The 109,088-nt window shown below is 40.3% G+C and overlaps 4 protein-coding genes across 4 annotated transcripts; all 4 read right to left on the bottom strand.

Moving 5' to 3' along the window:
- Positions 1 to 7,341: 7,341 nt before the first annotated feature.
- On the bottom strand, positions 7,342 to 14,228 carry LOC124268724. The gene is made up of 9 exons (XM_046703733.1): positions 14,145 to 14,228; positions 13,446 to 13,638; positions 12,635 to 12,835; positions 12,025 to 12,210; positions 11,408 to 11,551; positions 10,698 to 11,026; positions 10,042 to 10,147; positions 9,631 to 9,716; positions 7,342 to 7,908 (listed from the first exon to the last, which is right to left on the bottom strand). The coding sequence occupies exons 2-9, from the start codon at positions 13,564 to 13,566 to the stop codon at positions 7,870 to 7,872; spliced, it is 1,212 nt and encodes a 403-aa protein (XP_046559689.1). The 5' UTR covers positions 13,567 to 13,638; positions 14,145 to 14,228; the 3' UTR covers positions 7,342 to 7,869.
- Positions 14,229 to 26,401: 12,173 nt separating this feature from the next.
- Positions 26,402 to 37,023, bottom strand: LOC124268725. Its single transcript, XM_046703734.1, has 9 exons — positions 36,839 to 37,023; positions 35,846 to 36,044; positions 35,105 to 35,305; positions 33,618 to 33,803; positions 32,796 to 32,936; positions 30,784 to 31,094; positions 29,945 to 30,050; positions 28,923 to 29,014; positions 26,402 to 26,823 (listed from the first exon to the last, which is right to left on the bottom strand). The coding sequence occupies exons 2-9, from the start codon at positions 35,877 to 35,879 to the stop codon at positions 26,785 to 26,787; spliced, it is 1,110 nt and encodes a 369-aa protein (XP_046559690.1). The 5' UTR covers positions 35,880 to 36,044; positions 36,839 to 37,023; the 3' UTR covers positions 26,402 to 26,784.
- On the bottom strand, positions 35,905 to 50,780 carry LOC124268787 (coadhesin-like). Its single transcript, XM_046703809.1, has 11 exons — positions 50,711 to 50,780; positions 50,300 to 50,581; positions 46,375 to 46,938; positions 45,986 to 46,177; positions 44,490 to 44,681; positions 42,323 to 42,496; positions 40,836 to 41,024; positions 38,216 to 38,779; positions 37,708 to 37,899; positions 36,839 to 37,030; positions 35,905 to 36,044 (listed from the first exon to the last, which is right to left on the bottom strand). Exons 1-11 carry the CDS (start codon positions 50,778 to 50,780, stop codon positions 35,905 to 35,907), a joined length of 2,751 nt encoding a protein of 916 aa, XP_046559765.1.
- Positions 50,781 to 62,345: 11,565 nt separating this feature from the next.
- On the bottom strand, positions 62,346 to 94,992 carry LOC124268785 (titin-like). The gene is made up of 17 exons (XM_046703808.1): positions 94,960 to 94,992; positions 85,181 to 85,439; positions 84,163 to 84,438; positions 82,849 to 83,115; positions 81,762 to 82,028; positions 77,918 to 78,181; positions 77,096 to 77,362; positions 73,351 to 73,617; positions 72,538 to 72,804; positions 70,760 to 71,026; positions 68,082 to 68,285; positions 66,815 to 67,000; positions 66,227 to 66,370; positions 65,057 to 65,406; positions 63,679 to 63,784; positions 63,219 to 63,310; positions 62,346 to 62,766 (listed from the first exon to the last, which is right to left on the bottom strand). The coding sequence occupies exons 1-17, from the start codon at positions 94,990 to 94,992 to the stop codon at positions 62,728 to 62,730; spliced, it is 3,555 nt and encodes a 1,184-aa protein (XP_046559764.1). The 3' UTR covers positions 62,346 to 62,727.
- Between the last annotated feature and the right edge of the window lie 14,096 nt (positions 94,993 to 109,088).

The raw sequence follows: 109,088 nt of genomic DNA, 5'->3' as shown, positions 1-109,088 counted from the left end.
CTCTAAGTGGGTGGTGGGATAACATAGTGGTTAAAGCGTTCGTTCGTCACACCGAAGACCCGGGTCCGATTCCCCACATGGGTAAGATGCGTAAAGCCGATTTCTGTTGCCCCCCGACGTGATATTGCTAGAATATTGTTAAAAGCGATACTCATTCACTCTTACGATAAGAGTAAGGTACAATGTACATGTACAGGCAACCACCTCCACTCCCAAATCTCGACAGGGGACTTGACCTAAGACGATTAAACACAACCTAAAGTTAACATAGCTGTGCAAAACAACACTTCTCACATCAAGCATATCGAGATCCGGGTTCTCCACCAAAAAGGCCATCATAATATTCGAGTTTCAGGTGTCACTCCATGAGTATAGGGGCCAGGGTATGGTTTACGACGCTTTCAAGCTTGTTCATCCGTGTACTTACAGCATACTGCATGTTCGTCGCATCTGCAGTGTCCCCGCGGTAGAAATTATGTTTGTTGAGAAGGTCCTGTTTCACCGTGTCCGTTAACGTCACAGCAACAGCATTGGCGTTGTCGGTAAGACACATGGTGTGACCGGCGTCGATGGCCGTGAAAAGAGCACTGCATGTCTGAAGGACAGATTATCAATGAAACGTCGTTCATCGCAAAGTAGTTCAGAACATGAACAATCATAGCGGTTCCCGGATAAAGGATGCTGACAGAACAACTGTAATTGGTAATAAGAAAATAGACTCTGACTCTGACTATTTTCTGTTTTACTTTACAGACAGACAGTTTATGCAGAGAAAGGTCATGATACAGAAAATGTTTAAGAAAATGTTTGGTTGCATAAATCATGCATGACAGTGAACTAATTAATTAAGTTTCTCCTTACTGTTGAACCTTACATAATTAATGGCATTATATACACCTAAGTTTTCTAATGAAATAATTTCATTAAAAGATGTTTGGTGTCGGACCTTTAAACTGTTAATGATACATATACTCATGCCAATAATGGTTGTCACCCCTCCCCACCCCAACCCCCACACACCTCACACTCCCCACCCCACACCCCTCTCCAAATTAAAAAATTGAAGGGGGTGACAACCATTATTGGCATGAGTATATTTCTTAGGGTTGAATAACGCTCACATACAAGGAAATATATGAAATTTCTCAATAAAAGATCTTCCCCTTTCTACACAATATTTACATAGTCGTTCAGTGTATGGGGCATTTGTTTATCTCCTAAAATCGATTGCAAGTTTAAACATCCTACATCTGAAAGGACCCATGCATGTTTGATGTACAGGGATAGGGACTGTAAGATACTTTTCAAAATTGAAAAGGTATTTTCAAAATGGTTATAATAAAAGGAATGAGATATCCTGCTGACAGAACTACATAAAGATGTAACGTCAGCATTGTATTCATAACTGGCAATATATACAGTATATCTGAAAACAGCAGTGTGTGTGAATGCACGTAGAGGGAGATTAACTATTGTGAAAAATCATTTACCGCTCTCTTCTGTCGCAGATGGGTATCTGAAACCAAGATACGAATTATGAAAAGCCCAGCTTCGTGTAAGAAGAAAATATAAACCTGTTTTGCACATAGGTATGCTCCAGTGAAAACATGTAAACACTAAACAATATTAAATACATGTACGAAACAGGTCTTTTGAGGTAGTATAATTACAGATCCACCATGCTTACATTTTAAAGTATCATGACTTGTTCGTCTTTCGTTAAGGTATTTCGTACATATATTACATGACGCATACTCAAAATGTAAGAGATTGTTCCTGTGTCTTGCACGACTGAGTATGAGCTGTCTCTCTCTTATTACGATTTAGATAGACAATCATATATTTGAGAATATGCGTGAGGGAGGGAGAGGGTGGAGGGAGGGAGAGAGAGGGAGAGAGAGAGAGAGAGAGAGAGAGAGAGAGAGAGAGGGAGGGACAAAGAGGGAGAGAGGGAGAGAGGGGGAGGGACAGAGAGGGAGAGAGAGAGAGAGAGAGAGGGAGGGACAGAGAGGGAGAGAGAGAGAGAGAGGGAGGGACACTAATCTGTACTTAAGTGTCGTCTTTTACGTGAATGTTACGTTTGAAGAAACAATCTATTGATAGAAGGAGATCGGGATGTTTCTATTCCAGGACAAGTGATGAATATACGGGAATTGTGACAACAGTCCGAAGTCTTAGCCTAAACGCAAAACAGCAACGATTACCTCATTACTGACATTTTGAAATTTGTTGACGTGAAGATGGAATTAATTTCGTCCATATTGACACCCATGACGCGAATCCTAAATACAGGATAACAGCGGGCAATGATAACATTCGACAACGATCTTGATCAACAAGAATCACTCACATACACAAGTCATCAGTTTGGTGACTCTTGATGGACATTTTGAGCGTTTGTGAAACGTAGGATGGGTTTAAGTACTTCAGTGCAGAATGCACTTTACTTCTAGGCCACAACGCTTCACGCGTGGCTACAACACGTAAATATCGCACTGGCGACAACCTTCGTCTGTCAGTAATTGTTTACGCTTTGGAAACGAGTAGAACGGGTTTTCCTTTAAAACCGCTGTGGTCAACAGGGTTCAATACGCATGTTTACACACCCAGAATAGATAAATGTAAATAACAGTTCGTCAGGACACAATACGCTACCTTGAACCCCCTGTCTCCACTGTGAGAGAGAGAGAGAGAGAGAGAGAGAGAGAGAGAGAGAGAGAGAGAGAGAGAGAGAGAGAGAGAGAGAGAGAGAGAGAGAGAGAGAGAGAGAGAGAGAGAGAGAGAGAGAGAGAGAGAGAGAGACAGAGACAGAGACAGAGAGAGAGATATGGACAGAGATATGGATCTATTTTCCTTCATCTTTACAACTTCTAAATTGCCTCTCAAAGACTATATAGGTGCCTTTAAGATTTTCATTTATGACAGCAACATAAAATAGTATTCCTCTTCAATGTAATAACATTTGTTTAACAAACACACTACAGTTTAATTCAATTAATCCCCATGCGAATGTACGAAGATATTTTGTTATATGACATTGATGACTCAATGCTATATAAGATTCAAGACGTGATCCCTGCGCTAGTATCACATACCTTGTTTCTCGCCATAGGAGGTAGCAATCAAACACGGGAACACAATCCGAAATATAAATGCTGAGAGATCCATCTGTGTGGGTATCAGTATGTTTACTACGATCCAACTCCACCGCTATCACACATGTCAACTATAGCACACACATTGGTGTGTAACTCTACACATATCTTATTCCCAGTTTAAGTGCAACTGGCAAAAATCCCTGTATTGTGATACACAGCCTATTGACTTCAAGATCAAATTGAATTCGTATCACACCCTTTCATCTTTGTATTCTGTGGCATAGGAGTGACTGAATAGAATCAGGACATGGGGTAAATATATATTGTGTGCGGCTCGTCAGGCACGATCTCACCTTTGTAAGCACGCGTAGACTGTTCACTGAACGCTTGACTGGTAAATGCGTATCGTATACAAGAGGCAAGTGAGGGAGTTGGATTTTTGCGTCGATTTGAGCAAGATACAAACAATATCACGTCGGGGAGTCCTTTCCATGGCACCTCCTTTCATAGTGAAGGAATCTTGTAATTACTTTTGATTAACGATAATTTTTTGGTGTATTTTTAACACCTTGTATATGCAACATTTGATAGTGTTTCGTAAACACATGCTTATGATATTGTCAGAACTGTAAATTGAAATTACCTCTGGATGTAGAGGGAAGAGTTTTGTGGCTACTATTTACATATATTTCACTAAATCGATGTATCTCTTGGATGTGTCCAGAATACAACAGTGGATTTATTTTTTTAAAAACACAAGCGCATTTCCACGAGTCTTTGAGCCATACCCATATAACTAAAATCCCGCTCGTCGCCCATGGTTTAAGCAAGCCACAGAGCATGGTAGCAAGCGAACGAACGAACCAACGAACGAACGAACCAACGAACCAACGGTTTGGTTGAGGATGCTACCAGTAGACCAGGAAATGTTTCCCCGTTCAGCGAACACCTGGTGTCATGACTGGTTTTCAGTGAGTCGTTCATTTTACCAACTCTTCTGGTATGTCTTAAAAAAATAATCGCTTCCTTTGCTTTTACTGTGTATATTAACTTGAAAATACAATGTGAATCGAAAACAAAATATATTCCCATCTCAAACCCTTCGTGTCGAGATGGGCTTTTTTCACTTTGTACCATTTGCTTCCATTCGTAGAACCATCAATTCCAGTTTGCCTTAAGAAGTAATCGTTAACGTTCACTTAGCTTTCACAGCGTAGATTTATTTGAACCATTTCCTTCGACCATAGTGTGTGCGTGAATCATACGAAAATCGTGTTTCATAAATGTCTAAACTCTGACAATAGAATGTGGATATTACGTACAATGCCCCACCCATTGGGAACAGTTAATGGGTAGGGTAAGTCTAACATAACAGCCACGAACTGCTTTACGTGAATGGATTCACTGAGTCGGCTAATGATATAGCTTGGCACCAATGTCCATTTCCTATCTGTAAGTGTCACGCATTCTTTTGTTGGATTGAATTCATCAGTACTGTCGCTATGGTGAGGAATAGTCTTCCCACAATGGAAATCGAGATGGTAAGAGGAATATTTAGACTGGAATACTGTTTGAAATAAATATGGTAAGATGTGACACACTGCCGGGTCACAAGGTCACGAAGAACATAACTGGTTTGTCATCAATCATAACAGCCCAGTTCGACATACTCGAGCGATTTCTTTGGACACGGTTCATTGTGCTGAGATTCTGCACTGGTTCGAAAGGTCAACTACAAATTAATATCCTCCGACGTGGGACAGCGTCCTCTGTGTCCTTGAACGGTAATTGGTTACTTCACAAAAATTCGGGGGATTTCCCGAGAGTTTATTACAAACAGAATAATGAATCGTTGACCCTGGAATTCCATATTTATAATACGTTGGCCAAATCTGACAAGGAAGGACCAGAGTCTTTGAAAGGCATTTAGAAATGACACCCATAAAGGCGAGAATTAATGGATGTCAGCTTCTTTATTTTGAGGGTCACGACGTTTCAGAGTGTATTGTTACTCCTTCATCAGGTGAATGAAAGACTAGGAAACAGACAGCTATATATGAACATGTGAAATGATATATGCATGAATCTGTACAATTACAACAGATAGGGAAATATTATTCTTCCAAAATTTCAGCGATAATGCCATGAGATTCTTTGTATGTACTGTACTGCTTTTGCGAATAGTCGTCCGACCAGTGAATGATCAGGCTACTAATCCGTAAGTCACGTCTTCTCGCGGCACGTTAATAGATGTCAAACATGAGTTTCGGGACAAGCTCTTAAATGCCTCCTATTCAGTGACGCTCGATCTCTACATTGAATATTGTTTAGGTTGTTGATTGTGTGGATTTATAGGTAGTCGTAGATCTGTATATAAGGAGGGTCGTGAATGAATATAAATAGAACTGTGGAAGAAAAGCGGGCCACTGAACGTGACAAACGTTGGTCACAACAGGACACCACACCCTCATGGTGAAATGTCTATATAATATTTATAACTAAAGTGAGACCAAATTGGCGATTGTAAACAAGATATATTTCTCTCCAGTACACAAACATGTTTCATCCTGACTACGAATAAAACTAAATTGACTGATTTTCCAGCCAGAACATGAATGTACCCATCCAGCTGCCACATTGTCATGGCATCAGACCTCTTGAATTATGCATTGCCCCTTCTCATTGTACTGATGTTAGTTGTTAGTACTGGCAAGGGCGGTAGGGGGTAGCCTAGTGGTTAAAGCGTTTGCTCGCCAGGACGAAGACCCGGGTTCTATTCCCCACATGGGTACAGTGTGTGAAGCCCATTTCTGGTGTGCTACATCGTGATATTGATGGAATATTACGGCGTAAAACTAACCTCACTCAGCCATTACTGGCAAAGGCGTTGACAATTTAGTCGACTCATCTGTCGTATTCGGAAAATGACTTCACAAAAAGACGACAGAGATTGAGAGGTTCATGTAATAGTCCCGAAAGTATTCATTAGGGGATGGCACAGAGTGCAAGATAATCATCCAGAGAAGGTTTAGTCACCAACCGATCAAGAGTTAAGTAACCGAGGATATAACCGGCCACGTGAGTGTGTGGGCGTGTTGCTATGGTGAAAGGTTTTCTAAAGTCTGTATTACGCAACAGGGACGGTTGTTTTTCAGTTTGTTAAGCCGGATACCAAGGGTAGAAGAATGAACGTCACAAGATCAAACGGTCACGTCGACCGTACTGTGATTTATAACCATCACACATTCGTGTTAAGTTACAGTCAACTGCATGCAGTCAAGCACACGGACAGAAAACCAGCCTCATTTAATCTATGATGTTATCTTCTTTCTTTAAATATAATGAATAGGTAAGGTGTATGTAGGGTTTTCAAGCTTTATAAAATCTGTTTGTAAACAAAATTTTAACCGGTTTTCAGTGGTTGTATTCTTTTTAAGCCAATGAGATTAACAATTATGTACGTTTAACTGTAGCAGTGTAAGTGTGACAGTTTGCTTTTTGCAGTATTCATATGTCACTGCGTGTCAGCGTGACAAAGCTTGAAACATAATCAGGACGAACAAGGATTCGAACCCACATTCACAGGTTACTGGTGTGCACAGGGGACGTAACTCTGGGCGGCCAATTGCGGTACATTCGTTAACTGGTCCACCTGTGCATCTTACCAATTTATTGACGTATCATAACTTTGCTTGTATAAATGTGACGCTTTATATTTTCCGTTTTGGGTGAGTTGAAAGTTTGTGTAAAATTTTAAACCCATTCAGTTATTATGCTGCAATGCAGTGTTATGCGAGAGGAGAGCTCATAGTGAGTTAATTTGTAGCAGGTGAGGATCTTCTCTCCAAATGGTGGTTCGTGGGCTACTTGAGCTGACACATCCTCACAGTGATAGGTTAGTACACCATCAGGAGACTAGATTTTATTGATACGGATACCAATACAGGGGCGGATCCTGGATCTTGGAGAAGGGTGGGGTGTTCATAAATCATGAAGTCCAAAGGTTAGGAGGAAATGATACTCAGGGAAACAAAAATCGGGTAGGATGGGGCGTGGCACACCCGCACAAGACTATAAATGGCAACGCTTTCATGAGTCTATGGAGGTGGGAACATGATTCAGTATTTGCCCATGCTGAAATTTAAATCAAAAGCATTCATTCAAAATTGTTCTGGTACATATACTTATAAAGATGGACCAAATCTTACTTTATCCAGGTATAAAAGAAATGATAAACGGCATCTTATTTGGAACTTTTTATTGTTTTTCTGTACAAATAAAATAAGCATGTACACTGGATACACTTGCATATGTACACATACTGTCAAACACAACTGGGTGGAAGAGGAAAGGACCTGCATATACTTCGAGTTATCCGAAGTTCGTCACAAGAGCCAAATGGTTATTTAAGAAGGAATACACTCGCACATAACGTTTACTCGAGGCGGTTGTTTGTTCAACACATCAAAGTTTGACTCATGTATACTTTGATACATATTCTTTGTATATAATTAATTTTCCAGTAATTGTTGTTGTGATTGTTGTCTTTCTCAGTATCATACCTGTGTGGTTTTGTTCATGATAATAAAACGCATGAAATAGTGGCTTTCACTTGATGTTGCACTCATTTGTATTACATTTCCATATGTATTTTGAATAAAATCGGAAAAGTCGCATCGAAGAACCATGCGATCCGCTGAATGCTCTACCAAAACCATGTAGATACACAGAAGCTCAATATATCTAAAAGTACGCGACGATTCTAACTGTTTCAGAATAGGTTGCCAGGATCACACTTGTATATAGATACCTGCAACAAAGAATACAATTGTATTACGTGTAAAAAGAAATCTCACGAAAATAGATGGGTAATTATTGTATGAGACGAAAATAACGTGTAGGCTTTCTTTCCATAACTGTTTGATCGGCATTCTAGAAGTTGGTGAGCCAACAAATGAAACATTTAGGTCCTTACTAACCATGCCTTCATTCACTTTGTCCATACCTTTCCTTTATCCAATACAGTATGTATGACTAACCATGCCTTCATTCACTTTGTCCATACCTTTCCTTTATCCAATACAGTATGTATGACTAACCATGCCTTCATTCACTTTGTCCATACCTTTCCTTTATCCAATACAGTATGTATGACTAACCATGCCTTCATTCACTTTGTCCATACCTTTCCTTTATCCAATACAGTATGTATGACTAACCATGCCTTCATTCACTTTGTCCATACCATTTCCTTTATCCAGTATTTCCTTTAGTATGTATGACTAACCATGCCTTCATTCACTTTGTCCATACCTTTCGTTTTCTTTATCCAATACAGTAATATGACTAACCATGCCTTCATTCACTTTGTCCATACCTTTCCTTTATCCAATACAGTATGTATGACTAACCATGCCTTCATTCACTTTGTCCATACCTTTCCTTTATCCAATACAGTATGTATGACTAACCATGCCTTCATTCACTTTGTCCACAGCTATCTTTATCTAATCGAGTATACATGACTAACCATGCCTTCATACGCTGTGTCCATAGCTTTTGTTTATCTAATACAGTATCTATGGCTAAAGGTGTCTTCATTCACTTTGTCCATAGCTTTCCTTTATCTAATAAAGTATGTATGACTAACCATGCCTTCATTCACTTTGTCCATAGCTTTCTTTTATCAGCTACTTTGTCCATACATTTCCTTTATCTAATACGATTTCATGCCTTCATTCACTTTGTCCATATTTCTCACCCGATTTCTTTATTATAACCATGCCTTCATTCACTTTGTCCATACCTTTTCGTTTATCTAATACAGTACCTATTTCTCACCACGATTTCATTCACTTTGTCCACTTATGTCTCACCACGATTTCATTCATACACGATTTTCACTTTTATCTAATACAGTATGTATGACTAACGATGCCTTCATTCACTTTGTCCATACAATTCTTTTATCTAATACAGTACCTATTTCTCACCACGATTTCATTCACTTTGTCCATACCTTTCTTTTATCTAATACAGTACCTATTTCTCACCACGATTTCATTCACTTTGTCCATACATTTCCTTTATCTAATACAGTATGTATGACTAACGATGCCCTCATTCACTTTGTCCATATCTTTCGTTTATCTAATACAGTACCTATTTCTCACCACGATTTCATTCACTTTGTCCATACCTTTCGTTTATCTAATACAGTATTTATTTCTCACCACGATTTCATTCACTTTGTCCATAGCTTTCCGTTATCTAATACAGTATGTATGACTAACGATGCCTTCATTCACTTTGTCCATACCTTTCCTTTATCTAATACAGTATGTATGACTAACCATGCCTTCATTCACTTTGTCCACAGCTATCTTTATCTAATCGAGTATACATGACTAACCATGCCTTCATACGCTGTGTCCATAGCTTTCCTTTATCTAATACAGTATCTATGGCTAACCGTCCCTGCATTCCCTTTGTCCATGGCTATTCTATATCCAGTAAGTATCTGTGAACCTACCATGTCTACATCACCAACAAAGGCTGTATTTGGAGTCCCATCAGATCCTATCACGAGACCACAGCCTAGGATAGTCACGTCAGGAGCTGAAAAATGGCAGATGAATAAACTTCAAACTAAATGATCTTGAAGGATGGGAAATTATATGATCTGACTGGGAAGTATGCCTTCAGCATATGAAAACCTATAAAAATAAATTCAAATTGTCAATGTCACAGAATACCCACTGGAGTTTATGTGCTGAAACAGATTCAATTTCACACCAGAGCCAAAATAGTGATGCATTAAATTTAAGTGGACTGCTCAAAATAAGTAATGATTCTGAATCAGGTTGTCTTGTTCTGGCGGTTGCCTTTACATAATATCTGAATATGTTATCCAACTGAGGTGCACATGTATTCAAAGACTTACCATGCAACTGTGAGATGTATTTGACGTTGTTGCTCTCAATGACCCCGATCAGGAAATTGGATTTATACATCACAGTCACAGTTTTCAGTTGACTTCGTGGAATCCCCTAAGCAGGAGCATACATGTTAGTAAATTGCTATATAGATATATAGACATTTAGATATAAAGATATATAGCCATTTAGATATATAGATATATAGCCATTTAGATATATAAATAAATAGACGTTTAGATATATAGACATCCAGACAGACATCCAACTTTCTGTTGTTGGAAGATGATTATAGCTTAGCCCATTACATACGATTAAATTTTACATACAAAATGTATTAATTATCCCAGTAAGTTTGTTGTAAGAATATTTTGCTAAGATTGGCTATCTTCCCACAAAAGATGCTTGATTCTGCACAAACTGTAAAAATACTTTAAGATATGCTATGCTTTTTGTTTGGGATTTGGCCTTAACATAAATTCTGACATTGCCGGTGGACCCAAGTTTTTATCACTACGCTTCATGTTGTGTGGGAAGAGATTTATAGTTTTGGGAATTCGTAGACCGAGGCTTTTCAACTGGTCGAATTGGGAATTTGAAGCAACCATTTGTAGAAACCAGGATGGCTACAAGATGCTAGCTCAAGAAGTCAGTTGTGCCTTACCTGCGTTGACATGAACATCCTGTAGACGTGCCCGTACCACGACGATGTTTCGAAATATATGCCGTTATCATCAGCTGTAAGGATTAAGGAGTTGCCTTCCTTACAGTCACTGCCGCTTGCAACAGTTCGACGGCCAGCTGCATCTGCTGCTTCCCGGAATACCAGCTTCAGAACCGGACACTCAGTCGAGCTTACCTTGATGTTCAGATTCAACTGGCTGTTCGTGAGCAAGCGCGCCATGCCCCCAGATACAGTCACGTTGCTCATATTCAACCAAGAGGGTGCAGTTGTTGAATCAAAGCTTTCTTCGTAACTTGCAACGCAGGTACCTGAAATATGCGTCGATATAACAACAATAATTTTAATTATGCATTTGTCACACACGTCACTGGGGTTATAACGTATCCATATGACAGGAAACTATGGAGAACTATGTAGAACATGTTGTACTTGACTTGTACCATGGTGACTCTGTATATCCAGGAAATGGGTGTGTTTTCGATCATTCTACTCTTCCTGGAAATTGATATTTGTCTCTCCCTCAATAAACATATTTCAAACTCACTGATCCTATCTATCTCTGATGAGTTTCTGATATTTTCGACTTTGTTTGGGCATAAGTCAGACCCATACGCCAGATGAGAGCGACCAGTTTTCAAACTGTCTATATCAGTTAAGTGAGTTTCTAACAAGAGGGAAGACTTGAGTACCTTCGGATATCTCGCTACAACCGCAGTCAAGAATGTCGAAGTTGGTTCTCGATGCACATGAGACTTGTTGCCATCCACTACTCTCTGTGTAGAAGCTATATCCTGTCGAAGGACTCACCCAGCTGGGTCGGTTGTTACACACATCTGTAAAATATTCACTTACATCAGTACGATCGTGCCCAAAATGGCACACTTTGCGAATTCGACCGCCGATATGGTCCGATACATTGAAAATATGATCATAACAATTGATTGATGATTTTCTGAACCATATGACTTAAGATGTGACTTTAAATATAACAGTTAAAGAAGTATGGCGGCGACTGTCAAGCACGGACCAGTACATTACAACAAAGCTTTAAAAAGGAAAAACAGTTCTTGAAGGAATGGTGATGAAAATCATGTTGGTGACATGTTTCTGTGAGTGACTCTCCGTACGCATAGCATGTGTTGAAGAACATTTGCATCAACACCACAAGCAATATTTTAGAAAGGTAGGACTACATGACGTTTAGCAAAATATTACTTTCATGGAAGGAAGAGTACCTTCTGTTATATTATTTAACAACCATCCTAGTTCATTGTAAATATTATTCAGCAATAGTCTCAGACCTCACCTCTGGAAATATAGGGAGTTGGACACACGTCTTGACAATAGAAGTTCGGACGACAACCTTCTTCTTCTGTGAAGCTCATCTTTTCGGGGCAACATCTGGCCACTGATCCGTTCTGGGCACACTTCCAGTACGACCTACAACTCCCCTCCATCTTGTAATTTGGCTTGCACACCCCTGTGCATTTCTCTGAAATTGATTAGCGAAAGGGTTATGTTTCCTGACAAACTTTCCTGAGAAAATTTCACTTAAATAATATCATAAACGTCTAGAAATGGAACTGCGTCAGTGTTTTGGTCATTGACAGGTACAATTGAGAAACAGTTGAATTCCTCCACATAACTTTCCTAGTAAGGAAAAACGAAATGAACACTTAGCCTTGTGGTTAAAGCGTTCGCTCGTCACGTCGAAGACACGGGTTCCATTCCCAACATGGGTACAATGTGTGAAGCCAGTTTCTGGTCTCGTCCGACGTGATATTGTTGGACTATTGCCAAAAGCAGCTTCAAAATTAAACTCACTCAATCACTGGGACAAACATATGATTACTGACAGGATCAACCAGACAAGCGTCATCTTATGTAGGATATTCTTTACATGGCTTATACTGTACCTAGAGGACATGACACCTTCCAGGACACGGCACATCTGAATGTAACTTGGTTCCAGTAGTAGCCGAAGGGACAGCTTCTGTAGACACCGATCACGTTGCCATTGGGGTTGAAGAAGCACTGGACGTACTTGTCACAGTCAGTTGGGTGGTAGCGGTATCCGACCTCATACCTCATCACAACATCGTTGCAAATCCCAGAACCTGTCATCACACTTGTATTGACTATACGGATATTTACATCATCAACACAGGTTCCAAAGAAGTAAAATTTGAATGCGTATTGATAATATCAGGTTAAGATACAGGTTGACATGTATAAAGTGTACGGTTCCTAACTTATAATCAGAGTGAGTGAGTGAGTGAGTGAGTTTGGCTTTACGCCGCTTTTAGCAATATTCCAGCAATATCACGGCGGGGGACACCAGAAATGAGCTTCACACTTATAATCAGAAGATATAGTGAAAAGAAGCCCGGAGATTGCCTTCATTTTCAGGAAACTGCAGCAATATTGCCATATATTCTAGACTTGCATATGCTTCTTAGAATATATTTGCTTCAAGGTCTGTATGGCAGAATAAACACATTACAAACAAGGATGAACGGTTGGTTAGCCTTATGGTTAAAGGGTTCACTCGTCACGCCAAAGGCTCGAGTTCGATCCCCATATGTGGACAATGTGTGAAGCCCATTTCTGGTGTCCCCTGCTGTGATATTGCTGGAAGATTGATAAAGTCGGCGTAAAACCCAACTCACTCACTCACTCACAAGGACAATGTCAGTAGATCATGTTTTATTTAATTTCGGACAATACCTGGACAGGGGAGTATGCCGCATGGTTTCTGCGCTGCATCTTGGGTGGTCCCGACACAAGGGGAGCCCCCATTCTGGGGAGGCGGGCTGTTACAGGCTCGAAACCTTGTGGCAGGTGTCATGATGTTCGAGCCACATGACTGACTGCACGGGCTCAAGGACCACTGGGTCCAATCACCGAGTCCCCCCGTTAACTGAAACACGAAAACATCACCTTACCATGACAGCCAGAAGCAAACGCGAAATTTAGAAAAATATCTACAAATAATTGAAATAATGATAAATTTCGATTGAAATATGATTTGCCACAAACGCGGTTCCATCAGGCTTTCGTAAGTTGGCACCATGAACGGACAATATTCTGCATTAGTAAAAGCTTCACAAACATGCAAACACCTGAATTCGCGTTGCTATGTAAGTACGATAAGCATGACTTTAAATTTAATTCACCTCACTTTCTAGCATGTACTTGTTTTGCTATATTCCATTTGTAGCAATATTTACAATAATTATTGAAATTTCTTTACTATTACTAGTCGGAAAACATAGCTTCATGGCTAAGACAGTTGAGAAAAACTAGAACGAAACTCATGCACATCTTTCACATTAATATCAGTGGAAATATTGCTACTTGAAATAGTATTGTAACAAACTAATTTCAGTAGAGTTCGTGTTTTCCGGAGAAGAGTTGAGTTCTTACTTGGACATGCTCCCGTGTTGCAGGGTTGTGACACTGTGTCGTTCAGAGGACCTTGGCAGTCCAGGCCGCCGTATTGGGGCGCAGGGTTGTTACAGAGGCGGGTGCGAGTCGATGTCAACGTGCCAGCCCCGCAGGAGACGGGGCAGGTGGGGTTGTCCCAGTTACTCCAAACAGAAAGACCTCCATTAACTGTAAATAAAAACGTTAGTTGGGTAAGGAAGTTCTCGCTCTCCACCACAGCACGAAATGGTGAAGAGAGTGAGTGTATCGCCGCTGTGAACAGATTTCCTATGATATCGCAGCACCACAGCTGAATGTGTGACTGAATCTGGTTTTACGCCATTTTCAGCAATATTCCAGCAATATCATGGTGGGGGACACCAGAAATGGGCCTCTCACATTGTACCCATATGGGGAATCGAACCCGGATCTCCGGTGGGACGAGCGAACGCTTAAACCACTAGTCTACTCCCCGCCCAAACTAAAAGTATAAAGTGAGCCGAAGTTATACAGACCCTAGAAAATTAGCACTTTACTGAACCCAAATAACTGTTGTATCGTTATGAATATTATAATCAATATGTTGAGATCCTTTTGTGCGTCACTTCTAGAAACCACACCCGAGGCGACCGGGATTCGAACCCACAGTCCTAGATCGAAGCACGTCTGTACAGCGAAATGTGACAAATCGGTGACCTGCTCCACCCCCCACCCCACCCTTCCAAATCATTAAAATGTAATACGTTAGGGGTATATACGAGGCGATGAATTGCTTCATTGAAGCTAATCCAAATAATTACCAATCGACACAAAACATTTTAGTAAAATGCTAAATGTTGTAAATATTAAATATTAAATCTTACTGGCGCCATTAGTTTGACAAGATGTAATGAGCTACTAAGCAGGTCGTTTAAAACATATCTTGTGCCCTCTGTGTCAGTACGAATCTGAATATGTTGAACTTTGACAAAATATTATTTGAGTTTTGAGAAAGAGCACTTTAAACTACGAAGTGCCAACCACAAAATGTTGAAAAATTACCATCGTCTTCAGTAAATGAATACAATGTTTTTTCCAGAATAAAACAAATAAACATTCACACGAAGATTCATAAGTCAACTCAGTGGGATTGAATAATTGCTACTAAACAAACTGAAATCATAATTCTAAATGACGCTTTACTCTCCTCATGGGAACCTGTAACGGGTTTGTATGTGATGGTGAGTGCCAATACGCATTAATGACAGAATCCGCGTTATCACCTTAATTTGAAAGGAATATCACTCACTCACTCGACTAAAAACCCTCGAGTAACCTGATCGAAGAACCGATACACTCCAGACTGACATTACCCACAGATCAAAGCAGTTCCACTCAGGATAAAACAATACTCCTTCAGGGATAAAACCGATCCCTATGAAAATAAATAAAATACCTTAACGCTCTTAACAAAAATACAATTCTATAAATGCTGAAGGATACACAGCGTCGGTTCTTGATCCAAAACTATTGCCTTGAATATCTCGGCTCTTGAAAAAAACATCTTATGAAATAGCTTTTATATGTGCAGATGAAACATCCTACCTGGTTCATGGACTGTCAGGAAGCCTGATTTGACCAATGCAGGGCTAACAAACGTGTTGAAATAAATATATGATGCTGAATCTCCAAGAACGACGTTGGTGATGATCAGTTGGTGGTTGTTACCGGAGATAGATACCGAGTACCTCGGCAGGCCTGTAACAGGTACTCCATTCTTGTACCAGAACCCTTGGGCAACTCCCACGACCACCTGGACTTGGAGCGTTACTGTGGCACCGACATACGTCTCTGGATTGCTTTCCAGGTTTTGAATAGGATCTGAAACATGCAACTCTATTACAAACTACACTGTTACAGGCTGAAGGGTGCAATCAACATACTAGTCTGACCGAAGGATATAAACGTTTACAGAGGCAAACACTAAGTACGGGTGAAAATGGTCAGGTTCTGCAATGTAACTAACTTTGGCCACTAACAATGGCCAGGTTATGTAATTTCAGACTAACTATAGGTGCAATAACACTAACTTCGGGTGCAATGGCCAGGTTCTGCAATTCAGACTAACTGTAGGTGCAATAACACTAACTACGGGTGAAATTATCAGGTTTTGCAATTTTATACTAAATATAGATGCCATGGCAAGGTCCTGCAATCTCAGACTAGACGAACATAAGGTCAGCCAAACACAAAATATTTTTGAAACAATTTTTGGTTTTAGCAATTCATGTATGTGATCGAAGCCTTTCTGACTGATGATGACAGTCATATATGATTACATATACACAGGTTCAAGTCGTCTAAACAGACACAGTGTTATCCATTTGCAAAAAAATGTCACAAACAGAACAATTCCCCAATCCCCAACCATTACCACCACCAACCACCTCACCAGCCCAAGGTGCCCAACTAATAACAAAACGTCAGTGTGCACATATATCAGTGTGTTTTTTTATTTGTTGTTTGTTTGTTTGTTTTCTGCTTAACGCCGCAATATTTCAGCTATGTGGTGGGGGTCTGTAAATAATCGAGTCTGGACCAGACAATCCAGTGATCAACAGCATGCGTATTGATCTAAGCAATTATGATACAATGACATCTGTCAACCATGTCAGCGAGCCTGACCACCCGATCCCATTAGTCGCCTCTTACGACAAGCATGGGTTACTGAAGATCAACATTCTAACCCGGTGACATCCATGAGAATATCAACCTTGTGATACAATACAACCAATATCTCAGAAATAATGTTGTATGTGAATGTTAAGAAACTCAACCATACGGATAATAGATGATGACTGTCAATGAAATCGTGATGACATTTTCGTTTTGTCATTTGCCATACAGTTTATGCTTTACTGACTGACTGACTGACTGAGTTTAGTTTTACGCCGATTTTAGCAATATTCCAGCAATATCACGGCGGGGGACACCAGAAATGGGCTTAACACATTGTGCCCATGTTGGGAATCGAACCCGGGTCTTCGGCGTGACGAGCCAACGCTTTAACCACTAGGCTACCCCACCGCGTTTATGCTTTACGTCCATTGCATGACACGAATAGCACGAACAGTTATTGTCTATGAACGAGCGAACCCTTGCACCTAATTCCAGTGTGCTTACCTTGCTGACGAGATACATTGACAAGAATTAGAAGAAGACCGCAAATACATGCAAAGTTGCAGCGTCCTGGAAACATGGTTCCTGAAATACAAATGTCATAGCATCAATCACTGGATTATCTGGTTCAGATTCCATTATCTAAATCAGGTTATTGGGATATGGCTAAAAGAGCTTAAACCAAAATACAAACAAATCTGCTGATCACTTTGACATAAGAGCAGCGTACCCAGAGATAACAGTTTCTGTTAGGTTGCAATAGGCATGTCAAAACAACAAATACTTACACGTTTTACCCACAACAACAAGAGTTATAACAGCAGCAAAATACGACCATGGTACATTAATCGATATTAGTTGATTACTTATGCACAAAGAGAACATTTATCCAAAGTTTAACATTCAGCTGTAACACACCTGAAAACTGACAATTGGAAACAAAACACGACACAAATTAACCGAAAGAAACTTGATCTGCTTACGTGTATGTACAGTCAAGGCAAATATATCCTTCTTCTTCAACACGCCTCTACTTGGACTGAATGTGGGGGCACATAGCCGTTCTCTGGGGAGCTTTTTATGCAACCGTCAATTTCTAACTATACAGTTGTACATTACCTTGCCATTATATAGAGGCCGACAAAAGCTCAAAAGCCTGATGAATAACAAAGAGTGTTTCTCTCTATGGGAATTCATTTTCGCCGCTTTAAAATGATATCGTGGGCCACAGTGTCATGGGATCTGGAAGGTTGTAATATCGTCCTTATGAATACGAGTGTTCTGTCAATTGCTTAAGTACACATGTATTTATATGAAGACACGCCGTTATAAAGACGTGAAAAATTATCCATTCAAATTGTCAGCACTTTTATTTCCTTTTATGCTCAAAGTAACCGCATGTAATCGGCAGGTAATGTTGTTTATGTACCGTGGTCATTATACCGTTTCTTGCTGTTTCGATGAGTTGCGGTGGGGATTTTGGTAGCCTTATGGTTAAAAGGTTGTCTCGTCTCGCTGAAGACCCGGGTTCGATTCCTCACATGGGTACAATGCGTGAAGCGGATTTCTTGTGTTCCCTTGCTGTGATATTGCTGGAATGTTGCTAAAAGCGGCGTAAAACTAAAACTCAGTTTCCATGTTTGTTCAGATCAGGAGAATATATAGAACTGTGTAATCACTCATGTTTTAAGGCGAATTGTGACCTAGATGATCTTTTTAGACTCTGACACTAACAGGCTTCAATACCGATCCTCTGGTCGGACTTGTGACAAACCGGTTTATAAGTTTCGATTTCCCACATGGGTACAATGCGTGAAACCCATTTCTGGTGTCCTCTGCTGGAATATCGCAAAAACTAAAACTAAACTCACTCACTCACCCATACAGTGGTCACGTACGTCCACTGCTTCAGACAGATATTTCGTATGATTGTTGAAACTACTTTGTCGCTTTTCGCAGCAGCGAACGAATTGAATCTGGGTCATCGTGGACTTAATTAGTTAGTAGGTATGCCTTTTACATAAATAGATTATTGGCGGCCCCATCGTCAAAGATGCCCCATCACCGTTCAGAGTTACTTCCCCTTGCTCGCTCTGACAATGTGTACCGATATATACTACTCACACTTTGCTACGGATCACAAAAAAATCCAAACTTTACATAAACATAGATTAATAACTTGAAATTGTATCCATTCAAAACTAGATAAATAATGCTATGGTAACCCCTCTTTAGGCAAACAGTCACTTTAATCTAACCTTATGCACTTGATACATGAGTAATCATAAAAAATGGTTTGTATGGCACCAATCAACCATTTTGCATATCGTGGAACGAGTCACTGACAAGTACACAACACCTGTCCATAGCAGGTAGGGGATCCACAAGATGAAATGACATACTGAAACCTAGGATCCATGCTTACAATAAGCTTAGATATTTAAACCAAATTAGACCCCACATTATAGTTTTCTGTTGAATCAATGGTTTGATCCTTAGCAAAGTGTGAATAGTATATGAAACGTACGGCTTTTTTTGAAATAATATAAGCCCACAGTGTGTCATACTTCTTGATGGGGATATAGACAAGAATGACTTTCACTTCGGTGTTGTGCCTGTATCAATACATTCATGATTCGGGAGAATATAGTTTGCTTTCAACCAACCTAAAGTTAACTTTCTTTATTCCACTGAACGCATACCAACGATATTCATAATTCTTACTCACGAAGTCACTATACAATCGACTCGCCAGAGTGACAATCGTCTTAACTTAAGCTACATACAAATCGTAAGGGATTTCCCGCTGACCTCAATACAGTCTTGTTACACCGAGTAAAGACCAGAAATGAAAGGACTATTTATGTATTGACATTTGAAACACGATTTTCTTTGAATATAACTATCGGCATTCATTAGCTGACTTGTGGCCCGATGTTGACGAATCTGTAACCACTCTAATATATATGTAATAATACCGAACCACACTCATACACACACTCTGAAGTGTCTAACACCTTATGCTGGTTAGCATGATCACTGAGAGGTCACTGTTGCCTTGATTTGAATAAATCTACGCAGTGATTTTAGCCTGTTGTATAATATTCACATATGTTTCATACATTCTTTAAGGTAAATACAAATAGCACAGGTGACTCAAGACCTTGCCGAGTTGCGTCCCTTGGGTACGCCGGATGATCGTGGGTTCGACTCTTGATTCACCTCGATTATTGTTTTAGGTTTGCAACCACGTGCTGGTGTGTTTCAGTAAAGTTGTAAATGTCTGAAACCTGTATCCTTCTTATGGGTCTTCTCCCACATTAAGGTCACACGCTGTTATAATTAGAACAATGTTATTCCGGGGTCTGACCCTTGAAGATCAGGTTAGAATTGATCTTCAGTAACCCATGCTTGTCGTAAGAGGCGACTAACGGGATCGGGTGGTCTTGCTCGCTGACTTAGTTGACACATGTCATCGGTTCCCAATTGCGTAGATCGATGATATTGATCACTGGGTTGTCTGGCCCCCACCAAAGCTGAAATATTGCTGGTGCGGCGTAAAACAATAAACGAACCAACCAATCATCCGGTGTCACATCCACCTCACTCACTCACACGAATACCACATATATTTTATATCAAAGTAACGGGGAGTACACAAACGTATGACTTGAATATAATAAACGTCCAAAAGGAAACTCAGATATAATCCTTGATCGGTTCCACGGGTTTCACCGACTTGTTGAACGTCTTTGACCGACGCAAGTTATATCCTGCTTTCGCAGTTTTGTCTCAGATAATGAACAATCAGCAAATATTGGAGTGAGTGAGTGAGTTATTATTTAACGTCACATCGGCAATATTTCAGCCATATCGTGACGAAGCAAATATTGGAAGCATAGTATTCTTGTGTTGAAGGTTTTCGCTCGCCAAGCCTAAGGATCGGGTTCGATGTTCCACTCAGTTGCAGAATTATGTTTGGATCCTTAAAGTGAGTGATTTTATTTTTACACCGCACTCAGCAATATTCCAGCTATATGGCGCCCGCTGTAAATAATCGAATCTTGACCAGACAATCCAGTGATCAACAGCATGAGCAGCGATCCGCGCAATTGGGAACCGATGACATGTGTCAACCAAGTCAGCGAGCCTGACCACCCGATCCCGTTAGTCGCCTCTGACGACAAGCATGGTTACTGAAGATCAATTCTAACCCGGATCTTCACGGATCCTTGTGAAGTGTGAAGGTGTGGGTGGGTACTAGAAACGTGGTTTTGTTACGTGTCGTCAACCAAGGATTTGACCCACGACCGCGATACACTTATAGGTTGCAACATCCTGAGAACGTTTCTATCCCGAATACCTTTGAGAATCGTAGCGTTTGGTAAACAACTGAAAAACTGGAAACGTGCTAACGCAAACGAATTACTTTTATCCAAAGATCTGCATTTCCAGAAAATCGTGATAATGTGACACGCAGGTGTGGCGTCCAATTTGATAGTGGTCGACATAGCCAGAACTCGAAATGTCCCCAGCAATTGACAGAATTGAACGATCAGTGTCTTGGACAAACCAGATTATCCGTCTGCTTTTACCTTATCATGTCCAAAATCTCCTTTTATCATCAGCAGATGCAAGAAAGTGGGAAAGGTAAAAGAATATAAAAAAATAAAATAAAAAAGGCAGTTGTTTTCACTCAATGTGCAAATTATTTAAGTCATTAGAACACTTGGTAATAGTCTATAGATTGATTCATGATGTAGATGAAATTGCTTTGCTTCGGAAAGATCAATCTGATCTGCACTTGTAACAGGGGACATTGAGAATAGAAAACTTGGTGTATAAGGAATATTCAGGCCTGGCGGAAGATGGAAAAAATCAGAAACTGCGAGCAGCGTTAGCTAGGATAGGATTTAAGTAACGGCTTTGGAGGTCCCGGCCACTTGTTTGTGTCAGCGGAAATATCTATAACGAAGTACGGTTATAAGAACCTAACAGTTGTGGTCCCTTTGAGTTCGTTATAACCGTAGCTTACTATACTTCTGAAGAAAGACGAATCATTGTTGAAGTCAACCCATAGGATGGTCTTAATAAGATCCAGTGCTGCTTACACTAGAGCAAATGGCTCTCTAATCAGAAGATTACCGACTGTTTTGCCCAGGAGTTTAACATAACGAAGTATTATCGTCTCACTGTGTGATAGGTAGTGTACCGAGAAAACAATATGTGAAATGCTCTGTTATTTTGTTTTTCATTAGCGAATTGTATTATGAAATTTCAAGTAACGGTAAGCATGGTTTACAGATGTATCCTGACATCCTAGAAATCCTTATGCTCCTTTTTGCCGATGATGTTATTTTACTATCTGACGACCTGTGGAAGATACCCACTTTACATTAATTCGCAAATAAAGTGTTTAGAATATTGGTTTAATATCACCCATATGCCAGAACATTCCGAAAATAGCTTATAACATGCTCTTTCATCTTGATAGTATCGGTAAGGTTACATGGGTATCGCATATAAGGTCACTATTATTCTCACATGGATATGGGGTTGTATGGTTTAATCAATCTGTTGGCGATCTATATCTATTTCTAAATGATTTTCGTAAAGTAGCAATTAAATTGTTCTATCAAGGATGGCAATCCAATTTAGAAAACAGTTCACGTTATGATCTTTACAAAACGTTTAAAACTTTATTAGAGCCAGAAAAACATTTATTAGTTTTAACAAATAGTAACCTAAGAAATATATATATTAAATACAGACTTGGCTTGTCAAAGTTAATGATTAATTATGGACGGAATATATCACTTGAAAGAACCCAAAGAATTTGTCCACTATGTAACTCTGCTATAGAAGACGAAATACATTTTACCTTTGAATGTCCTTATTATGCAGAAATACAAACTAAATATATACCAGAACGTTTCTCATCTAAGCTGAGTAGAATAGGGTTTGTTTCTATTTTGTCATCGAATGATGCCGATGTAATATACTGAGTCAAAAAAGAAACTTCACAAAATGTAATTTGAAAAATAATGAAATTTTTTTCTCTGATGATACATCTATGTATCCGAAATGGGATCCCTATCTTTTTAGCAAAACCCACTCAAACCCATCCATTCGTCGTGCAAATGACGTTAGTGCCAAATCAGGTTTTGCACGTGCAGTCGATCACGTGATCTTCGCATCGAAGTTTTCTTCATATGCACGTGTTTGCATTGGCCTCAAGAGTTGAAAAAACACTTTTAAACCACAGTTCTAACGGTACTTGAAATGCCACGATTGTCAAATGTGCAACGTGAACGTGCCGTTGGCATGTTGCAAGCGGGAAGATCAGTTATTGACGTCGCAAGAGCAATGGGATGCAGCCGTTGTACTGTGTATGACTTGCGAGGTCGTCTACAACAAACTGTCACCACTTCTGATCGCCCAAGGTCTGGTCGTCCACGTGTGACGTCACGAGCAGAAGACCGTCAAATCGTCCTACGTCACCTACGTGACAGATTTCTGCCGGCTACACGAACCAGGGCTGAGATGTTTAGAGGTCGACTGTCCTCACAGACCATTCGAAATCGGTTGCGGGCTGCCAATCTCCATTCTCGACGTCCATATCGTGGGCCAATATTGACGCCGTTTCATCAACGTCAACGTCTGCTGTGGGCCCAACGTCACCTCCGATGGACCCAGAGAGACTGGAATCGAGTCGTCTTTAGCGATGAATCCAGGTTTACCCTCAGATTCGCGGACGGCAGGCATAGAGTCTGGAGACGACGTCGTGAACGGTATGCCCAATGTTGTGTACAGGAAGTCGACAGATTCGGGGGCGGAAGTTGCATGGTGTAGGGTGCTTTCTGTTGGAACAACCGTTCCCGACTTCTGGTCATCCGTGGAAACCTCACAGCTGCTGCTTACAACGACCAGGTGCTTACCCCTGAACTCGTTCCTTTCATGGCGGCTCATGGCCCAGGTCTACAGTTCCAGCATGATAATGCTCGGCCGCATACCGCGATGTTGACACGAAATTTCCTTCAAAACGCTGGAATCAACGTCATGGACTGGCCATTGAGGTCCCCTGACCTTAATCCAATAGAGCACGTTTGGGATGCACTGGGGAGAAGGCTTCGTGGTCTCAGGAACCAACCTCAAAATTTGCAGGAACTTGGCGCTGCCTTGCAAGAGCAATGTCGCAGAATCCCCAACCACGTGTTCACAAGCATCAGGCAGTCGATGAGGAGACGGTGTTTGGCAGTGGTGAATGCGCGGGGCGGCCATACACGATATTGAACTGAGAAATTTCGCATTTTTATTCTTGTGACTTGACATTCTGTATACCCATGTTGTGGAACGGCGGTGTAGCCTAATGGAACTGATTATGGCACTGTCAGTGTATCGAGTACATCACACAGATCTCAGCAATGAAATACTAACAATTTAACTATCTTACCATCTCTTGTTCTTTTATAGTGCCCTGAAGAAAGAATGTGAAGTTTCGTTTTTGACTCAGTATATTTAAATTATCTATATTTGTAAAACATGGAATGGACTTGTTGAATGGGATTTCAGATTTACCTTACTCTAAAAAGTCCTTCTGATTACCGCCAATTGTTAAATGAATGTTATATTTTTATTTTTTCCACTGTATCTACTAATCAGTATATTCTCAACCAGTGTCTTTACGTGAACTTGTATGTGGGCTGATGGCCTTTGATACAATAAAACACCTTTGACTTGACTTGACTGTCCCATTGATAACATATTTGTGACATTTGGGGGTGGAACACTTCGCCAAGAAGTAGACATCGCCATCCCACTGCGGATCTGCTTATATATATGCATATTTAATCATAATTTCTGCTTGGGTTGGCAAAATAAGAACAAGGTAGTTTGAATGATCAAATGACGGTGAAGTTAAATCAAACAGCCAGTTACCTTCCACTGATTTATCCACCTGAGCTTGAAATTAAGGAGACAAGTGAGACCGCCTCAACTGTTTCATATTTAGATCTATGCATTAGAATTCAGAGTGACAAAGAACTCTCCACGAAAAGGGATGATTTCAACTTTCCAATAGTCAACTTCCCTTTCATGTCGAGCAATATTCAAACAGTTCCAGCCTTTGGTGTTTACATTCCACAACTTCTGAGATACAATTAAGCGTGACCTTGTTATCAGGATTGTAATGAGAGTCCTGCCGCTCTTGCTCAGAAGTTGTTTGATCAACGTTTCAACTTTCAAGACATCAGTAAAGCTTTGAAGACGTTTTATGGTAGTCATGCGGAGGAAATTTCCAAATTTAATGCATCAGTGACAAAAATGATGTTGACTTACACCGCGAATTATTTCAGGGGAACAATTAATTGGACTTAGCATATGTTTATGACGGGTGCCACCGGTGGGGCAGGATACGCCCACCTTTTCGCGAACACCTGGTATCATCTCTATTTCATAGTGATTTATAAACACATGCTCTGTCATCGTAAAACACTGGATTGTCTGGTCCAGACTCTATTTGTATACAAACTACATCGTAAAGCTGTAATAATGCTGAAACAAATTATTGTCGCTTCTATTGTAATACTGGATGGTATACAACCTCTTGTGGCTAAAATGATGATGTAAATCATGCTAGAATGTAGCGTACGAAGCTGAGGCACCTTACGTCCTAAGGGTTGAAAGGACCTTTTGAAATATCAAAATATCTTTCTTTATCATCCAAAACTGTGTTCCACGGGAGATATCGCTTGTGTGAGATCAAACGATATCGTTTTGACAGTAGATTTTGTACAATGCCCTGACAATGCTATGACGTCATGTACTTGATGACGTCATAATGCTATGACGTTGCTGCACTTCAAGTCTAATGGCAGTACTGTGTTCAGAGATGTACATTTTTCCTTGAAAATTAATGAAGAGTGATTTTGGATGATAAATATAATCTCACCCTCGTATCTTCTGATATCAAATATATCAACACTCGTTGATAAAAGTTAAAATATCCTCAAATATTTGTAACTTGATCAACTCGTGTTGATATAATTGATATCAGAAGATACCAGGGTGAGATTCTCTATATATGTCTATGTCTGTATGTCAAGATAGGGAATTGCTTCCTACATCATTTTTGACAGATATGCTTCAAATTTGTAAAATGCAATAAAGATTGCGTTGTTTCATACACGCCTCTATCACGACAGACGATGCTAATAGTAAAGATAACAAATACTGAACTATATCTAATCTATAAAGAGTTTGGTACATGAGCACTATGTCAATTATGGTCCGGAGCATGACAATTTTGCGAAAGAATATTCTTGAAAAGTGTTAAAACTTCAGACCTAGTGTGCTAGTGTAAATAACCGTTTAACTGTCATGCGATAAACTGGTAGTCGCAACGTACAGATATCTGCTTTGACGAGGACAACACTAACTCTCTGAATGCAGCGTAAGGCAGAGAGACAATAAACAACTTGCTTTAACCAACAACAAGTTTCTTTTATGACGTTCTGACGGAAGGGTGATAAAACTAATGCACTCGAAGTATCTTACAATTATATCATTGAAGAAGCAGGTAACAGAAAAAAAGAAATTGATGGATTGAAATATTTATTGCTGAAATAATACAGAAACTATAGTTTTTTTGCTGCATAATCATACCGATTAAATGTAAAATTAATGCAAAGCCTAAAGCAGCTATTTGTTTTAGATGCAACAAAGTTGCTGAACAAACTATCAAGTAGTTGTTTTTGTTCTAATACCTTTGTAACGTGCTGTTCAATAATGTTGGCTTCACATTACTTTAAAATTGTCCAAGTACATAAGCATTATGCTGTGTACCAGGTACAACAAATACATGACTGTATACAACTCAAAATGGAATCCACTCAAGCAAAATATTTCCAGTGCTATTGAACTGCATCTTCTGAACAAAGAAACATACAATGTCTCAGACTGGATGCGTGGCTGATGACGATCATCAGACCATGATGCCTGGGTCGCACCTGTAGACGGACACCTGAAACATGATGAGCTCATCAACAAACTCGTCAAACCATTTTTGTCGAAAGGTAAAAATGAAAGTTAATAAGAGCTTATTGTTATTTTACAGTGGTATACGAGTTCAACGAGGGCTGTGTTGTGAACTTTAGTTAGTATGGTATGGCAGTCCAGGACATGATCTTATGATTCGGGGGTAACACTGGACTGACACACCAGACTCATTAAAGTTCATAACACAGTCCTCGTCGAACTCGTATACCACTGTAACTAAACAATAAGCGCTTACAATGATAAATTCGAAATTCAATGTCCAGGACATCAGCTTATGACACGAAGGTAACACTGGACTGTGACACCAACTCAGCATCAGGACCAGGGCCCCGTTTCACAAAGCTCTCGTAAGCCTAAGGTCTCGTAACTTTTCTCGTAGCATTCGTACTTCCCATACTATAACACAGGAACTTCGAATGCTACGAGGAAAGTTACGAGACCTTAGGCTTATTATGACAAGGGTGGAACTGGACTGCCACGCCAACTGAGCATCAGGAACCAGGACCTGATATTATGACAAAGGTGGAACTGGACTGTGACACCAACTCAGCATCAAGACCTAGGGTCTAATATTATGACAAGGGTGGAACTGGACTGTGACACTAACTCAGCATCAGGAACTAGGACCTGATATTATGACAAGGGTGGAACTGGACTGCCCTCAGCATCAGGAACCAGGACCTAATATATTGACAAGGGTGAACTGGACTGCCACGCCAGCTCTCGGCATCAAGGAACCAGGACCTGATATTATGACAAAAGGTGGAACTGGACTGCCACGCCAACTCAGCATCAGGAACCAGGACCTGCCAAAGATGGATATTATGCCGCGATATTATGACAAAAGGGTGGAACTGGACTGCCACGCCAACTCAGCATCAAGAACCAGGGACCTGATATTATGACAAGGGGTGGAACTGGACTGCTACACCAACTCAGCATCAAGACCTAGGACCTGATATTATGACAAGGGTGGAAACTGGACTGCCACGCCAACTCAGCATCAGGAACCAGGACCTGAAGGGTGGAACTGGACTGTGACACTAACTCAGCATCAGGAACTAGGACCTGATATTATGACAAGGGTGGAACTGGACTGCCACACCAACTCAGCATCAAGACCTAGGGTCTAATATTATGACAAGGGTGGAACTGGACTGCCACGCTAACTCAGCATCAGGAACCAGGACCTGATATTATGACAAGGGTGGAACTGGACTGCTACACCAACTCAGCATCAGGAACCAGGACCTGATATTATGACGAGGGTGGAACTTGACTGCCACACCAACTCAGCATCAAGACCTAGGACCTGATATTATGACGAGGGTGGAACTGGACTGCTACACCAACTCAGCATCAAGACCTAGGGTCTAATATTATGACAAGGGTGGAACTGGACTTCCACGCCAACTCAGCATCAGGAACCAGGACCTGATATTATGACAAGGGTGGAACTGGACTGTGACACCAACTCAGCATCAAGACCTAGGACCTGATATTATGACGAGGGTGGAACTGGACTGCTACACCAACTCAGCATCAAGACCTAGGGTCTAATATTATGACAAGGGTGGAACTGGACTTCCACGCCAACTCAGCATCAGGAACCAGGACCTGATATTATGACAAGGGTGGAACTGGACTGTGACACCAACTCAGCATCAAGACCTAGGACCTGATATTATGACGAGGGTGGAACTGGACTGCTACACCAACTCAGCATCAAGACCTAGGGTCTAATATTATGACAAGGGTGGAACTGGACTTCCACGCCAACTCAGCATCAGGAACCAGGACCTGATATTATGACAAGGGTGGAACTGGACTGTGACACCAACTCAGCATCAAGACCTAGGACCTGATATTATGACGAGGGTGGAACTGGACTGCTACACCAACTCAGCATCAAGACCTAGGGTCTAATATTATGACAAGGGTGGAACTGGACTGCCACGCTAACTCAGCATCAGGAACCAGGACCTGATATTATGATACGGAGGTAACACTGGTTTGTGACACCAACGTATGACACGGATCATCCCTACATCAGAGATTACTTACCCTTCCTATATCTCCAACGAATGGCTTGCCGGGTTTGCTCGAAGCATCCGATCCAATCGTCAGACCGTCTGACAAGAGGTTAGTGTTTTCGACTGCAGAAAATAAATTAGATGTACTTTTTAGATGCGAGTGTATGGTTGTGCATGTTACTGTGAGTGTATGTGTGTACATGTTACTGTGAGTGTATGTGTGTGCATGTTACAGTGAGTGTATGTGTGTGCATGTTACAGTGAGTGTATGTGTGTGCATGTTACTGTGAGTATGTGTGTACATGTTACTGTGAGTGTATGTGTGTGCATGTTACTGTGAGTGTATGTGTGTGCATGTTACTGTGAGTGTATGTGTGTGCATGTTACTGTGAGTGTATGTGTGTGCATGTTACTGTGAGTGTATGTGTGTGCATGTTACTGTGAGTGTATGTGTGTACATGTTACTGTGAGTGTATGCGTGTGCATGTTACTGTGAGTGTATGTGTGTGCATGTTACTGTGAGTGTATGTGTGTGCATGTTACTGTGAGTGTATGTGTGCATGTTACTGTGAGTGTATGTGTATGCATGTTACTGTGAGTGTATGTGTGTGCATGTTCCTGTGAGTGTATGTGTGCATGTTACTGTGAGTGTATGTGTATGCATGTTACTGTGAGTGTATGTGTGTAAATGTTACTGGGAGTGTATGTGTGTGCATGTTATTCTGAGTGCATGTTACTGTGAGTGTATGTGTGTGTATGTGGGACATCCACTGAGGTAAGGAGAAGGCTCATACAACACTCCGTCAATGAACTTGACGTTGTTGGTTTGCATGTATGTGTAAATGTGTGTACTTGTTTGTGTGAGAGTATCTGTGAATATGTATGCATGTGTATTTGTGTCTGTATGTATGCGTGTACGCATGTATATGCTTGTATGTGTGTATGTGTGAATAAGTTTGTGTAAGTGTGTGTGTGTATGCGTGTTTATGTTTGTGTGAGCATATGTGTGTGTGTATGTGTGTGGACATCTATTAAGGTAAAGAGAAGACTCACTCAACACTCTGTCAATGAACTTGACGTTGTTGTTCATGACGGTGCCAACCAGGTATTTGCCCGTATACATCACACTCACTGTCCTCCACTGGCCTTGAGGCATGCCCTGGAAACAGAACCCATCAAATTAGATTACTGTAAAGGGAAAAAAGCGGTGACTATTATTTGAGGATATACTAGATATCAGATATGACACAGGGTTTTCGCGAAAGGGTTAGCATGTCCTGACCTAATGGTAGCAGCCACCATTCACAAAATGTCCCTAAAAATGAAAGTATTTTTGCCTGAAGCTGCACAGCAGAGCCCCTGCCATGCAATGGCGCGGTGTAAACAAACCAGACAATCAAGTGATCGATGAATTCCAGTTGGATGACGTACATAGATTATGGAGATCAGTAATCATGTCATGTCAGTTTATCGTACTAATTCAACTACATATCAGCCGCAAATCGTTCAGTGACTATGTTCAGTTTCTCTTATTGGGTAGTGGGGTCGCCTAATGGTAACATCATCAGTACTGCTCGTCATGTTGAAGACAGGGCTCGGTTCCCCACTTCAGTACAATGTGTGATACCCATTTCTGGTGTATCCCGCCGTGATGTTGCTGGAATGTTCCTAAAAGCGGCTTAAAACCATACTCACTCACTGATTCCACGGCCTTCATCAGTTCTTCAAGTCCGCAGCCCAAAAGGCGTGATAAAATGAGACAGCTGTTTTCAGGGGTTCTAAACAACTCTCACATCTCATATGTATTCTATCCACGGTTGCATAATATTATGTACTAAAATAGAAAACATGAATATGCACAAAAAATTGAAGAAATACATGGAAATACTCACATCTGTGGACAGCATTATCCTGGTAACATCTCCATACCATGAGGTGACAGAGATGGTGACGCCCTTTGGGTCAGTTGACACTACAAGTCGGTTCTTGCTGCTGGCTAACACACGGCTTTCGTTGGCCATGACAATGTCCCTGTACGTGAAGTTGAACACTATTGGGCTGTCAGCGACGGTCATCGTGATGTCAAGATGCACTTTACTCGTGTTGGTGAGTGACAGAGCTCCTGCCTTGTTGTTAACGCGCTCCAGAACCATCCACGACGGTCTGGTACCCGCCACGAAGACGTAGCTGGCTGCACATGTCTCTGAAATAATGTCAAGTACAAGTGATAGCTTTATTATAGTTTGTTGTTTAACGCCGCTCTCAGCAGTATTCCAGCTATATGGTGGCGGTCTGTAAATAATCAAGTCTGGACTAAACAATCAAGTGACCAACAACATGAGCATAGATCTTTTCACTTGGGATTCAATGACATGTGTCAACAAAGTCAGCCAACCTGATCAAACTATCCCGTTCGTCGCCTCTTACAACAAGCATGGGTTGCTGAAGAACTATTGTGACCCGGATCTTCACGGGTCATATCGTTCACTAGTCTAACTGTAGTTGTAGTTTGTTTACAAACAACACCGTACAGATGTAAAACTGCTAAAACAAACAAATACTCATGATATAGTCACAATTGTACAATCGACTCCGCATTTAGCAGAGATTTTTGTTATGAATGTGGGAAAGGTTTTGTCGCTTCTATTGAGAAACGTTTGCACACATGTTACCAGTATTAGGAAAGGAGTCTGTAGAAAACGTAACTCCCTCCCCAACAAGCTGCATGCAAATTAATGGCAATATGTTCTATCGCAGTAATGTTTTCTAGCAGCGAGCGGTTTCTACACTGAGCACACAATAACTGGAGACCTTGGAGTCACACTACGCTCTGAATATATGTAATTGCTACTTTGTGAACGAACGTCCTTTTTGGAAACGTGAAACGAAGAGGGTGACGCTACTGTTGTTGTTGCTTTATATACGAATGTCTTATGAAGAAATAAAACAGTAAAAGAGAAACAATCGTACGGTTTGCATCTGTGTTTCGGGGCTACGTCAGTGAACAACCACGCGGTAAATAGCATCAATTCTTCGTCGTCTAAACGCCCACGAAGACAAAACATATGATCTAGATTGTGTAAATGCTGCACTGGTGTCAACAGTTTCCTAGGAATTTTCTGTAAATTGTTGGCAATGTGTACGTCTTGCCGTTTCCTATAAATGACAATTGCAATTGAACTTCTTTCACATATTCTACACTCAAAATATACGATCATTTTTCCTTCAGTCAGAGACGCTGATGAGAATTTAAAGAGATGTTCGGCCTTGGTGCTATTATTGAGAACTACGGTAAGTTTTATACAATAGATTTTAGCATTGTTGAATTACACAATAGTCTAACGAAGTTTGGCAAATGTCTTTCGCATATGACAATGCACAATCTTCTTTGGGCGTATTCGTTAAAACTGGACAATTTGCAAATATTTATTTGTAAGCAAGCCGTGCTTTAATGTTCTACCATTCAGACAGAAGTTTTCATTCACAGAAATTATATCTTATTGAAACAGACGCATTGTCAGTAATCATTTTGAAACAGCCGTAATGACACTTTTTGTTCAGAAAACCGTTCCTGATCAAGAAGAGTAGTGAGTGAGTATGGTTTTACGCCGCTTTTGGTAATATTCCAGCAATATCATGGCTGGGGACGCCAGAAATAGGCTTCACACATTGTACCCATGTGGGGAATCGAACCCGGGCCTTCAGCGTGACGAGCGAACGCTTTAACCACAAGGGTACCCACCGCCCCTCAAGAAGAGGAGAAAAGAAATCGATTGCGTGAGTTCATAACAAATATTTGGGTACCGAGAAAAGCAAAAGGACTGGTACTATTTTCTCTCGTACGTCTAACATGATTCTGGCACAGTAAGAACCACTGTGCTTTGTACAAGTGACATGATCTTACCTGTACAGTATTCTGTACATTCACATTCCAAGAGGTTGAAATACGTGTTTTCAGGACAGGACGTAGACCGCCAGCCTAGGTTCCCAAACGATATGTTGTATGTAGTTGCGTTGTTCCAGTTTGGATGCTTGTCACATACATCTAGGGCAGAATATATAGAAAGAGAAATTATGCTTGCATTGCGCATAGTAGAAGTCCCATTAATATAACGATTAATGTTACGATGATAATTTTCGCAACCTTTTCATCTTACAGGATATCGGAATAGGGACAAACACGATTTGCACTGAATCAGACATCTTAAGCCGATTTGGCAACGTTCCAGCTATATCCTGTAGTCTAAAACAAAATTACACTTTGAATGTTGTTTGTTTGTTGAGCAACGCCGCGCTTAGCACTATTCCACCTATATGGAGGCGGTTTGTAAATAATCGAGTCTGGAACAGACAACCCAGTGATTAACAGCATGAGCATCGATCCAAAGAATTTGGATATCATGACATGTGTCAACAAAGTCAGCCAACCTGATCAACCTATCCCGTTCGTCGCCCCTTACGACAAACACGGGTAACTGAAAACCAATTCCAACCCGGATCTTCACGGGCCACTTTCTATGTAATACGAATCAGCACCGTACCTTCAGTGCAAATAGCGAGATCTTAATCAAAAGTTAATCATCAAGTTATGATTTTTTCTATGGCTTCTGAAATATATATCATGGTTCGAGATTTGTTGACGTACGTCAAAATTGTCCAATTTTTTAACTTCTTCTGAATCGCTAACAAACATGATTAAAGCTGTGTCGCTAAAGTCTTTATTTACCCCTCGAAACGTAGGCGGAGGGGCAGAGATCGTTACAGGTGTAGTTAGGGAGGCATCCATCCCCTGGGGAGAAGCTTAAACCTCTGGGGCAACACTTGGCTACGGATTTTCCTTCTTCGCACTTCCAGTAGGATCTGCAGCTTCCCGACATCTTGTAGCTCGATCCGCAGGATCCTTTACATCGCTCTGAAATCAAACACAACGGTAATCCATTGAACGTCGATTCGCGTGACCGGAACAGCAAGAGCCAGACAAAGACATTTCAGAACCTGAACACCTGTTTACGTATTGTTTGCATTTTCATTTTGAAACCTTGCGATATTATTTTCTGAAATGTGTTTCCATATTTGCCTTGTAGGTCAATCAATACTGAACACTGGAGGCTGGTTTTGACCTTTGAATCATGCTCATCAAATAATTACTTACGTAAACCTATATACTTCCAAGTAGTAGCAGTCTAGATCGACAATAACCGTACAAACTGATATGCATGAATATGTAATGTTGAATGAACAATGGAGGTGATGTGAGGTGAAATTGGGTTTTAACGTCGTGCTTGAGAATATTTCGCTCATATGACGACGTGCATGCGTGTGTATGTGTATGTGCGGCTGCTTGTACTAGCCCAGACTTAAGCTGGTTTTATAGTGCTGGCTCACTGAGATACCATGCCGCAGTGAAGCATGATGACCCCACTCAGACACATTATACTGACTCCGAGCCGACCAGTCCTTGTTATACACATTAATGACGAGCGCCAGGCAGGGACCAACAAGTACCATATTTTAACGTCTTTTGGTATGACGCTGTCGGGGATCGAACCCGCGACCTTCCGCTCTCCGGGCGGACGCTCTAACCACTACACCACGGAGGTGGTCGAATGAACAATGGAAGTATTTCATATACAGCTGTGTGTTGCATTGGGAGTGAGTGCGTTTAGTTTTACGCCGCACTCGGCAATATTGCAGCTATATGGCGGCGGTCTGTAAATAATGTTAATTCGACCTGTTAAAGACCCGTGAAGATCCATGTGCGTGAGTGGGATGTGACGCCGGATGATTGGTTGGTTGGTTAACTTTGTTTAACGCCGCATTCAGCAATATTCCAGCTATATGGGGATGTCTGTAAATAGTCTGGACCAGATAATCCAGTGATCAAAAGCATGAGCATCGATATACGATGACATGTGTCAACCAAGTCAGTGAGCCTGACCACCCTCTTACGACAAGCATGGGTTATTGAAGATCAATTCTAACCCTGATCTCCACGTGTATCTTCACTGTGGTCAGACATACATAGACATATGTACCGAGTTTAACGCAAGAGAAGATGATCCATACTTTAATGAAGAGTAATGGCCAGGGGATTGTCCCGTTGTAGTGATTGCAATGAAAGGACCATACAGTCATTGTTCAGTATTTTGAGTGTATTGAGTGTGCAATGGCGTTAAACATGAAACATTTACATTGTAACATGACCGTACTTACCTAAAGGACAGGACACCCTCCACGATTCCATGCACCTTAATGAGTCTTGGTTCCAGAAGTAGCCGAAAGAGCAGCTTCTGTAGACGCCGATGGCGTTGCCATTGGGATTGTAGTAACACTGGATGTACTTTTCACAATCAGTGGGGTGGTAACGGTAGCCGACTCCGTAATATTTCCTCACGTCGTCACATACGGCCGTCACTGAACATTCAAATTTATCTGTTAATATTTTATTTAATTCAAACGAAAAACAATCAAGATTCACAAGAAATCTCTACCAAGAACAAAGTCTATTGTACTATTTCGCTTATATCATGAGGATGAGTTTATGATTGGTGAAAGGTGAGAGTATCATGCCCGATAGTACCCAGTACCTGACATAAACACGCACAAAGTCTAGTTAGTTGTTCACGTGAAAAACGTTTTAAAACAATTTTCCTTAACGGATCAAACAAATATTCATATCAATAAGACACATTCCACCATATCCAAGACATTTCTTTTCGGAAAGAAAACAAAAAAATCTACCCTCTACTAAGTATGTACGATGTTAGCCCCAAGAATTCTTATTGGGAATATGTTTTTAATATTTGTGTTTCTATATAACCCATACCATTTCAGGTAAAACACATAAAACATAGGGGTGATAAGGTTTTGTTAATAAGGTTGTTGGCAACAATCCCTGCTTCATTGATCGCACACACAGCCATTACAGAAAGATGTACAATTCACTGTGAATACCTGGACATTCTGGCACTGTGCAGATCTGGTTCATGGTGTCGTTCCTCGGTCCACTGCAGTCACGCCCACCGTTTGCAGGGGCGGGGTTGTTGCAGAAACGTTGCCGGGTCAGCGTACGGGACACGTTCCTTCCACACGTAGCCGGGCAGGGGGGGAACTGCCCAAGTCGTCCATTGACTGAACCCGCCTTGAACCTCACCTGTAACATGATGACAAGGTCCATGTGTGATCACGGTGACATATTCCATGGTCAGGTAAGTTAGGAAAGGTTGGGTAAGATAAATTGGTAGGTATAATGCTAAATATGGAGGTAGGTCAGGAGTGGAAAGATGGATAGGTGGATGCGTTTTTGTAGAGGTGTATCCGGGTTAGAATTCATCCTAGTAATCCATGCTTGTCGTAAGAGGCGACTAACGGGATTGGATGGTCAGGAGTGCTGACTTGGTTGACCATGTCATCGTATCCCGATTGCGTAGATCGATGCTCATGTTCTTGATCACTGGATTGTCTGGTCCAAACTTATTATCAACAGACCGTCGGCATATAGCTGGAATATTTGCGGCGTAAAACTAAGGTCAGCCACTCACCTGTAGGGGTGTACGTGTTTGTTGTGAAGGTTGACAAATGCAAGACTAGTGTTTGAATAGGAAGGTTAGGTGTATACTTATCTAAGGTATAGGTGAATAGGTGGAAAGATCCATAGTGAAGTATCTGGGGCATAGGTTACTAGGTGAACATATTCATGAAAAGGTGTATCAATCAGGGGACTGGGAGAGAAGCCAGGCACATCCATGTCTCGATTGTAGGTGAGAAGCTGGCCATCTTCTACGTAGATGGGCAAATGTCTAGGACGTAGGTGAATACAAATCCATGAAGAAGTAGAACACTCTCGGGAGAAAGTTACAATGTGGGCACATGCATGTGGAACTGTTCCTAGCCTCTGAGTAATGTATGTATCAGGGCCTGAAACGGTGGCCAAGCTTATTAACATACCTGGGCAAAGAGGCAGCCCGCATGTCTTCACTTCAGTCTCAACGGAGAAACCCTGACATGGACGTCCACCATTACCTGGCATCGGATTCGTACATGTTCTCCTTCTGGAAACTCGACCCATAGCACCTGATCCACACGTGGCATTACACTGAGGAGCCGACCACACAGTCCACAATGACCAGCCGCCATCAACTACAAAACCGTCAAACCAGGTTTCAACCCATGACACAGTTTTCTCTTCCTATATTTATAGTCTTAATGTGACAAATATAAAATGTATGATATTTAAAAATATACTTCTATGCATCTAAATCTACTTTAACCATGAAGGTTCACCCAACATAAACTGACAGCACTACTCAGATTAAAATTTCAGAACCAATGTTTCCAAAGTTTACACTACTATCACATCAGCCAAATAGTCGAACTATAGAGAATGCATACCGGTGATCATTCACGGCAATCGAAAACACCGGATAACTTAATGTCAGTCATTAATCAGTAGTGCCTTACATTCGACAGAATTGAACCCCAAAGAAAAAGAAAAGCCTAATCGTCTCTTCAAATAATATTTGACATACGAAAAGACAAAAATATGGATGTCAACTTCTTTATTGTGAATAACACGATGTTTCGGAGTGTAAGCTTGCTCCATCATCAAGCATGCACTCCGAAAAATCGTGTTTTTCACAATAAAAATGTTGACATCCATAAATATTTCTTTTCTTATGCATTCCACTTCTAAATGCCCTTCACAGATTTGATATTACATGTTATTAATGTAACTTAACACAATGAAAAGACTCAATTACGTAAAGACAGGTTATGAACAGTTTCACTGAATCCAGATGCAGTATTCAGGTACTTACTTGGGCAAAGATTAAGACCACAGTTCCTCCTCAAATCGTCCTCACTCTTTCCAGAACATGGGCTTCCGTTAAGCAAGGGTGCTGGGTTGGTGCATGTTCTTCTCCTGGTGATGTTCCCCATAGCGAGAGGGCCACAAGTCTCCGAGCACTCGACGCTAGACCATAGACCCCAGCTTGACCAGATTCCATTTACTACAATCAGATATTACTCATCTTTCTCTTTGCGATGGATATGTTATGTGGGAGACCTACGTATGGCATAACGTATAGTCACTATTCTCGGATTATCAACATACTTGAATTGAGATCATCTAAAAATACCAACATTTATCAATGTCGTAGAATTTATAAATATTAAGGACACCTGAGACAAATATTAAAATGGTATGAGTTATATTAATATAGAATGAATATTACAACTGGAATAGTAACATATGGGTAGGATGTACATCAATATCATCAAAGTGTCTTCACTTAAAGAAGTCAAAAAATAATCTAATGCACTTACCAGCTCCTTGACAAACACGTTCGGTTATGCCGTTTAAAGAGTTGTTCAAACCATTAAAGTTTGTGATTTGAAATGCAGTAGCATTCGAGGAGGCAATAGACAGTATTTCCGCCTGAAAACGTTGTATAAATATTGGGACGGTGATGCCGCTGACGCCAACAGCAAACATTGTTATCCCGGAGTTCTTCGCTTCAGAAGCAGCAGCTCGAGTTTGCTCTGGGAAATTGGACATGCCGTCAGTTATTACAACCATCACCCGAGGAATGCCAGAGGTGTCTTGATTTAGGTGCAGCATACCTCGCCGAATGCCCAGATGAGTGCTTGTTCCACCGCTGGGTTGCGACAGTGAATTAATGGATGATTGGAGACCATTAATACTGCTAGAGGCATTGATAACATCAGTCACATTATTACTGAAAACCACAACTCCAACTTGCATATTGCCGTTTCTGGAAATGGTGCTGGAAACAAAATTTCTTAACGCGTCCTTGACGAGTTGGAATTTTTCAAAACTGACACTCTCTGATCCGTCAACGACAAAATAGACGATGGCTGCAGCGCAACCTACAACAAAAGAAGATTGTTAAAGGAAAACATTTGGAAATCCTTGCCTTTCTTGTTGAACATGTAAGAGTAACGGGCACAAAGGAATTGTTCCTGACTTTGACCTAAATACTTGAATTTGAATAATCAAGCAAAAGGCTAGCATGCCATAATAACCAGTCTTACTATATGCAACGGCCTTAGTCCCCTACACATTTACTTTTCAATCCAAATTTCATTTTGAAAGAGTTAGTGAAAGGCGGATCATGTTTAACACTTTGAAACTGAAACAACTGCAATTCTCACTAGCGGATCAAGATTTCGCTGAAACCGGGAATTGTTTTCTGTTTATTTAGTATGATTTTGCATTACGAGTGCTAGATACGTTTATTAATGTCAATACAGTTTTAACAGTGAACAGAATGGTTATTGCATACTCCAAAGTGGACAATATATATAGAATTGTCATTCTTTCAGGTGATTCATATCAATTCCTGTTCACATATCAAATGATGTGAACTGAGCGGCTACCTAGAAAATCCTTTTTTTCCTGGTGTAATCAACTATTTGTAAGAGTATGGAAATACCCAAATATTCTTGGTCTCCTCCATCGTGGATATTTTCATTTGCTGCCTGAAGCTAATTAGAAGTACTCCAACGTTTGGTAATGGGTTACATACACGCGTACATCTCCATTATCCATTGACCAACTGCATATGCTGGATATAAAGACACCTGCTACAAGAGAGTCGCCCATCCTTTGCCCCTGTCATGACATCTTACCAGAACAGCTGGGTAGGTTACAGCTCCTTGTTGCTGTCTGAACGGCCTGTCCAACGCATGATTCACCGCCATTCTGAGGTATTGGATTTGTACACGTTCTAACCCTTTGCGCGACCGTGGAGAAACTTCCACAGGACCTTGAGCATGGAGGGTTGTCCCACTGAACCCATGCCGTCCAGCCGCCATTAACTGCAAGCCCAAAAAATTGTATCGATGTAAAACTGAAAAAAATGCCTAACAAAATATTGATGGCTGATATCATCGAACACAATATGCATCCTTTTAACCAGACTTACACCAGTGTGCATATAGAAAACACCGATCCAAAGGAAGCCGAAAAATAACAAGAACATATAATCTGAATATATTCTTTCAATCGATTCACGGGGTAGTCCAGTGGTTAAAGCCATCGATCGTCAAGCCGGAGATCTGGGTTCGATTCCCCACATTGGCCCAATTTGTGAAGCCAATTTCTGGTGTCTCCTGCGGTTATGTTGCTGGAATATTGCTAAAAATGAGGCTAAACCCAACTCGCTCACTTACTCACTCAATCGATTCACATCCAGTTATATGATATCTGGAAAGTCGATACCCTCAAAGATGTGAACAAAGCGTTTATCAAAAAGAGGGAACCCTGTGCTTTGTTCCACTATTAGGCCATATCAAAATCAGCAGTGTACAGGTACCCAGTCGCTCGTGAAGGTGTCAAGACCGATAAACATGTGCCCCAATACCAAGTATGTAGAATTATCTCAAATGAGGATCGGATGGCAGCAAGGTGTAACATAATGTGTCCTCAGTGCTGTTTCATTTGCGTTATATACCTTGAAACTTGATGACAGTGGCACAATACAACATATACTCGATCACACTTAAATTATGTGACATATCATTTGGGTTTGGTCAGACAGATTAATCTTTTCTTGAATCCAGTAATCTTAATGACAAGCTGTAACCTTGTGGACACATTTAAAGATAGAACTGTCGTTGAGGGAAAAGGTTATCTGCAAAATAACCATTGATACATATCCTGATGTTGCTGTGTATCGTATAAGAAAGAGTATTTCAGTGTGCCTCAAAACCCTTTTAACATGAAGCCTCGAGGTTTCTGGAGCATTTAGTTTTAATTATGCCCAATTTCAGACCATATCAGAAAGAATGTTTTCTGTTTTAATGCCCGTTGGATGTGAAAAATGTATATGTCTTGCCATTAAAAACATCAACAAATATATCTGTGGTGCACACTCGTCTCATTCATAAACCAAATCGCAGAGTTAAATGGTATTGCTCCTACGTGGACAGTTTCCTAGAGAACAGACTCTTTGGGACGCCTCCTGTTTGGTCTCTGGACAGTCTACTCCACCGAACTGTGGAGCTGGCCGCGTGCATGTCCTGCTTCTGGTCAGGGTCCGAACTCCTTGTCCACATGTCACCGGACAAGAAGGGACACTCCACTGACTCCACTCTGATATTCCTCCATTGACTACAACAGAATCAACACAACCTTGATTGTGACTGACGTACTATATTATCTTAGCTCCAACATTACCCAAAGGAAACAAGATCGCCATTTTGCAGAAACGAAGATGACCAATAAAGTAGGGCCACATTGTACATGTTGGGATTTGAACATAATAGCGTGTGACGTTGAATTGAGATTTGAATTGAGAAAACCTAAAGGTTAATTATGAAACACATATTTCATAAAGAACAATGAAATGCCCAACACCTGAGAAACTCAATAGGCAATGAAGATGGTTTTGATAAAGGTGCACATAAAATCGTAGCATATGATCTTAGACAATGTACATGAGGTTCTGACAGAGACGTTTTATAGTAAAGCTTTGATAAAATAGGTTATTAAGGAGGATTATTTCCTGTTATATATTTAGACAAAAATGGCTTAAAGTGCCAAGCAGATCTTTCAAACAAAGATTACCATACTTGGATAGTGGTACTAGTTAGTTTAACTATGACTTTCAACCAGATCTTCATATACTCATGCCAATAATGGTTGTCACCCCCTTCAATTTTTTTAATTGGAGAGGAGGTGTGGGGTGGGGTGTGAGGTGTGTGGGGGTTAGGTGGGGAGGGGGTGACAACCATTATTGGCATGAGTATATTTCACTTTGTCCACAGACAGGTAATATCATCAGTTTTATATCCTTGAGGGGAGAACCTTTTGTGGTGCTATGATTGTCAGGGAAACAACTTGAGAAAGAAGAAGGAAGTCAAACGGTTTCCATTAAACTCTACATGTTTGCAGTGATCATTTTACACAGGGGTAGGCTAGTTTGACTATGAACGTGTGATGAAGCTATTAGAGTAATGTCGATTCATAATATAATAACCATAAATTATCGACCACTGTAATAGCTATACCCGTTTACAATACGACTGTCCTAATGATATGGGCACTTCATGGATCTAGTTTTGCCAGCCAGTATTCAACCTTTTAGACCATAACCCATTAACGATATCATGCAATTGTAGTCTTTAAATCAAACTAGTTAACATTATGGCACTACCTGGGGTCCTACCTCTGAAGATCGATCCGGGTTAGAATTGACCTTCGTAAGAGGCGACTAACGGGGTCATCGTATCCCAGTTGGGTAGATCGAGGCACATGCTGTAGATCACTGGATTGTCTGGTGTAATGCGGTGTAAAACTAAACTCACTCACCTGGGGTCCTAACGATGAGCAGTCCTTGGCTGGACATCCCCATTACAGTGTAGATATACCTCCCAGCGTCTTCAGCTGTCACACCATTGATGGTCAGCATATGGATGTCCCCTCAATAGAGATGGCCGTCCTCGACGTGTGAGTCAAGGTGCTGAAAGCAGTTCCAGATAGCTTGTTCCAAACACCAAGCTGGGTCTGCCCAGGTAGTGACACTTGCAGAGTGACAGTCGCCCCTATGTAAGTCTCTGGATTGTTTGCCAAAATCCGTACGTCTGAAAACAATCCAGTCTGTGAGCGAACATCTATACATCAAAATGATTTGATAATTGCATTTTATTAGATTTTTTAGACAACTTGTATGTATTTGAGCTTTCTGGATGGCAGTTATCTATCCATTCCAACAGACCAGCTAGTATGGTTATCATATTGTTCTAGCATGGATAGTTTTCGTTCATTCAAATTATCTAAAACGGTTATTGCAAATTTTAAATAAAATCTTTCACGCCTCACAACAATGTAAAATATGCTAAGGCGAGGACATTGTACATCTGAACAAACACAAGGACAAATGGAACAAAAGAGACGATGATGTTGGTCAGTAATATGCCATTTCCTGAATGATCTCAACATGTCTTACATAATGCAGTTACCAATTTTCTAAGGCCTTGTCCGTTTCATTCATTCAACATCCTTACAAAAGAAACAGACTCACAAACAGACTCTGCTTGTTGTGAAGGTGAAAATAACTTTACTCTTAAAAAAAAGAAACTTGACATTGGACAAATTTGAATGTTAGGAAAATATTTGACACAATCCAATCCATGCTGAATCCCAGCATGTTGGGGAATGGTTGCCGACGACAGAATTTGAAGAAAGAAACGTTTAACAAAAACGTAACGTTACATTCACGTCTGTAGTGTATCGCTAAAACGCACCCTACATGTAATGCACGAGCATCATGAAATTGTGTATCACCCTGCGATGAAGCATATGACGGTATGCTTTAAACAGCCACATCAATGATACCCCCCCACACGCATTGCTTTAAGCCACTATAGACGACAAGAGAATTAAAAGACTGACAGAATCTCAACGACACAACGCCATCGGCCGTTTACAAGGACGGACATCGCAGCATGATGTGGCAATGCACTTCAGCGTGTCCGGACAGACCATCTCAAACCTATGGACCCGATACAAAAATACTGGGATTGTTAATGACAGACCCAGGTCAGGTCGACCTGGAGTTACCACCGCCGCCCAGGATCGCCAGATCCGGTTTAGACATTTTCGTTCAAACACCACGGCCGCATCATCCACAACAATCCAAATCCCTGGACTGCTCCGAATCTCCGACCATAGAGTGAGCAACTGGCTATGGAAAACCAGACTTTTTGCCAGAAGACCAGTTCAACGTCACGTCGTTCCCTACATCAACGTTACCTTTGGCGCATGACAATGCTCGACCTCACGTTGCATATGTTTGACATTTCTTCCTCCAGCAATGTTCAGTTGTTACCCTGGCCTTCTCAATCACCGAATTTGTCCACCGTTGAACATCTATGGGATACTCTTGATCGACGCAAGCGCCAGCGTAATCCGCCACCTCAGACACTACAAGAACTGCACATAGCACTTCAGCAAGAGTATCAAAACATTCCTCAAGATAGCATTCGGCATCACCTTTCTTCTATGGGTCACCGCTGCCAAGCTGTTATCGATGCTCATGATGGTCACACCAGATTATGACATTTGACTCTAACCAAGTGGCTTTAATATCCCTCTGTAGTTTTACCAAACACTTTCCGGATAATAATGTTTTGGGAATTTGTAAAGTGATGATTTTACTGTAACTGAGCAATGTTGTCATGCTTGAATCAGTTATATACACTCAGTAAGTAAACTCCAAAACACCATGTCAAGTTTCTTTTTTTTGAAGAGTATATGAATTGGTTGGTCGGTTGGTTGTTCAACGCCGCACACATCAATATTCCAGCTATATGCGCCCGCTGTAAATAATCGACTCCAGACAATCCAGTGATCAACAGAATGAGCATCGATCTACGCAACTGGGATACGATGACAGGTGGCAACCAAGTCAGCTAACATGACCACCCGATCCGTTAGTCACCTCTTACGACAAGCATGGGTTGCTGAAGACCAATTCTAACCTGGATCTTTACTAACCATGAAACAGATATGAGCGGACCTCTGGTGTTTCTATTTAATACAACACAGCTGCCTTGGACATACAGTTCTACCTACCTGGACAAGCAGTGAGGTTGCAGCTGATCTGTTCAGTCACTGTGAATGGCCCTGTACAATTACTTCCACCAAACTGGGGAGCTGGACTGTCACATCGTCTACTTCTGGATCGCTGCGTGGTGGCGGACGTTCCACAGGAGACGGTGCAGGCGGAAATCTGCCAAACATCCCAAGCGCTAAATCCACCATCGACTGGAAATCAAAAACACAAATAGTGCATGAACATTTAGGGGTCAACGTTTGGGTCCAATGTTTGGACAGTTTTAAAGTTAAACTGCAGTCTTACATTTAATTTCATGTAGCAGATTTCCATGGGTATGAAAAGGATTTATCCCATATGCATGTAAGAATGCCCATCTCACGTGACCTTGAAGAAATTACTATGTGTGCTCGGTGCACGGACGTACACCGCGCAAACAGGTATAACTCTTTGCGATGGAGAATAAATCGTTTATATCCCGCCCAATGAAAAAAACACCCAGACATCTACGGCAGTGAGTGAACCGTTAATCAGTGGCTCGGATCGACTATGCATGCGCAGTACCATCGTAGTAAATCATGTGACTGAATTTAAGTTTGTTTTAATGTTATATTTACAAAATGAGAGATTTAAACATTCGGTAAGATAAATCCGTTGTTGCATTATGACTCGGGGTATACGGGGTTTTATGCGACCCCCGTTGGGTGGATAAAACACGGGACGCATAAAACCCCGTATACCTCTCATCATAATGGACCCGTGAAGGTCCGGGTTAGAATATTGATCTTCAGTAACCCATGCTTGTCGTAAGAGGCGACTAACGAGATCGGGTGGTCAGGCTCGCTGACTTGGGGGACATGTCATCGGTTCCCAATTGCGCAGATCGATGCTCATGCTGTTGAGCACTGGATTGTCTGGTCTAGACTAGATTATTTACGGGAATATTGCTGAGTGCGGCGTAAAACTAAACCCACTCAGTCACCCTCATCACAGTGCTACAACTAGTATTGTCGCACACACAATTATGGGTAGTGGAGTGAAAGGTACTGCCGCAATTACCTTCTCAAGTGAGATTAACTCTGGTCACGTAAAAGTGAAAAGTTTAAGAACGTTTCAAAAACTCAAAACCAAAAATAAAACCATCCTTGGAGGCATATGGGCAAGAACGTCAAAGGATATTTATGAGAAATATGGTGAAACAGGAAAAGTTTCTGCTTATTTTGCGTATAACTTCAGTGAACTGAGAAAATGTTGCACTTTTCTTGGGAACATATTTTCATAATTACACCTGAAGATATACCAGAATCAGTGTGCGTCATGCGGAAGCTCTGTTTTTATGCCAGAACTTTCTTATATGCTATTTTATATCTAAGCACTTTTAGTCTTTATGCCTATTCGTTTATGGTATGATCCAATCAACTGCCATAAGCGCTGTAGGTGTCACCAGGCGAGACAGATACTTGGCATCGAGAATGAACAGTTGCACTGATTTCAGATTCAATATTCAACTACTTACCAGGGCAAGGATCAAAACCACAGCTCCTCCCTGTAGAATCTTCGCTGCTTCCTACACAAGGGCTTCCACCAAATAAGGGTGTAGGATTGGTGCATGTTCTTCTCCGGGTGATGCGTCCAATGGTGTTCTGCCCGCAGGACCCCGAACACTGGATGCCTGACCATGGTCCCCAGCTTGACCAGAATCCATTGACTGCAATCAATATTACCCTCTCATCTACTTCTTTTGGAAGGATATATCATGTTGGACAGCTGTGTATGTTATAATTATTTGTATCATCATTTAGGTGTTATAAAACCTCTTAAAACATTTTCCGGATTTAATGAGAGAAAGTCCCTGAATGTGATTTGAAACGAAGAACATCAAAAATATAAACTTTACGCACTTACCAGCTCCTCGACAAATATCTTGGGTTATGCCGTTCAGTGAGGTGTTCAAAGAATCAAAATCTGTGATTTGAAATGCTGTAGCATTCGAGGAGGCAATAGACAGTATTTCCGCCTGAAAACGTTGTACAAATGATGGGACGGTGATGCCATTAACACCAACAGCAAACATTGTTATCCCGGAGTTCTTCGCTTCAGCAGCAGCAGCTGCAGTTTGCTCTGGGAAATTGGAAATGCCATCGGTTATTACAACCATCACCCGAGGAATGCCAGAGGTGTCTTGATTTAGGAGCAGCATTCCTCTCCGAATGCCAAGATGAGTGCTTGTTCCACCGCTGGGTTGCGACAGTGAATTAATGGATGATTGAAGACCGCTTATACTGCTGGAGGCAGTGATAACATCAGTCACGTTGTTGTTGAAAACCACAACTCCAACTTGCATATTGCCGTTTCTGGAAATGGTGCTGGAAACAAAATTTCTTAACGCGTCCTTGACGAGTTGGAACATTTCAGAACTGACACTCTCTGATCCGTCAACGACAAAATAGACGATGGCTGCAGCGCAACCTACAACAACAAGAAGAAGATTGTTAAAGAAACGTTCAGGGAACAATGAAATTGATTGTCATTCGATTTCGAAAGCTTGCGACCTTAATCCAATGACAGGCTAACCTGCTATAATGTCCCACTATGTTGTATGAACTCGCGTTGTACCGAACATATTCACCTTTCGTTTCAAGTTTCAGTCAGACGGAGGTGGCGTAGAAAGAGTTTGAGATATTGCAGCTGAATTGACTGTAATTGGCACTGACGAAACAATGGTTTTATCGAAACTGGAACTGACCTACTTTGCACCAGGACCTCATAGTTTCCCCAACGGTGAGACCATATGGTATATGAACGTTTATATGTGTGCTAATGCTATCATATTTAGCTTATCTATTACTGTTTGCAAGCTCTTTCAGTTAGTAGGTGCAGACTAAAAACATGCACACACATACACATAATCTGTCTCACAGTCCCTGAACCACATTATTTTCCCTACTGCCAAGCCCTCTCTGCAATGCTAAAGCCCTAAATAAAGCAAGTCTAGATTTCCTCAGGTTCAGGATCTCTGGTCTCCCTTTTCAATATAAATTGGCGTGTTTGTTACTATCAAAATTATATATATTCTGAGACTAAGCCCTAGTCTAACATACACAATGCATACGATGATTTACAGACAGCCGCCATATAGCTGGAATATTGCGGGGTAAAACTAAACTCACTTACACGCGCACTCACAATACATACATATATGCGTACATATATTTTTTACACTCGTCTTATTCATACAGTAAATCAAAACCTCAAATAATAAAAAAAATCAAATCAAATAGTGTTGCTCCTACTTGGACAGTTTCCTAGAGAACAGACACTTTGGGACGTCTCCTGTCTGGTCTCTGGACAGTCTAGTCCGCCATTCAGTGGAGCTGGCTGCGTGCATGTCCTGCTTCTGGTCAGATCCCGAACTCCTTGTCCACATGTCACCGGGCAAGCAGGGCCACTCCATTGGCTCCACTGAGATATTCCACCATTGACTACAACTGAATCAAGGCCACCTTGATTGTGACTGACGCAAAGTAAAGAAAGTCGCCATGTTGCAGAAACAAAGATGATCAATAAGGTAGGGGACAGGCTATATGTGCCATGATTTGAATTGAAATTGGATGTCTGAGCTTCAAGGAAAACCTATTTTAGTGCACATCACAGACAAAAAAACAGTTATCAGGAACTTTACTACTTCGGAGTTGGTTTCATGTTGTGGTAAATCATGCCCAACAATTCTACGTACTACGTCGTTTTACAGCACCTAACCTCCTTTAAGGCAATCAGTATGATTCACGTGATCTGACGGAGATGAACAAATGTCTTACCTCTCTCTTTTCGGTATAACGTTTTCAACGTATGTCTATCAAAGTGCTATTATTGAAAGGATAGAACCGACTGAACTTTAGAAGAATGATGTTTGTTAAACTATTTCAGTGATGCAATCGTTTTACTCTTCTACTCACATCTTGTTGAACATATCTGTAATATAAATAAATGGAAGTAGAGTCAACCCTTTGACCCTTTCACTCACTCTGAGGAAAGCCAAAACAGTTTCGCCAAGTGCCAAAACATGATCAACACTTCAAACTCAAAGACACATGTTTGTATTTCTCTTCATACTCGGTAACAACGCAATAACATGTCCAGTCAGTTCTCTGGTTACCCTCAATCCCGTAGTTAATGGCATCATTAAAATCGGTTGTATCAAAACCGTTTTGACATATCATTATCTAATGACGTCCCAATGAGAAAGTTTTCATTACATTCGACCATTCCACTAAACATTTCCCAACAATTCTCCGACGTTAACACGTACGCGTTACTTCCGGTCATCTGAAAAAATGTCTGTCCTCCCAAACCACGGAACAGAAACCATACTTTCTGTTCCGTGGTTGCGGAGTTCAATTGCTAGCGAAGTTGGTTGAGAAACACATCGCAATACTGAATAGTAAACTGCGCAGTACAGTCACCCATGAAACGTTAAAAAATAACATATTAGTATTCACTGATATCTGTTTTTAATCAAATCACAAATGGTAATTCTGAAATCCAAGTTTGAAATCCGATTTGTGGCAGAACCAATAACGACCTACGACCCCAATCCGTTCCAACATTTTCATAACCATGTCCTTGTGTACCCTCCAACAATCGTAAAGATCCGACGTTTCGTGGATCTGTTGTGGTCATGCACTGTCTATTCAACTACACAGTCAAACTGTTGTCATACTGCTAAAACATTAATGAAATCATACAGATTGATATCATCAAACCGAACTGGTTAATCTAATGTTATCACCTTGAAGCCAAGCCTAAAGGTCATCTTGTATGGTATGTACAATTACAGATTGCAACAAGCCAACTGCTTCTTTGACAGATGACCACCTCCGTGGTGTAGTGGTTAGAGCGTCCGCCCGGAGAGCGAAAGGTCGCGGGTTCGATCCCCGACCGCGTCATACCAAAAAACCTTAAAATATGGTACTTGTTGGTCCCTGCCTGGTGCTCGCCATTAATGGGTACAACAAGGATTGGTCGGTTCGGAGTCAGTATAATGTGTCTGAGTGGGGTATTCATGCTTCGCTGCGGCATGGTATCTCAGTGGGCTAGCACTATAAAACCAGCTTAAGTCTGGGCTAGTACAAGCAGCCGCACATACACATACACACGCATGCACGTCGTCATATGAGCGAAATATTCTCAAGCACGACGTAAAACCCAATTTCACCTCACCTCACCTCTTTGACAGATTCTGGTTGTGGCTAGTCAAAGATGAGACGTAAAGGAAGGGACTGTGTATGAAGTGTAACTCAGAAAAAGTCTGGGCAAACTGGATCAATCTTTTGTTATTGTTGGGTGTACATTTGCAGAATATTTTTGGGTAAACCCCCAGCACATAATAGGTGTTCTCAGCCAATCCATTTAATTGAACTCTTAACACATCATTTGTCAGAACTTACAGTGTCTCCAGTGAACGATATACTATGTGGCCATGTGGCCAAATTTTGGATTGTTCCCATATCCAAAATCTTTGGGTTTTTTTACTCACAATATACTATAAGATTAACATATTTTAAATGTATATCTGTTATAATCTAGCTGTTTTACTTTCCCTTGTTGACAGGTTTTATAATTTACCTTTAATTGATACGAATCTGTAACTTGATTTAGTCACGATATGGCTGAAATATTGCTGATGTGACTTAAAACCTGAATTCACTCACTCATGGGGATTATATCGAGTAGTCATTACACGCTACTTTAACGCTGACTTGGCAAAAGTAAACATTCATTCTGTGAACGCGATATATAACATACGTAATTAATACAGGTAAGAATTTACCTGGGGTTGCAACTTGTACATCCCCTTGCAGGAGGATCCCTTGTCCATACAGGTAGTAGTATCGTCCTTGGTCTGACTCCAAGACATTGGTGATGGTCAGTCGGTGGAACACACCGGAGACGGAGTACAGTGTTCTGTCGTTGTCAGGCAGTAGTACCACCGGGTTCGGTGGAGCCGCAAGGTACCATTGTCCCTTTGCTAGATCTGCTTCCGACGCAGTTACTTCCAGGGTGGTATTAGAACCGAAGGCAATGACAGGATTACCTACAAGTTGTTGTATGCCTGGAAAATAATTACAGTAAAAAGCAATATAGCATACGACTTTTTTTGCGACATTTCGATGAAGATTCTAACACCGTTTTCAACCTAATAAAGATGAAGATGAGAAAGTCGAAAACAATTGTGTGATACCTTGAGACAAAGCCTGCTGCATCAGCATCACCAGACCAATGACACGCCATTCCCATCTCGGACACAGCATCTCGGAAAAACTAGAATTCAAAAATACGTAGCAAGAAATATACTCATGCCAATAAGGTTGTCACCCTCCCTCCCCACCCCAACCCCCACACCTCTCCAATAAAAAAAATTGAAGGGGTGGGTGACAACCATTATTGGCATGAGTGTATAACACTTTGATCGTAAGAGTACCGCAGTTCAAGCCAGAACGGAGCGAAGAAACCAGGAAGCTGGGAGTCGAACCCAGTCTTCTGCTTAACAAGACTTAGCTTTAATTACTCGGCTACCCTACAACCCCATAAACCGCTGCTTTCAAACATAAAGATGTAATGGATATACATAGATAATTGTCACACATGTAACAAACGCAATATTTGAGATGACACTTTCTTAGTGTAAACAGTACACAAACTTGGTACGTTGGGGGTATTAAGTCCCATACAGGATTCGAACCTCACTGATAGAGTGAGGCACCACATCGCCAGCACACAGTAAGCGATCTCATCAACAGCCTCCGAAGCGTCCACAGATGGTATAACAGACAACGTAGTTTGTGCGTAGCCCACTGACCAGTGTAAATTGGCACTGATTCCGTGGTCAAAAGCTATGAATGACAAGTGCCTTTTAGGAAGTGGCCAGATGTCAGATAGTACAATATAATTTCTGGTCGATTTTTCTGTTCAGGTCAATTCGGGATTCGAACCTACACATCAAGAACATGGCACCAGTCAACAAAGTCAAATTTACGAAGCAAGTGTTACATGTGAACACTTTTGAAAAGGCATTGTACATTCACATATCATACAAACGATATTGTCACCAACAAAATCCTAACAACAAATTCAATACGTATACTCACACTACGCGTGAATACTCGGTGAATACAGAAAAAGTCACAATGTTATGATTGATTTCAAATGTATTGCTATCATATGCTAGTTTAATAACTGACACAACGTGCAATACTACGTTATAATGTTGTCTTACGTTTATGCAATATGGCAAGTAGTGTGTCCTGCCTGCTCGCTCCTCTTGTAGAGACTAACGGATTTCTAAGTTGGGTACGGCTTTATACGTTTTGGGACATTGTCATTGAACAATCTATTGCCTTTCAAATTTAGATATGAACTAATGGGCTGACGGTTTGTAGATTCAATAGATTGAGGCATGTCTTCGGTGATCTTGCAATACAAAGGAACGTTTCATTTACAAAGGGTTGGCGCGTTTTGATGTATCAATACATAACTATATCCTGCATGGTTACAATTAACATTGGAGACAATACATTTCAGCTTTTTAAACACAAAACGTGTATAAATATATATGTTCATTTTGTTGATTAAACTATTTATAAATGCGTCACTCGTGTGTGTGCTTCATTCATGAGCCATGTACTTTCATTGAGGGGGAGGGACTGGTGTATGTGTGTTGGTGTTGTGGCCTACATACACACAATGTCATCGTGACAACCATCTGCGTGTTAGAGTATCCTGCCTTGACAACCACATCAAGTGCTGGGGAAATCCGTGGCTCCGTTTTGTGTGCACTGCTCACGATTGACATTGATCTAAATTGGGTACATTATACATGTCATATTATACACAGTCCTGTACCGGATTCGTAACTGTGGGCATATTGAGGCATGGAGTCACGATCTGAGCACCTTACTGTGGACATGTTGATGTATAGAATCACGATCCAGGTTACTGACAATAGAAAATTCGGTTATGGGTCAGTGGCGTTCAAATATACAAAGCGTCAGCACGATTTACAGATCCAATAAAAAGTCATACTAAAGTAGGGGAACCTGAACTTTCAATTTGGATAGGAAACATAAGCGTTAACAAACTTTTCAAAGACAGACACCGTATGACCGCAACACCATTTCTCTTTATCTCACAACGTAAAGGGATGCACGAGAACAACGCAGAAGCCCCATACACGTGCATGCGGCGTCATTCTTGATTTTGACGTTTTTCAAGATTTTCATTAATTTTTGACATATCATCTTGCATCACCCAGTCGTTAGTGTTTGTTTCTAGGCGATTCTTTTGTTTGAAAATTAAACCGTGCACATGCGCATCTCACGTCATACACCAATCATCTTTCAAGAGCCATTGTTGTACAAGCAACTATGATCATAAGGAAGTGCAAGTGGTGATACACTCTCAAGACATTCATTATTCATTATCAAACATTGATTGACTCCGTAATACCTCCAAATTTATTCAATCGTAAATTAAAAATGAAATACCCCATTTTTTAAAGAGTGATATATACTGTATATATCAGAAAATTTAAGAGCCCAGGTTCGTGTCCACAAGCAACAAGTTTCCTGAAACCCCATGTATCCCACTAAGTGAACGTCTAGATGTCTGTGCGAAAGAAAACGATATTAAATTTACAATATTTCCTTTTTATCAAGTTCAAAATTCTTACAAAGTAAAACGAATTTTAAAAAGAACAATACTTCATAGATAAGTTCAAACCAATGTTAAACCATTGCAAACTTTGACCTTGTCGCTCTAGAATGTTCTCCCTATTGTGACGTCACAATATATATGTAATGACGTCATGTATGTATGTATGTATGTGCGTGCGTGTGTGCGTGTGTGTGTGCGCAATGTAAATTACGACGAAACAGAACTAACTAAAAGTATATAAAGTGGGAATATGACGTCACACTTGCACTGTGAGGTGCTCAGTCATTGTTTTGTCCCTTTAATTTTTGAGGCGGTGGGGTAGCCTTGTGGTTAAAACGGTCGCTCGTCACGCCGAAGACCCACGTCGATTCTCGGCATGGGTACAATGCGTGAAGCCCATTTCTGGTGTCCTCCGCCGCCATATTGCTGGAATATTGCTAAAGGCGGCGTAAAACTTAACTCACTTATTCTCTGTATTGTTGAATGAAAGGGCTACAACAAGGACCTGATACCATCCTCTGTTATGAGGGACTCCAACCACAGACATTCCAATCTCATGCTTGCCCGTCATTGTCAGGGCTGTGTGACACGGTCGGGGCGCGCTTCTTATTTTTTTACACTTTGTCAGTTTGTAACACAATTGTGAAGGTGAATATTTTTCTTTTTCGAAGCAATTTGATTCATTGAGTCTGTACTAAGTTACTTTTCCTGGCTTCTCGATTAATGGTGGAATTGTGATCCAGAGTTTCAATGATATGTAAAAGCGGTTTTTCAGGTTCCCACTTTATACTGAGAAAGTGTAAACACATATATAGTAGTATTCTACCAAACCCAACGATTGGAGTCATTGACAGATTCCAACTTTATGTGGAATGGAAAAAAGGATAAAGTAAAGAAAAAAATAGATATACAAAACACAATATTTGCAGAGAAATTTAATTGGATAGGAAGAATATTTCAAAATCCATTGAACGTTAAATATGTCTTTACGAGAGATGATCTATAAGATATTATTAGGTTGGCAGACCCAGTATGCATAAAACGAATGTCATACCAACGGTTTCAAATACTTTATGGAGGGATGTACTGCAGGGATGGTCCAATTTTCTAGCTAAACACTATGGAAATGTCGAATGTTCTTCTGAGATACTCTGTCAATCCGTCTGGTGGTATGACAACATAAAACTTGGTGGAAAACCTGTATGTTATTTAGAATTGTTTGAAAGAGGAATCATCTTTTTAAATGACTTCATGTACGATGAAAACATCTGTAAATTTGATGAAATTCCAGACAAATGCGATATGACAATATATTTCTTAAAATATCAGGGATTGCGTTCATCAACTAATAATTTTATTTTTTTTAAAGCATAAAAAAAAACACAACACGAAAATGTTAAAATGTCCTTTTCTTCCTTTCAATTGTCTGAAACTTGAGATTAAACAAGGCACTAAACCTTGCTATCAATCTGTATTAAACTCAAACTCTTCCAAATCTTCTGGACATTGTAAATGGGAAAACGAGTTTGATAAAGTATATACTGAATCTGAAGAAGAAGGAATCTATTTGATGTCGAAACGATGCACACAGAGTGTTAAGTTGAACTGGTTTCAGTTCAAACTTGCACATAACATTCTTTTTACAAACACAAATTCACATAAGATTGGATATGTAGACTCTCCATCGTGTACATTCTGTGAAGCTGAACCTGAAACAGTTATTCATTTGTTATGTGAATGGGAACATGCAAAGATTATGGAGTCACTTGTCGGATTGGTTAAATACTGTAAATTATCCCCGAAATCGTTTTACCTGTTGCAACTGGCACAACTCTACACAACTATCGGTATTCTCTATATATCACTGCAAGCCAAAAGCATAATTATAACATACTAGTATTATGATTTGTATAACACTTTTATGTACCATCTGTTGTACATTACCGTGCATGTTGTATGTACCTAGTGCTATTTGTACATCATAATTTAAAAACTTCACTTAAAATATGCCATGCTACCGTGTTACACAAACGATGTTGTGTATTGTTATACATATCACTGTATATCTATATTTTGTTGTACATGAAAATGGGAAAAGACTTAAATTAGAAAACAAAAAAATATAGCATGTGTTATATCCCCACCTTTTAAAAAAAGTTTTACATGACTTCGAGTAAAAAAAACTGAAAGACCTTAAGGCGCTTTTGAAGATTTTAAATGGTACACGTTTAGTAACTCCATAGCCAAATATGCAGATATCACCAGTAACTCAACTAGTTTTTGCACTCAACCGATTCATTTACGGAGTTCTGTATTTTTCAGTTCCTTGCAATATGACGTCATTGGTGCAAACTGATAAACGAATGACGTCTTCCGACCTTATAAGACCCGTTCACATAATGCCGGTGTGTGGCTGTTGCGTGTGGAACAGCCTGCTGGACTAGTCCTCTGAACGTGAAAGGGACATGCAGACATTTATCCCAGCTAGCAATTTCACGTTGTCACAAGGTTGTCCAAACGCCATGCTGCCATTGTTACAACGTTATTCTGTGGACTCCCATTTACAACGTTGTGACGTGACGTTGTGATACGTCATTTTTTACGTCGTCGTTTTTATTCGTCAATTTGCATGTTGTTGTGGTCGTATGTTTGCTGAAACTGTATCTGAAAAGTAAAGAAAGAATCTCAAACTGAAAAGTTTTACAGAAACCTCTATCGTGACACCAAGTTACTGTGTAATGGTCGATACACAACGTTTTGACAACGTACACATGTAATGTTGCTGTAACATTGTGAAATAACATTATGAATTGGCGTAATACTAACGTTGTGACAACGTTGTGTCATGACGTCACCAATCTAAAACTTTCCAAAACGTTCCGGAAACGTTGTGTGTTAGCTGGGATGCCCCTCCCTCATTCCAAAGTCGAATATGATTCAACATACATCACGAACGCAGTTGTTAATTTCGAGGGAAATTGTCTTTTTGTGATATCTCCCACTGTCATATTATCCAAAATAAGTGCTGAAAATGATATTTAGTACTTTTAATATCGAGTATTTATTCAAATTCTTCCCTTGCATTAACTGTGGATAACATTTGGACAGAACAGGTTACCAGTTCATTAGCACCAAATACGTCTTAATCTAATGGGTTTAACTCTCCATTCTTAGGTCCAAAAAACGAAGGCCTCATGATGTCATACTATTTCCACACGCAATTTCAGCTTCATACTTTCAATGTAAGAAAAAGTAATGCATATATTCAAACAATGATATTAACTAGTTCTAAAATTGCGTTTTGTTTAGTGCAAAGAGCAGTTTTTTGTGAGTGTATAATTCCTCTATAACAATGAGACAATATTATTACACGCAAGGTGAAAATGGCTTTCAAGAAAAATCACAGTTTTAAGTGACAAGTTCAACTGAGTCCGGTAATACTTTGGAAAGATTGTTTACTTCATACCGACAACCTGTGAAGATCCGGGTTATAATTGGTCTTCAGCAACCCAAACATTTGTTGTTAGAAGCGACTGACGGGAACGGGTTGTCAGGCTCGCTGACTTGGCAGACACATGTCATCGTATCCCAATTGCGTAGATCGATGCTTATGTTGCTGATTACTGGATTGCCTGGTCAAGACTCGATTATTTACAGACCACCGCCATATACTGTAATATTGCTGGGTGCGGCGTTAAACAACAAATAAACAATCACAATGAGAAACGTGACAGACAACATATTGCCTTTTCAGACTGCGTGACAGTGACTTGAATCATAACGCAGGTTTGAACCGACGTTACATTTGGACCGCCCGCCTATCATACATTTGTACGATTGTGTCTATATGCATATCGGTATATATTCCATAGTTCAGACGAGTGACCGAAACATTATGTGCAATCAGTCAGAATACATGACCCGTTGTATGGATTACAGCTTCATTTTATTCTTTATCTGTTTAAAAAACTAAGATAAAGAATAAAAAAGATGTCGTTATCAATAAAATGTGTCAGGTATGATCCTCGTCCAACTTCTAAATACCTTTCAGGAACTTTAATCTTGAATAACATCTAAACCATTACAAGTAGCACATATACATGTTATTTTATTCATAGAGATTGTATTTTATTTTATTTATTTATTTATTTATTTATTTTATTTTATTTTATTTTATTTTATTTTATTTTATTTTATTTTATTTTATTTTATTTTATTTTATTTTATTTTATTTTATTTTATTTTATTTTATTTTATTTTATTTTATTTTATTTTATTTTATTGTAAATATTGTTCACAAACAGGTTCACGTTAATACACCGATGTAAATGTATGATATGTAGATAGGAAAGGAATGATCTACTAATGTAACTTATTACACACGTGTTCGGAATATCTTTATGAAATAATTTTGCTTATTTGAAACAGGTGTTGTACAAACAGCTGAAAGTTGTGTGATCAAGCTAGGTTATTCAACGATAGTGATGTCATAATGCCGAACTACTTTACAATAATTATAAGCTGACCAGTTGCTCTCCATTCAAGCAGTTTCTGACCAAAAATATCAACCAACCAAAGCGTTCGGTTTGTGGATAATTGAAATTCATTTTTTGTATTCTGGGGATTAGTATTGTTTTTCAATTGATTATGTTAATTGTTTATTTTCATCTATAAAGTAGTCGTGACAGAGTTATCACCCTTTCGTTTTGTTTACATCCGGCATCGGCTGCCGACGAATGGCTGGTCCAGACTCGATTATTGACAGATCGCCGCCATACAGCTGGAATATTGCGGTGTGAAATTAAACTCACTCAGTCATTTATTGATGTATGTGAAACATATCTTGATATATATACCGAGAATTCACAGGACAGTAACAGTAAGGCATTCAAACGGCATGTATATAGGATGAAATTCAATCCGTACATCGTGGATCCCGTGTATGTAAGACATTGAAACACATATAGTTCGGTTCATAATTATAGAAAATTTTCATGTCAATTCGAACTCCAAGCTTTATTCATGAGCTCCACTGTTGATGAAATTTTGTTATCAGTCCAAGGGAGGCAACTCTTCTTACCTTGCTAGATATGTCAGATAAGAGTTACCTCCCCAGAAAATTAAGCAGACGACATTTTCCAAAACAATGTCCAAAATGGCTGCTGAAGAGAAAAGTAAGTTGATTTTCGAGTTGTACAATGGACGTATCACTGATGTCCATACACTGTCAGAAAGAGCAGACACTCCTCTTTCAACTGTGTACAGGGTTAAGAAGAATTTGGAGAGTGGAGCTGGGATTGTGCACAAGAAAGAAGCAGGGAGGCCTAGAAAATTGGAATGTGGAGATCGGGTCAGACTTGGTATTTTGGCTTCAACCAAGGAAAGAGCAAGAGTAGAGAGGAACGATGACTCCAGACATGAACGACCGTGTTTTGTGGTGTCAGGATTGGAGCATCATAATTTCACTGATGAAAGTTCAGTCTGGGTGTATCCAAGTATTGTTAAGATGTGGACAAAATCTGATTCAGCACCGGCACCGGCGTACCACAAGCCGAAATACAGTACAATGACCCAAAACACACGGCAAAACAATCCAGTGGTTCCAAGAGACAAATGTGACGTTGCTCCCATTTCCCACCAACAGCCCGGATCTGAATCCCACTGAGAACATTTGGGGGGATGATGAAAGAGTGCGGGTTGTGGCACGCATCATGTATGTTCAATGGCAATAGTATTTGTAGCGGCCCGCCTTTTCGATAGTGCTTCGGAGTTGCTTCCCTTGTATTTGTTGCATAAGGTTGCATCCAAGCTTTGCTAGAATGCTCGAGAACTGAGTAAGAGTTATATCAAGATTGGTTGTTGAGTTGTGCCACGGGTCTTTTCACATGACTGGATTTATACACATATGTCTGCCATCGTAGAGTTGCTTAACATTTCAAGACTGACCGTGCTTGCCTTTTCAACTGCTGTCATTGTAAACAACTTTCAATCAGTATATCAGTTCTCACTGTAAATGTCAAGACTCTGGTGAGTTAATATTTTAGATTTGTGACCCAATATTTTAGATTTGTGACTCAATTGCATTGTACTAAAAATCTGTATTGTCATTCATTGTAGCTTGCTCATTGTTTGTTCAATATATTATTGAATATTTTAGACTTGTCTGTGTTCTATTTTGCTGGTTCAAAGGGGGACTTTTAAACCTTTTAACCATAACAATATATCAACAGGGAGTAGGTAAAAACAACATGTATGTATGAATCAAGGGGATTAACAACAACAACAACAGCAATGGATGTGGTGATAACGTAGTGACAATAAGAAGAAGCCAATTGTCCATGAGGCAGAAACAAAATATACATGGTCGATAAGATTAATTAGCAATGACAGCTGGGGTGTTCTAAGCTGTTGTTTCTTTACAGTTCATTGTGTGCAGATGGGATGTGATATCCTGATCTCTGTTTATTGAGGGCTTGTGTCTTCGGATTTGAACTGTTTCTGCAAGTTTTCTTTTTGTGAAATCTTGGAGGTGTTTCGACAATATCTCTACATTGTCCCAAATTATGTTGTGATTAGGACAGTTGATGATGTGGTTTGATATTGCTGATTTTCGGTCTGATTTTGTGGTAGATGATAAGTGTTCTATGATTCTGATAGATATCAGATTGTGAAACAGTACCGCATCTACCTTACTGACTATGAAACTATGATACAAACAATACGTCACAACTACAGAGTACAACTACTACAGAGTGCAACTACAGAGTACAACTACAGAGTGCAACTACAGAGTACAACTACAGAGTACAACTACAGGGTACAACTACAGGGTACAACTACAGGATACAACTACAGAGTACAACTACAGAGTACAACTACAGAGTACAACTACTACAGAGTGCAACTACAGGGTACAACTACAGAGTACAACTACAGGGTACAACTACAGGGTACAACTACAGTACAACTACAGGGTACAACTACAGAGTACAACTACAGGGTACAACTATAGAGTACAACTACAGAGTACAACTACTACAGAGTGCAACTACAGGGTACAACTACAGAGTGCAACTACAGAGTACAACTACAGAGTACAACTACAGAGTACAACTACAGAGTACAACTACAGAGTACAACTACAGAGTACAACTACACTAGAGTACAACTACAGAGTACAACTACAGAGTACAACTACAGGGTACAACTACTACAGAGTACAACTACAGAGTACAACTACAGAGTACAACTACAGGGTACAACTACAGAGTACAACTACAGAGTACAACTACAGGGTACAACTACAGAGTACAACTACAGAGTACAACTACTACAGAGTGCAACTACAGAGTACAACTACAGAGTGCAACTACAGGCCAACTACAGGGCACAACTACAGGGTACAACTAGGGTACAACTACAGAGTACAACTACAGGGTACAACTACAGGGTACAACTACAGAGTACAACTACAGAGTACAACTACAGAGTACAACTACAGGGTACAACTACAGAGTACAACTACAGAGTACAACTACAGGGTACAACTACAGGGTACAACTACAGAGTACAACTACAGGGTACAACTATAGAGTACAACTACAGAGTACAACTACTACAGAGTGCAACTACAGAGTGCAACTACAGAGTACAACTACAGGGTACAATTACAGAGTGCAACTACAGGGTACAACTACAGGGTACAACTACTACAGAGTGCAACTACAGAGTACAACTACAGAGTACAACTACAGGGTACAACTACAGGGTACAACTACAGAGTACAACTACAGAGTACAACTACAGAGTACAACTACAGAGTACAACTACAGAGATTCGGATACTTAAAATAAAGATTAGAACGCCATGTATTTTAAAGCATGGCTTTCGATTATGCGCAACAAGACGTGACCATACGCTAAAGTAAAGCAACACAATGTAACGTTTTAAAACGTAACACGGGGTTTAAGGGGCAGTCATACGCCAAAAATAAATACATCGGACGTGTCTTGCGCTGTCGTGACTTTAGTACTATATTCTGTAGATGAAGCACATTCGGCTTCTCTATTACCAATACATAACCCTATGGGCGAACCTTCCCATCGTGAAGTACTGGCGTCACGATATTAGACACCCGGACATTGAAGCAATGCATATTTGATACACAGTTAGTGCGACTAAAAACACATGCACAAAGACAGTCAGACAGCATACACAATCACTCTTTCGTGGGTCACAAAGGACATATATCTGGAATACCCATACTGCGTATAAGCTGTTTCATGAGTCATCTGCGTGTTTCAATATGTTCTTGTCAGATATATGTTTAACATGCAAGAAAAGAGTTTGACCAGTGCGGTCTCAGCTACCTAAGAGCCGCCAAAGGTGTATAAGACAGGGTTTGGAATACTTACTGAGCCAGACAGGTACATTGTAGATACTGAAGAGGCCTTAGCTCAGCGTAGATTAAACCTTAATGCTAAGCACAGGAATGTAGGGGCGGTGGGGTAGCCCAGTGGTTAAAGCGTTCGCTCGTCACGCCGAAGACCCGGGTTCGATTCCCCACATGGGTACAGTGTATTAAGCCCATTTCTGGTGTCCCCCGCCGTGATATTGCTGGAATGTTGCTAAATGCGTCGTAAAACTAAACTCACTCACTCACAGGAATGTCTGATCCAGAATCGATTAATAATCTCGTGAAACAACTCGAATGTTACCGAGTAACAAGCTCAACAATTGCCTCAGGGCAATGACATAACTCAGTTGAGGTTGTTTGAGTTGATTTGAGTTGCCGCTTTTATCAATTATCAAAGCGGAAGGTATATGATGTCGTCTACTTGAATTGTATATGTACATGTGAAAACATGGATGTTCGAGGGGAAGTGTAAACGCTGAAGTCGCTATACTCCCCGCCTATCTAACCACCGTAATACGGGTACCAAGTTATCATACTGGACATGCACGCACTCACGCACCATTATAATAATAATAATAATAATAATAGCATGCTTGTAATGCGCTGTTTTCCATGTACAACATGCTCAAAGCGCAAGACATAGATGTACATACAAACAGACTATAGGAGAGAATATATATGATCATCTATAGGAGAGAATATATATGATCATCTTAATTATAATAACTTTATTCAACAAACAAAATCAAACTGGTGAAAATATATTTTATTTTTTTGTATACATATATTTCAAAAATTTGTACGAAAATACATTTGCGTCAAGAAACGTACTTGTAAACAGGTATGGTTTACCTGGAGGTGAGTAAACAAGTTAACAGCCATTAATATACAATAAGGATTTCTGTATATACAATATATCTTGGTGAATCTGTTATGCAAGGTGTAGATTGGAGATCCAAAAAGCATCAAGGACATTTGAACATTTACTTTCTACTGTACTATGAAAATCTAACGCTACACGATTACTACACGATTGTGGACATGGATGAGCTTGTGCGTATGAAATAAAAAAGAGAATGTCATCGTTTTCTGACGTTTCAAATTTTACAGCCTTAAGTTTGCTATAAACCTCAGAGAAGATTTCCGGGATTACAGGAGTACACAGAAATCTGCAAACAAACAAAACCCACGATTAGAAATGCAACAACAACAAAAAGAAAGAAATGCAACATAAACACTCATAACTAAATATAGACAAATTTATGTTATTACATGTGTCTAAATGCTACCTAAACTAACGCCTTGACAAGACAGTAGAAGATCGCTCAACAACATGGATAACCCAATCTTTAAGCTTCTTCGAACTCAAACAGTTTTCTATGCACGAAACTGAAATTAGGGGAGGTCTGTTTCTAATACAGGAAACATGAAATATTGAAAAGCAATTTTGAAGTATTTTTTTAAATGTGTCCCCTATGTTTCTTTCGAAAATTGTTCAAATGCAGACAGGGCAAGCTATGTTTTCTGCTGAACATGACAATCACAAAATGAAGAACAGTGTTTGGGATACATATGTCCATAAATTGTTTTACTATGAGGCTAATGTGGCTGTAAACGGTACCTCATCCAGTTCTCCTACGAACTTAGTTCCTGAAGTACTGGTCCCATCAGAACCAAAGCGCAATCCACATTCGATTATGTTGGAGTCAGATGCTGTGTGGAAAAAAGATGCAGATGACAGAATGGAAATATGTCAGAAATGAGAAGTCAAGACATGACTTTGTTTAAATGTAGAATTCTAAAAATGGTGTAGTGGGCCATTGTAGACGTATAACCTCAATTTAAGTTTTAGTACACACTGTGCAAACATTATACAGGAAGAAAAGTTCAACAGAAGTGAAATGACTTCAAGAACCTCCACTCACAGACCATGTGAAGTTACCACGATGACACTGATTGTTCGTTTTTTTATTTGGTAGTTGGCAACATCAGTTGGAAAAAACATTATGCCTTTTTTGTGATTCCTTCCTTTAACTTCAGATATTAATGAATAAGTTCGTGACAAGCACCAATGTACTCACCATACACTCTGGCTGTATATGTGATCGTTTCTGACGCTAAGGCAGCCACTATATCATAGCCGCTGTATATCAAGGTTACTCTCTTCCAAGAAAATCTCGACATGCCCTGTGAAGAAACATACGAAATAATTTTGTTAACTAAAACAGGAATAAGAATATTGTCACAAGAAACACTGTTTGTTTTGCCTGAAAGCTCTCTTGTACAATAGCAGGTACAATTTTGAATGCGACCTGGCCTGAGTACAATCACCACTACATCTTTGAAAAGGACCTATGTAGTAATGTTTTGAGTATAACAACCCTTACATCTTTACATACGAAAGATGTTGTAATGTGATGAATACAAAAAATCATTACATCTTTGAATGAGATCAGTGTAGCTGGCAAATGCTTCTAAGCAGCGTTAATGGTGCACTGAAGTGTTTTATTATTAGTGAGTGAGTGATTAAATTTAGTTTTACGCCGCACTCAGCAATATTCCCGCTATATGGCGGCGGTCTGTCAATAATCGAGTCTGGAACAGACAATCCAGTGATCAACAGCATGAGCATCCATCTGCGCAATTGGGAACCGATGACATATGTCAACCAAGTCAGCCAGCCTGACCACCCGATCCCGTTAGTCGCCTCTTACGCCAAGCATGGATTACTGAAGACCAATATTCTAACCCGGACCTTCATGGGTCTTTTATTATTACATTTCTATGACACTAAGCATACACAGCTTAATCATAGTCTCTCTGTTAATGATCGGAGTGCAATTTCACGGTAATCCTAGGTAAGGGACCAACAGGAACTTGTTTTATCTTGGAGCAGATGTTTGATGAACGTTTGAAGTCATGTAAATGTTTCTGTATGAATGATTGATATAATGTCATTGAGGTTGATATGTTATAATGCTGTTGCTTTGGACATTTTTACTACATTGTGGTATGTTGTATTTGCTGTTGAATATCAGTAAGTTCTGTATGTTATTTGTATCATTTCGTCTTGCAGTTGGTCATCAGTATGAGTAGAATATTCTTGCTGTTAGTGGTTCGTTATATGGTAACATATTTTGTGGTACGATATCGTTATGATACAACACGGTATAGTGGGGTAGCCTAGTAGTTAAAGCGTTCGCTCATCACGCCGATGGCCCGAGTTCGATTCCCCAAATGGGTACAATGTGTGAGGCCCATCTCTGGTGTCCCCCACCGTGATGTTGCTGGAAAGTTGCTAAAAGCGGCGTAAAACTAAACTCACTCACTCACTGTTATACAACACGTGTTTGTTTTTGCTAGCGGATGTCAGGAGACCCGGATGTATTGAACATGTCATGATCCAATGTTCATTCTTTGAAGTTCTAACTATGTGGCATTTAACAACAAATTACTCACCGCTGTTGACACTGGCAGTTTAACAGTGCGGCCGTACCAGGACATCACCTCAAATGTGACGTATTCGTTATCGATGGCGATGACGAGGCTGTTCTTTTCCTTGCAGTTGCTGCTACTCACCAGCACCCGACGGCCACTTGACGTGGTTGATTCTCGGTAACGGAACCTCACAATGTTAGGGTGGGTGGTGTTCCTGTTGCTGATCGAGACGTTGGCGAAGAACGTGCTGTTTTCGTTGAAACTGGCAATGCCGTTGGCAACAGTGACGTTGCTATATGACAAATAGGTTGCAAGGGCAAAGTTCAGAGATCCCTGGTTGTTGAAATTCAGCTCATAGCGAGGTCCACATGCTGAAAAATAAATAAGGTATACATGTGGTACAATGTCTTAAGCATCCGTTTCTGAAGTAAATACCCTTTTGTGCATACAGTAATGTGTGGAATTGCATTACAAACTTAAAGAACGTTGGTGGATGATAACCACGCTTTGTAAATATTTTATCTGTGCTGACGAAGATTATTACCATGGAAGGGATGTAACTCCTTTTTTGAGCGGCCAAGGAGGCAACTCATTTAAGCTCTCATAAAATATATTCTCATTTCCTCGGTTATTGATTTCATGTCTATAATTGTAAGATGTTTTTTCTTAAGGTGTAATAGTGCTAGTTGGGTTTTAACAATGGACCTTCCCCACCAAGCTCAAACGCCGTCGCGAAACTGTTATGTAGTTTATAGAAACGTACAAATCCGATCATGCGTCCTCTTTGAATGGGCAGAAGAATTGTATAGAGGGACAATGAGACTGAACGATGTTGATCGTCACAAGAGCACATTATCCCATCAGGTGTAACGCCGTGTTAACAGTCCACTACTACTGCTAGGAGCTATTAAATGTTCACTATTCATTCCTTATCCCTGTTCGGTGGCCGACCTGAGAAGATCCGGGTTAGAATCGATCTTCAGTAACCCATGGTTGTCGTACTAACGGGATCGGGTGGCTAGGCTCTCTGACTTGGTTGACACATGTCATCGTATCCCAATTACGTAGATTCGATGCTCATGATGTTGCTGATTGGCTTACATACAGGCCGCCGCCATATAGCTTGAATATTGCTGAGTGCGGCGTAAAACTTAACTCACTCATTATCAGCGGCTGCAATATTAGAAGTACCTGGGTCAAGGACGCTGCATCCACAGTCGGTGACGTCGAAGTAGGAACTGGACACACAATCCGTCGTTATCTGACCGATGCTGGCAAAGGTCATGTTGAAGGAGGCAATGTTGGTGCCCCAGACAGGGACCTTAGCACACACGGCTGTTGTTAACAAAAGAACACACCGATATAAGTCACATTGCATTGACCACACACACACACACACACACACACACACACACACACACACACACACACACACACACACACACACACACACACACACACACACACACACACACACACGTGTGTGAATTCATATATGCAGTTTATATTAGTAAAATGATCATTTCAATACACGATACATCACATGGGAACATGTAAATTGCAATCTGTCATTTAGTTTACGAGAAATTCAAAACGTTCCAACAAGTTCACTCGTTAACAGGATTCGTCCATTAAGACTACTAGTCAACTTTGAGATAGCACTGGTGTGGTTTGGGCTTCGATGGCATTGTCGCATTACTAAAGTTTATCTTGTGCTGGCCTCATCATGGCTGTGTATGGTGTTCCACATTACTCGTTCACATTCATTCTCTGCATTACCTATCTCTCCACAGGATGAAGGACATGTGTCACGACAGAAGAAGTTAGGTCTGCAGCCTTCGTCCATCACGTACATGAAGCCTGGATTGCAACACTTCGCAACTGATGCTCCTCTAGAACACTCCCAATAGGATCTGCAACCACCGTCCATCCTGTAGTGTGGCTTACACTTGCCCGTGCATCGTTCTGAAACATATACAATAATCTAAACACATGTTTTGCTTTGTTTGTTGTTTAACGCCCCACTCAGCAATATTTCACCTATATAACATCGTTTGTAAATAATCCAGTCTGAACCACACAATCGAGTGATCAACAGCATGAGTATCGATCTACGCAATTGGGATTCGATGACATGTCAACCAAGTCAGCGAGTCAAGATGGCTATGGTACTCTGTGTTCCGTCTTATTCTTTCGAACTAAAGCCTGTGGCATGCTAAGGGTCTGTGACTGTACCACCTGCATAAGAAACAAGCACGTATTTCTTCGGAGATGAAGTAAATGTTGGCACTGACATGTCTCATTTATTGGAAGTTCTAACATATCCTTCAGGGAAACAATTTGCATGACGGGCAGGATTTTTGCGGAGACGTTTGGTTTTCACTATTAAGTAGTAACACGTAGGCGTGTGCGTATTGTAAACTGGGAATCGGGGCATGGTGGGCGAGATGTCTAAGGCGCCTTGCTAGTGACCCAGGTTGCTTGAGGTGTAGGGATCGAGCCCACCTGTGACCGGTTGTAAAGACCTTGGAGTCAACTTTGTGTGCAGACTCTTTCAGTGTTGTCACAACTCCTGGTGTACAGTACACAACCCTGTGCACTTAAAAGAACCCACGAATCCGTTGGTGTGCAGTAAACTTGGACAAAGTGCTGTGACTATGTGTCCCAGTCCACCCAGCTCTGAATGGGTACCTCGTAAGGATGAGGAGGCCACAAAACTCGGTGCGCCTTATGGCTGCAAGTGTTGTATACTCCACAGAGAGTTGAGATTGATAATATGATGTGCCGTTGAGATTGACATCAAATGATCGAGGAAGAAATACCAGCGCCTTGAGCATGTACTAGCTGCGTGGATATGTGCGCTATATAAATATCCTATATTAATAATCGTACAATGTACTTTGCTCTTAGTAGAGATCTTCATCACCAAATATTTTGTCGCTTGTTATCCCTTGGCAGTGACTTCAATATGGTGCCTTCATTTCTCATTATGTAATTATAAAAATACAAAAGTTTAAACCGATGCACATTTCGGTAACGTGCTTACCAAGAGGACATGTGACCCTCCAGTTTTCGTCACACTTGAGATTGGTCTGGTCCCAGTAGTAGCCGGAAGGACAGGTTCTGTAGACGCCGATGACGTTACCGTTCGGGTTGTAGTAGCATTGGATGTACTTGTCACAGTCCATTGGGTGACGACCGTACCCCACACCATTCCTGTTCTGGGCGTTCCTACACAGATCTGTAGAGGCTGAAACACAAACCATCACATGTCTGTTCACAACCCAATAGACGCTAGAAAAGATGTGCTGAAGATGTAGCATAGGGCATTGCAGATATCTTCAAGAGGCTACACATATCATCACAAATCTGTTGACATCCTATGAAGGTGCGAGGGAAGCATCGACTAACCCTGGATTAACCCTGAAACAATTTTGCTTATGTCTGTCCGCGAACATGAAGTGCCTTCACCATCATTTGTTAAAGTAGAATAGTCAAAATCGAATGTTTGGATATATGTTTGTAGTGTGGTTTTCAGGATGTTTCGCTTGGCGTGTGCATGAGCCAGTCGAACACTGATCTCTCTTAATGAGTTAACGAACATGACTTAAAAAATACCATTTAGCATCTTTACCTTTATGTAATAGAAAGCCTAATAGTTGTCTGGATGAAAAGTGTAAAAATTGACCAACACACAATGTAGCATAGGACGGGATATATTGAATAAAAAGATACATTTTCACATTTGTGAGACAGATATATTCATTCATACCTGTTTGCACAGTCAGTGTTCCCGTAGTTGTCAGAAGCCCAACCTGGTAGGAGTATTGTCCTGCATCAGATGACGTGACGCCTGTGACTACCAAACGTTGAGTTTGTCCACTCACTGAGATCTGATACTTGTTAGAGTTGGTTAGCGGTTGTCCATTCCTGGTCCATCTTCCGTTGTTGATATTAGCTTGTGATAGTGTTATCTCAAAGACCGCTGTTGCTCCCGATGCTACATTTCGGACAGGTAGTCCACTGGTTATGCTCAACGCTGTTGAAAAAAGATGTTATTGCTATGGTTTATTGTTTTGTAATACTTGCCTTCACCGATAGATTTCTTTGTTAATTCTGGGTAAATGTAGTCATTTTTTTCAAGGATGGTACATTTGCCAGAGCCAGGATTGAGTGATGTAGGGTTTGAATTTAAATTACAATGAATTCGCTCCTTAGTTGTCAGCACCGTATCCAAAATAATTGGTCTCACCAAAGCCCTTAAAGTCTGAGACATACAAATCTCTGGAAATATCAGCCCACACATGCATAAACACACACACAAACAAACAAACACACACACACATGAACACGCACACACAGATAGACACAAACATACACACACTTGTAGCAATATGGATACACACTTGCATCAATAGCAGAAACTGTATATTCATACCTGTTTGCACAGTCAGTGTTCCCGTAGTTGTCAGAGGCCCAACCTGGTAGGCGTATTGTCCTGCATCAGATGACGTGATGCCTGTGATTACCAAACGTTGAGTTTGTCCAGTCACTGAGATCTGATACTTGTTAGAGTTGGTTAGCTGTTGCCCATTTCTGATCCATCTGCCATTGTTGATATTAGCTTGTGAAAGTGTTGTCTCAAAGGTCGCTGTTGCTCCCGCTGCTACATTCAGGTTCGTTAGTCCACTGAGTATGCTCAACGATGCTGAAAAAATATGTTATAGGTTTATATGATTTTAGCACTTGTCTTCACTGATGGATCCTTACTTGTAATTCTGGGTAAATGTAGTAACTCTCTTTAAGACAGTGCATTTGCCCGAGCCAGGATTGAGCGATGTACATGTAGGGTTTGAATTTTATCTACAATGAATTCGTTCCATGCTTTGTCTACTGAACTTAATTGGTCTCACTAAAGTGGTCAAGATCTGAGACATGCAACTCACAGAAAAACATCCAACCGCACGTGCATAAACACAAATACACCATTTCAACACCATGGATAAACACATATATTAACGTCCGTGCACACGCACGCACGCACGCACAGACACAGACACATGCAGAAACATGTACACACACAGGAACAAAGAGACACCCTTGCATCAATACAGAAACTCGAACGCATCACAATGTGCACGTACACACACCTGCAGTGTCATGGACACTATCAGAGTCACACACGTGCAAGGACATGAGAGAAAACAGTGCTGCTGAACTGCAGCCGTCGCTATGGAACATTATTCTAATGCCATCGAACTGCCAATTTGTATTTCTTCTCTGTGGTATATCTGTGGGATATGACCCAATAGGTTAATCTCATCTGCACCTTGAATGCGGAGAGTTGCCTCCCCTGTAAGGCCAGCGACCCGGTATTGGTATGTATATCCCAGCGTCGGATAACTGAACGCTTGTGATAACCAGAATGTGGTACTGTCCAGAAACGAATGACTGTCTCCCTAAAGTACCATGTACCATACATTATTTTGATACCAGGTTCCCAGTGTGACACCGCTTTGTGACAACTGGACATAAAACGTGACATCTGCAAACTGTAGGTTTAAACTGACAGGACTGCTTGACACTGACATCGTAGGGATACAAACAGAACATTACGTGATTACGTAACTAAGAAGATGATAATACATCAACAACAGTTTGATGAAATCAACACCCTTGCAGCAAGATCAACACCCTTGCAGTGGTTACCCTGTACATTCATACCTGTTTGCACAGTCAGTGTTCCCGTAGTTGTCAGAGACTCAACCTGGTAGGTGTATTGTCCAGCATCAGATGACGTGACGCCTGTGATTACCAAACGTTGAGTTTGTCCAGTCACTGAGATCTGATACTTGTTAGAGTTTGGTAGCTGTTGTCCATTCCTGAACCATCTTCCATTGTTGATATTAGCTTGGGAAAGTGTTGTCTCAAAGGTCGCTGTTGCTCCCGCTGCTACATTCAGGTTCGTTAGTCCACTGAGTATCCTCAACGCTGCTGAAAAAATATGTTATTGGTTTATATGATTTTAGCACTTGTCTTCACTGATGGATCCTTGCTTATTAATTCTTGGTAAATGTAGTAACTCTCTTTAAGACAGTGCATTTGCCCGAGCCAGGATTGAGCGATGTACATGTAGGGTTTGAATTTTATCTACAATGAATTCGTTCCATGCTTTGTCTACTGAACTTAATTGGTCTCACTAAAGTGGTCAAGATCTGAGACATGCAACTCACAGAAAAACATCCAACCGCACGTGCATAAACACAAATACACCATTTCAACACCATGGATACACACATATATTAACGTCCGTGCACACGCACGCACGCACGCACGCACACACACAGACACACATGCAGAAACATGTACACACACAGGAACAAAGAGACACCCTTGCATCAATACAGAAACTCGAACGCATCACAATGTGCACGTACACACACCTGCAGTGTCATGGACACTATCAGAGTCACACACGTGCAAGGACATGAGAGAAAACAGTGCTGCTGAACTGCAGCCGTCGCTATGGAACATTATTCTAATGCCATCGAACTGCCAATTTGTATTTCTTCTCTGTGGTATATCTGTGGGATATGACCCAATAGGTTAATCTCATCTGCACCTTGAATGCGGAGAGTTGCCTCCCCTGTAAGGCCAGCGACCCGGTATTGGTATGTATATCCCAGCGTCGGATAACTGAACGCTTGTGATAACCAGAATGTGGTACTGTCCAGAAACGAATGACTGTCTCCCTAAAGTATCATGTACCATACATTATTTTGATACCAGGTTCCCAGTGTGACACCGCTTTGTGACAACTGGACATAAAACGTGACATCTGCAAACTGTAGGTTTAAACTGACAGGACTGCTTGACACTGACATCGTAGGGATACAAACAGAACATTACGTGATTACGTAACTAAGAAGATGATAATACATCAACAACAGTTTGATGAAATGTAGATTACTATATCGTGTCTTCATTACAAAACTTCCTCATCAGGAAAAGAAAACTGAAAGTTTTTCACTTGCAGTGAATGGGATCGAACGCCACTTTGACACTCAGCCACGTAGTAATCGTAGTTCTGACCGAAGAAGATGTAGCAGCAAGACAGAAAACAGACTTCCACCAACAAACACACTCTTACTTGAACTTAAACATATGTTTGCAGCAACAGGGGTGCAGACACCCGTGAACATGCATGCGCCCTTGAGGCAACAGGAAGACAAAATTGCATCAATATGAACACCAATGCATCAATATGAACACCTTTGCAGCAATACCAACACCAATGCATCAATATGAACACCTTTGCAGCAATACCAACACCCTTGCATCAATATGAACACACTTTCAACAATATCAAGACCCTTGAAGCAATATGAATATACTTGCAGCAATATCAACGCCATTGCAGCAATATCAACACCTTTGCAGCAATATCAACACCCTTGCAGCAATATCAACACCCTTGCAGTGGTTACCCTGTATATTCTTACCTGTTTGCACAGTCAGTGTTCCCGTAGTTGTCAGAGACTCAACCTGGTAGGCGTATTGTCCTGCATCAGATGACGTGACGCCTGTGATTACCAAACGTTGAGTTTGTCCAGTCACTGAGATCTGATACTTGTTAGAGTTGGTTAGCGGTTGTCCATTCCTGATCCATCTCCCGTTGTTGATATTAGCTTGTGAAAGTGTTGCCTGGAAGGTCGCTGTTGCTCCCGATGCTACATTCAGGTTCGTTAGTCCACTGAGAATGCTCAACGCTGTTAAAAAAGTTATTATTGATTAATATTGATTGAGGACTCGTCTTCACCGATGGATGCTTATATGTAAATTCTGTGTAAAAGTAGTCATTTTCGTAGGGACGGTGCATTTGCCTGAAACAGGATTGAGTGATCTAGGGTTGGACAAATTCCATTCACGATGCATTCCTTCCCTGGTTTTGGGATTCTTTAGAGGCATTTAGGGAATATACTCGTCTTATTTTCCCTGGTTTTGTCTCCACCTTACACAGACACATAGTTTCAACACCATGGATACACACATGTATTAATGTACACACACACGCGCACACAAACATGTACACACACAAGAACAAAGACACACACTTGCATCAATACAGAAACTCATCACAATGTGCATATACATGGACACTATCAGAGTTACACACGTGCAGGGATAAGTGAAAAAACAGTGCTACTGAACTGCAGCCGTCGCTATGGAACATTATTCTAATGCCACGGAACATCAAAGATGTATTTCCTCTCTGTCGTATGTCTGTAGGATATGACCCAATACGATAATCTCACCTGCACCTTGAATGGTGAGAGTTGCCTCCCCTGTAAGTCCAGCAACTCGGTATTGGTATGCCCCAGCGTCGGATGACTGAATATTTGTGATAACTAGAATGTGATACTGGCCAGAAACGAACACCCTTCTCCTTCCATTAATGGGCAACACTACATTATTTTGATACCAGGTTCCCAGTGAAACACCATTTTGTGACAACTGAACATAAAGCGTTGCTTCTTGTCCAACCTGTAGGTTTATGATGAGAGGACTGCTTAAGATTGACACTGTAGGAATACAAACAGAACACATGCATGAACGTAATGCTACAATTTCATCTGTTTGATGAAATGCATGCTAGGACATCACGTCGTTATGTCAAAATCGTCATCAATGACGAAAAAAACAGCCTGATAGCCTTTTCATTGACAATGGACAGGATTCCGCGCCACCTTTGTTAGTACTCCATGAGCATTGTGATATGAAGTAGCATATATTACTAGTAGTAGTACCGGTAGTCGTTGGAGGAGCTTAAGACGCTGCAGCGGCAGTAGCAGTAGTTGTAGTAGTCGTGGTAGTAGTATTAGTAATAGTAATAGTAGTAGTAGTAGTAGTGCTCGTGATGGTGTTGGTGTGGGGATGGGTGGGGACCAGGGGTTGTAGTAGCAGTGGTGGTACTGATATTGGTGGTGTTTGTGTACTAGGTAGTGATGGTGGTAGTTGTGGTAGGTGGAGGTGTAGTTGTTGTGGTTTTAATGGTGGTTGTAGTGTTGATGTTGTTGTTGTTGGTGGTGGTGTTGTTGTTGCAAGTGGTAGTGGTAATGGGATTGTTGATGTGGTAGTGGCGTTGATGTTTATGATTGTGGTAGTGTTGGTATGTGTGTGTGTGTGTGGGGGGGGTTGTCATGGTAGTGGTGATGGTGGTAGTGTTGGTGGGGATTGTCGTGGTAGTGTTGGTGGAGGGGTGTTGATGTGGTAGTAGTGGTGCTGGTGGTAGTGTTGTGGGGATTGTCGTGGTAGAGGTGATGGTGCTACTGTTGCTGGGGGATTGTCGTGGTAGTGGGGGTGATGGTGGTGTTGCTGGGGGATTGTCGTGGTAATGGGGGTGATGGTGGTGTTGGTGGAGGATTGTCGTGGTAGTGGGGGTAATGGTAGTGTTGGTGGGGGATTGTCGTGGTAGTGGGTCGGGTGGTAGTGTTCCTGGGGGATTGTCGTGGTAGTGGTGATGATGGTGCTGCTGTTGCTGGGGGTTGTCGTGGTAGTGGGGTGATGGTGGGGGTAGTAGTGGTAGTTGGGGTGATGGTGGTGTTGGTGGGTGTAATGGTTATGTTGGTTGGGGTGATGGTTGTGTTGGTGGGGGTAGTAGTGGTTGTGGGGTTAATGGTGGTGTTGGTGGGGGTGATGGTGGTGTTGGTGGGGGTAGTTGTGGTTGTGGGGGTGATGGTAGTGTTGGTGGGGGTGATGCTGGTGTTGGTCGGGGTGGTAGTGGTTGTTGGGGTGATGGTGGTGTTGGGGGGTTGATGGTGGTGTTGGTGGGGGTAATGGGGTTGTTGGTGGGGGTAGTAGTGGTTGTGGGGGTGATGGTGGTGTTGGTGAGGGTGATGGTGGTGTTGGTGGGGGGGTAGTAGTGGTTGTGTGGGGGTGATGGTGGTGTTGGTGGGGGTGATGGTGGCGTTGGTGGGGGTGATGGTGGTGTTGGTGAGGGGGGTAATGGGGTTGTTGGTGTGGGGTAGTAGTGGTTGTGGGGGTGATGGTAGTGTTGGTGGGGGTGATGGTGGTGTTGGTGGTGGTGGTAGTGGTGGTTGTGGGGGTGATGGTAGTGTTGGTGGGGGTGATGCTGGTGTTGGTGGGGGTGTAGTGGTGGTTGTGGGGGTGATGGTGGTGTTGGTGGGGGTGATGCTGGTGTTGGTGGGGGTAGTGGTGGTTGTGGGGGTGATGGTGGTGCTGGTGAGGCTAATAGTGGTTGTGAGGGTGATGGTGGTGTTGGTGGGGGTAGTAGTGATAGTGGTAGAATAAGCGGAAGAGGACAAGGCAGGAAACAGACAGAATACAAATACACAGCAACTTCAAAACACACTTGCATTAACATGACCATATACTGGCAACACACACCCATAAATACACACTTGAAGCAACAGGAATACACACTGCAGCAACGAAGTCACATAACCCACAGCTTATGCACACACACATTAGAATTTTGCATATTTTCCTGTCACTATACAGAGCTACTAAATTTTACACAGTCTTTTGTTTCGGAACATACCACACTAACAAAGCTACCAAAATATTCCTGAATCAGATCACCATGCAAACCGCTAAACGAGCCACCTCAAGAAACAATTGCCGTCATATGAGCCTTATGATAGTCTGGTTCATCCAATCTTCTACGTATTTATTGTCTTAAAAGAATTCGAGAGGAAACGAATGTTTGGTCGCCATTGCTCAGTGCAATGGTGGATGAACCAAAGCACTAACAGACCGGTTTGGAAATAGATGAGGAAATATATCATTGCATCAATAACACGAGTTTTCATACTTGAAAACAAATGTATAAAGGCATGAAAAATGTTGCATTAGTCATAAGGGTATGGCACAAGCGCGTTACATGTATAAAGTAACGTATAAGGTATATTGTTGGGGGCAATGTTACAGCAAGTTAAACACATTTGGATTATACTAAGCATGACAGAAATACTGTTACCGCAGCTACGGAATAACCATTGTTCAATTCTTTCGGACGTAGCTGAAATTATTTATAAACTCAATCCGATAGAGACCCAGTTGTCTGGTGACCCACATGCAGTCATCACTGTTATACTTGGAATTGAGAAGGGCGTCAAACTTCAGTATTTCATCTATGAAGTTGCTCCTCGACCCTGACATATAATATTCATTCGCTTCAGTGCATTCCGTGGATTCAGTGACCATCATTGCTTCAAGACATTTTCATGATCCAGAGTCAGATTTTGAACGACTGCAATTAGCTCGTCTGAGAATAATGATAAACAATTTTGATGTTAAAAAATTGCAAAGTCCGGAATCCAATGAAACACCTTCAACACTGTGTCTTGTTATAAGACAATAAGCGTCAATAAGCCAGAGTCAGAATCTTTGGGTTTTAACATGTTGATTCGTATGCATATTGCATTGTTTAAAGCTTACACTAGCCCGGTCGTCTTGAAAATCAGTAACCACGTTGGTGAAGGTAATATTGCCTTGAAAGTTTTAACTAGCATATCGTTCCGTTACAATTCCATGCAACGTTCGTCTGACGTCATCACTCTGTTCGCACCAGTCAGCTTTTTACACGAGCTCAAGCATACATCACCTATGCTAAAACCCAACAAAGCAACCAATATAGAAAGATGGTCAGGCTGGCGGATTTCACCCAAAAAGTTAAAATGCTTCAGAAAATGATAAACGTATAGTAATGTTTAGCACCCTGCAAAAACAGAAAGTGTCAGCTACAAAAATACATTTTGGAAAACTTATTTTTTATATACATGTGGGTACATACATATATAGCAAATATATATTTAACAAATACAGCTATAGCTGTAGTCACAAAATCAATATATCACCACAAGATATGACCTCGAACACCTTTCAAACTTACAATTAATACATGTGTACAATCAACTGAATTGTCCTGCAAATACAGTGTTCTTTTGATGAAACAGGAAGACGTGTCTACAAACAAAAGTGGCAAATGCAGAATGCTGATTGCAAAAGAAAAACAGTAAGAGACAGATATATTCTTACGTGATTGTACTGTCAGTGTCCCCGTAGTTGTCAGAGACTCAACCTGGTAGGAGTATTGTCCTGCATCAGATGACGTGACGCCTGTGATTACCAAACGTTGTGTTTGTCCAGTCACTGAGATCTGATACTTGTTAGAGTTGGTTAACAGTTGTCCATTCCTGATCCATCTGCCATTGTTGATATTAGCTTGTGAAAGTGTTGTCTCAAAAGTCACTGTTGTTCCCGATGCTACATTCAGGTTCGGTAGTCCAGTAATTATGCTCAACGCTGTTGATGAAAAATATGATATATTCATGATCACAGTTGCAGTAATAGTATTCCATATACATGCTTATATATCTATATTTGTTAATTGGGGGACATAATGCCTGTTGGTTTAAATACGACATGATTCCCTGTGCAAGGATCCAGTGTTTTGGGGATTGAATTAAATATTCAATGATTGTGATCCTTGGGTTGTCAGCACCGCCTGTAAAGCAATAGAGGTTTACGACTTGCGACACTCCAGCCTTTCCCGTCACAACGGGATATAAGTAGTTTCACATGGACGTCATTCCCCCTGTTCCCCGTTATTTAGCAAGTTAGGATTTCACTAATGTGTTTTTAGCAGCTCATATCGCGTGAAAGCGAAAATGGGAATAGTCCACACGAACAGAATGAGGACAAAGTTAAGTCATTGTATCTGCTTATGTTGAATAACAAAGTCCGACAAGGCCGGTCCCAAGCCCGGTAAAAGGAAGAACGTTTGGTGTGTGACCAGCACCCCAACCCTGTAAAACAATACTTAGCTACAAAAAACGTCAACTACAGATATATTCATACTTGTTTGCACTGTCAGTGTTCCCGAAGTCGTCAGAGACCCAACCTGGTAGGCGTAATTTCCAGCATCAGATGAGGTGACGCCTGTGATTACCAAACGTTGTGTTTGTCCAATCACTGAGATCTGATACTTGTTAGTGTTGGTTAACAGTTGTCCATTCCTGATCCATCTTCCGTTGTTGATATTAGCTTGTGAAAGTGTTGCCTGGAAGGTCGCTGTTGCTCCCGCTGCTACATTCAGGTTCTGTAGTCCACTAATTAAGCTCGCTGTCGATGAAACATATGATATAGTCATGCTCACAGTTGTAGTAATATTGTTCAATATGAATGTTAACAACTCCGTATTTGCGAAACAATCCAGCCATTCCTGTCACACCGTAATAAGTAGTTTCACAAGGACGCTATTTCCCTTGTTCTCCGTTACTTAGCATTGCACTAAATTCTGTTCACAGCTCATATCGCGTGATAGCGAAAATGGGAATGGTCAACATGAACAGAATGAGTACAAAGTTGTTATTTTTTCATAGATCGTGCACAGATTTCACATTTGCCTGGTGATTAAATTGCGCTTTCAGAGTTATCCCAGATGTTGGCATATTTTAAACTGAATGCTCGTGTTTGTGTTTATATTGTGTGTGCGGTTTGATTTAAGGTTTCAAAGTGTGTGAAACAAATGTGGGACTGATTTCGTTTTGACAAACTATAAGTAGTTTCACAGGGGCGTTATTTCCCCTTTTATTTAGCAAGTTAGGATTGCACTAGATTGTGTTAGCAGCTCATATCGTGTGAAAGCGAAACTTGGAATGGTCAGCACGAACAGAAGAAGTACAAATTTTAGCCATTTTACCTGTTTATATTGAGTAACAAAGTCCGACAAGGCCGGCCCCAAGCCCGGTCAAAGGAGGAGGGTTTGGCGTGTGGCCAGCACCCCCACCCCGTAAAACAACACTCAGCTACAGAAACGTCAACTACAACAAAGGAAACCCAATATATGGAAGGAGAAGGGTCCTCGGCAAGAACTATCACGACATCTCGTGGTGAAAGCCGGAAACACACGGAAGCCACAAAGTCGACAACCCTTCCATCGTCCAGAACCATCAACATAGAAACATGGAATGTGAAGACCATTTTCAAGACAGGAGAATCTGCCCACGTTGTAGCAGAAATGAAGAACTTCAACCTCATGATATTAGGAATCAGCGCGACAAGGTGGGTACAATCAGGACAAACCAGCTTATCATCAGGAGAGACAGTGCTCTACTCTGGACACCCGGAAGACCAGCACATAAACTGAGATTGAAGAAGAGCTGGATGGAGAAGGGAGGAAATAGAAGGACCCACAATGTCAATCTGTTGAAGGAGGTATAGAAAAGAGAACCATTCGCACTGCAGAGTGGTTTCAAGTGCTTAAATGCCTAGAGAAGGAAGAGCAATTTTTGAAAATCTGCGGTAGAATACAAAATATATCTTGAACAGAAACTGTCAGGAATAGGTTGGATTAAAAAAAGCAACAGCAAAAAGATTGGATGTCAACAGATATCAACAAAGATGCTCAACACAATCCAATGTAGAAAGAAAATGAAGGCAGCAGTTAACAACAGTCGGACAAGAATTGATAAAGCAAGGGCAAATAACAACTTCGTCAAGGCAAACAAGGAAGTAAAAAGGAGTTCAAGAACAGATAAAAGAAAGTACATCAACAGCCTTGCTGAAAAGGCAGAGGAGGCAGCCGCTAAGGGCAACATGAAACCACTGTCCGACACAGCAAAGAAACTGCCCAGCAAGTATAGCAAACCAGAAACATAAGGATGGAAACACCATCGGCGGAACAGAACCACAGCTAAACAGCTTGACAAAGCATTTTGAACACTGGGCAAGTGGTGAGGGGGTTGGATATTGACTGCATGCAGGACACCTTCAAAGCAGGAGATCAGAAAGGCTATAAATCACCTGGAGATTGAAAACGATTCAGGCCCAGACAACATCCCAGCAGAGGCACTTAAAGCAGAGTCGGAAACAACATCAGAGATACTACATGCCTTATTCGCCAAAATATGGGAAGAAGAAACGGTAGCAACAGATTGGAAGGAAGGTAACCTTATCAAGACAGCAAAGAAAAGGAGACCTCAGCCAATGTGCCAACTACAGAGGAATAACACTGCTCTCAGTCCCTGGAAAGATATTCAACAGAATCCTCCTGGCACAAATGAAAAGCAAAGTAGATTCCACTCTAAGAGACAATCAAGTTGGCTTTCGCCAGAACAGATCCTGCACAGACCACATAGCCACACTCCGAATCATCATGGAACAGTCACTAGAATAGAACAGATCTCCCAACGTCATAAATAACTCATTTGAAACATCATCTTGTAAAGTGAGGACAACTCAACCCAAGCTTTCAAGTCAGAACAGGAGGTAGACTGCCTGCTATCACCGTTCCTCCTCCTTCTTGCCATAGACAGACAGACAGACAGCATTACACAGAAAAATGGAATAGAATGTACAATGTGGAAACAGCTGGATCACCTTGACTTTGCCGATGACCTTGCCTTACTCGCCCACAGTCGACACCGAATGCAAGACAAGACCAATGAGCTAAACAACATTTCTCAAGAAGTAGGCCTGAATATCCTCCAGGGAAAGACCAAGATCCTAAAAGTTCATGCAAGCTATACTGACCCAATCACACTAGATAACATTACTCGAGGGGAAATAAACACCTACACCTATCTGGGTAGTACTGTGGACAAGCAAGGAGGAACAGATGCTGATGTAAGGGCAAGTACTGGAAAAGCAGGGGCAGCGTATATACAGCATGGAAACATTTATAGAAACAAGACCATCACAACAAGCACCAAGCTCAGGCTGTTTAATTCCAATGTCAGTCCTACAATACGGAGAAGAGACATGGAGGACCACACAACTGACCATCAGCAGAGTGCAGACACTCATCAACAGCTGCCTCAGAAGAACCCCCCAGATCCGTTGGCCTCATACCATAAGAAACATCGCCAGATACCAACAGAGGAGGAAATCAGAAGGAGATGGGACTGGATTGGTCACATCCTAAGCAATCCCGCAACCAACATCACCAGACAGACACTAACCAGAATTCCTCAGGGAGAAAGAAGGAGAGGGAAGCCCAAAAACGCTTTGCGACGTGACATCGATGGAGACATAAAGAAAAGTGGATTCATTTGGAAAAAGCTGGAGTGGAAAGCCCCGGGCAGGGGGATCTAGAGAGCTGTAGTGGACGGCCTATTCCCCACGAGGGGTCAGGCCTCAGTAAGTAAGTATATTCAGTAACAATGAACACGAATGCTTAATTCCAAGATAGTGTTTATGTGAAACATCTTTTGGAGAGTCTATAATATCGGTGACACATGATTTCTTTCCAATGCATCGTCATTGGAATCATAAACCAAAGGGAAACTAATTCACAGAATAAAATGGATGATCATTATCTCAAAGATTGCTTGCTTTAATAATCTCAACGCAAATAAAGACTTTTGTCTATTTCTGTGTAGATCTTGCACACAGATGTCACAATTGCCTGGTAATTAAATTTTCTCTTTCACAGTCATCCCCGAACATTTCAACCTGAATGTTCGGGTTTGTGTTTATATTGTGCATGTGTGGTGTGATTGATGGTAAACCTACAAGTGTATGAAACAATTGTGGCACTGGTGTCTCTTTGACAAAACACACAGCAAAATGACCTGACCAAATGACAATATTCCTTCAGTTTCAATAATACTCTCCAAAAATGAAAACAAAACCTGACAGATCATTTCTAAAAGTTGGATTTTAGTTTTCTTCTATTCTTCTGAGACAGATATATTCTTACCTGTTTGTACAGTCAGTGTTCCCGTAGTTGTCTGAGACTCAACCTGGTAGGCGTAATTTCCAGCATCAGATGACGTCACGCCTGTGATTACCAAACGTTGTGTTTGTCCAATCACTGAGATCTGATACTTGTTAGAGTTAGTTAGCTGTTGTCCATTCCTGATCCATCTTCCGTTGTTGATATTAGCTTGTGAAAGTGTTGCCTGGAAGGTCGCTGTTGCTCCCGGTGCTACATTCTGGTTCTGTAGTTGAGTGAGTATGCTTAACGCTGTTGATGACAAAATTATATATTCATGCTCACGGTTGTCGTAACAGTATTGAATAAAGATGTTTAGAGATCCATATTTGTTGATTGGGGGACGTATCTGTTGGTTTAAATACGACATGATTCCCTGTGCCAGGATCTAGTCAGTTTGGGGATCGAGTTCCATCCTCAACGACTGTGATCCTTGGGTTGTCAGCACCGCCTCATTAAAGCAATAGAGGTGTACGACTTGCAACACTCCAGCCCTTCCCGTCACACGGGTTATAGGTAGTTTCACACGGCCGATATTACTACTGTTCCACGTTACTTAGCATTGCACTATATTGTGTTAGCAGCTCATATCGTGTGATAGCAAAAATGGGATTGGTCAACACGAACAGAATGTGTGCAAAGTTTAATCATGTTACATGATCATATTTAGTAACAATGAACCCGAATGCTTGCATCTGCGATGTTGGCATATTATAAACTGAATGCTCGGGTTCGTGTTCATATTGTGTGTATGGTTTAATTTAACGTTTCCAAGCGTATGAAATAATTGTGGGACTCATCTCGTTTTGAGAAAAAAAATTCCAAACAAATCACCACAACAACATGACCTGAACAAAAAACATAATATCCCTTCAGTTTCAACAATACTCTCCAGAAAGTAAAACAAAGCCTGGCAGGTGATTTCTAAAAGTTGGATTTTAGTTTTATAGTGTTTTATAGCTATTCAGAGAGAACTCAGGACCATTTGTCTAAATACGAAAGCCAAAGTGTTTGACTCACAACAGAATGCTAATTTTCACAAGTGTACATAGGGAGACAGATATATTCATACCAGATTGCACTGTCAGTATTCCTGCAGTTGTCAGAATCCCAACCTGGTAGGCATATTGTCCAGCATCAGATGCCGTAGCGCCTGTGATTATCAAACGTTGTGTTTGTCCAATCACTGAGATCTGATACTTGTTAGAGTTGGTTAGCTGTTGTCCATTCCTGATCCATCTTCCATTGTTGATATTAGCTTGTGAAAGTGTTGCCTCGAAGGTAACTGTTGCTCCCGACACTACATTCAGGTTCTGTAGTTGAGTGAGTATGCTTAACGCTGTAGCTGGAAAATATTATATATTCATGCTCACAGTAGTAGTAACAGTATTTAATAAAGATGTTTAGAGATCCGTATTTGTTAACTGGGGGACGTATCTGTCGGTTTAAATACGATATGATTCCCTGTGCCAGGATCTAGTCATTTTGGGGATCGAATTCAGATCACAATGACTGTGATCCTTGGTTTGCCAGAACCGTATCTGTGCTCATGGGGCTCATCAAAGCAATAGAAGTTTATGACTTTCTAGCCATTCCTGCCACACCGTGATAAATGTAGTTTCACAAGGACGTTACTTGGATTGCACTCATTTGTGTTAGCAGCTCATATCGTGTGATAGCGAAAATGGGATTGGTCAACGCGAACAGAATGAGTTCGAAGTTAAATCGTTTTTACTGCTAATATTCAGTAACAATGAACCCGAATGTTTGATTGATATCAAATGTCCGTGCAGGTTTGATAATCTCGTTGACACATGTCGTGTTTCCAAGGCAACGTCACTCGAATCATTAACTGAATGAAAACCAGTACACAGAATGAAATCGATGAGCATTATCTCAAGGATTACTCGCATCAATAGCTTCAACGCAAAGAAAGACTTGTGTTGTTTTTGTGGTGATCTTGGACACACATGTTACATTTGCCTTGTGATTAAATTACTTTCACAGTCATCCCAAATGTTGGCATTTTTTAACCTGAATGTTCGGGTTTGTGTTAATGTGTGTGTGTGTGTGTGTGTGTGTGTTATCTTAAGGTTTCCAAGTGTATGACACAATTGTGGGATTGATCTCTTTTTGACAAACATAAACTCTAACAGCATGACCTGAACAAATGATAATATCCCTTCAGTTTCAATAATACTCTCCACAAAGTAAAACAGCGCTTGGCCTTTTCTAAAAGTTGGATTTTAGTTTTCTACTGTTTTGTAGCTGTTCAGGGAGAATTCAGGATCATTTGTCTAAATCCATAAACGGCTTATAAGTGTTTGACTCACAACAGAATGCTAATTCTCATGAGCTGTACATAAGGAGATAGATATATTCATACCTGTTTGCACTGTCAGTGTTCCCGTAGTTAGCAGAGACCCAACCTGGTAGGTGTATTGTCCAGCATCAGATGACGTGACGCCTGTGATTACCAAACGTTGTGTTTGTCCAGTCACTGAGATCTGATACTTGTTAGAGTTAGTTAGCTGTTGTCCATTCCTGATCCATCTTCCGTTGTTGATATTAGCTTGTGAAAGTGTTGCCTCAAAGGTAACTGTTGCTCCCGCTACTACATTCAGGTTCGGTAGTCCAGACTGGATAGTGGGTGTGGGGACCCCTGAAGCAGATCATTGCGTGAAAACTGTGCGAAATATTGAAAAGTTTAACTTGCATTCTCACTGAAGCTGTTTAATAATCTTCTTGTTTGTATCGGTGGGGTGGGGTAGTCAAGTGAGTAAAGTGTTTGCTCAGAGGACCTGGGTTCGATTCCCCACATGGGTAGAATACGTGCTTTTTGTGTAACATCGCTAAAGCGGCGTAACACTAAACTCACTCACACTCTTGTTTACATCGATTACTGAAATCCTGTGTCCACTAATATCTTGTCATGACTTGTACTTGTGCATTACTGCACCGATTAACTGTACAAATCGCTGATGTGAAATTCCGATCATTAGTACAACTACGATGGAAATACATGAAACCTGGACATCAAACAGTGTGCCAGTATGTGTCAGACACAGTTATATTGCAAACGTAAGAATAGTTGGCACATTTCACGTTACATTTGCCTTGAGTTACATCTTATATCCTCATTGTTGACTGGACCTTGGTGATTTGAAAAAAACATGGAACAAATGTTACACACGTTTCCTTATCGACTTGAAGGGCCGGGTTCGAATCCTCGGTCATGTGAGAGAAAGTATGTACTGTATGTAACTGTATGAATAGTATTGGTCCTACGCCAATTTATGTGTCACTCGCTCGTTCACTCACGCATTCACTCACGCACGCGCTCACTCACTCACAGAACATTGTAAATCATACCCTTTATTGTCTAAGTAAATTATAAAGCTTACCATTTACAATAAGACTGGCTGATACCTGGAAGGTATTCACACGAAATGTGTAGGTACCAGCGTCTGCAGCCTCGATGTTCTGTATGACGATTTGCCTTACGTTGTTCGAAACCGTTATGAATATCTTTCCGGGAGTCGCGGTCAATCGTACACCGTTTCTAAACCAGCTACCATCTCCCTGGGTTCCATCTGTTAATATCAGCTGGAAGTAGGCAAAACCCCACGGTACTGTTGGCGTCAGCAGGGTCCAGCTGAAAACCTGGCGAAAATAAATACGTCAGTTAAGTGCTACTTTGTTGTTTAGTTTTACAGATTAAGATGAAAATGCAGCAGAGAGGGTTCAGGTGATCCTGGCACAGTCAGGTTGGTAAGGCTCATCATCAGCTCAGGGCCCTCGCCCCCTCTACACGCAGCCCAGACAGCGAATGGGACTTCTCCCAGGAAACGCTGCCTAGTCGAACCCACCAAGACACCACCGGAGAATATGTAGACTCCCCAACACTGCAGCCTTCTGCATTACACAGGGGTTATCATTTATTATTATTAATAGCAATACTATTATTCTAGAATGGGCATTGCATATCAATGGATTGAAACATTGGCTTTCCAATAAATAAAGCCGGAGGTAGTATAATGGAAATTGAGGCGTGACTGGAACAATAAGGAAACCGCCAATACAAGATGCATTAAACTCCAAACGTATCCATGAATAAATGCATGCATATTGACGAAAGTCAAATGCACAGTTACCTGGCGTTTGCTGCTGTGACGGGGTGATACAACAGAGAACCACACACAGCAACGGTAACAACATTGTCTTGCACATCGTCACTCAGCACCCTGAAACCAAGGAATACATTACATCCGTGTACCAGGTATGGTTGACTTATACCCATGAATACAAGTAGCAACATCATGCATTTTGGGTTCATCTGAACAGAAACGCCTTCATCTAGATGCAATGTTAAATGGGTAACTAGTATGACTAAATATAATTCAAAACACTGATATATAGTGAAAAATGTGTAACATTTAAAATGTGATTCAATATCTTCTATTAATGGTAAACATAACTTGTGATATACTTTGGGGTATGTTTGAAGTATACGTTGCGTATAAAGTAACTATCTCAAACTGATATTATCATTTATACACTAACTTATACATACCCTGTTGTATATAAAGTAACTATCTCACTCTGACATAATCATTTACACACTTACTTATACATATCCTGTTGTATATAACGTAACTATCTCACTCAGATATAATCATTTACACACTAACTTATACATACCCTGTCGTATATAAAGTAACTATCACACGCTGATATAATCATTTACAAACTAACTTATACATACCCTGTTGTGTATAAAGTAACTATCTCACAATGATATAATCATTTACACACTAACTTATACATACCCTGTTGTATATAAAGTAACTATCTCACAATGATATAATCATTTACACACTATAAAGTAACTATCTCACAATGATATAATCATTTACACACTAACTTATACATATCCTGTTGTGTATAAAGTAACTATCCGACTCTGATATAATCATTTACAATCTAACTTATACATATCCTGCTGTGTATAAAATAACTATCTCACTCAGATATAATCATTTACACACTAACTTATACATATCCTGTTGCATATAAAGTAACCATCTCACACTGATATTATCATTTACACTCTAACTTATACATACCCTGCTGTATATAAAGTAACTATCTCACTCTGATATAATAATTTACAGACTAACTTATACATATCCTGTTGTATATAAAGTAACTATATCACGCTGATATAATCATATACACACTAACTTATACATACCCTGTTGTCTGTAAAGTAACTATCTCACTCTGATATAATCATTTACAAACTAACTTATACATACCATGTTGTGTATGTAGTAACTATCTCACTCTGAAATAATCATTTACACACAAACTTATACATACCATGTTGTATATAAAGTAATTATCTCACTCTGATATAATCATTTACCCAAACTCATAAATACCCTGTTGTGTATACAGCAACTATCTCACTCTAATATAATCATTTACACACTAACTTATACATACTCTGTTGTATATAAAGAAACTATTACACTCTGTTATAATCACTTACACACTAACTTATACATATCCTGTTGTGTATAAAGCAACTATCTCACTCTGATATAATCAGTTACAAACTACCTTACACATATCCTGTTGTGTATAAAGCAACTATCTCACTCTGATATAATCAGTTACAAACTACTTTACACATATCCTGTTGTGTATAAAGTAACTATCTCACTCTGATATAATCATTTACAAACTAACTTATACATACCCTGTTGTGTAAATAAAGTAACTATCACACGCTGATATAATCATTTACAAACTAACTTATACATCTCCTGTTGTATATAACGTATATATCTCACTCAGATATAATCATGTACACACTAATTTATACATACCCTGTTGTATATAAAGTAACTATCACACGCTGATATAATCATTTACAAACTAACTTATACATACCCTGTTGTGTATAAAGTAACTATCTCACAATGATATAATCATTTACACACTAACTTATACATACCCTGTTGAATATAAAGTAACTATCTCACAATGATATAATCATTTACACTCTAACTTATACATATCCTGCTGTGTATAAAGTAACTATCTCACTCAGATATAATCATTTACACACTAACTTATACATATCCTGTTGCATATAAAGTAACCATCTCACACTGATATTATCATTTACACTTTAACTTATACATACCCTGCTGTATATAAGGTAACTATCTCACTCTGATATAATAATTTACAAACTAATTTATACATATCCTGGTGTATATAAAGTAACTATCTCACTGTGATATATTCATTTACACACAAACTCATACATACCCTGTTGTATGTAAAGTAACTATCTCACACTGATATAATCATTTACACACTAAATTATACATATCATGTTGAGCATAAAGTACCTATCTCAGACTGATATAATCAGTTACACACAAGCTTATATATACCCTGCTGTATATAAAGTAAGTATCCCACACTGATATAATCATTTACAAACTAACTTATACATACCCATGTGTGTATGTAGTAACTATCTCACTCTGAAATAATCATTTACACACAAACTTATACATACCATGTTGTATATAAAGTAATTATCTCACTCTGATATAATCATTTACCCAAACTTATAAATACCCTGTTGTGTATACAGCAACTATCTCACACTAATATAATCATTTACACACTAACTTATACATACCCTGTTGTATATATAGAAACTATTACACTCTGTTATAATCACTTACACACTAACTTATACATATTCTGTTGTGTATAAAGCAACTATCTCACTCTGATATAATCATTTACATACAAGCTTATACATACCTTGTTGTATATAAAGTAACTATCTCAGTCAGATATAATCATTTACACACTAACTTATACATATCCTGTTGCATATAAAGTAACTATCTCACACTGATATTATCATTTACACTCTAGCTTATACATACCCTGTTGTATATAAAGTAACTATCTCGATCTGAAATAATAATTTACAAACTACCTTATACATATCCTGTTGTATATAAAGTAACTATATCACGCTGAAATAATCATATACACACTAACTTGTACATACCCTGTTGTGTATAAAGTAACTGTCTCACACTGTTATTATCATTTACAAACTAAATTATACATACCCTGTTGCATATAAAGTAACTCTCTCGCACTGATATAATCATTTACACACAAACTTATACATACCCTGTTGTATATAAAGTAACTATCTCACGCTGATATAATAATTTACACAACTAACTTATAGATACACTGTTGAGTATAAAGGAACTATCTCAAACTGATATAATCATTTACACACTAACATATACATATCCTGGTGTATATAAAGTAACTATATCACACTCGTATAATCATTTACACACTAAATTATACACATCATTTGAGCATAAAATAACTCTCTCAGACTGATATAATCAGTTACACACAAGCTTACTTATACCCCTTTGTATATAAAGTAAGTATCTCACACTGATATAATCATTTACAGACTACCTTATACATATCCTGTTGTGTATAAAGTAACTATCTCACTCTGATATAATCATTTACACACAAACTTATACATATCCTGTTGTGTATAAAGTAACTATCTCACTCTAATATAATCATTTACACTCAAACGTATACATATCCTGTTGTGTATAAAGTAACTATCTCACTGTGATATAATCATTTACACACAAACTTATACATATCCTGTTGTATATAAAGTAACTATCTCAGACTGATATAATCATTTACACACAAACTTATACATATCCTGTTGTGTATAAAGTAACTATCTCACTCTGATATAATCATTTACACACAAACTTATACATATCCTGTTGTATATAAAGTAACTATCTCAGACTGATATAATCATTTACACACAAACTTACACATATCCTGTTGAAAAAAAAGCAACTACCGCACTCTGATATAATTATTTACACACTTACTTATATATTTTCTGTTGAAAATAATATAACAATCTCACTCTGATATAATCATTTACACACTAACTTATACATATCCTGTTGTATATAAAGTAACTATCTCACACTGGTATAATCATTTACATACTAACTTATACATATCCTGTTGTATATAAAGTAACTATCTCACTCAGATATAATCATTTACACACTAACTTATACATATCCTGTTGCATATGAAGTAACCATCTCACACTGATCTTATCATTTACACACTAACTTATACATACCCTGTTGTGTATAAAGTAACTATCTCACTCTGATATAATCATTTACAAACTTACTTATACATATCCTGTTGTGTATAAAGTAACTATCTCACACTGATATAATCATTTACACACTAACTTATACATACCCTGTTGTGTATAAAGTAACTATCTCACTCTGATATAATCATTTACACACAAACTTATACAGACCCTGTTGTATTTAAAGCAACTATGTTACTCTGACATAATCATTTACACTCAAACGTATACATATCCTGTTGTGTATAAAGTAACTATCTCACTCTGATATAATCATTTACACACAAACTTATACATATCCTGTTGTATATAAAGTAACTATCTCAGACTGATATAATCATTTACACACAAACTTACACTTATCCTGTTGAAAAAAAAGCAACTACCGCACTCTGATATAATTATTTACACACTTACTTATATATTTTCTGTTGAAAATAATATAACAATCTCACTCTGATATAATCATTTACACACAAACTTATACATATCCTGTTGTGTATAAAGTAACTATCTCACTCTGATATAATCATTTACACACAAACTTACACATATCCTGTTGTGTAAATAAAGCAACTATCTCACTCTGATATAATCATTTACATACAAGCTTATACATATCCTCTTGCATATAAAGTAACTATCTCACACTGATATTATCATTTCCACTCTAGCTTATACATATCCTGTTGTATATAAAGTAACTATCTCGATCTGATATAATAATTTACAAACTACCTTATACATATCCTGTTGTATATAAAGTAACTATATCACGCTGAAATAATCATATACACACTAACTTGTACATACCCTGTTGTGTATAAAGTAACTGTCTCACACTGTTATTATCATTTACAAACTAAATTATACATACCCTGTTGCATATAAAGTAACTCTCTCGCACTGATATAATCATTTACACACAAACTTATACATACCCTGTTGTATATAAAGTAACTATCTCACGCTGATATAATAATTTACACAACTAACTTATAGATACACTGTTGAGTATAAAGGAACTATCTCAAACTGATATAATCATTTACACACTAACATATACATATCCTGGTGTATATAAAGTAACTATATCACACTCGTATAATCATTTACACACTAAATTATACACATCATTTGAGCATAAAATAACTCTCTCAGACTGATATAATCAGTTACACACAAGCTTACTTATACCCCTTTGTATATAAAGTAAGTATCTCACACTGATATAATCATTTACAGACTACCTTATACATACCCTGTTGTGTATAAAGTAACTATCTCACTCTGATATAATCATTTACAAACTAACTTATACATACCCTGTTGTGTATAAAGTAACTATGTCACTCTGATATAATCATTTACACACAAGCTTATACATACGCTGTTGAGTATAAAGAAGCTATCTCACAATGATATAACCATTTACACCCAAACTTATACACACCCTGTTGTATTTAAAGCAACTATGTTACTCTGACATAATCATTTACACACAAGCTTATACATATCCTGTTGAATATAAAGTAGCTATCTCACACTGGTATAATCATTTACACACTAACTTATACATATCCTGTTGTATATAAAGTAACTATCTCACTCAGATATAATCATTTACACACTAACTTATACATATCCTGTTGCATATAAAGTAACCATCTCACACTGATCTTATCATTTACACACTAACTTATACATACCCTGTTGTGTATAAAGTAACTATCTCACTCTGATATAATAATTTACAAACTTACTTATACATATCCTGTTGTATATAAAGTAACTATCTCACACTGATATAATCATTTACACACTAACTTATACATACCCTGTTGTGTATAAAGTAACTATATCACTCTGATATAATCATTTACACACAAACTTATACATACCCTGTTGTGTATAAGGTAACTATCTCACTCTAATATAATCATTTACACTCAAACGTATACATATCCTGTTGTGTATAAGGTAACTATCTCACTCTAATATAATCATTTACACTCAAACTTATACATATCCTGTTGTGTATAAAGTAACTATCTCAGACTGATATAATCATTTACACACAAACTTACACATATCCTGTTGAAAAAAAAGCAACTACCGCACTCTGATATAATTATTTACACACTTACTTATATATTTTCTGTTGAAAATAATATAACAATCTCACTCTGATATAATCATTTACACACTAACTTATACATATCCTGTTGTATATAAAGTAACTATCTCACACTGGTATAATCATTTACACACTAACTTATACATATCCTGTTGTATATAAAGTAACTATCTCACTCAGATATAATCATTTACACACTAACTTATACATATCCTGTTGGATATAAAGTAACCATCTCACACTGATCTTATCATTTACACACTAACTTATACATACCCTGTTGTGTATAAAGTAACTATCTCACTCTGATATAATAATTTACAAACTTACTTATACATATCCTGTTGTATATAAAGTAACTATCTCACACTGATATAATCATTTACACACTAACTTATACATACCCTGTTGTGTATAAAGTAACTATCTCACTCTGATATAATCATTTACACACAAACTTATACATATCCTGTTGTGTATAAAGTAACTATCTCACTCTGATATAATCATTTACACACAAACTTATACATATCCTGTTGTATATAAAGTAACTATCTCAGACTGATATAATCATTTACACACAAACTTACACTTATCCTGTTGAAAAAAAAGCAACTACCGCACTCTGATATAATTATTTACACACTTACTTATATATTTTCTGTTGAAAATAATATAACAATCTCACTCTGATATAATCATTTACACACAAACTTATACATATCCTGTTGTGTATAAAGTAACTATCTCACTCTGATATAATCATTTACACACAAACTTACACATATCCTGTTGAAAATAAAGCAACTATCGGGCCCTGATATAATCATTTACACACAAACTTTACACATATCCTGTTGAAAATAAAGCAACTATCTCACCCTGATATAATCATTTACACACACAAAACTTTACATATCCTGTTGTATATAATGTAACTATCTCACGCTGATATAATCATTTACACACAAACTGATACATATCCTGTTGTGTATAAAGTAACTATCTCACTCTGATATAATCATTACATTCACCTGTACATATCCAAGTGTATATAAAGTAACTATCTTAGTCTAATATACTCATTTACACACTCACCTGTACATATGAAAGTGTATATAAAGTAAGTACCTCACTCTGGAATAGTCATTCAACATAACTGTGTATAAACTAATGCAATATACAACCATCATTCGATGAAATTGTCGCAGTCAACTTAAACTGCGTATAAACTAATGCAAGACACAACCATCATTCGATGAAATTGTCGCAGTCAACTTAAACTGCGTATAAGCTAATGCAAGACACAACCATCATTCGGTGAAATTGTCGTAGTCAACTTAAACTGCGTACATACTAATGCAAGATACAACCATCATTCGATGAAATTGTCGCAGTCAACTTAAACTGCGTACATACTAATGCAAGATACAACCATCATTCGATGAAATTGTCGCGGTCAACTTAAACTGCGTACATACTAATGCAAGATACATCCATCATTCGATGAAATTGTCGCAGTCAACTTCAACTGCGTATATACTAATGCAAGATACAACCATCAGACGATGAAATTGTCGCAGTCAACTTACTCTGCGTATAAACTAATGCAAGATACAACCATCATACTATGAAGCTATGCTAGCAAATAACTTAGATGCAAGTACTAGTGCATGTGGAAAATGCAAACCATGAATTGATAGTAACATACCCCAAAGATGGAGATACTGGAATGCTCAAAGCCAACCCTGAACTTTGATGCTGTCAGTGAAATCACTTGCACAAATGCTTAATGATGCACAGGCAGCCACTACCAAACTGTATAATAAATACTGGAACCCTTCACGATAACCTCGGGATCACCAATCATATGTCAGCATCATTTCACGATTATGCAATAGAAAGCATGCAACGAATGAATACCTCGATAAGTATTTTCTAGGAACCCTACCCACTACTGTTTAGCCACTGTTGTCAGATACACCTTCGACCGGCAGGACCGGTCGGAAATAGACAGCTCTGTATGTACTGATCGCCTGAGCAGGCACATAGACATCAAGGGTTCAGACCCATTGTCACAGAGATTAAAAGAACCCTTGGTAATTGCAAACCTATTGTGTAGTGTTCAACACCAGGATTAATCTGACAATATGGGATTTGCAGAATGCACCCCTTGCTGGTAACAAGAGGGCTAATTGCAAACCTGTTCGACAAGGTCTCACTCTGGTGTAATGTTATATCACTGATTAGAAACATGGCAACTAATTTGCGAAAGAAAATATGTAATGGTTTATTCTATTTTTTTCTCGTGATTCCACACTCAACCATGATAGATGAATAGTCTTTCACTTGATGGGCGGGCTTAACACTAGGCCATTCTGAAATTTACTCTATATGAAGGTCATCCGCGAGACATGAAGCAAGATTAGGTTAAATATCTCAACCATGTCTTCGTCAACATATATTTCTGACGTTAAAAAAGATTCCGTAACAATTTTGCCAGGAACAATAGATTGCTTCTGCGATTCAGAGGTGCATATCAACTTGTCTGCAATTTCTTGAGATGGGCGTGTTTACTAAGGCATCAAAAATTAACATAAGCGGGCGGCGAGGTAGCCTAGCATCGTTCGTCACGCTGAAGGCTCTGTTTCGAATAATAATAACGTTCATAAAATATTTCATTAGAAATTGAAAACTCATGGTGACACATTAATCGGTCTTCGCTCACAAGCCCCGTGGCAGTTATGCTACAAATGATAAGTTACCATATTGAAATTGGACTTCATGCTCAAGGCCATAATGAAATATATCCATGAGCATCAATCGTGCAATAACCAACTTTTTAAAGATGAGAACAAAACACATGTTGGAACATATGCTTTAAAACCGAAGTCATCGTGCTAAATAACCGGAATAATGGAGACCATTTTCATAAACATTTTTATCAAAATAATTATTTCTTTTGATTAACCGGTTTGGCTAAAGTTAACCGACGTCGTCAGGTTAAAAAAACTGGGAATAGTTGAGACCATTTTTTAAAGAAAAATATCAAAATCATTATTTCTGTTGGAAATATTTTTTTCAACTTTGAATGTATCTTTTAAAAACTCTAACAAATTATTCAATTTTGGATACATTTTATTCAGAGTGCAAATGTTAATGTTTTATTTTAGCAGAGAGGATTATATGATTTAATAGTGGGTCTTTTTTAAACTTTCAACCCAAACGAGGAATTGTGTCAGTTGCAAAAAGTTTACGTTGGCAATAATGAAGGTTATTTTTGACATTGTAATAAAATTGTTTTATGTATAGAAACGACGCCCGTGCTCAGTCGGACATGTGAATGATTAGGTGAATGTATTCATTTCCTCCAGAGTTGAATCCAAAGATCATATGTAGGAAATACATTATTTACAAAACATTATTTGCATTACTTCAGTGTATGAAATGATATGATATGCTTTTCTACTTCTTAATAGAGAGGGCGGTGGGGTAGCCTAGTGGTTAAAGCGTTGGCTCGTCACGCGGAAGACCCGGGTTCGATTCCCCACATGGGTACAATGTGTGAAGCCCATTTCTGGTGTCCCCCGCCGTGATGTTGCTGGAATATTGCTAAAAGCGGCGTAAAACCAAACTCAGTCAGTCAGTCTTAATAGAGAATTTCCAGTGAACAATTTGCGAGCAGGAGGGTTTTGGTTTGTTTTGGGGTTTTTGTTTTACGCCGGACTCAGCATTGGACATGTGAAGTTTATGCATTCTAATGCAGTAGGATAGTAGAAAGAGTTTTGTATGTGTTATTCAGCCAAGGTTAGATATACAGTTGTGTCAACACGACACTGACTGCTCGTTAAGGAAATAAAATGATCTCTTATGTTATTGTTTACACATAAGGCTGAACACATACACATTTCAACACAATACCTCAACCACTCCCAATGCAGGGTTCATATATTTACAAATAAATATTGCATTAAATGGTTCAAATGGTCTCGTCCCTGTAGTTGTTTGTTTGGTGTTCGCTCCCTGTAATATTCCGACTATATGTAAATAATCGAGTCTGGACTAGAAGATCCAGTGATTGAGAGCAACAATCAACGACATCGGCGTACGATGCGTCAAGCAACTAAGTAAGAAGGAAGACCGACGATCGATATGGTCACCTCTTACGACCATCCTAGATTACTAAAGATCAGGGCCCTTATTCCCGAAACGTTCTTAGCCCTAAGAATTCTTTACTTTGATCATAGAAAATGAGTTAAGAATGGGCTTAAGAAGATCGTAGGGCTACGAACGTTTCGAGAATAGCTAGCAAGTTCTGATCGGGAATCCTCATACGGGTTAGTTTGTTGGAGGCCAGTTCTCACGCGAAATCCCCAATGAGAGTCAAGCATTGGTTATTGAAGACCAGTTCTCTCGGGGAATCTTCAATGAGAGTCCACTATAGGTTGTTGGAGACCAGTTCTCTCGGGGAATCCCCAATGAGAGTCAAGCATTTGTTGTTGAAGACCAGTTCTCTCGGGGAATCCTCAATGAGAGTCCATTATAGGTTGTTGGAGACCAGTTCTCTCGGGGAATCCCCAATGAGAGTCAAGCATTGGTTGTTGAAGACCAGTTCTCTCGGGGAATCCTCAAAGAGAGTCCAATATAGGTTGCTGGAGACCAGTTCTCTCGGGGAATCCTCAATGAGAGTCCAGCATTGGTTGTTGGAGACCAGTTCTCTCGGGGAATCCTCAAAGAGAGTCCAATATAGGTTGCTGGAGACCAGTTCTCTCGGGGAATCCTCAATGAGAGTCCAGCACTGGACTTTGGAGACCAGTTCTCTCGGGGAATCCTCAATGAGAGTCAAGCATTAGTTGGTGAAGACCAGTTCTATCGGGGAATCCTCAATGAGAGTCCAGCATTGGTTGTTGGAGACCAGTTCTCTCGGGGAATCCTCAATGAGAGTCAAGCATTGGTTGTTGAAGACCAATTCTCTCGGGGAATCCTCAGTGAGAGTCCAGCATTGGTTGTTGGAGACCAGTTCTCTCGGGGAATCCCTCAATGAGAGTCCAGCATTGGTTGTTGGAAACCAGTTCTCTCGGGGAATCCCCAATGAGAGACCAGCATTGATTGTTGGAGACCAGTTCTCTCGGGGAATCTTCAATGAGAGTCCAGCATTCGTTGTTGGAGACCAGTTCTCTCGGGGAATCCTCAATGAGAGTCCAGCAGTGGACTTTGGAGACCAGTTCTCTCGGAGAATCCTTAATGAGAGTCCAGCATTGGTTGTTGGAGACCTTTTCTCGGGAAAAACTCAATGAGAGTCCAGCATTGGTTGTTGGGGACCTGTTCTCTCGGGGAATCTCCAATGAGAGTTCATCATAGTTTGATGGGGACCGGTTCTCTCGGAGAAACCTCAATGAGAGTCCAGAATAGGTTGTTGGGGACCAGTTCTCTGAGGGAATCCCCAGTGAGAATCGTGAATGAGAATACAGCATTGGTTGTTGGGGACCAGTTCTCTCGGAGAATCCTCAATGAGAGTCCATCATAGTTTGATGGGGACCTGTTCTCTCGGAGAATCCTCAACGAGAGTCCAATATAGGTTGTTGGAGACCAGTTCTCTCGGGGAATCCCCAAATGAGAGTCCATCATAGTTTGATGTGGGCCCGTTATCTCTGGGAATCCCCAATGTGAGTCCATCATAGTTCGTTTGTGACCACTTTAACAGAAACCTTTGCTTAAGAAAGTGTCCTGTCTAACAATGGTCCAAGGTAGCACCAATCGCTACCACTGTGGGGAAGGCAAAAAACCATGACCAAGTTGACGTATTACGCACCTACATCAACAAATACAATTTGACAATACATATTGAATTAAGTTTGCTCTGTTCGAATTCAGGTAAGACTGGGTCTTCACAATCTGAGCATGTCGTACGAGGCGATTGAATAGATAGGTAGTCCTGGTCAAGGTATATGTTACAGTATGTGTGTCATCGAGAGCCAGCGAGGCGTTATGCCACAGAAACCATTTGAATTAGTTTGGAATTGTGAAATTGTTTAGCCATGCTGAAATTGTTTCAAACAGTGAGATAGCTGACACGATTATCAATTAAACTCAAGTATGAGCCTTAACGCAGATACAAGTAACAAACTATCTCATCCGTCACAGATCTGATAATATTCTTATTATAGAATTCCCGAAGTTGATCGGCAGGTTGCATGCTATGGAAAAAACATGAAGAGCGTGTCTCCGCAAGCACATGGCTATAGGCAGTAGACGAAAACAATTACATTGTCCACTTATGTCGCTTGCAATGGCTTATATAAGGACAAACTTTATGGATGAACAACTTCTATACTCCCCATCAAAAGTTTAGACTCACTAGTGTAAATGTAGCCACTTACTTAAGTCAACTCTTCTTAACTAGATTTTGCAAAATTTTCCATACTGTTTAAAGGTACTGTTTTCATATCAACTGATGTATTTTAAAACAAATTGGTAACGTTGAAAATATTATTGTCATGGGTTAAAAAAATGATGAAACTGAGTGAAAATTGGCGATTTTTTAACGAAATGTTACACCATAACACAGCTGTTCACGATATTTGCACATGACCTTTCGCAATTTAATGCATGACCCTCGTGCAATTCATCTGCATAAAGTTTGCAGTTGGTTCCCCAGAGTAAGTGGAGAAATTCATCTTCGATGTAACCATACATATATGCATAACACATAGTGAGTGCTTTAAGTGAGTCTAAACTTTTGATGGGTAGTATATGTTTAGGTGATGCGACGTTTCGATACAGATTCTTGTATCGTTGTCAAACGAGTATGATACTGTATCGAAACGTCGCATCGCCTGAATAAAGAAGTTGTTCATCCATAAAGTTTGTCTGTATGTTACTCTCAAACTTCTAAATAATTCCACTTAAAGAAGTTGCAATGGCTTAGACAATACAGTAAGAAATTATTAAATTTGATTATGACCAGCCAAAGAAATGTATTAAAATGACAAACGACTAAGAGCGATACAATGATACTATTCATACTATACATCATATATAATACCGTATTTACTTCATACATTTCTTGTAGTAGTTAGCTGGTATTTACTTTCTGATATTTAATAACTGATGCATGTTTGAAATAGGTCAAGTCTGTGAAGAAATTTGTAAAAATCATAAACATAAAAATACGGCATGCGCTCTGCCCCCGGGTTGTTTCAATCAACTCAGGACATGAAACAGACTCGTTGTAATATGTAGAATATATCAGTTTGATCCGACGTCGGTAAGGGTTAGTGATGTACCGAGACATTGATATATGCTATAATGCTGAAACTACCCATAATAGCTGATAAAAGTTGCTATGCTCATAAATATGTACACACATATATTACTCTTTCTACAAAAGTATGTACGATTACGTGACTGATATACCGTACAATATATCAGTTGATCATTCACTTCAGCAGAAAACAACAACAAATCTATTTACATACCACTACAACTGTCCTAAAATACAGTCATGAAAAAACATGTATTTGTCACGGGTACAAGATAAGTAAGTGATACATAGACACAATATCTAAGAAATCTCAGAGCTTACCGTCCGAAACTGATGCAATCACGGGGTGCGTTTCCTATCCACCTAGATCTCACCACACCCACACCACACAGTCCTTTAGGTATCAACCCACCGTCACGGACACAGCCAGGGCTGAACAGGTAGACCGGGTCTGTTCGTGAGTCCTACCCAGCGCTCCCAGTCTTGTTGGTTAACAACAGGTTTTCAATTGCACACGCGTACAGTCGGGTGGTCATGGGCGTTCTGCAGGCGGAGCGTACTATTATTCTATCTAGCTTTAAATAAACACTTCTGTTTAATGGCCTGTGGCTTTGTAGGCACAGCTGAAGAATTACGGTACTCAGCTAATCAAAAGCGAAGTATAAGGAATAGGATATACACTTATTAGGTGTTATGAAACAAATCCTGCCAGCTGGGGTTACGCTCCCATGAAGAGCATGGCGTAAAAAATTCGGGCGTGACGCCACGGTATGCCGACAAGTTTGACAAGTCAAGATGTTTATTCTTGTGTTTATTGATCGCTGGATGTTCTGCACTCAGATATACTTGGTTCATTAATAGGGTGCTGTAGTCTACAACACAACATGTTGTGATAACTGGTTTGACAGGTTACCAGCAACGTAGAAGCCATTGTCAACACACAAAGCACATCTCCACTGCATTATTGTATTGGAACCAGATCCTAACAATAGAACTATTTTAAAACATCGTAGTCTGAGAGGTTGAGTACATAAAAGAATTATCTGGTCTCCCTGTAGTAGATATGAAAATGTTATGCAGCGATAAGAAAGTATCCCATTACGTGTTTTGTTTTATTCTTCTATTTGTAATAAATATGTTCAAATCAATTTAGACCCATAAATCCTCAGCATATTCTGAAAATAGAAATGTTCCGTCAGATACAACATTTTTGTGTTGTGATGGAAACCTATTCATGACCGTGCATTGCACATCTAAAGTCAATACGTTTAATACCAGATTATGTACGTCGCTGCATGTACCCATTTGTCCTTTGCGTGTCACTTTATTCTTCCATGCTTCAATACCCACTATCAAATTACACCCAACTCCTGATCCACCCACGTATGGCCACCAGCCCTCGTCGCCAACCGGTTTTTCAAGGATGGTGTGTAATCTCGCCAGCAAGGCAAGCAGCCATACAAACCTCATCACGTCTTTAGTAAACTCCGACTCAACTCATAGGTTTTGTTATTGAAAACGTAAGCCGAAATCGCAAGATTTGATCTGATCAGTGTATGAGCTGTTGATGCATATAGCAAGAGTAACAATAGTGACTATTCTGCTTAACAACATGTTATGCAATATACATCGCTTGATCCGGTTGCTTTTCTTCTCAATAGCCCTATGTGCCTTGGCGAAAACATTTATAGTCATGAATGCTTATCTAATTTCTTTTGCGAACAGGCGAATAAGCCGATATCCCTAGGGGCACATGTACCTTGCAACTCATACAATGTGAGTATACCCTACAGGTATTTATTCACCTTTGTACCAGTCTGACGAGTTTATGTGTGCACCACATAGCAATTAACCATCAAGGTAAAAAAATAACAATGTCAATTTGGGCTCATTACCATTCCTATCAAAATATGATCCATGACGAAGCATAAACATGTGACATATTCATATTAGTATTATTTCAGTATGGCTATTACTATCTGGATGTACCTCATGGCCATACCATTGGGATACTACCAGAATGTGGCGGGGTTTCAATATATTGCATCCTTCAGTATCACAATATCATAATTTCAACATTCTTATGGCAGTCATGCGTTACAGAATTGCGGAATCTTGCTCTCTAAAGACTTTGCTGTCTGGTCTGCCGTTGGTATTAGAGCGTAACGCCTTTCTGGGAGTTAAATTTCACGAGGGTGGTATTCAAACGCCTATGCAGCGCCTTTGGAAGAAACTACTACCCGTTATTGCCTGGATACAATTTTGAACGGAAACTTTATACTCCTTGTGTAAATCAGAAAATAGTTGAATCCGTCCACGATTATATCAAGACACAACGCTTCAATTTTTTTAGGAAAATACTTAAATTAACTCAACAACCTTCTCATGATCGATTTATATTTCTACAATGGCTTGTTAGACATAGACAACTGTAACTATCTAATTATGACTACTTAGAGAATAGTTGTATTTGATGTAATTCATTTAACTAGATGCATAAATATTAATCAGTATTATTTGATACATCTAAGCACTTGTATATTGCAACACGACGCTCCTTGCGAGCACTGACAAACAGAAACCTGGAAATTGTGGAAATCTCAAAACGAGGCTCTGCCGCTAGGAACGTTTGGCGGTCTGGTACGGACTTGATATTATATCAATCACATTGTGCGTTACAGAACTACACTGAATAATTGCACAAAACACAAAACAGGTGTAACCAGTGAGCCAGATGCAATGTGAATCAATTTTACGACCTCATCAAACTTGGGCAGTCTGTGGCGTCTTAGTTAAGGTCATGCTGCCTACGCTAACCAACTAGTAGTTACAATATTCGCCCCAGTTGCACTTCTTTCCCCTCATTGACACACTGAGGTGGAAACAATAGAGACGACTAACCACCTTCTCTGTTTCATATTAATATTTATTGAAAGATACACTTTCTCAACCTATTAGATACAAACTTCCAAAGAGCGTCATACGATTCATGCACAGAAGCGGTTTGACGAGGATTAAAGATGCAAGACCTTGTCGGTGTCATTCCCAAACATGACTGCGCAGCGTCAAAAGATGATTCCCAAATCCTAATTTACATTTGCACCACGGTTTCTCTTATTCTGATGTGAATAATTAACTTGTCTTTGCATGTGGTTGTTCCCTCGCTGTGGCAGGACAGACACCTGCCCAAACACCTGTCATTAACGCCATTTCAAAGAGACTTTTGAAGACATGGTCACAATTAGAAAACTTTCCATATTTTTATTCAAGAAATCGCTGCTTAAGGCAGAGCAGATTGTACATTTCTTACTACTTTTGATATTGTATGATACCAGTTGAAAAGATAATTGTTTACAAGGTACACTCAAGAAAGAAAAATCACTGACGATATTTTTCATACCTTGTGTGCTTAGGATACAATTTTCAAGTATATGATTGGGTCTACCACGAGGTAAAACTGTCCTTTTAAATGTCAATGTGGTCCATCGTATATTTAATGTTTTTGTTCGTTGTTACTGTTGATGTTTTCTTACTTGGTTGTTTGTTGTTTTTTGTTTGCTTTTTGTTGTTTGTTGTTGTTTTTCCGTGGTGTGGAGGGTTTGTTTTTGTTTGATTGGGTGTTTTTTTTTGCTTACTTAGCTTTTGCATATTGTTGGTAATGGTTATGACGGTTAATGCAGGATCTCAGCTCCTCCAACAAGGGGCTTTTTGTTCCGAAGAGCTCTGTTTGTTCGTCATACCGGCCACAAGAGTGCCACAATAGCTACTCAGCATGTCTTTACACGGCACGGTGCCCTTGGGTTTCATGTGTCCCTGTGCCTATTTGCAACACTTCGCTGGGTTTCACACCACGAATCGCCTCAGTAGTCATCTGTGGTTCGCCACATTCCTGCGCTGGTTGATTTCACTGCAATAATGAACGCCCTTCTTCACGTTTGGCAGTGGGAAAATCAGAATACCATGAAGCATTCACGAACCTCTTCACGTCTGAGAGTCTTGCTTGACTACTATATCACTACCCCTATACTATATCACTACCCCTATACTATATTACTACCCCTATAATGATACGGTTTAGAACCGGTCTCCTTTAGCCCATGCTTGTGGTAAGAGGCGATTAACGAGTTGGGTGGTAACGTTCGCTGACTTGGTTGACACATGTCATCATATCCAATTTGCTCATGACGTCAATCAATGGATTGTAGGGTCCAAACTCGATAATATGGAAAGCGCCCTCAAAATGGGAATATTGCTGAGTGTGCATGTAAGCACAAAAAAAACATCAATGGTCTACAAAAATCATTTCAAGTGGTCAGGTGAAGCAATACAGATAATCATATGAGAATCGGTGCTAATCTATTGAGTCTATATGATATTTGATTTTATCTTGAATGGTTCTTGCTTAGGGCGAATCTACTGCATACATTGTATATCGAGACGTGTGTGTATGAGTGTGTGTGTGTGTGTGTGTGTGTGTGTGTGTGTGCGCGTGTGTGTGTATGCGTGTGTGCGTGTGTGAGCTGTGTATGTGTGTGTCTCTGTCTCTCTCTCTCTGTCTCTCTCTCTCTCTCTCTCTCTCTCTCTCTCTCTCTCTCTCTCTCTCTCTCTCTCTCTCTCTCTCTCTCTCTCTGTGTGTGGGATATACATATTAAAACATTGTTCTGTTACATTTTGTGTTTTGCAAAAGGACATGTATTTTTCATACATTACGGAACAACCGAAGTATGTGGTTGTTTAAGAAGACTTTACGGATGAAGAACAATGTATGATGACATGTACATCCTGTTGTGTAACTTGAGCACCAATGCTGTTAGTTAAACTGCTCCACCACCAACCTGTAGTTGTCACATTGCGGTGACGGTAATAACACACATCTCAAAAAAGCATGAGGACAATTGTATGCATAAACAACTTCTTTATTCTGTACAGGCGACGTTTCGACATAGATTATAATGTCGTTGCCATGCCTCTTGCTTCACAACGACGGTAGAATTTATGTTGAAACGTCGCCTGTACAAAATAAAGAAGTTGTATATCCATAAAATTGTCTTCAATCTTCATCTCCTCAGCTATAATGCCAATCGAAGAAGTCACGCATCGTAATAGCCTGGTGTTGACTGACTGAGTTTGGTTTTACGCCGCTTTTAGCAATATTCCAGCAACATCACGGCGGGGGACACCAGAAATGGGCTTCACACATTGTACCCATGTAGGGATTCGAACCCGGGTTTTCGGCGTGACGAGCCAACGCTTTAACCATTAGGATACCCCACCACCCCGCCTGGTGTTGAACACTGGCAGCAACATGTGTATATATAACCAGCTCTATAGTTGCAGCAAGGCGAGATATACGAGGTGGTTAACTATGCGTTCTCTGAGTTGGGTGCAGCCTTCCGGGACGAAGCTTGTGAAAATTCGTACTGGATTCATGGCGATATTCAACGAGCACAGACACAACTCTCAGGGGGCGTTTCGGATACGTGTCAGTGGACAGTTTCATATGCTTAGTTGAGATCAGGCGAAGTGTGGGGTGAGGTTCGTGAGTTCAGGTGAAATGGGGTGTAACCTAGCGTTAGAATATTATTACGTAAATGTTCGCGCGTGGGTGTCTAGGCGCACGTGTGTGTCTTGTGTGGGGGATGTTGGTGTGTGAGTGCGTGTCTTGGTGACGTCTGTGTGTGTATGTGTGTGTGTGCGTATGTGTCTTGGCGCGCGTGTGTGTGACTTTTGTTCGGGTGTCTTGGCGCACCTGTGTGCGTGTGCGCGCGTGTGTGTCTTGTGTGGGGGATGTGTGGTGTGGATGTGTGCGTGTGTGTAGGTTTGCGCTGTTGGCATAAATACTTTATTAGACAAGTTACACTAGCTCTGAACCAGGCAGTCCTTGTTTTATACCTCAACTCCAAGCGACAGGCACGGTAACAAGTATATCGACAGGAGGTCTAACCGCTACACCATAGAGGCGGTCTGATCTGGTGGGATGGGTGGTATGTCGGTTAGCGACATTGGATAATATGCAGGACTAAGGGATGTAACTCTAAGTAACATCACTAAATCAACTGACTTACCCAGATAACGAGAAAAGTTAGCTGAGAGTTTGCAACGTGTGGGCCTGACTAGCTAAGGGACACAACTCACGAACATCACAACACCAACGCCTCTTTAACACCCGACAGTCCAGGCGGCAGTTGAGCTAGGTGTGATGAGGGGGGATACGGGAGCGGGAGCCGCAGCTCGGTGGCTATGATAGCGTGATGGTCATCCAGTGGGGGGAACGGTGCTTCTTGTAAGGGAGACAACTCTTCATGTACTAATGCCCTTGAAGTCACTGAATGTGTGTTAGCCTTAGAGGTTACACAAAACCAAATATTTTCCCATTGACTTCTATAGTAATATTTTCTATAGTAATATAGTTACATTTTTTAACGAAATAACTAAGATATCGACAGCTATTATACTCTTGAAAAAAAAGAACCGCATAGGCGTTTTCAGTAGTTCATTTCGATATATTTTGACAGCAATCGTCATTAAGACAATTCCTATGTTTGAATCCCGTTAATGATGTCGTGGTTCTTGTGTATTGCGCGCTAACGCTTCCCAAAATGTGTTTGTAAACGTTAGTAACAAAAATGAAAACGATACACGGAAAGTGCATACAGAAAAAGTTTTCCACGTAATGCACGTGCAATGTGTCGGACACATGAGTAGAGACATCGAAAGGCCAAACCAAATTCATCATTTCATAACGAAATTTACGAAACTTAAACGAAGATTAAAATCGCCAAGATTGAATGGCACTGACCGAAATATCACCATTTGATGTTTGGAAGCAGGGGAGTTCCAGTCTGCGTTGCAAGGCACTTCAACGTCAACCACAGCACCATATCTCCATTATGACAGTGATATACTCATTGCAATTCGACCCAAGATCGTCCTAAAAGTGGAATACCAAGTGTGACCTGCTCAGGACCGATTCATCCGAGTGTTTTACCTACGTCACCGATTTGCTACAGCAACGGACACTGCAGGACAGGTGCTTGGTCTTCGAAGAATTTTCGACCAAGCCATCAGAAATCATCTGAGAGAAGTGGGCATTCGTGCATTTCCACCAATGGTTAGACCTGTCCTGACACGACTACACCGACAACGACGTGTCCAATGGTGCAACGGGGTACAGGCATGGAACCTGGGAAACGCATGGAGCGTGTTTGGTTCAGCGATGAATTGCATTTCCTCCTGAAACGACGAGATGGGAGACAACGTGTCTATCGACGTCAACACGAACGTTTTGCCCCGAACTGCGTTCGACAGGTGGACAGATTTGGTGGAGAGAGCTTCATGGTGTGGGGAGCCGTGTCCTACACCGGTACATCATAACTAGTGGCTGTTCAAAGTAATCTTACAGCAAATCGCTACATCGACCAAATCCTGCGACCTCATCTTTTAGCCATCAGAGGGAGCTGTTTCAACAAGACAACTCTCGACCCCACACAGCTTGGGTAACAGGTGCCTATCTCGCCAATGCAAAGGTCAGTGTCCTTCCCTGGCCTTCCGAATCGCGTGATATGAACCCGATCGAGCGTCTGTGGGACGAACCTGATCGACGCGTCCGTAAACTTCACCATCGTCCTCAGACACAGGCAGAAAGGAGGAATGGCGAAGAATTCCCCAAGCAAAAACCCGACGACTTGTGCAATCCCGAAATGTGACGACTGCAAGGGATGGTGTCACCAGGTACTGACCTGAATGCCCCCTTGTGTCGACACACGTACAGTGAGTCAGCGGAATTAATGCTGACAATGACAACAATACATATGTCCATCCGTGTGTCGAATTTTCTTCATCGATGTTCAAACTTAGTCGACTTATGTACACTTAAATACGTTTAATACTTTCCTTAATTTTGGCCTATGCGTTTCTTTTTATTTGAAGAGTGTGCATGTACATGTGTGCATAATCTCGCCTTAACGAAACAATAGAAATATAAAATATGAACACCTCACCTGCTCCTTTTCCGAGTACAGGAGGCTAATCAGACCAACCCCAGTTCCTTACAAAATGTCAACGGCTTGAAAGTACCTCTGGTCACATTCAGTTTAAGTCACGTGAAAAAGACATATTAATATATACAAAATATGGTCAGTTTGATTACTGGATGGATGTATACTAGGCACATAAAGAAACTGTGCATACAAATTTTTAAAATCTAAATTTATCAAACCTGTGTACACATAAGGATTTAAACTCAGAGATTAGTGACATGTATCCAACATGCATGCACGTGCCACGTTCCGTGACGTCAGTGGGTTTGTCCTTGAGATGTGCAATACGTTGTTGCACGTGCATTCTGGGAAAGAGAAACAGAGCAAATGAATGCCACACAATACTGTCACTTTGGAAAGCTCAACCCCTGCCCTTGCGATCGTTCAAAAGATTAAACGGCTATTGAAACGCATAGCATGCAAAGGCTCACGTCTGCACAACGTCATGAGGCCATTGGGATGGTCCGTGGGGGATTGTCTCAACGACAAGTGGCTGCACATTTCCACTGCCACCGGAACACCATTTCTGCACTGGTGAGACGCTACCACAACACAAATGACGTCATCGATCGGCCACGTTCTTGACGTCCACGTGTAACAACGCCAAGACAGGACAGATGGATAAGGGTGACCCATCTTCGCCACAGGTTTCAGACTACAGTGATGACTGCCCGAACCATCCCAGGACTTCGCCGTATCCACCCCAACACAGTTCGACAACGTTTACGTCATCACGGGATCAGACAACGACGTCCTGCCATACGGCCTATCCTGACACAACTTCATCGACAAGCTCGCCGAATCTGGTGCCGAAATCATGTCCGCAGACCCTTGTTTTGGTGGAGAAATGTTGTGTTTACAGATGAGTCCAGGTTTAACATTTTCCATAGTGATGGACGTCAACGTGCCTATAGACGCGTGGGAGAACGTTATACACAGGCCTGTGTCTTTGAGAGGAATCGCTTTGGTGGTGGTTCCGTGATGATTTGGGGTGGAATAACAGCACGCCAAAGAACTCCTTTGGTGATTGTTCAGGGCAACTTAACTCGTGTGGGCTACAGGGATCAGATTCTTCGACCCGTGGCAATTCCTTTTCTGCAACTTCATGGCCATGGGTTAACATTCCAACAGGACAATGCCCGCCCTCAGACGGCAAGGGTTGCTATGGATTTCTTGCAAAACCACAACCTTGACTTACTGCCTTGGCCTGCAAATTCACCGGATCTCTCCCCGATAGAGCATGTTTGGGACGAGATGGATCGACGTCTACGCCGTCTTCCTCATCCGCCAGATAACGTCCTTGACCTTGCAACAGAACTTGAGAGAATCTGGCGTGACATTCCACAAGCCTTCCTTGCACGTTTGATAGGCTCTATGCGTCGTCGATGCACTGCTGTTCTCAATGCCGATGGTGGACATATCCGTTATTGAGCTTGTGACATGGTCGTTTGACCCCTGTCCCGCTTGTGAACTCGTGACGTCATTGTGATTGACTTTTCAATTGAAATTCTCCCGACTTATTATGGTCTCATGATCCCTCCATTAAAGTTTATATGTACCTTTGACATTGTTATCGTACTTATCAACTGGG

This window comes from Haliotis rubra, unplaced genomic scaffold (assembly GCF_003918875.1).
Source record: "Haliotis rubra isolate DU_JTF1 unplaced genomic scaffold, ASM391887v1 Scf14, whole genome shotgun sequence".
NCBI classification, from domain to species: domain Eukaryota; kingdom Metazoa; phylum Mollusca; class Gastropoda; order Lepetellida; family Haliotidae; genus Haliotis; species Haliotis rubra.
The sequence above is the reverse complement of the archived record's forward strand: the minus strand, read 5'-3'. Positions and strand labels throughout refer to the sequence as shown.

Excerpts from the sequence above, each read along its gene's own strand:
- LOC124268724 (XM_046703733.1), bottom strand. The coding sequence starts at position 13,566 with ATGACACCTGCCACAAGGTTTCGAGCCTGTAACAGCCCGCCTCCCCAG. Across the intron at positions 10,148-10,697 it reads GGATGTTCATGTCAACGCAG|GGGATTCCACGAAGTCAACT; the intron begins GTAAGGCACAAC and ends GCTCCTGCTTAG. Across the intron at positions 7,909-9,630 it reads TTGTTGGTGATGTAGACATG|GTATCTATATACAAGTGTGA; the intron begins GTAGGTTCACAG and ends TCTTTGTTGCAG.
- LOC124268785 (XM_046703808.1), bottom strand. The coding sequence starts at position 94,992 with ATGGCCTTGAGCATGAAGTCCAATTTCAATATG. Across the intron at positions 65,407-66,226 it reads ATGCAGCGTCCTTGACCCAG|CATGTGGACCTCGCTATGAG; the intron begins GTACTTCTAATA and ends TTTATTTTTCAG. Across the intron at positions 62,767-63,218 it reads TCGTAGGAGAACTGGATGAG|ATTTCTGTGTACTCCTGTAA; the intron begins GTACCGTTTACA and ends GTTTGTTTGCAG.
- LOC124268787 (XM_046703809.1), bottom strand. The coding sequence starts at position 50,780 with ATGCTGTGTCCGAGATGGGAATGGCGTGTCATTGGTCTGGTGATGCTG. Across the intron at positions 46,178-46,374 it reads AGATATTTGTCGAGGAGCTG|TCAATGGATTCTGGTCAAGC; the intron begins GTAAGTGCGTAA and ends TATTGATTGCAG. Across the intron at positions 36,045-36,838 it reads CGGGCTGCCTCTTTGCCCAG|GTGAGGTTCAAGGCGGGTTC; the intron begins GTATGTTAATAA and ends ATCATGTTACAG.
- LOC124268725 (XM_046703734.1), bottom strand. The coding sequence starts at position 35,879 with ATGAACCAGATCTGCACAGTGCCAGAATGTCCAG. Across the intron at positions 35,306-35,845 it reads CACAGTGCCAGAATGTCCAG|TGACGGCCGTATGTGACGAC; the intron begins GTATTCACAGTG and ends TTGAATGTTCAG. Across the intron at positions 26,824-28,922 it reads TCGTTGGAGATATAGGAAGG|GTGTCCGTCTACAGGTGCGA; the intron begins GTAAGTAATCTC and ends ATCATGTTTCAG.